Source organism: Lynx rufus, unplaced genomic scaffold, assembly GCF_022079265.1.
Source record: "Lynx rufus isolate CCGP_SWC_20201006 ecotype Redwood Valley unplaced genomic scaffold, mLynRuf1.p SCAF_3, whole genome shotgun sequence".
Lineage (NCBI taxonomy): Eukaryota > Metazoa > Chordata > Mammalia > Carnivora > Felidae > Lynx > Lynx rufus.
The window spans coordinates 16,563,959-16,708,137 of NW_025814845.1; the positions used below are offsets into that span (position 1 = coordinate 16,563,959).

At 41.4% G+C, this 144,179-nt stretch overlaps 1 protein-coding gene across 1 annotated transcript; it reads right to left on the reverse strand.

Moving 5' to 3' along the window:
• Positions 1-7,215: 7,215 nt before the first annotated feature.
• Positions 7,216-69,606, reverse strand: DHX15 (DEAH-box helicase 15). Its single transcript, XM_047090532.1, has 14 exons — positions 69,396-69,606; positions 62,178-62,613; positions 56,528-56,721; positions 38,759-38,918; positions 36,251-36,469; positions 30,568-30,735; positions 23,205-23,291; positions 21,836-21,985; positions 21,326-21,434; positions 20,385-20,576; positions 17,374-17,496; positions 11,639-11,829; positions 9,250-9,419; positions 7,216-7,787 (listed from the first exon to the last, which is right to left on the reverse strand). The coding sequence occupies exons 1-14, from the start codon at positions 69,464-69,466 to the stop codon at positions 7,670-7,672; spliced, it is 2,388 nt and encodes a 795-aa protein (XP_046946488.1). The 5' UTR covers positions 69,467-69,606; the 3' UTR covers positions 7,216-7,669.
• Positions 69,607-144,179: the final 74,573 nt, after the last annotated feature.

The following is a 144,179-nucleotide window of genomic DNA, read 5'->3' on the forward strand; positions in this document are numbered from 1 at the left end:
CTTAACTGTAAAAAGGTAAATAATAAAACATTAACGATCTTAAATCAAAGAAATTTCTTTCATTAATCAATCTGGGGAAGTAATGATTACACAAAACCACAAAATACAAAGCTTTAACAATTTTTTAAGTATTTTACAAAACAGCACTGTATGTTTTTACACTAAGGAGAACTGAGATTGTACAATTAAGGGCAAATATACTCAAGTAATGTCATACATACACGATCACCATTCAGAGATGAAATTTCTCATCATTTCTGTTACAATTTACTGACGAGTTTATCATTCCTCAAAAATTAAAATGTTTCCCTTTTAAAGAACAACGTTAGCACTGGTAGGTAAATCCTATGAATCAAATACAAGGTTCTTTGATAAGACACTAAACAGACCTAGTGCAATAAGGCTGAAATATTCCCCACAATCTAGCCTTAGCAATTCTACTTCTTAGCAATTCTACATCTAAAGTAAAACAACACACACCTCTGTAAGCATCAAAATAAATTTCCATTCATTAAGGGCTGTTAAGTAAGTCACTCCCTAAAATTGAGAGCATGCCTCATTTCACTCATCAGGCCTCAGATCTGGCTATGACAAAATTTCAATTGCCCAACGATTCATATAAAAAATGAATCTATGAGCTGAAATGAACAGGCTTCTCAGCAAAGACATCACAACCATTACTGTGTACTGAATGTATTCACCAATGCTACTGACCAAACATCAGAGAAGCACAAGGCAGGAGGAAAATTCACAGATACTAGATGAGTTTATGGGGACAGCTGTCATCAATGATTCTTTTTAATGGCAAGATCTTAAAGATTTTACCACATTTCTTCACGCCTAGGCACCCCTATCAAGCTGGGCAGCCTTCTCCCGATTTTTCCATTCCCAGGCTAAGACCACAGAAGAGGAACCAAAGAAGAAATCCATTGTCAACTTCACACATTACTCCCCTCCCTCAGGCCTGAACTTGATCCCTGCACTCTCCCCCTAAGAGGCCATTTGAGTTGAGGTCCCTTAACTGTCCCTTCTTTATCCTAATCTTTCTAAGGAAATTTTCTCATTTCTAAGGTGAACGCAACCAAGCTTGGCCTCAACCCCACTCTCTCCTGAGACATTAATTTGAAATTTCCCCCCAAAACATGTTAAGGTGGATGAACAGGGCAGAGGCAGAGAGAGGGACAGAGAATCTCAAGCAGGCAATGCACTGAAGCATGGAGCCTGAAGCGGGGCTCAAACCCACAAACCCAAAGATCATGATGTGAAGCGAAATCAGTCAGATGCTCAATAAACTGAGCCACCCAGGCGCCCCTAAAACAGGATCCCTCCTCTTGATCTCAATCCTAACCATACGACTTCTTGTAAAAAGTAGCCTTTGCAAGTTTTTTCCACTTCAAAACCCTCTCTCACTCAACATCGCCTACAGAGGCCAGGGGGGTGGCAGAGTGAATGAAGGCAAGGGGGTCTGGCAAACCAGAACAGGCACCTACCTACAGGGGGCAGCCATAACCCCAGAGTAGCAGATTACCTCAAGTGCCACGCTTAAACATCAGGAAGGCCTGTCCTGGCCAGACCTACGGATATTTTGGGTCGAAATGCCCCATCAGGGCTACGTGAGACAGATGGGCAGGCTGCCTCCGGCTCTCTTGGCTACCTGCTTGCAGCCTCCACCTTCATCCCTATGTAAGGTGGCTGAAGACCAAACTGCCACAGCCGGTGGCCTTCTTCAACATGCACAGCCCTCGTCCATCCCACCTTCCTGCAACACGAAGCTGCAAGAATCGTTCTCTCTCTTCGTCTCTCCTTCATCTCGCCCATTCCCTTTCGAAGGATTCTGTCTGTAAATTTCTGCCATTTTTCTTCTAGCGGCAGCTAGGATCTCCATAGAACGCTCTCAAGTCTGGATTCCCAACCGGCACGCCACTCATTCGTTCACTCACACGCTAAACCAGCTATCTTTAATCACTATTTTTTCTTTGTATCACTACTTTATCTCTTGCTCTTTCACTCTTACTCTTCTGTTCAGTTTAATCTCACTACTTAGGTTATAGTATTTTTTCGAGCGGCGGCCAGTGCCCACCTCCTACACTCTATCCTCTCTATTGAACTCAGATCCACTCCCAACCTGGCCTCCAAAGCCCTCCGTGACTCAACCCCAACCTACCTTCACAACCTCATCTGTCCTTACTCTATATCGTTGAGATAAATTTTAGGACCCAAACGGAGCCACTCCTGGCCGGAATGCCACATCAGCAAACCAAGTCAGGTTAATTTTGGTTTGACCAGAAATGCCAAACGTCAAGGCAACTCTGGGCCTTCTCACCTCAAACAAGGTTGTCTACGTGGCTGACAATCAGACATTTTCTACTTGTCTTCCCTTGTTCTTTATTCTTTATCCTGTAAAAGCTTCTTGCCTTCTGCCCTGTTTTGCAGCTCTCTAAAAGGAGATGGTTTACCTTATGAAGTGTTTTTCTGTATCACCTAAATAGTCTTCTTTAACCGTTTCTCTAACAGTTTAGAGAACATGCTCCAGCCAAACTACGCTCCTTGCTGTCCCTTTAAGAGACCATCAAAACTGGCCCTGAACACCAAAGGTACAAACCATTAAAGGAATTAAGGAAGGATAAATTGGACTTACACAGTATTTAAAAGTTCTGTTTTTACAAAGATTCTTAAGAAAATGAAAGCCAGCAGACGGGGACATTTGCAAAACGTGTATCTCAGTAAGAACTTAGATCCAGAATACACAGGACTCTTAAACTCCACGATAAAACTCATTTTAAAAACAGTGAAGGATGCGACCAGTCACTTCACCAAAGAGGAGATATGAATGGCAAACGGGCACAAGAAAAGATGCTTGACACCGCTAAGTATTAGTCATTTGCAAAATGTAAACTGAAACCACAATGAAGAACTAAGATATACCTACTACAATGGCAAACAGAAAACAAAAATGGGTAACTACCAGATTTTGGTGAGCTGCAGGGCAACTAAAACACCTGTACATCGCTGGTGGGACAGCAAAAAGGTACAGTACTTTGAAAAACTAGTTGGCACCTTCTCCTAAAATCCAACATGCACGTATCCTACAACCCAAGAGAAATAAAAACCCATATCCATACAAAGGTCCGCATGCAGTTTTACTCACAATAGCCAAAAGCTGGAAATAACCCAACTTCCTAGCAACTAATAAATGCATGAACAAATATGGTACATACATAATGGACCATTATCCAGCAATCAACAGGAATGCACTGATACGTGCAGCATGGATGAATCTTAAAAGCAATGAAAGAAACCAGATACAAAACCGCATACAGTAAGTACCATCCCATTTCTGACATTCTGGAAAAGGCAAAAACAGAAGGACAAAGTTAAGTGGTTGCAGAGCACTGGGGAGTGGGGCAAGAGGATCTGCTACAAAGAACAGGGGAAAGGAAGCCCTCTCGGTTGATGAAAATGCTGTGTAGACTGTGGTGATGATCACACAACTGCATAAACTGTTCACACTTAACACTGAAGACCTAAAAAGGGGGGGATCATTTGAGTAAACTATGCATCAGTTAAAGCGTAACTTTAAAAACGGTCTGAACTATTTCAGACTCTTGGCCTGAAATCCTGTTAATCATCTAAGAAATCCTCTGTGCTGATTGAAAGCCTAATATGTGAGGTCCAACTAAAACTCCTCCACAAAATTTCCCGATTCCTTAACCCAGAAGTTGCAAGTGGCTGCCCAGAATCCAGCTTTAAGTGTTAAGAAGAAAAATTTACAGATTTCTAAAAGGAAGATTTCACCCATCATTTTGTTATTTCCAGTTTTGTTTGAAATACCATCAGGGATTTTGTGACAACACTTGCTTAATTATAACCCATCCTTCCTGATACCTATAGCTCTTTGATCCGTCTTATCACAGTCATTATACCATGCTTTATATTCAGACCTTTGCACATTTTTTAACTAGACCATAATTTGAGATGATCTCTGAATTATGAATCTACTCTTTATAATCCCACACAATGCCTTTAAGAGCTGGTGCTTAATAAAATGAACAACCATCAGTACCACTAAGTAATTTCTAGAGAAATCCTATGAAGGAATACTACTAATGAAATGAAATCGCTGATATCAGGGAGAATGTGAAAGAACAAAAATAAGAACAAACAAAAACACCCCAAGTTATTTAAATGTGGCTTTGCCAAGTTTATGACTTGAGTTCTCCATCACGTTCCATTTACTACAACCTACTATAATTACAAATGAAGCCCCCACAAAAAACAGCATCTTTTAAGAGAGAATAAAAATAAGCCCACATATAAATAAAAAATGTAAGAAAATTGGCCAAACCTAAGAACTCCCAGGTTGGGCTACATTTAGCACGCAACTGGTAACAGAGGTGGTGACGGAGAACTGCTTTTGCTAACTTTGGTTCAAATACTCTAGAAATGAGCAATTGCCGAGTCCAAGTTAGAGAATTCGGTCAAGCAAACCAGTGTCCATAATCTAGCCAGTGTGCTCCAAGAGAAGGAATCAGAAGTCACTGCAGCAGCGTGTTCTCAATGCAAGATAAACTACTTGACCACCCGCACAATGGTTCTCTACGGGGCCATCTCACCCATCGGTACAGGACTGGCGCATCACTATAAATACCTAAGAACCAACTGCCCCCCTCCCCCGCTTTCTCTAGGATAAAAAGTTTTAAAATTCAAATCATTGCTTAAATAGGTACATACCAAATCTGTCAACTTTACTTCTAAGTTCAATAGATGGTGAGGTCTCTGACGATTATCAATGCCCACGGTCTGTGAGGGTCTTTTCTTGGCCCTGAGCCACATGCCAAACTATCACATAAAAATTAGAGACCTTAAATTTACGGTAAGATTAATACGAACCAAAAGCATGCTGCGGATGTTTGAACGGCTAACGTGATCCTCAGCTGCATTAACAGAAATGATGTCATGTCTGGTCCCCTGAGAAACACAAGTTCCAGTCGAGACCACAGTACTGGCTACAATCCAAAGAATACCTAGCAGAATCAGGAATACTCAGGACTATCTAGCAACCATACCGAAGAGGGGAAAACAGGCTCTTCAGCCTAAATCAGAGTAAAGAAAGAAGACAAAGTTAAGTATCTAAATAGCATCATGCAGTAAAACAAACATCCTTATTTAACTAACTTTGCTCTAAAAGCAAGAAATAGAAACAATTAGTCACGGAGAAAGAAATTTTAACTCAGCATTTCTAGCAAACTATTAAGATGTCTTCGAAAGTAATGGTTTTCTTTAAAGTATCTGAACACAGGAGATAGCCATCAAAATTATGCACAAGAGAATCTGAAGGTGTTTGTGTTACCTTACAAGCCTCAAATCCTAGGACTAAGTCATATGCTTTCTGTTTTGTGGGGTTCTGGCTAAGTAGTGTGACTGGAGGGGTGTATTTTGTCCTATTCCCCCACGTTGAGTTCATTTCCTCAACTTGTTGCCCAATTTCTACTTGCTGATGGCCTTCCTTTCTTATGCTACATTCACAACAAAAAGCAGCTCCACTATTTTGAGGCAAGATTTCTTCAAGAAAAAAAGATCATCAAGAAAGATTTTTGGAGTATTAGGGACAGCGTTTTACATTTAATTTTCTTGTTCCACACCACTGAGGGGATTCATTTGATAGTTGTAACCACCTAGGTAAACAAGGGAAATTGTAACCATGTTTGTATCCAATTGGCAAGCCTATAATAAATGGGTTAAAGGACACCAATTTTAAGAGCCACACCTTTGTGAATAACATCAGTGCTTAAGACTCACAGCTTTGGTCAGATGTGGCCGGGCTTGCAAAACTGAACAGTTGGGGTCGGCATGAGGGCAGAATAAAAAAGAGCTCAGCTCGCGCTACCGTTTCCACACAGCCACTCCCAGTGCACACTCATCACTTACCAAGATGTAAAGAGCACGGCTGTTCCTAGAAACTCTGCCAAATGCCAACCTGCATTCTTTACATCAGCATGGCAACTTAAGTTTCTCGTTAAGAAAACTTAATGGTCTCATTTAGGATTTTAAAAAGCACAAGATTAAACAATACATACGCGACACTGACATCTATTTAAAACTAGATAGATGGCCACATTATAAGAAGATGCAACTGAAAAAAAATGCAACATAATACTTTGGCAAAAGGTGCCGGTTTAGGGGAAACAAATCTAAGTGCCTAGATTTTCTTAACATAAGCTAAAAAAAAAATAAAATAAAAATAAAAAAATTCTAGCAGATAATGTTGCCAATACTTAAAGCAGAATAAATTGTTAAGGGTAACCTAAAATATCATTCTCAGCATGTAAATTATTCCATGAAAAGAACATGAGGCATTTCTAGAAGCATCTGAACTCTTCTAAGCCACCAGCATCGTTTAAGAACAGCTACCTATACAGTAAAAAGTATACAGCCTGAAAAATTCTAATCTGCCCAATTAACTCCCTTAAACTGCGTTAAGATGTATGCTTCCAAGTACATTTAAATTCCAACTACACACACCTATAAATTCCCTTTAACATTTAAATATTTGTAAAAGAGAGGGAGGAAGAGAAGACGGGAGTCCAGACATTAATGAGTACAGTATTTAATCTTTAAGTGAAAGGAAGTGATTTATCACAGGCCCTTTGATGGGTCACACCAAACACCTCATTTGCTGTTAAAAAGGTGTTTTTAACTTGTCTACTGCCTGTCACAGGAAATGGAAAGTCAAATTCACATTTTAACACACTAATTACTTTGTAGACTGCATAAACTATCCAACGCCGAGATTCTAGTAAAATGGACTAAGATCTGTAATATAACATCACTCCCTACTATCTACTTAATACAAATACATGTTGGTTTCAGAAGCTAGGGTGTTTCTCTTGTATAGAAAAGATCTACTAAAAATGTGGTGCAAAATCAGCCTTATGAAATAAACTTTAAGACCAGAGAAAGCTATTCATTACTCTGCCTTGTGAATGAAAACCATATACTTTTATCCCATTAGATCACACCCTGATTAACCTAACAAAGTGCCACACTATGTTCTTGAAAATACTGCTTTAATGACTACTTTATCTACGGAAGTAGGAAAGGTTGTGGAATGATGCTAAGTATGTAATCATGGTATACTTACAATTTAAAAAAATAGCCCCATGCTTGAGAAGAAGCCATAAAGAGACTAGAACAAAGATATCAAAGTGCTTTGGCTGAAATTAGTATAAATAGACTTTATTGAAGTCAGTGCCTCTGTACTGAGACAGAAGATTGTGTCTACATAAGCACAAGTTGTAACATTTCACAACTTCTAAAAGGAATGTCAACAATTACAACGATCATGCATACCATGGTCGATAATCACATTTTAGAAGCATTTTCAACCATTTCTAAAGAAATGCTTATAACATTGTTATATATAGAACTACTTTCAATAAACTGCAAAACATTGATCGACTTTTCCAGTATGAGCTACAGTGTCAACACAAAAGGGAGGCATAAATGTTTAATTTATGAAATCAGAATGGAATATTTACTGTAAAGAAAAATTAAAAAGCTTTCAAATAAAGGCCATTATTGAACCAACGTGAAGAGCACAACTTGAACTTTTGAGTTCATTCATCTTTTAAAGCTGTCCTCTGAATAACTTCAGTTCTAAGCACTGAATTCAGTACTGTGAATATTCCTTGGATTGAAGTTTGGCAATGATGCGGTCCAACTGTCTCTTTGCTTCACACTGTGGGAAATTGCTCATGTCATAATATTGAGGGGCAATTTTCACCAACCTGTCCGGAAGGGGGGGAAAAATTACCAAATTAACATTTAATGAAAGTACTGGAGTTGCTAGTAGGATAGGAATTACTCATTAATATAATGATGAACAAAGGCAAATCTACAAACCCAAATCAACATTAAAATTACAAATGCCTAACACCACTTTTAGAAATGCCTTATTTTAGTTAGCATGTTGGACTTTCCATAGACTTAAAAAAAAAAAAAACCTGGAGATAAAATCTTTTAAAAACCTTTCTTTACATTAATACAAAGATATGAAAATTAGGCCACTAATCTCTTCACTTTAGAACACCGTTTTGACCAACCTCTCCAAGGTTAGAGTAACACAGGCTCTGTAGGAGAAATATCTTGGTATTCAAATGATTGGATCTTCTCAAAGTTTAATAACTATAAATATAGCTCCATACCCCAAAGAATTCCCTTGACTGCATCTTTTTTAATGTTTGGCCATACAATTTTTTCTCAACAAAGCCTTTAAGATAAAATGGTAATGTCCTACACAAGTGTCAGAAGTCATAATAAATCTGTGTAGGAAAGAAAGCAGGCTCACAGCAAGTGTCATCAACTAAAAGAAGTGTTTTCAGTCCCACCATTCCCAGCTGACATCTCCTATCTTAAGTTATAGAATGGATTCTGGCAAACCGACCAACCAACTAACCAAAACAAAAAGCCAAACACACAAAAGGGGAAGGGTGGTAATTTTGCTTAAAATGACAACAATCAGGGGCGCCTGGGTGGCTCAGTCGGTTAAGTGTCCAACTTCGGCTCAGGTCATGATTTCGCGGTTTGTGAGTTCGAGCCCCGCATCGGGCTCCGTGCTCACAGCTCAGAGCCTGGAGCCTGCTTTGGATTCTGTCTCCCCCTCTCTCTGCTCCTCCCCTGCTTGCACTCTGTCTGTCTCTCAAAAATAAATAAACATTAAAAAAAAAAAAAACTTTAAAAAATGATGGCAATCAGTTCCAATAACAAATTGCAAATCAAATATGCTAAGATACAACGAGATGTGTGGTTTTTAGGCTTACTTAACTCTTTCCAAAGTATCAACATATAAATCATCAATAATTCAGAGCTAATGATAATGGAACAGAGAAAATACAAAGACTGACTGATATCTAGGACAGTACCAGGAGACTTGAGTCGATCACAACAGCAAGAGAAGGACTCCAAAGACCCTTGACGCTAGTCAGCTGTAATTTTGTATTTGGCTGCAAATCCCGCCCACACCCATACCAACAATCCCTCTGTCATCTTAGGAAAGCAAAATCACAAGAGAGAGATCAACCATACCATTCGGTGAAAGCCCCATACCTAAACATGGAGCACACACCCTGAGCTGATGAGACCATCAAGTTCCTCGGAATCAAAGGAAGGACAAGACTGCTGCCAACGAAGTCAGACTGCATTCTGAGCAAAATACTAACAAACTCTGTTAGGACAAAGGGTGTCGCTTACCATTCTGGCTTGATATCCGTACACGTCCGGATGTAATTCTTTGTTGTAAGAACAAACTCATTGTAAAGCACCCATTCAGGCTTGTGGTCAAGAACAGTAGAGGGATGCAACTGAACCACCTGGTTATCCTTCACAGTTAAGTAATGCCCTGTTCGTTCTAAATGTGCCACCTGAAACCAAAATCCAATAAGTTAATACAATGCTTCTGATGTGCCAGTTACAAAACAAACATGTGAAAAGCTACCTATAGGATTAGGAACAAGCAGGCCTCATCTTTTGCTTTTAATTCAATGGCTACAGTTATTTTATCACTGCCTGATAAAAGCAGGGAACAGCAAACTACTGCAGGCCAAATCCAACTCACCGCCTACATCTGTAAGGCCTATTGGCCAAAAATGGTTCATACATCTTTAAATAATTGGGGGTTGGGTAAGGAGATACGTAAAATTAAAAAGTAAAAATTATGTAATTTGCATTATGTAAATTATGTACTTGTATTACAAGTAAAAATTATGTAATTTGAATTTCAGGGTCCATAAGTACAGTCTGGTTGGAACCCAAGGACACTCATTTGCCCATGGCTGCTTTTGCACTGCAAGGGCAGACAGAGCTGAGCAGGTGAACAGCGACCTCATGGGCCCACAGAGCCTCATATATATACTACCTGGTCCTTCCTGCTTTAGAAGGACTAGAAAGGGTTCTTTAGTGCCAGGTAACAACTATGTATTAGATGAACAATTACTAGAAGATTCACAATTAAGAGACAAAGAAAGCAAAAAGGAGTGAAAAGCAAAAGGTAGTCTACGGGGAGGGGAGGGGAGGGGAGGGGAGGGGAGGGGAGGGGAGGGGAGGGGAGAGGAGAGGAGAGGAGAGGAGAGGAGAGAAGAGGAGAGAAAGAAAAGAAAAAGAATGGAGGGGGGAAGGTGCACGTAATTCCTTCCTGTACTTCTCTCTATAATCAAACATATTGATTGGTGGCACTTATGTAATAACTAACAAACACTGAAACAGAAGACGATACACCCTTTAAAATTCTAGACCTACAGTAATATGAAGAATGTGTGTGAATAATTGACGTGAATAACTTTGAATAAATAACAGAAAATGAACTCCATTTCCTTCACTAAATATTTACTAAGCACCTGCTAGGTGCCAGGTACTATATTGCATGCCCTGTTTCTAACAAAGTTTAATCCTGAGAGAATTAGAAACCATTATGCTTGAATATGGCTTTGCCAATCTTTTCTGAATTAGAAGCAAATCTAAGAACATGTCAAAAAGAAGCCACTGTATCCTAGTACCTATTAAATATGAAGAATAAAGAGTCTGAAGAATGAATTCTCATACCTAGCTCTATTATTTTCCTAACTCTAATAAGCATGCAATCTTGGAAGATGTCACAATAAAAGTTCTTACTGTCACTATGATTTCAACTACAGAGTATGCACCAATCAATTCTTATTTTGATTTTGCGCATTTGGGTCCGTTCTATTTATTCAGCTCATCTGGCCTTAAGGCAGGCCACATCTTGCTTAATAGACATAGCCAAAACAGAGAATGAGAAAACAACCAGGAGATAGAAGACATAATTAAAATCAATCCAATCCCAAGTAATGGATTGATTTGTTTTCAATTTTATAACCACAGAGTTTTTTTTAAACATAATTTGTTTTAAATCCCTTAAAATAAATGTCCGCTATGTTTACCTGACAAGCTGTACTTCAGTTAGTAGAGTCCCCACTATATATATCACACTTCACACTAAATGAAACGTTTTAAATTACTTTTCATCTTATCACTTAAAATAACATTTTTGTCTTTTCCCAGCACCCGTGTCTCAGTTGTAAATACCAATAATCATTCCACAGCATTGTGAATCAAATACAGCTGTCTGAGTATTTGACTTTTAGAGTCTTTAGTTTCTACAGAGAGGAAAGTGAACTGTACTTCTGGATGCACACAGACAAATGCCTCACTTCAGCATTGTTTATACATCCCCAGTTAAGATCTAGTCACAGAAACTTTTCAATATGTTTATCAAAAGCCAAGAATTGAAATTTACATTGAAGAAATCGTTAATCCCACCTGAAAATGGCTAGCACCTCATTTGGTATTAAAAAAAAAAAAAAGACGGGTAATTAAAAAGTTAACTCCAAATTGATTTCTATGTAACTGGATTACTGACTTTGCTGTTTAGCAAATTAATCTGTTACTCATTAGACACATAAAATTTCTTAGCATTATCAGTTGATTCGAGAATCTGGACATAACATTTAAAATCAATAATCAGAGGCATTCTTTACCTTGTGTTTAAGGAGATTCAAAGGGCTGTTAAAGCAAACAATATTATGTAAACATTTAATTATGTATGCGTGCATTATCCACATACCTGCATAAAATACCCAGTAACCAAAGCTTTTCGTATATTGATATAATAGTCCCTGCTTGTAAAGTCAGTACTTCGACGAGGCAAATTAAATCTGTCCATAATTCTCGACAGCTGCTGGCGTACATTATCTGCTGACATCAGGGACCTGTAGTTAATGAAGTTGTCATAACACCACTGAACCGATTCATGATCTACAAAGTTGGAGGGAGGGGGAAAGAAAGCGGACATGAATCATCCAAATAGGTATATTATCTAATTAAAAAAGCAAATCATTATTAAGTGTAAACTAAGTAATCCAAAAAGGAAAATTACCCACATCAGTGCTAAAAACAAATCAAAATTTTATCAACTTTCCCAAAAATCTGTAGTGAAGTGCAAAATCAGAAACAGCACTAAGGTTTCTGGCTAGCAGATTTTGTGACTTTGAATAAACGGATTTTGAATACACTATTTTTAATGAAGTTATTTTATCCACGAACATCCACCTGGTTGTTTCTAGTACAGTCTAACAGACTGAGTTGAGGGAATTTGATAAAATGCCATCCAGGTCTTTCTCATTTTCAAAGAAAAGACAGCCTTAGATTAAGATTACCAAAAACAATTTAGAAGTTATAAAAGTGAACTCAAGTGACCACTGTGAAACCTGAAGTGTTTCGAAGTTTCACTGCAACCCATGTGCCTCTTGGTGTTGGCCAAACAAGATCTAAAGTTCGAGTGATAAATGCACTCCTTAATCCTCACCACCTACTTGTTAACTCATTCCCCCTCACCTCCCCTCTGGTAATCATCAATTTGTTCAATTAATTGAGTCTGTTTCTTGATCTGCCCCTCCATTATTTTTTCTCCTTTGCTTATTTGTTTTGTTTCTTCAATTGCATGAGTGAAAGAAAGCATTAATGGTTTTGTCTTTCTCCAACTTCTTTCCCTTAGCATTACACTCTCTAGCTCTGTCCATGTTGTTGCAGACGACAAGATTTCATTCATTTTTCAGGTCGAATAATATTCCGCTGTGTATATATACCACCTCTTCTTCATCCATTTATCAACTGACAGACACTTGGGCTGCTTCCGTATCTTGGCTACTGTCAAGTAACGTTGCTATAAACATAGGGGTGCGTGTATCCCTATGAATAGTGATGAGCACAGGATGATGTACGGGTGTGTTGGAATTATTCACTACATTATACACCTGAACTAATGTAACAACGTCAACTAACTGGAATTAAAATAAAAACTTACAATCAAATAAAGAGCTGTACTATAGAAGTAAAAAAAATTAAAATACAAGTGATATAGTTTATAAGGACGTCTGGAATCCCCACTCATGTTTAATAAACAAGGCTTATTAATTAGTATTAATAAACAAAGCTGAACACTTCAAATAATTTCAATCCATGTATTTATTTATTATCAAAGGGTATCTCTCCACTGATGACTCCTTGACAAGCTTCCAACCAATCCACTGTCTTCTCATCTAATCAAAGAGCTCAAACTGCAGCATAATAGAAAATATTATACAGTGACATTTTTATGTCCCAGAGAGTCACAATGGAAAACTTCGTTATTTACTTCAGAGGCCTTTTGATAAATAAACCTAAGAGGGCTACTGTGAAATGGGGGGGGGGGGGGGGGTGTGTTCCTTAAAAATCAAAACTGTTGATCCTTCCTACCGTTTCTGTAATGTACATTAACCTTTGGCACTTTCTTTTCTCCTTAGTTCTAGGATTCTACCAATTATAACATACAATATTTTCTTAATTGCTTTTCAAAAAACAACCAATATATTAATAAATGTTTGCCCATTACAAAATGCAGGCACAATTCAGAAAGGGTGGGTGGGTAGGTGGGGTAGTAAACGATCTTTCAATTGAAGAACTGATGTGTTCAAGACCATTAATTCACCCATCTAGAATGAGAAGCAGTATCCATCTGAACTTACTGACATTTAAACAAAGCACCAAATATCTTCCAGAGAGAAGACAAAGAAAGTATGCTTTAGAGGTATTCTTGCTTATGCTGCTGTAATGTACTGAGCTGAAAAGCAATGGTAATGTCCAAACTGAGACAATAAAAAAGGGGGCCTTTTGAAAAGGGAAGTTGATGTGCAGACTCTGACCACGAGTATAGCTTTCTGGAGTTCTAAATTTCAGAATTCATACCCTAAAGGGTAACAAAATGGCAATTCAAGTTGTCAATAAACAAATACTATCTGTATTTTCTAAATTTGTGAGAAATAATTTGATAAATAAAACCTACAAATGGAAACATATTCTTAAAATAATGCTAGTTACAAATTTCTTACCAATCCAGTAAGCTACTTTTAAGATCTAAAATCCAATCATTTCAGAGTGAAACCATATATACACATACAGAAATCAAGGTGCTGCAAATTAACTTAAATCCCCTTGTTTCTATTTCAACAGTATTAAGATGAATTTTAGCTGCACTGTATAATCAACCATTGTCTGTAATGAAAGGGTTCCTCTTGACTAATACCTGAAACACAGTTGCTATTTTTCAAACATACTTGTTTTAATTAAAACATAGCACCACATTGGGGCGCCTGGGTGGCGCAGTCGGTTAAGCGTCCGACTTCAGCCAGGTCGCGATCTCGCGGTCCATGAGTTCGAGCCCCGCGTCAGGCTCTGGGCTGATGGCTCAGAGCCTGGAGCCTCTTTCCAATTCTGTGTCTCCCTCTCTCTCTGCCCTTCCCCCGTTCATGCTCTGTCTCTCTCTGTCCCAAAAATAAATAAACGTTTAAAAAAAAAATTAAAAAAAAAAAAAAAAAACATAGCACCACTTAAAAATTAGTGAAAATATTCCAAAGTCAACAAATGGATATGAAATGTCCAAGTATTATAAGGAGATCTCAAAGTCTGACACTATTTTTTTAATGGCTCTCCTTATTTGAAAATAGGTCAGTAATTAAAGGCTGAATCCTTTGGAGACACTTACCAAGTGTTCAGTCATTCTGTTGCCTTTGACCTTATTTATTAAGACCAGCATATACCACAAAAGGTCTAAAACCACCCAACAGCTTACCATCCCTATGGCAGTGAGAAGCACGTAGTAGACAAGCATCAAGTATGTAGTTAAGTGGATGCTACCAGTCTCACTCACGATACTCCCTCCACTAATCGTACTGAGGGGGAGGGCGGGGGGGGGGGGGGGGGGGGGACAGGTAGCCTGAGTGGCTCAGTCAGTTAAGGGTTCCGTCCTTGATTTCTACTCAGGTCATGATGTCATGGTTCTTGAGTTCCACCCACATGTTGGGCTCTGTGTTGACCCTCCAGAGCCTGCTTGGGATTCTCTCTCTCTGCCCCTCCCCCACAAGTGCTCACTCTCTCTCAAAATGGAAAATTTAAAAAAAAAGAAAAAAAAAGGTAGGATAAAACTTTTATAGATACCTACTGTACAATATTTTCATAGAAAGCCCCCAACTGCCAACATGTAAAGATAAGCATCATTTAGTAACTTTATCATTTGAAGTATTAAACTTCTGAATTATTACATTCATATTTAAAATCCAAATGCATAGTTCTATTATCAATCCAAACTTTAATTTTTTTTTAATTTTATTTTTGAGAGAGAGAGAGAGAGAGAGAGAAGAGAAGGGTCAGAGACAGAGGGAGAGAGTGACAGAATCCAAAGGAGGTTCCAGGCTCTGAGCTGTCAGCACAGAGCCCTATGTGGGACTCGAACTCACGAACCACGAGATCATGACCTGAGCTGAAGTTGGACGCTTAACCAACTAAGCCACCCAGGCGCCCTAAACTTTATTTCCAGAGCAAATTATGAAATCCAAATACGCTGACTGCTGTGCCAATTATCAAAACTTAAAGAACAAAATAACACAATCTCCTAATTTCAAAGAACATTCAAATGTCTTGTGAGACCATACGGTAAAAACCCGTGCTGCTCCTTTAGACATCTTTTAAATCCCACTTAAAACAGTATCTTAATGATACCAAAGGATTTTGAGAGGCAAGATGGATATGAATCTGCTCCTTCTGACGGGACAGGAGCCTTCCTTTCCAAGGCCCTCCCCCCTCCACCTCTTCTCATCGTCCGTCCACAGGTTATGTGTCTGGTGGTCGCCCAGCATCAACCACCATGGTACACTTCGACACACAAAGGAATACAGAGTATTTCTTGGACTGACCTACCCCCGGAATAAAATCTTTAAACATGATGCATTATCAATACTTTGCACATGAGAGGGATAAATGTTCTGAAGTAAACTGTATACTGGCCTTCATCTTTTTTTTTTCCTTTTTTAAACAGATTATTTATCAATTCTAGTCAACTCCTACCTGCACAGACGTGCAGGACTTTGGCAGCTCTGCTCTTTGCTCCACTCATGGGCTCTCCAGCACTTTTAGACTCTGACATAAATAAATTCACCCCCACCCCAAAGGAGATGTGCCAAAATCAACACACTATTTTAGGCGTATACAGAGATTTTTATGAGATAACAATGAGTTGCAAAGAAAACCAGAGGTGAAAAATTTATCAAGGCTATAAATTAGGGAACCATTTTCTTAACAGCAGAAAACAGACTTAACAGTGATTGTGAACCCCAGTTTTGGTAAAGGGTGATGATGTAAAGCTACCATTCTTTGATTGCGTGTCACCCAACAAGTAAACTGATACATAAATATCAAACATTTTCACAACCTGTTTCAATTTTTTCTGCATTTTTTTTCTTTAACTTTCTAATTTTTATAAATGGTCGATTCCAACAACAGTATCAGGCAGTAACTTGATTACCGCATTTCCTTGTTTTCAAACAACTGGAAAATGTTTTTCACGTCACTAAATACTCTCTGAAAACATGATTTAAAGTTAGAACAACACTTTACCATGTGGCTATAGCGTAAATCACTGAACTATCTTTCTACTCGTGGGTAATTTAGGTAGTCCCCCCCCCTTTTTTTTACTATCATAAATAATTCTGAGGTGAAGTCATTAACTATATCTGTGTCCACAGGATACTGAAAGGTAACTGCATAGATTATTTCTGGGTCAAACGGTATGAACTTGTTAAGGTTCTTGATAACATAAAATCTGCTTTTCATAAAGACAACATCAACTTCTATTCCCACCTCCAGTGAAGGACTGTTCCACTAAACCCACTCCTACACACCTGAGAGCTATTTTTCTATAACCTCCTTTCTGTAACCAATTTTATAGGTGAGAAAATGGTACCTCTCAATAATAATGGCTCTTCTTGAACTGCAAGTAAATTTGACTTTTCCTCCCGCTTATAGACCACTTGTACCTGACTGAGAATGATCATTCACATCTGCAGCCCAGTCTTCTGTTTTGTCAGTTTTATATTTAAGAGCTATTTATTAGTAAAATTATTAAGCAGTAAAGATTCTATAAATAATACAAAATTACAAAAATACAAACGGTATGAAAATAAACAGTAAAAGAAAGTATATAAAATGTCTGTGTTAGTAGTAAATTTTATACTGATATTTTGTTTTTACTCTCCTGTATTTTCCAGCTTTCTATAATCGGTGCTTTTCCCCTGATTACAAGTGCAAACAACTTTGAAAAAGATAGACAATTTCTATTTTAAATGCCAGTCAGGAGTTTTTCCTAAAGTACCTCTGGGTTTCTAATGTAAAGTTGTCACGGATAATAAATGAAAGTGAGATGAAGAAACATCTTATGCGCTGCAAGTGACATTTAGACAAAAGAGTGCCTTCAATCTAATTTACACTTACTTTGTTTAAAAGCGTGGTAGACGTTCAGCAGTGTCAGATGATCTCCATCTATGTGGGCAAATCTCATCTTGGCTTCATCTGCGGCTTTCTTGGCCTCCGTGGGGCGAACAAAACACTGTGGGACTAAACAAGGTTGGTATGGGCCCAACACAAACGCCCATATCGATGAGTCACGCATTCACAGATAGAGGAACAAGGCCTAGCTAGGTCAGTTCACAGAGCATAGGGCAGGGCAGGATGGCCTCCAACTGCATCTTGGACTGTTTACTACCTTGATTTGGTACATCAACACCTAACCACATCTGTAAGACAAGAGGGTTTCAAAGCTACAGAGTACCTGATTATTTTAACTAGATCTAAAAGTAGGCATCAAAACAGCTATTCTGAAGGCCATCAAGATACTAGAGATAGAAAGCTCAACTTAGTTCAAAAACCAGTGCCGATAGCTCTACCAATAACCAGAATTATGGTGTCAATAGCCTTTAAGCTAAATGTAATTTTTCAAAAGGCCATCCGTCGAATCCACTGAGTGGCTAGGGAAGTTACGAAGCTCTATTTGCCCACTGCAGGGCTAAAAACAACTTTCTAACCGATCTATTGGCACGTTTCTACTGTAATTTTTTTCCCTAGTGCTGTGGCTGTTACCAACTGGTGGGTATCACTATTAGCACCGGTGAGCAGAAGCATATGTAAACATAAAAAATATCATGAAATCTTGGGTTTTGAGGATAGCAGTAGTGGTGGAAGGTTAAACCGCCTTTGAATTAAGAAAATTCAAAAAGGCTGGGGAGATTCAGCCTAGTTTTCCAGCATTTTAATAAAAAGATTAGAGAATGACGTCCCAAGTTTAAAAAAAAAAAACTGTTATTTGAATCAAAACCTCAATATAAAAAGCAAAATCCAGTATTTAAAAAGTTGACAATTAGTCTGAAACAGTCATTATTTCAAGGGTCATCAAAATATGTAACTACAGTATTTGTTTAGAGCCTTGATGTTATTTCACATAAATTTTTAAGTTGTTACAAAGCGTGCACTACATTTTTAAAATACAACTTTCCTTAATTCACTTTAGCAATTCCATAGTCATAAAAGCAATATGAAAATAAAAATACTTAACAGCTTGGGACTTTTGTCAACACATTTTTTTAAAGCTCTTAAAACCTTGTCAATATAAAAAAGTATAAATGATCAGTCCAGATAGAAGATAATGGGAATAACCAACAACAAGATCAAATACAGTATCAATTTACTTTCCCATACAGTTTCCCCTTTAAAAAGATACCAAAGAAGCCAAGAGAGACAATGACACATGATCACAATAAGTAATAATTAAATGTCTTGCTTAAATGTAACTGAAGCAAGGTAATACGTAAAAGTACAGAAACCTCTCAAAGATGTGAAAGTTAATGAGAACTAGCTCCCAGATTTAACAGTGGGAATAAGTAGCACCCTATAAGGCCCTTGATTTGCATTATTTACATCAGGACCTGAAAACTTCAAAAACTATTTAAATGAAAATCAAAGCATTATAAGCTGGGCAAACTGTTTTTGTTCCATGACTTCTTCCTCACCCTTTAACATTGTCCCCCCAAAAGCGTCATGCTTAATAACTGCTACACATAAATGTCCATTTTCTTGATATGCTAATAAACCCCTACGTTTTGCAGAGCTCCTTATTACAAGTAAAAGGTACAGTTGGAAGATTTCAACTGTGTCACAATGACCAGTTTTTTTAAAAGCCTAATAATCTAGACTCACTCGATGGTAATTATATAGAATGCCTGATAGAGAAACTGGAAGAATAAAAACCGAGCAGATAACAAATAAATACACAAACAGTCTGTTAACTCTTGCCGCACACTTTCTCTACAAACTAAAATCCTGTGGAAGTACAACTGGGAGCATCTAACAAAAACATGTAAGAAAGGCAGACAACAACCTACCACCACCTCCGCAAGTGAGACTACAATTTTATTAAAATGATTCGATACTGCCCTGCCCATCTGCTCTGAGTCTGATCAGTCATAACTCTGCAAAAAAACATTTTAGCTAGTTCTTAAATAAAAAAAGTCACACCATTAAAACATACCATACATCTAAACTAAGCCAAAATTGCTATATTTAGAAATCTTTTAAACTTATCCTTTAATTCCATGTAAGATTTTGAATCATTTGAGGCATTAAGTTTGTAATTAAGACTAATAAACCACTCTGAAACTGGAAGTCATTCTCCCCAGTACTGGAACTAGTAGTATAGAATACTTTGACCATCAGTAAAAACGTAAGATGTCTTCTATTTTTAGCTGTGAGAATCAGTGGACAGTAATGAGCTGTATTTCTTCTTTTTGGAAAATCTAATTTCCAAGTTGTAGTTCATTCGTGGATTATGCTTTACTGCTACTAAAAACAGCATGATTTGTTCAGCTTAATGCTCTAATTTCCAAAATTAGCCATTTTATCTTTTAGGTATATTTCTTTTATCAAGTGCTTTCTGCCACTGTAAAAGAATTATCAGATTAGATTCTAAGCCTAAAATTATACATTACTACTTCTATTTACTTGATACTAAGTTTAAAATTCATGTTTTGTTTGACTGCCACTAGAAAAGCTCAATTTAAGGACAGTTGTCTGGGTTTGTCTCAGGCTCACTTAACAGTGCCAAGTACTAGAACAGGTTCTTCTTGTACTTTCAGTAATAAACCGCAAAACTGATGGACCTATCGAAGAAGTCAGTTACAACTGTGTTCAGACGTACTCTTCCCTTACTGCAATTTTACTGCACTCAAGAGAGCCAATGTTTTTACTGTATTTTGTGCACAACGAATTACTTTACTTCTGTAAATATTATGTCTTTATAAAGCTATTTACAAGATATTTAGGAAACAAAAGGAGTTCCTCAAAACCATCTATAAAATCCGCTATCATGCTAAATATTAAAAAACAAAACCAAATGTGAAGTCCACCCAAACTGTGAAGAGCTGGGCTTTGTTTAGTTCCTTTCCCTCTATTACCTGACAACATAGCAGTAATAGATAGGACCTCATTAGAACAGTTGTAGTCACAACTTGCAATAACCATTTTAGCGAGCTGTGGGTCTAGAGGAAACTCTGCCATCATGGATCCCAATTCGGTCAGATCTCCATCATCATTTAAAGCAGCCAGGTAATTCAAAAGTTCTAGGGCTCTCATCAGAGTTTCAGGAGCTGGGGGAAAAGGCAATCTATTAAACAAACTGCCTTAATAAGCAAAAATGTGATAAAGTACAAACTATTACAAGCAATCTCATTTTTCATTCTACAGTGGACCAAACTCAAAACTCAACCTGTCATCAAATTCAGTTACAGAGATCTAGCAAACTATGAATCATATAAACCTGCAAAATTTCCCTGCACAGGAGATAAAACTGTCATCTTCCTAAGTAAATTAAATAATTGTTCACAAAAATAAAATTAGAAACAGAGGTGCCTGGGTGGCTCAATCAGCTCAGCATCCGACTCTTGATTTGGCTCAGGCCGTGATCACAGGGTTGTGGGATCAAGCCCTGCACCAGCCCCCGTGCTGAGGAAAAAGCCTACTTGGGATTCTTTCTCTTTCTTTCTCTCTCTCTCTCTCTCTCTCACTCTGCCCCTCTCCCTGACCCATGCCACACACACACACGCATGCTCGCTCTTCCTCTCAAATAAAAAAAATAAGGAAAGTTCTCATTTTCCTATGCAATCAATAATTCCGAGAATAATTTAGTTATTCCAAGGAAAGAAAAAAATTAAGAAAAATTTTCTCATATAATTATCACTTCCTTAGCTTTAACCCTAATATACAAGACTTCTCTGGATGCACACAGAAGAAAAAAAGGGGGTGTTATGTGTGTGTGTGCATGTGGGTAAAGAATACAATGCAGAGCTAGTGAATTCTGGTTACAACATTTGCTAAAATACGCTTTGAGGATTCATACCTGGTGGATCCATAAAGTCAAAATGCACCAAATCATCAATACCAAGCTTCTTCAACTGTAACACTACTGATCCTAAATTAGAACGCAAAATCTCAGGATAGGTGTTATCCTAGCAAAAAACAAAAATGTTTATTCTGTTAAACATGCCTTAATCCTCTTGCTCCAGAAAACAAAACATATCTGTTCTCTGCCTCTTTGGCTATTTACTTTGGCATTACTTCTAAACCACTGATCACAGGAGAAAAATACATGTGGAACATACCCGAAAGGGATCAGATTCTGTGAAACTAGCTTTATAAGGTTCAAAGTGTTTCTGCTGCTGTTCACTTCAACTTAGAACTGTTAACAGAGAGCTATACTGGTAGATTACACCATAAATCTCTCTCAGGGAAAAAGTAAGGAGGTAAGGGTGCCAAAAGGCAGGATGAGGTAAATAGAACAATTTTCTTCTGGTAACAAGTTCAACTTAACCTTCCAAACACATAGTAAGTATACAGCAAACCCCCTTACCTGCATTTCTGTTTTGTAAGCTTTCTCGGTATAAAGTCTGAAGCATTTCCCAGGTCTGGTACGCCCAGCTCGACCAGCCCTCTGTTGAGCTGAAGCTTTACTAATGGCTGTCACCAAAAGAGACTCAACTCTGATACGAGGATTGTACACCTATTGGAATGGAAATAACGTTCAGAATTTTTTTCTTCAGTTAAACACAAAACTGTAATCTAACATAAAGTATACAAAGTCCACAGCTAAACCCACAATAAACAAAGTAGTATTAATGAAGGCTGTAAATCACACTGAAATGGAAACTGAGAATGAGTCATCCTGTGCCTTAACTTTTTTTCAGATATTCTGACTCTATCATTCTGAAGACTCAAGCTAAGATGAAAAGGCTCTTATACACAGAGATTACATCATCTTTTTCTTCCGAATTTAAAATAATTTCAGTTCAGGCACCTGGGTAGCTCAGTCGGTTAAGCATCCGACTTCAGCTCAGGTCATGCTCTCACAGTTCGTGAGTTCAAGCCCCACGTCAGGGTCTGTGCTGACAGCTCAGAGGCTGGAGCCTGCTTCATAGTCTATGTCTGTCTGTCTGTCTCTCTCTCTCTCTCTCTCTGCCCCTCCCCCACTCATGCTCTGTCTCTGCCTCTCAAAAATAAGTTAAAAAAATTAATAAATAAAATAATTTCAGTTCTACCAGTTTTATCTTGCTTTAATAGACTGGACAAACAGCGTTGAAAGCTTTTGCCTGAAAAGAACCTGTCAATTTCAACACCTGATGTTCACAGTGAACGTTCAAGAAATATATTTTGAACCTAATCCACAAGAAATCAGTTACATACTGCCAATTTAAAAAGAAAAATTTCCATCAGAGACACAAACACTACGTGTAACAAATTCTCCCAATTATACCTACAAAATGTAATCAAATATAATCAAAGATCTGTGAATAATAGAACATACACACTATTTACTGAGTAGTCACTCCATTTGGCCAAAGTGCTTGGTATTCAGTACCGTCAACTAGAAATTAACACCTTTTCAGATACTATGCCTGGCAATAACAGAAACCCTAATTTCAAAGGGGAAGTGACTGATCTACAGGGATGACAATCCTGTTCCCTTATTACTACACAAAAACAAAAAGGCCAAAGCAATCTTACAGGAAACAGAAAAGCAGCCTAGGACTAAACATCATGCCTGGGCTTTCTAAATGAGAGCCAGCTAGAACAGAAAGAGCTCATCACCACTGACGTTTGAAAACAAAACACAACAGAAAATTCTAAAAAGTAAATTCCAGTCATTACATGAGTAGATAGTAAGTACTGTGAAGCTAACACTAATTTAATAAAGTATACAACTAAAGTACCAACATATGTACCTTCTGTTTTGCAAATCCAGGATCGATCACAAATACCACACCATCTATTGTCAAAGACGTTTCTGCGATGTTAGTTGACACAACTACCTGTTAAGAAATAAACAGTACATAAATTGTATTACAAATCAGGTAAAATTCAAATGACAGTAAAAATAGCTATAACAGGGTGCCTGGGTGGCTCAGCCAATTAAGCGTCTGACGCTTGATTTCAACTCAGATCATGATCTCATGGTTCCTGAGTTCCAGCCCTGCATCAGGCTCCTTGCTGACAGTGCAGAGCCTGTTTGGTATTCTCTCTCTGCCCCTCCCCTGCACTCATGTGCGCTCGCTCACTCTCGCTCTCTCTCTCTCAAAATAAATAAACTTAAAAAAAAATAGCCACGAACTTCTACTGAACAATGAATTTCAATCCAGTAAATAAACTAAAAATAAGGTTTCATCCTTAACAGCCAATGCAATATCAAGACAAATTAACATTTAAGATCTCAATTCAAAATTTCATTTAGCCCATTACAGCAAATTTCTTTCTCAACAAAAGCTATTACTTCAGGTTATCATTCAATCACATCATGTTTTGATTTCTTAAACCTAAGCATAGCATCAAAAGAAAAATAACGAAATAACTCAAGCTTACCTTACAGAAATGCCTCCCTTACAGAACACTATTTGGTTATTATCCAAACTCTACAACATTTCAGTATTTTCTTTCAATATTTCAATATTTTCTGACAATATTTATAAAGAAACTTTGCATCACCAAAACTCAACATTTTAAACAAAATGGCACATGAAGGCTAGGGGGCGGGTGGGGGGTCAAATCTCAAGTTATACTCCAAGATCTGGCAAATCTTAAGAATCAACTGTAGATATTTTTTTAAAAAGAGTACAGTCTCAAACAAAACATCACTGCATACCAACCGTCAAGAATCATTTGAACCTTTTATTGCCAGGGAATAATGTTTAAATCATTTACATACTAATATGGTAGCTAGGTTTTTTTTTATGTAAATATACGATGGATTTTAGATATATTTTAGGAAACTGGTTGGGCTTTGAGAGTAACATGTCACGCAATTTTTCTTCTTAAACAGTAAGTAAATGGGATTCTCATTAGTATTTTTTCCCAGAACATTTGATTTTCAGGAACAGAAAACTGCCATTAAGGGAAGATGCCTATATATGCAAGCAGTTGACACAGAAGATGAATCAGATATAGAGCCTGCTCTTACAGCTTTTACATTTTGTGAAGGAAGATTAGACATGGACAGAAAGTGTAAATGACGCCAAAGATTCCCTGTGGGACTTAAAAAGGGTTTAATTCCACAGCGAAGACAAAGGAAGCTTACTGAGAAAACGGCACTTAGGAGAGTTCTCGAGGCTAGGGTGGGATCTGCCGCAAGAGAGATGGGAAGAACACTAGTAGTAGAAGACTCAGCTCAAACTAGAGCACATGGGCAGAAATGTCCATAAGCACAACTAAAACATTAAAGGACTCGTACCGCCAGGCCCTCATGGAGGTCTTAAAACTTACTAGGGAGCCACTAACAGGGTAATATTTTAGAATCATTCACGTATCTAAAACCAAAATCCTTCTTTTCACTGGGCAGCTGCCAAGACTGCTAACTAGCAAACGAAGAAACATGGAGGTTTGAGGTTACTGAAATATTTTTCAAGACATTTAGATGATCTGCACACGGCTCAATCGCTAGAACTGAAGCAAACATAAGCAAAGCATATAAGGTTGACAGGTGAATTTGAATAACTATCCTGAGTTTAATATTTTTCTACAAAGTCAGCGTCCTGTGGTGGAAGGGGCAATGAATTTAGGAGTCGGGTGGCAGAGCTGGGGAGCAAACCCGCAAAGATGAGTTCTAGTGGAAAAGTTTTTAACACTCCCAAACCTCAATTAACCTTTTTTTTTTTTACTCCTGCATATTAATCTAGATAAGACAAAGTTGTAACAAATAAAATTGCATAAAAAATGTAAAAACTCCTTATAAACTTGTTACAGAACCAGATACATGCTTGTGATTTCTTAGAGTTTTCTGGAATTCTGGGGTGAAATTACTATGGTTCTGGATATCTATTTAGAACAATGGAGGAAATGAAAAAATTACATTTCACAGGTTTCTTCTACAACAGAATACAGTTAGTGTGATAAAAATTTCTTGATGACATCAATTCTTTAGAGTTAACTTAAAAATAATTTTCCTCCATAAAATCATTTCATTTCATGTGCATGCATCTCCTTTTGGTGTGTATGTTACAAATCATAGCATACTTACAAGGAGGTGTGGATTTGTGATTCCCCAAGTGCTTAAGAATCACAGGATTAGGCCATCCTGGCAAACCCCATGTCATTATCGATAGTCTACTGCTACCCAAAAGTCAAAGTAATGTTAAAAAAGACCACACAGAGAAATAGGACTTTCAAGTTTTTTCCCCAAAGAAAAATTGGTTAAAAAACATCTGAGCAGGACTTGCCTACCATACTGATTTAATAATTATTAAGGTGTCTATGAGAAAAAAGGCAGGGTTCTGAAACCATGGGAGGTAGGTTTGGGGACAAAATGAGGAAAAAACTCACATAACAAACTGTACAACTTTCAGGGTGCTTCTTCTAATAATAACTCTACTACTAGAGATGGAGAGGCCATACTAGCTAAGCCGAAAGAAAACCTACATACATAACGCCTGAGAACAAACAAAGGAGATGATAAAAGTTACCCAGCTCCCTTGAAACCTTAGCAGTGGACTAATGCAAGCCTAAGTATGTTCTAGATGTTAAGTGGCATATGATCTAATTAGGAACTGGCCAGAACACAAAATGATCCTGAATTTATCAAGGGACCTACATATGAACAATGGGAATATATATAAATGGGATAAGCTTTCTAGACTGCAACATGGCAATACGCACTCAAAGAACCTTAAGAAGTGTTCAAACCTCATTGGCCAAGCAATTATTCCAGGTAAATAGCCCCTAAATATAGAATATACTCTGTGGAAACAAGTTTGACGTCACTGCCAATTTTATGTTTTTATGTGAAGTGTTAAGATTAAACTTTCATCTAGATGTATCCTCTTCCCCCTCAATAACACGCCTTCCAAAGAAATCCACTTTGACTTATTTCAGTAATTCCACTTGAAAGTAGAACTCAGAGTTCGTTGAGTTGCTCTACTTGAATTCTACTTGGACACAATAATGCACTTAGGTTCAACTAGTCTGGATTTTTAGTCCCCAGGGAACCCTGCGGGGGTCGCCACTTCAGTAAGGACATTAACTTCTTTATTTGTACACGTCCCAGCAGCACCACACTAAGTTATCTTCAGATAGTGGATCATTAAGCCTCTCTTTAAAACTACAGAACCATCTCCACAAGGGCCATTTCTCTTTTTTATTGAGCAGTGTATGCTTTGAGCCATGTTAATTAGTAAACTGTAAGATAAGCTACAGAAAAATCAGCTATTTGTATGGACAAAATTAATGAAAACTAAGTGAAATTAAAGAATAGTTGCTGGATTTTAATAACATCAAATCTATAAAACAGCAATTGTAAGTCTTAGTCAAAAGATGCATACAAGTAATTTATTGATGAGCTAACTTTAATGCTTCTATAAAACTACTGTAGCTTGAGCTGAAAGTCAAATACGTGAATAAATGTCAAGCATGATCAAAACAGGTAAAATGGGGGTGCCTGGGTGGCTCAGTTGGTTGAGCGTCTGACTCCTGATTTAGGCCCAGGTCAATGATCTCAAGGTTCATGGGTCTGAGCACCATGTAGGGCTCTGGGCTGGCAGAGCCTCCTTGGGATTCTCGCTCTCCTTCCCTCTCTGCCCCTCCCCTGCACATACTCCCTCCTCTCTCAAAAATAAACATTAAACAAATAAACAAACAAAAACAGGTAACATGATCTACCCTCACATAAATACATGCATTCTCAACTTTCTTGATCACTAAAACTTTGAAGCTGTTTACCAGTAGTGCTGTTAGAAGCCCATGTAAAAAAACTCAGTAACTATTTGCAAAAGGAATGCTAGTTAAAGTCCCCAATGCCCATAAAACTTTACCTTTAATAGAGCCTACATTTTAAAACTTTAATAGTAAAAAGCTGTTTTGCTTCTTTTACTGCAATCATATTATAAACTCTATTTTGCATAAGTTAATACATTCAGTAAGATAACAAGGCACTACTTACAAAAGGTGCCCCAATATAAATATGGAATTATACTTAAATATTTTGGTGGAATTTTAAAAACTGTATTAAATATTCTCTTTGTTCCAAACGTTCTAACTTATTACATTCTACTTTATGCTAGCTAGTATCCTTATGTTAGAACAAATTTAACGAAAAACAGAATCAAATTGTATTTTGTTTTACACAATTGGAAGCAGAACATAAATCCCTAAATGTTCCTTTGTACTTTTAAATCAATTGTGAATATCAATCAGTGACAGTTTAACACTCATGAATGAAAGCTCCATTCTAGTAACTGGCAGTATAATGAATTCATGACAGAAGCAGCAAGCCTTGGCCTCTAGCCCTATATTTTATAATATAAACAGGACATTATCAAACTTGTGGCATTTCTGTTTAAAATAGCGCAACAGGAAAACAGCAACAGAATGCCAGTTCTTCCTGTTCCAGTACCCAGCCACTTGCCTTCACAGAACCTCTGCATCTTCCGTCATACCCTTCCGCCTTCCCCCAAAGTCCCACTAATCCCTTTGACCTCTCTAAGGGTCACGGTCGCCTGCGACCTGCTAGGTCATCGGCTCGTCATACGTGCCAGTCACGGCACTTGGACGGGGTGTTTTTCTGCTATCTCTGGGTCTCAGCTGGCACTCCTACCTTCCTCCAGGCAACTTCTCCACCTGGCACCAAAAACAGGACTGGAGGAGTGAATCTTTCTCTGTAACTAGGCTTCCATAAAGACGTTTACTTCTCCTTAAACATGCCAGGCTTCAAAGCTCTTTTTTTCGCATGACAATGACACACCAAGCGCTAATGAAGTCCTCCCTCCCTCTCCTGGGTCCATCCAGGAGGGCTGTGATAATGCTCTTCTCAGGCTGGAAGATGAAGCTGACTCATGCCAAGAAGAGAACATGATTTCCCAGCAAGAGGTCCTGTAGCCTTAGCTGAATGAAACACCATCAATGGATGATGAAGCAGCACTATGGCCCTTGGTTTGACTCTGAATTAAAAGCCCAGGATGGGATTCCCCAAGCCCTGGGGACTCCAGTAGCCCCCTCATCATCTATGGCCTTCACCACACATACATCCAACTACTGCTGAGTTATTCTTTTCAGGAAGACAAAACTCTCCTCAATATCCTTATGATTTAAAAGAACACAAAAAGCAAGAGTTCAATTATACTCCACGAGCTTAAGCTGAAGATCCTAGAAAACGTATCATCTACTGGACTGGCAGCAGACTGAACTTAACTTTCCAATACACTGATAATTAACAGAGCAAAAGAGCTCAGATGTGAAATATATTTCAGTAAGCTCAGGCCCTTTTAAGTTCTCACAGTAACCTAAAAATGGAATAAAAAGAACTACACGAAAAGACACAAATTTGGCAAATCTTGCTATATACGTAATTTTACTCAGTGGTTAAAAAAAAACCATCAAATTAAAACAAATGCAGATATGCAAAGTGTACATGATTTCAAGAAAAATTTAATCATCTGCCTGCAGGCTACTCCTCTTTACTATTGAAATATATAAGAAAACAGCTACTTTATATACAACCACTGATACAGAATTATGCTAAGAATTCCACAAGTACTTTTCAGTCAACAGATCAACTTCAGAATTATATACTAAAACTATCACTTAAACTTCAAGTTTTCCCCAAAGTTCAGAATGCACATAAAGTAACAGGGGAAAATATTTTAACATGTTCTAGAAACAGCACTACAACTAAAATAACTGGAAAAGTTCAACATAATGAAGCTCTGATCAGTTTTTTAAGTCATATTCACTACTCTTGCTGATCTGAAAAACTCAGAAGGCTGATTTCTTCCTTATCAATCTCTTGTTAATTTACACTCCACTAAGCTGGTGTTGTATATCCTCTCAGTAAGTTCCTTTAATTTGAAAAATGTATCTGGTTCATTTAACTTTTACACAACCATGTAAAGAAATAATTAGCCCTGATATATTTAAGTACCTTGATAATGTGTAATTTTTCAATAATCATGATAAACATTAGCAAAATATTGAAAAAAAGCAGAAAAAAGTTGTGAGACTCTGTTAGTCCTGAATATAGAAATAAGAGAGCAATAAATTCCAAATCTGATAAGTAAATCATAAGTAATATTTCAACTGAGACTTTTTTCTATGTGAATATATTCAAGGAATTTATGGCAGCTACCATGAAGGACTAGTTTCTTCTAGATATAGTAGTACCCTGTATACACAAAGCTTAAACCTTGATAATAATCTCCCAAGGTGATGAAGGTAAATTATACCTACTTTAAAAAAGGAAAACTTTAAGGGACGCTTGGGTGGCTCAGTTGCTTAAGTATCCGACTTCGGCTCAGGTCATGATCTTGCATTGCAGTTCATGGGTTTGAGCCCCGTGTCAGACTCTGTGCGGACAGCTCAGAGCCTGGAGTCTGCTTCAGATTCTGTCTCCCTTTCTCTCTGCCCCTCCCCCACTACCATGCACTCTCTCCCCCCACCTCAAAAATAAATGTTAAAAAAAATTGTTTTTAAAAAATGAAAACTTTAAATCCAGAGATCAAGAATCTTCACAAATTTCATATACAGCTACTATTTAACCTAATGACTGACTCCACTATACTAGTGTTTTTCAAACCTTTTCAAGCAATGTAATTTTATTTTCAAAGAATCTACTAGAACACCCAGCTCTTAAAAAAAATAAAAGGATAGCTGTTCTGTTTCAAACTAGAACTCAGATACCCTTCCCGTCCCAACAAAGAGCCCAGAAACAGGTTTGGAAAACCCTTGCTCCCTTCCTATGCCAGGCAGACATCTATACTAAGAGAATCTCCATTCGAGCTCTAAAGAAATCCACTTACTAATGGAGAGAAAGACAACACTAGGCCATCTCCCTCTTTTCTTTAGCCATCCTAATCAAACTCCCATTTAATAAGGAGGGAATGGGAAACAGTACATGCTCTTACTTTACAGTCAAAAGTTATGCAAAATTCCACCTAAATATACGGTTTAATATTTGCATTTGAAATACAGATTTTGTAGTGTGCAATCCAGATCACTATCACCCATCACTTAGTCCTTAATAATTCAATATACTTTCATATCTCATACTTTCATACTTCAATACACTTTCTGTATTAATGAAATGTTTACAGAGAACATTTCTATGCTAACCTTTCTTCCAATCGCTCCATTCTGCTTTTTTGGAGGCGGAGGCTCAAAAATGCGTTGTTGCTGCTGAGGTGGAAGTGTAGAGTATAATGGAATGATTTTAATGTCACCAACTTCAGGGCCCAAATCATCAACCTCACGCTTTATTCTCTTACAGGCTTCATCAATTTCCTGCAAAATAAAAGTCTGAGTGTAAAAACAACAAATACACACTGAAACATGTAAGTATTTACCATTATCTTAATTCTGTACAGCTTATTTCGAATTTGGTAAATCCAAACTAGGTAAACCTCACTGGGTTTCCAAAACTACTGAAGAAATTTTCATTTCTATAATCAAATAAATAGATAACTATCTTATTGGCATTCCACACTTTTTCTTCTAGTCAAATGTCCTAATTAATTCTCAACAAATTGTACTAAAATTGAAATTTCTCACCCAGGAATATTTAACTGCACTCATAACCTTTTCAATTTTCACAATCTAAAAGAAATTGATGTGCTAGATATTTTAAATAAGCCAATTAGGCTTTAATGTCACGTATCGCTAATGTAATTATATGGAAGATTTGCTTCATTGTGCCTAATGAGAACAAACACCTTTACAGTATCAACACAGATATTTAAGAAGTAGGCTAACCCAAATAACTTAGCATCTTCAAAAACTTCCCCATCACAGAATATAATCGCAATGCATTTTCATTCAAATCCAGGTTTTAAAGAGAAGACACACAATGATTACTCAGAGTGTGGGAGACAGAAAATGAGAGGTAGATGAAGGCTCTAAGGGAGTGGCAAGGGGACTTAAAAATGGGGGGGGGACCCAGAAATTTAAATTTTACTGAAACCTTAATTTGGTTATACTCAGAAGTACGTTAAATAATGTGGAAGCCTATCCAATGGACGACCCAATCAGAAGCTATCTTTATCAACAAAGTATCTCTTATTTAAAAATCAGAATGATTGGGGCGCCTGGGTGGCGCAGTCGGTTAAGCGTCCGACTTCAGCCAGGTCACGATCTCACGGTCCGTGAGTTCGAGCCCCGCGTCAGGCTCTGGGCTGATGGCTCGGAGCCTGGAGCCTGCTTCCGATTCTGTGTCTCCCTCTCTCTCTGCCCCTCCCCCGTTCATGCTCTGTCTCTCTCTGTCCCAAAAATAAATAAACGTTGAAAAAAATAAATAAATAAAAATCAGAATGATTAAACAAAAAAGGGGGAAAATGTATCGGGTAAATGTAGTCTGTATTTTTATTACATCAAACTAAAATCATTTTCCTTGAAATGATTTTAAATCAACATGCAATTCTGTTTCCATGCTAAAGAATACAAAGTTTCTGGGCACTTAAGAACAAAAATTTTCCCCTCTCGTTCAAATACAGTAATTTCCTTAAAAAAAAGATAAGGGTCTTAGAAAATTATCACACAGAAAATTACTATTAAGGACTTGATGTTAATAGTTCCCTTTGAAATCTGAAGTTTTAAAAGAAAATCAAAGACTGCTACTGATTGAAAGAAAAACTACAACAAATAAAACAAATATTTTTAGGGAAAAAAAAAAGCTTTTAAATGCTGTATCTAGATTAGAATGCCCCCTGCTGGTATGCAAATACAAAATTATATCTCTTCCAAATCAAAAAGATTTGGATAGGAGCCCCAAGTTAGTTTTTTTCTAAAATTAAGAAAAAGAAAATAGGAAAAAACTGATTCCAATATCCAGAATGTTTTTAATTTACTTAATTAAACATGTATTTGACCAGACAATAAAAGGTCCAACGCCAGCAAACATCCAGATGTCATATATCAGAAAACAAAGTACCCAAAATCGTACATTTGCAGATTCCAGAAGTTTAACAAGGTAACCCCAGTTTTACTTGGACTAGGCTATCCAATCTGTCAAATGTGTACAGAGTTAAAACAAAAGCACTACTGCATGGGATATAAAGATATCTCTAAAGTTGAGAGGAAAAAATTCCGACACCACTTATGTTTTTTATATAAGCAAAGTTCTAAACACTTTTAAAACTGCAACAAAATTTTTCCTTAAGTTTACCAAATTCCCACAGTCAACATGGGAAGTTCAGAAAAGAACAAAACTCATTGACATTCATCAGCATAAAGCAACCATCTGTTAGTTTTGAGCAAGATTGAGTGTTGAGACAAAAGCTCAGGAGTTTTTACGACTTTCAGCTCCAAAAGTATTAATATAGGTTAATAAATAAATTTGGACTAGTAATTTGAGGAGGCTGAACTCACTGCATATGGAAAAGACATTTTATTCATCAAAATTCACGGTAAAAGAACGTGCTGCTTTAAGAATGGTTTCAACATCTTCATATCACAAACAATTGATATTTCAGTTATAATCACTCTTATCTAATTCAGAAGTATAGCTTCCCTAAGGACTTTTAAATTTTAATCATAAGTCCAGATTTTATGCATTAACATAAAATAACACAAAAAAATTCTAGAATTCAAATTCTTCCCAACCTTTCACCAATTAAGATTGATCTCCTTTACCCAAATTTACTCAGATTAGCACACAAGCATTACTGTTTAAGTGGTCAAAATGGTAAAATGCTTGTAAAAAATCATTTTAAAATTTCATGAGAAAACTAAATTTTATGGGTGCTATTCAAATTTATGAAGACAAGAGTCCAGAGAATTCTAGGAATCTACCATTTAACTGACCATGTAAAAGTAACACAGATTCACAGCCATGGAAAAATAGTATTTTATATGTCTTTGAGTCAGCTCTACTAAACACAATCAGTGAAACAAAATACATTAGGTACTCTGCTACTTTTTCCCTAAAGATCTTCAAAATTCAAACCTAGTCACCTAAAGGGTATTTAAAAATATAACAGGGCACGTGCAAAACTAGTTCACAATTACAGTTAATAACTTCACTGGAAAACATACACTCCAGCACACATTTGAAAACCACGGGGCTTACTCCCTTTCCCCAAGTATGGGATGGCTGCCAAAATATCAAGTATATGAAGTTAAATCATAGAAAAGTCTTTCATGAGGCCATCTGATATTTGATAAAATTCTAATTTACTTAGTTATCTGAATATAATGGCTATTTTAAGAAGTCGTTTAAGAAAATACACTATGAGGGGCGCCTGGGTGGCGCAGTCGGTTAAGCGTCCGACTTCAGCCAGGTCACGATCTCGCGGTCCGTGAGTTCGAGCCCCGCGTCAGGCTCTGGGCTGATGGCTCAGAGCCTGGAGCCTGTTTCCGATTCTGTGTCTCCCTCTCTCTCTGCCCCTCCCCCGTTCATGCTCTGTCTCTCTCTGTCCCAAAAATAAATAAACGTTGAAAAAAAAAATTAAAAAAAAAAAAAAAAAGAAAATACACTATGCACTCTAGATGAAGAAACTAGAGACCAGATACAAAAGGACAAAAAGACCTCAACAACCTAAACACTGCATTAGAGCATAAATACTGTTTATATGCCATCAAAAAAGCATCTGGTACTCTTGTTTACAAAATATATAAAAATTCTTCCATTCAAAACACATAGAAAGGAAGACTAGTACCAACAGAGGTGTATCCGTAAAACTGAATTTGCAACATGTTTTATATCCCAAAAGAAAAAGTATGACTGCATTGGGAATGATTTTCCACCCAGGGGACATCTGGCAATGTCTGCAGACATTTTTGGTTGCTACAACCGGAGGAGGGAATGTTACTGCATCTAACGGATAAGGCCAAAGATGCCACAATGCACAGGGCGCCCCACAACAAAAATACTGATTGAACTGCTAGGTAAACAGCGCTGAGGTTGAAAACCCTTGCTCTATAGAAGCTTTTCTATAGAAGCTTTTCTATAGAAAAGGAACCACGGCCAATGGGGCACAAATCGTAAATTACATGAATACTGAAGAAATGCAGGGATAAACAATTACTCAACATTTCTAGCTCTTAAAGCAATAGCATTTGCTCAAATATTATGTATACCAAGCATTCCCGTAGAAACTGAATACAAATCAAATAATTCACATTCCAATAGAGGCAGGCAATCACACAGAAGACCTCGGATTTTGGTATCTGGGAGAACTAGGGCAATTCCCCACAACCCTGTCCAGAGTTGTGTCATTAACGTACTACAGGAATTATACAGGCTTAAACATCCCTCTGGGACAGTGACCTTTAAACCTAAGGAAATATAAAAGTGGCCTGTAGACCTCATCAAAGATGCAGATTCCTATATTTGGCCTCAGGTTTCACCTATTTCTGCAAGTCTGGAACAGGACCAAGAACTTGCTCTAACAAACTCTCCTTCCCCAGGCAGGCAGTCCACTGGCCACACTTGAGAAATGTTCTGGGGCAGAGGTCAGACCTTTTACCATAAGGGCCAAAAACCATCAGGCTTTGCATCCACACAGCCTGTCTGTTGCACATTGTTTGGTCTTATTTACAACATTTCAGAAATGTGAAAACAGGGCCACCTGGGTGGCTCAGTCAGTTAAGTGTTCGACTCTCGTTTCAGCTCAGGTCTCGCTCTCCCAGCGTGTGGGCTCCAGGCTGGCGACTAGGAGCTTGCTTGGGATTCTTCTCTGTCCTGCCCCTCCCCCGCACTCTTACTCTCTCCTCTCTCAAAATAAATAAACAAACTTAAAACGGAAAAAAAAATTCTTAACTAATGGGCCATACAAAAACTGAAACAGGAAAAGGGTGGTCACAGGTAGCTCTTCATTCAAATGCTGTAAAATTAAAATTTAGTCCTTTCTCTCACTAGCCACATTCAAACACTCACAAGCCATACGCTGCCACTGACTACCACACTGAACAGCACAGTTACAGAACACGCGTGGCACTGAAAAAAGGTCTGACAGAACAACGCCGCTCTAGAACCTGTGCGACTCAAACCTGGGGAGCTTCAGCATTACCTGGAAGCTTGTCAGGAACAGTCTCAGATTCCACCCGACCTACTGAATCAGAATCTGCAAATTTTCTATGTGATCTGCACGTATGTCAGTTTGAGAAGCACGTTCTAGAAAACCTTTTTAAAGCCTACTGAAACAGAAGACAAATTCTAAGAACAGCCTCCACCAAAAGGCTCTCTGAAACGGATTTATCCAGACAGCTTTTTCCTCAACTTCAGCTCCAGAATGTCACAGCACACCTATAAAGCTACCGTGGGAAAGAAGTTTAAAACATGCAGCACCTGAGAATAAAACGTGTATCTTAAAACGGGTAAATCCTAACTAAAAAATGTCAACGATTTCTTACAATCCTCAGCGCACACACAGATGACCAAACCAAAACACAAACATTCATTCTGACGTTGGATGGGCATCCAAGTTACTCAAGTTCATTCACAAGCTAACAACCCGACTTCATAGGGGTTGTGTGGATCAAATTCATACCTCAGCAAAACTGCAAATTACCACACACCACTACTTACCGCACCCAGGTCTCTCCAAAGTCGAGACTACAGCTGCTAAATCGTGAAATTCTAAAACAATTTATTCTCAGGGTAATTAACACTAATGACACAGAGGTATCCACAGAGCATACAAAGGGGTTATGTATTTCATATATAAATGCAATCAGGCTGAAGAGAAACTTTATACCATGGGATAAGAAATATGTGGTTAATATATGCCAAGTTCTTGGGCTTAAAAAGTTGCATAATTTAATATGTTTAAAGGCTAAATAATGAAGCAAACAATGACGATACCTCTTGACCAGTTAAGAAAAGTAAAAGATCTCCCTCCTCCTCTTCACACATATGAATTTGGATCACTGTTCGAATGGCTGCTTCAAGATAATCTCTCTCTGGTTCAGGAGTATAAAAGATTTCAACAGGATGTGTACGCCCAGGAATAGTTAAGAGAGGACAGTTATCAAAGTAAATCTGGAATTTCCCTGCATCCAGGGTAGCGCTCATAACTATAACCTGCAAAGAAAACAGTCAATTATTTAAAGTTGTCTTCAAGGATTCTCACATGGTCTTCAGGAAAAAAAGACAAGTTAATGTTTACTGTTCTATATACATCAATTATAAAAAAGCCTACAAAAGCCTTCCTACAAATAAACCAATTAAAAAATCAAATACAGAAACACTGAGCTACAGTAAAAGACTTACATTTTAAAAAATAATAAACCTGATATCCGATAAATAAACTACATTTTCATGAAACAATACCTTAAAATCCAAAGTTTAGAGACACCTGGGTGTCTCAGTTGGTTAAGCACCCAACTCTTGATGTCAGCTCAGGTCATGATCTCACAGTCATGAGATCGAGCCCTGTGCTGGGCACAGTGCTGACAGCACGAAGGCTGCTTGGGACTGTCTCCCTCCCTCCCTCTGCCCTCTCCCGTTTATGCTCTCTCTCTTGCTCTCAAAATAAATAAATAAACATTAAAAAAAAAAAACCCAAGTTTATAAAATACATATTTATGTTTACATAAGGTTAACATAATGTATAAAAGGGATTGGTAAAAGCAACATTAATAAATAGTACGACTACTGCTATGTTTATTAAAACAGGACATGACAACCTTGTACACAGAAAACATAGGGCGCAAAAATAAAAAAAATATGTGGCAGATATAAATTTACTCTCCTCTCTCCAAATCATCTTTATTTTTTTTTTAATTTTTTTTTTTTAACGTTTATTTATTTTTGAGACAGAGAGACACAGAGCATGAAGGGGGGAGGGGCAGAGAGAGAAGGAGACACAGAATCGGAAGCAGGCTCCAGGCTCTGAGCCATCAGCCCAGAGCCTGACGCGGTGGTCGAACTCACGGACCGCAAGATCGTGACCTGAGCTGAAGTCGGACGCTTCACCGACTGCGCCACCCAGGCACCCCCAAATCATCTTTAATAAGCATGACTTCTTTAGAAAAATTCCTAAAATTAAAAATTCCTAAAATTAAACAGGGATTTTCTACACTGTTGTAAAAAAGCCACAGCACAAAAGGCTCTTCAGGTGCAAGGATATAAAACTATGCAGTCACCCTCCCTCCATGTAAATCACACATTATAGAAGCCATTAAAAATTTACTTGAATAAAAGCTTTCCCATTAACTATTCTACTAGAGTGTTAATTTCTACTTTTTGACTTTCCTTCCTAAAACCTTTAATAGTTCACACGATTTCACTTATATGTGGTATCTAAAAGCAAAAAGCAGAAACAGGCCCATAAATACAAAGAACAAACTGGTGGTTGCCAGAGAAGAGGGAAGCGGAGCGATGGGCAAAATAGGTGCAGGGGAGTGCGAGGTACAAGCTTCTAGTTATGGAAATGAATAGGTCACAGGGATGAACAGTACAGCACAGGGAACACAGTCAATGGTACTGTAATGGCACTGTGGTGACAGCTGGTAGCTACACTCGAGTTGAGCACAGCACCCAGAACTGTCACTGCCAATCACTACGCTGCACATCTGAAACTAACACAGTGTGTCAACTATACTTCAATTAAATAACAAAACACAAACTTCAACGGCTCCTAAGTTTTAATCAATGACTACTCACAGTACTTCAATCTTTAAAAATGTAAATTTCTAGAAGCAAAACCAAACTAGGATAACAATTTTTAAGACCCAGAATCCCTCTGCCTTGGTGGAGACAAGTAGGTTAAGTAAACACATTTCTGAGGAACAGCTTGTTCTGAGTACAGTTGTTCCTACTTCCCAACGTGACAAGTTACAACGGATGTGTTTATGTTGGGACAGAACAAAGATTTGATCCTTAATAAGAAGAAGTTTCTATATTTAATAAAGGGTTGGGTGGGGGTGCCTGGGTGGCTAAGTCGGTTAAGCATCCAACTTTGGCTCAGGTCATGATCTCATGGTTCGTGGGTTCGAGCCCTGCGTCAGGCTCTGTGCTGACAGCTCAGAGCCTGGAGCCTGCTTCAGATTCTGTGCCTCCCTCTCACTGCCCCTCCCCTACTCACACTGTGTCTGTGTCTCTCAAAAATGAATAAACGTTTATTAAAAAAAAGTTTTAATAAAAAAAAAAAAGAAATGGAAAAGATTTGGCTTTAAAATACACTACTAAAAAGTGGAATCATACTAAAGTCTAAAATGAAGACACAGCTAAGGATATTAGAAACAAAGAAAAATGCCAATGCAGGTACTTACTGGTTCCTTCTTTTATAGTTGATTAATCAGCATGTGTCCTGTTTTTTATATGTACTTTTTTTTTTTATGAAATAAATGAGTAAAAAAATTACTTCACCTTTAAATCTGATCTCTGTCTTACAACTTCCTTCAGAACACCCATGAGAATATCTGTAGCCAATGTCCTTTCATGAGCCTCATCAAGAATTATTACACCATAACGCTCCAGGAGGGGATCATTCATAGCTTCACGAAGTAACATCCCATCAGTCATATACCTATATCCACAAAAAAAAAGTTGGTCAAGGTTCGTTTAGGGCATTTAAAACTGAACTTCATGACATAAAAATAAAACGCAAAGACATCAGGTGAATCAAAATTAAACCTTCTCCCAAAACAAATGTGCTATTGTTTCATAATCAATTGCAAAATTAACCATCAAGAAAAATTTCTAAAGAGTATATATGAAACAAGTCATACACTACAAAATCTTGTCAAGTGAGACTGTAATGGTGAAAACGTGTTAACAAATTTAAATCTGATTATGGAATATAATGATCACGTGGTTTCACACAAATACCAAAACAAAAGTCATCACTTAAATGAGTGTCTAAAGTACAAAATTTAAAACACAAATATTCAACCTGCAAAACAAAACTAAGACACTGGTTTTGTAACATCACTAAAATGTTACCACATGCAAATTTACATTTGTTTAAAGCCTCAGTAATTCCCCACTTACGCTAACAATAGGCCACTCGGTTCAAAAGAGCTAAAAGAGCATGTAAGTCTACCATCTCTTTTCCCAAGCCCCACCCAATTCAATGAAATGATGCCAAAGAAGCACAAAAAGGAATACATTCATGGGATAATAAGGGGCAGCACTAGTGCTATAGAAATGTTGATAAATATGTATGAAAGAGAAAGGCAAAGGACATCTGCTAAATCAATGAACTAGAGAGGGAAACCAGGTTTAGAGAAGGTTCAAGACAAATTGGCTAATGTAGCACTCAGATGAAGTGTGGTTTGCAAATACCGGTATGGGCAGCCATCTCCCATCCCTTCTACTCCACCTGCTACAAAACAACCATATTTTGTTTGGCATGTGGACCAAATAAAGTCCACCTGCAAATGCTGAAGTCACAGTTCATTCAATTAATGTGTTTATTTACAAATTGAAAAACAGTATAAAAATCTGAAGTCATCATTTATGACTTTGCTATTTTGGGTCTCTACTTTTCACAAAATAGCCTAACCTAATCTTTCACGGACCAACTTGGTATTTTTAGCTAATGCCATCTGTTGGAGCACTTAAATTCACCAAATTGACAATGTACAATAGAACTGAAGCCTTCTCTTTAATTCACCTGAACTTAATTCTAAATTTAATAAGACTTTTGGCAAACAAACCCATCCTACTCAATATATTTTAGGCTTCTTTCTTCTTTGGCCATATTTTTTAAAGCAAACTACGTTTCTGGAGTTGACACAGCACTACCTGCAAGATTATTTTATATTAAGACCATGAAAAAAAAAAAAAACAGTGCCAATTAAACTATGACTCAATGCCTTAATGACAGTGCAGCACAGAGCATGAATCAGCTACACTAGAGCCTGTAGTTGCTTTGAAATAGCTTTGATCTATTTGAGGATATTTAGAACTTCTCCTGCCTTCAGATGTGATTACTGACATAAGACAGGCAATCCTTTTCCACATTATCTCAGTAGCAAAACGTAATACAGTTTTCATCTACCTTGCGAGTAACTTCCTCAGACTCAACAAAGCGCTTGTCTGTTGCCTTGCAAGGCAAGAAAAAAAAACAAAAAAAACAAAAACCAAATTGGTCACTTGTCAAACAATAAATATTTGTTTAAATACTATCAAATTTACACCACCATACTGCTCAGTTTCCAAGTTTACTCATTTCAAAATAGAATCCTAGTGTCATCTTTTTGAAGACATTTTAATTAGCAAGTTACCTCAATACATAGTTCCAACAGTAGCACATTACTTACTTGAAGTGAAGTGAAATAGGTACAGTTAGATCAAGTTCAAGCATTCACAGGCAATAACCACCAAACAGCTACCAGTCTGTAAGACCCTCAGACTGTAAAAATGTACCTTCAATCTCACATACTAAAAATATGAGAAAGTCACAGAACTGGTAACAGATCAGACTTGAACTTGAAAACTCCTTGAAACACATTAAGATAAAAAGCCACTCTCTTTATTTTGATCTTTTTCCTGCTCAGACTCCTCAAGCTTCAACAGCATAAAGTAAAGGCATTCAAAAGCACAGTTAACCCAAATACTCATTCTTTTATATTTTTCTGAGAACAAATGCTGAGAACAAATTGGTGTAAATGGCAGAACACCAATACTGTACATTAACGGAACTATTTGCCATGTTTTATTAGAAACTAGGCATAGTGTATGTACTCAGTTAAATGGTCAACCAAACCCTCAGACTTCCAGACTCCAGAGACAGACTGTCAACACTACTCTAGTACCTCAATATTCGATCATCACCCAATGATCCAATTCCACGAGATGCTACTGTTATCTACTGCTATCCTGTTATCCCAGGAATATAAGAAACTTACTGTTTGTGCTATAGAGAACTTCAGGAAAAACTACATTTTTAAAGTTGAAAGGTCTCTTAAAAATACAGTCAATACTGCTGCTTTTCCAATGAACAAAATTCAATATTAGTAGTTAATCTTTCCAGGGTCTTGAAGCCAATTAAGCAGCATATTAAGACTAGTTATCACAATACTGATTCCCAATCCTGGGCCCCTCCTACATTAACACACTCTCCTCAAAGTCCCAAGAAAATGTACGTATAAATACAATAGCAAAAAGTTAGCTAGTGTGGGGGTGGGAGTTGGAAACACAGGGAAAAAAAGTTTGTGATCTACTGAACAGAGATTATATTAAAACAAACAAAAGTATTACTCTTCTCTGTCCTTCTTCGTCTACAGTGGATGCTGTTAGTCATCCGCACTTTTTTTTTTTTTTTGGCCCTGATTTAATTGATCCCAACCCTTAGGTGGCCTTTTGTTTTAAATCAGGGAAACAGAAGTAGATCTATCAATAACCCAGCACCAGATGCAAGTCACATAAAAGTGTCCTCCAAAAACAGCTACGTCCTTTTCCCCCTCCCCATCTGACTTGAAAACTGAGCAATGCCCTCTTTAAGTGTATGCCAAACCTGGACAGATTTCTGCCTTAGATCTAACTAACATCTTTCTCATGTATCACTTCAAAATTCTAATTCTGTCTCTACTGGAGTATCTTATTAACATCTGAAAAACTTAAGTATATTTTATTGGAAAACTGGTGTGTTAGGCCTTGAGAGTTTTGTGACAATCCTTCTGTTGTGTGTCACCACAATCACAGACTCCTTTATGGCATGCTTTGATTACTAGGCTTGAGGCAGTCGTTACCACTGTATTATATTTATACACAGTAAATTCTTCTATGTGTGCTATATGTCTGAGGTTTTGAAATTTTAAATAAAAAGTATACTAGTATGAATTTAAGCCATTGACTCTGCGAACATTGTGGACTTTTCAAAGTACAATAAGAGGTTCAAAGTATAGGCATATTCACTGGCAAACTAGAGGGGATGAGGGTCTAGATCAAGACCCAAGTTCAACGGGTCAAAAATGTCAGAAATAATGAAGACCACAACCAACTGACCTGGCCTATTTCAAAACCAGAGGGGAGGCAGGGAGCAAGACCACAGACCCACCATCCCCAGGTTTCCTCCCTCTCTGTACTCCTCCTTCCATCTAGACCCCTCTGGCCTGCTGTCAGTGTCTTTACTTATGCTACAGAGAGGAAAACAGACGGAAGGATCCAGCAGTTTGCCTAATTGAGCCAATAGCAGATTTACTGGCAACTTTGGCTACATGATTTATGAGATGATTTTCTTCGTGTTCAGAGTGACTTCTTATTCTTTATGCTGTTTTGTATGGAACAGCACTTTATCTGTGTTTTAACAGAACTGCTCCCTCGTATCCTTTATGGATTCTTGTTTTTCTTTCCTTGTTAAATTATGCACAGAGGGGTGTGTGTGTGTGTGTGTGTGTGTGTGTGTGTGTGTGAGAGAGAGAGAGAGAGAGAGAGAGAGAGAGAGAGAAATTAAGGCCTTTATTAACCTTGAGAAAAAAAGAAAAGCAACCCGATGATCTGCTGTACTACTAAATAGATGAGGCCCTCCACGTATGTATAAATAAATAAATAACCTAACACAGAGCATAGAAAAAGGCAGAACCAGGTACTAGTGATCCTATGAATTATAACCATTTTCCTTTTAAGTTTTACCACCTTTCATAATAATCATGGAGTATTTATGCAGACTAAGGCATCAGTCACAAAAATAGGATGTCACGCTATTACAACTGTGATTACCTAATTTTGAAGTTTCAATGACAAACTAATAATTGAAAATTGCACAAGAGAGTCAAATTCTACATTTGACTGGATACCCTGTTATCCAGTGTTTTCCGGTCTTGAAACAAAGACTCGCTTAAAAAGTCATCTGTATTACCTGAGAACTGGTTAGAAATACAAAATTTGGGGGGCGCCTGGGTGGCTCAGTCGGTTAAGCGGCCGACTTCAGCTCAGGTCATGATCTCGCGGTCCGCGAGTTCTAGCCCCGCGTCAGGCTCTGTGCTGACAGCTCAGAGCCTGGAGCCTGTTTCAGATTCTGTGTCTCCCTCTCTCTGACCCTCCCCCGTTCATGCTCTGTCTCTCTCTGTCTCAAAAATAAATAAACGTTAAAAAAAAAAATTAAAAAAAAAAAAAAAGAAATACAAAACTTGGGTCTTGCCCCCTGACACACTTAATCACAAATTTGGGGATGAGGCTTAGCAATCTATTCTAACCAGCTTTCACGTGACTCTGACGCTCGCTAAAGCATGAGAAACAGTACTCTAAGTCAAGGCAAATAAGAGGCATGTTAAATAGATGCCTAAAGCTGCAAAAACATGCTTGGAAAGCAAGTCAAAAGCAGTTCATATTTCCAACCCTGTTTAATTAAGAAAAAAAACCAAAAAAAACCTCAGTGTGCTGAGTAATATCAACTTGAGTATTTTTTTGTAACGGGCACACACAAATGGCATAGTACAACTAGTGCCAAACCTCACACCAGCATCACCAATTCTGACGTGAACCAAGTATGGCAAAACATGAGATACTGCAAAGGCATTATTTGTTTACTTTTGTGTTTACATATACATTAACAGTTTTTTGAAATATCTCTCAAGTGGTCTGGTTCAAAGAACGAATCATAAAAAAGATCCCACAGAAAGGTGAAAATGTTTCCCAAAATGTACACCAGAAAGTTTTAAATTTTTAATGAACTCTATCAAATTATTTATAACTTGAATGAATCTCAATGACTAATGCTCAAATTATGAGTAATGAAAATGTGTCAATATGGGGAAATAACCCCCAATAACTCAGTGTTATGTTTTCTGATGAGGGAATATATTGAGATAGAGACTGTGCGCCTTCCTGAATCCCTACCTCAAACCTTACATCCATCTAAAAAAAATTCCAGATTGAGGTGCCTCGGTGGCTCAGTCAGCTAAGCATCCAACTCTTGATTTCTGCTCAGGTAATGAACTCACAGTTCATGAGTTCGAGCTCCAAGTAGGTCTCTGTGCTGACAGTGCAGAGCCTGCATAAGATTCTTTCTCCTCTCTCTCACTCAAAATAAACTAAAAAATATATATATAATATATAAAATATATATATTATATATATATTTTTTAGTTATATATATTTAGTATATATATATCCAGATTGATCAAAGATGTATAAAACAAACTAAAACAGTAAATAGTGGAACACATGGATTCAAATAATTCAATTCATTAAAAGCACTTGTATAAAATTCAAGTTTCTACATGGTATGAAGTGTGATAAACAAAGCAAAAAAACAGGAGCAAAAATTAGAACTTAAATACAGAATGCCAATTTTGTTAAGAAAATTGCAACTTCTATCGAGAAAGCTATTCTGTTAAAAGCACCTACGATCCATACGAAAAAGGCCAGCTCAGGTCACCCCGGTGGCTCAGTTGGTTAAGCATTAGACTTCAGCTCAGGTCATGATTTCGCAGTCTGGTCCATGGGTTCAAGCCCCACATCAGGTTCTGTGCTGACATCTCAGAGCCTGGAGCCTGCCTCAGATTCTGTGTCTCCTTTCCTCTCTGCCCCTCCCCTGCTCGCTCGCGCTCTTTCTCTCTCTCTCTCTTGCAAAAATAAACATTAAAACAAATTTTTTTTAAAGAAAAAGGCCAGCTAACCATAAAAAGATGGGCAAAGAATATGAACAGACACCAAGTTTTATTAATCCTATAGTACTCTACACTTTTTCAAATTTACCTTCTCTGTGATTGGGATGCATTTTAAAATACCACCTTACAAATGACTGTCAGTCAAGCAGGTAGCAATAGTTTTGGAAAGTTGAGAAAAGCACTGGTCTTAGATTCAAAAAGAAACACCAATGGCTATAAATACATGTAAAGATTTCGATTTCATACAAAAGAAACGCAAACTAAAACCATAATAACATTTTTCACTTATAATACTGACAAATATAAAAAGTTCCACGGGTGCCTGGGTGGCTCAGTCAGTTGAGCGTCTGACTTCAGCTCAGGTCATGATCTCACAGCTTGTGAGTTCGAGCCTCGGGTCAGGTTCTGTGCTGACAGCTCGGAGCCTGGAGCCTGCTTCAGATTCTGTTGTCTCCCTCTCTCTCTGCCCCAACCCACTCGCATTCTGTCTCTGTCTCTCTCAAAAATAAATAAACATTAATAAAAAATTAAAAAAAAAAAAAAGTTCCACAACACAGTGTCAGCAAGGAATACAGGAATAGACACTTGCATGCTCATTATTTACTGGTTGGGGTAGATACATCTATGAAGGGCAATCTGGCAATCTAATAAAATTCAAAGACACCCTGTGCCCCAACCAATTTCATCTGTAGGGAATTCATTTCAGACATATATTTATGCATGTGTGAAAAAATGCATGTACAAGGTTCTAAGAGGGTACTAAGGGCAGCAAGTGTTTTTAATAGCAAAGACCACAAATCTGAGTATCCATCGATAGAATCTGACAAACTATATACAGTCATTAAAATAGGGCAACTTTATTTTTACTGTTCTAGAACAATATAAGTGAAATCAGCAGCCATGTCTTACACCAGCCCTGCTATAAACACTGAAGAAGTTAATCTTTAGTTCTGAAAATCCTAGTTATGTAGTGCCATTACAATACTGTTAGGATTCGGTTACCTTTCAAAGTATAGACTTTATTCTGGCATAATTAAATATGCAGATAATATAAAACTGCATTTCTTAAGAATCCAAAACTTGACACAGCATGACCCAAAGAAATTCTTGGTACCTACTTTGAAGTTTATCTATTATAAATGACTGGTACCACTTTCCAAATACTTACATATAAAAGAATTACATGGAGATGAGGAATGAGGATGGTTGAGGAGTAACAGTGGTTAAGAATATATCCTTGATGCAAGACAAACTTAGGTTCAAGTCCCTGCTTTCTTACTGGCAGCTGACTTTGAACAAGATCAACTTCTCTCATGCTCTATTTGTAAAATGAGAATACGGCCGCTCTTGTTTAAATTAAACAAAACCATGTATTTAAAAGAACCTAGTATACCAATTGTCTGACACCTGTTAAATACTCAATATAGAAGTCCACACTACACTCTTAATTACCTCTTATCTAATGAATAAATCCTCGAGATAATCATACCCTCTTTAAAACATTCAGTGGTATAGCTACATCTCTGTTCCTACCAGTTGGGTCAACATAATTATACTTGACATGAAATGGTAAACTCTTAGCACAGAGAAGAGTTTTATATGCATGTCCTGCTATGTGCTCAGAAAAGCTTGAAAAAGTTGTTACACACACACACACACACACACACACACACACACACAACTATCAAATGCTTGACATAACTATAAGAGCAAAAGCAGTCTGGAATTCTAGAATTTCAAAGGGTGAATTCTCTTGATTTCCAGAAAGATAACGCTTGTGTATTCTGTAAGTGTGTGAAGTTTATAAATACCACGGTAAGATCTAGACATTTTACTACGTAATTCAACTCCAAACAAAGGGTCCATATTCAAGGAAAAGGTGTCAGTCCTACATTAACAGACTGATGAATGAATGTACAAGTTTTAAGTTATAATTCAGAACCTGTTTAAGGTTTGTATAAATTTTTACTACTGTTTACTAAAATCTTTAGATTAACCCACTACAATCCAATCTAGTCATATGAGTGGCTCTATTAAAAGAAAAAATAGGGGGCACTTGGGTGGCTCAATTGGTTAAGCATCTGACTTCAGCTCAGGTCATGATCTCACAGTCTGTGGGTTCGAGCCCAGCATCAGGCTCCATGCTGACAGCTCAGAGCACGGAGCCTGCTTTGGATTCCGTGTCCTCCTCTCTCTTTGCCCCTTTCCCACTCATGCTCTGTCTTGCTCTGTCTCTCAAAAATAAATAAATGTTAAAAAAAAAAAAAAAAAAGGAAAGAAAAAGAAAAACTAGGGGTGCCCGGTGGCTCAGTCAGTCAAGCATCTGACTCTTGGTTTCAGCTCAGGTAGTATCTCAAGGTTCATGGGATCAAGCCCTGCATGGGGCTCCACACCGAGTGTGGAGCCTGCTTGGGCTTCTCTCTCTGCCCCTCCCTCATTTGGGTGTATGCATGCGGGCCTCTCTCAAAATAAATAAACTTAAGATAAAAACTACCCACATTAAAATGGCTACACAAACAGCTTTGTGTGCAATATTCTTTATAATGAATCAAGACTTCTAAGACTATAACCCCCCAAAAAATTTATTCTCTTTCCCCCCCCCCGTATCATCTAACCTATTTTTGTTTAAAGCCCCTATAAGTAAAATACGGTTTAAGTAACAGCAGTAAAGGAAACAGAAGAAATGACAAAGCTAAAAACAGCATGCGCTTGCCAGGAACTATATTAGAAGAAAGAAACATATATAGTATAGTGACTTTATAAAATACAGTTCTTTTCACTACTATAAATATGGTGAGTCTAACACCCACACGCTACCCATCTTTCGCAATACCAACATAATGAAATGGTCAATTACCAATTTTTAAACACGTTCACAGTGAATGCTATTGTACTTTTTCAGCAGCTACTGAAAGTCATCAAATTACCTTCCTCCAACAATTTCTTCCAATATCATTTACTTCTATATGTCGTGGGTACAAAAATAAGAGAACTGACCATCTATTCTAAGTACATATAAATCAGTTTAATAGGAAATTCTCACCTCTTTAAGGTAATCTGGCTATTTCTGGATTCATCACTAACTTAAAGTCTTCTGTATGTGTCCAAAATGCTAGCACTGTATTTCTCAATTTATATAGTTTTATGATGTTAAAAAACAAGAACACTTTACAAACTTGATACATGTGAACGCAGCACTTTAAAAAATCAAAATAGGGGCACCTGGGTGGCTCAGTCGGTTAAGCATCCGACTTTGGCTCAGGTCACGATCTCATGGTTCATGGGTTTGAGCCCCACATTGGGCTCTGTTCTGGCAGCTCAGAGCCTGGAGCCTGCTCCAGATTCTGTGTCTCCCTCTCTCTGCCACTCCCCTGTTTGTGCTCTCTCAGTCTCTCAAAAATAAGCATTAAAAAAAAAAAAATCAAATACACTTATGTTCAATATTAAGATCTCCTGAAGGACAGCTTATGCATAATCCCCTAGCACAGTCCAAATTTAGATTACTGTATAACATCTATTTATACATCCAGTCAGGAGAAAACTACTTCCTTCTTTGAATAAAGACAGGTCACTTAACTTGCTATTAGTAAACTGCTTCAATTTGCTCCATGATATCCTACGTCCAGAGAGAAGACTAATTATGTTCTCACCTTAATGATTCCAAACAATTTATATTAATTATTGTTTTCCATACACTCAAAATGGGATGCCACAGGAACTACTAGCAGAAGTAGTTCATTATGCTATATTCCTTTTGATATTACCTTTCAAAAGCTCAATTTCTGATCATTGCTATAATAAAAAGCAAATATAAGGCAAATATCAGTGTGGAATAATAAATAAAGGTGGCCGTATCCAATGTGACCCCAAAGTTTAAGAAACTGCAGTGTTCGACTGGCGCAGACATCACACTAATAGACAACGGTAGTTAAGAATGAAATAAAAGTATTTTCCCGATGTATGTGTGGTGTTTGTTTAAATGGCTACTAAGTTGTTAGGACATAAATATTATTAGTAAGTTTTTAGGACCGAACTACTAAATAAACGGACTTCTTAGTTATTTCTTCAGGCCTACGCTACCATGAAAAATTAGTGAGACATTATTAAGCACTGATGCTGTGAACCAAGGTAGCGTGGGAACTTCTACTCCACTTAAAACCTAGCTCATCTACCTAGTTAATCTGCCTACCTAAGCCTTCCCACCCTTCTCAGTTCCAATGAGATGAAACACCTTGTCTCTGTGAAATCATCTACACAATTCATGTGACTGAGTCAAACTATCTTCTTAATTGCCTCACAGCTTAAGCCCCCCAACCAAGTCAGAGAAGAACCAGTGACACTACCACAGTTCTTTTACGTACTTAATGTTGCCTTCATCTGTAATGGGATAAGTCAACATTTATATAGGATCAAGTTCAATTTGATACATCAAAACAACAGTCCTCTTACTACAATCACAACAGCCTATATATAGCAGGATATTGAGTACAATGACAACTACTAGATGTAAATAGTCACATGGAAAGGTACCACACAATATTTTGAATAATGTGGAATCTACAATGTTTTAATGTATTTCTAATGCCAAAAAATGGACAAAAAGAAAGCAAACAGAAAACATCAAACCCCACTTGTCACATGTATAGACAGCCTCCTGGTTCTCAGCTGAAATGCTTAACATCGGCATCCAAAACATAGTTTTATTTGGGCAAACAGCTGAAATACAACTGGTGTGTTTCAGTCAGCTACGTATGTAATCAAGCAAAAGAAATGCCTAAGAAATTAACAACAATAGAAGGCAACTAAATCACTGTTTCGAAATACACTGCCCATTCCTCAAGTTTTCAAAAATTTTGAAAGAAATACTCTATCATCCTCACAACACAATTCACAGAGGGCTAGTATAAATGCATACGTTCTATGTAATATTTTGTAAGATGTTAGCAAGGTAAACAAAGAGCCTACTGTAACTAAACCCTTGTAATTATCTAAGTCAAACACAAAGGTCAAGTGTAATAATACATGCATACCTTTAGGAAATCACGTTAGCTTTCTATGAATTAACAAAAGCCCAAGAAGTCTAACTCTAGGTGACAATAACGAGTTTTTAGTCTGACAGGAAATAAGTAAATGGTAAATAACTGCACTTACTCTTTATTACCACCCCTTTCTAAAGATTTAGTCAAAATTACCTTTATCTAATCCCAGTGCTATACCTGAATTAGAACAAAGCCTACTAAAATAGATGTTTGAGAAATTAATTTATAATTGTTTATGTAATTAAAATAATGTATATTTTATGTTTATATAAACATATGTAACTATGTATTATATAAATAATAAACATTATATGTGTTTATGTAATTAATGGTCTGTTTCCACAGCTTACCTCCAGCCCTAAAAGATTTGGATTCATCCATTTCATAATGATAAGTAATGTCAAGTTTTAATTCAAGTTAAAACCCCTATATTGTAATTCAACTGCTGCGTTAAAAGGAACTTCATTAAGTTGTTTTTATGTTTCTTTTTAATTAACTGGGTTAACCGGTTAATAAGATCCAATAATTTCTCCAACTGGAAATCTACCCCTGCTATCGGCAGCAGCAAAAGTAAAAATGTTGACTTAGCACTTGCTGGGCGATAGGAATTACTCTAAGGGCTGTACACAAATTAATGTATTTTATCTCAGAACAACCGTATGAGGTAGTTGTTATGATTAGCTCTATCTTCTGAAAAAGCAGTAAGCACAGGGAGGTTAATTAACATTGCCAAGATCAGAGCTAATAGGTGGCAAAGCTAGGACACAATTCTGGCCCTATAATCTTAGGATGTGGTTTAGGATGTATTTGCTCTTGATTCTCTTCTCATCAGTTTAATAACGAGGTTGCCTTGTTGAAAACCCGCTCTGAATCGCTTAAGTAGTCTTTATGCAGCTGGCCCCTCAAACTGTTGTTTCCACAGGCCCCAAACAATCTGCTATGGGGATCTGCTATGGCAATGCCTGGTAAACCTTCCCCAGTGTCAACCTTAAAGGTCCTGCACCAGCCAGCTCTATATTGTAGCAATGTTTGTCCTGGAATCTCATATTTAATAAGTATTTTTAGATTTTCTTTCATCTTCTTGTCCAGATTGCCTTTTGGAGATTAAACAATGCTAAAAATTTCCGACCCATATTGTGTAGAATAGCACTTCTTTGGCTGATTTGTTCAAAATTTTTCTCCCTCAAGCTCTCTAGGAGTTTACCACACCTTAAGACCCAAGACTGTTCATTTCTCCTTATCACTCACAATTATAGATTTAAACTATGATCTGTCCTTTACTTTTCTCGATTTCTCCAGCAGCTTGTCCTGAAGCTACATATACACAAATAACAACTCAGGATGGTGCAGTCTTAAAGAACAAACACGTGGGGCGCCTGGGTGGCGCAGTCGGTTAAGCGTCCGACTTCAGCCAGGTCACGATCTCGCGGTCCGGGAGTTCGAGCCCCGCGTCAGGCTCTGGGCTGATGGCTCAGAGCCTGGAGCCTGTTTCCGATTCTGTGTCTCCCTCTCTCTCTGCCCCTCCCCCGTTCATGCTCTGTCTCTCTCTGTCCCAAAAATAAATAAACGTTGAAAAAAAAAAAAATTAAAAAAAAAAAAAAAAAAGAACAAACACGTGTCCTTGAATAAAGAACCATAACACTTTCTGTTTCATTAACACTACCCCAGATCAATTCCTTAGCCTGGGACAGATTCCTTTCAATTGTGGAATCTGATACCCAAAAGCAAAAGATTCAGAATAAGAGGCAAATTATAAACTGTATACACCAAATTACACTATCACTATACCCTCTCTACCAAGAAATAGGGGAAAATGTCTTTTCATGAAAAAGCTACCCATGTCTCACAATTATGTCTAAGATTCACCCACACTCTACATTGTATTGACAAGTTTCACTCTTCTGTTGCCTTTTCCAACTCAGAATTTTTTTTAAGTTCCATGCATAAGTATACAGACATAGACACAAACTCTGTTCCTAAAGAGTTTATACTCCAACTAGGCAAAAGAAAGAAACCAATCTTTAATTATCCATACTTTCCATAAACCAGTCCTGTAACATCTCAAAAGTGATTTGGCATGGAAATGCTGACATACACAAATCATTTGGACACTTTAAAGAATATATAGACTGCAATGTCTTCTCAAGTGCTTTTTTCTTCCTTTCAGAAAGTTTTTAAAAATGCTGTTCCATCTGCCAAGAATGCTCTGCTCCCTGCACCCCAATCCCTACACTTAGAGAACTATTACTTTCAACTTAGGCCTTGACTTAAATCCCACTTCTCTTTTCCAGTCTAAGTTGAATTTTCAAATCATGCTCTCATATAACCCCCAGTACTCTCTTTCAGAAACCTAATCACCATTTGTAGTATTTACTTTATGGGGACAAGAACCAGATCTACATTTTAGCACATCTCGCACTATCCATCTAGCACTGTCCAACACACAGAAGGCACTCAATTAACTGACTTACATAAATGACTAGGTTCTCTCAATAGCAAAATATCTCAAAATTTTGCAGCTTTGGGGGAGGAAACAAAAAGGAAATAACTAAATTAGCTACCAAATTACCAACTGCAAATATGTTTGCCTGAAGGCTCAAGACTATCAACTTGTTTTATTCCCTAAAAAAATCATCTGCTCTCTCAAAATAAAATAACCTATTTCTTACAATTTATCACAACTCCAAGGTGCTTCTTAAAATCCACTGCAGAAGTATATCACCTCTTCTTCCTCACAATTTTTGTGAATTAAAATAATTTTCACTGACGAGTCACAAACCTGGCAACATCGTCCACTGACTGGTGCTGTTCTTTAGCTATCTCACTAGGTTTTTTTTCGTAATTTCCATCCCAAAATGGTAAATGGAACATAAACATATTGCAAAAGGAATAATTCAGAAAAGAGACGGGAGCAGGCAAAAATCACAACAAACAAAATATAAAAACCATTTAGCTGTGGCGGCTTGAAAACTAATCTGTCTACTGGGACAGGACAGCTTTTTAAGGCTAGTCTAACAGAGTGTACGAATTTACACTAGATTCAATCTTCTGAAAATAGCACAGGATTAGACCTAGAATCCAGAATTTAAGTATCTATGTCTGAAACACCGGAAAAAGTACTTTTAAACACTTAATGTGCCTAGAGATGACTTAAATATACACTAATTTAAGTACTCTTAAAATTATTTAATTAGCAAAAAAGTTATTTGTTTAGTTTCAACAATGAAATCAGGAAGAGTATGGTTGCAGTCTGAGTCCCCCAGGTAGATTTTTCAGTAGTTAGTCCTCTTTAACCATCCTTCTATGGTCAAAATTAGAAGTTTTTTTCTTCCTGGCTAAATAATGGACATACAGGCATTTATATCCACAGTTGACCCCTGAGCAACACATGTTTGAACTGCAGAAGTCCATTTAAACACAGATTTTTTTCAACAGATGCAGTACAGTACTGTAAATGTATTTTCGCTTATTTTTCCCTCGCTTACTTTGTTGTAAGAATACAGTAGATAGTACACACGTAACATACAAAATATGTGTTGACAGTTACTGATGAAGCCAATAGTAGGCTACTGGTAAGTTAAGTTTGGGGGAAGTCACAAGTTATACAGTTATATGCAGGGGTGCCTGGCTGGCTCAGTCAGGTGAGGGTCTGACTCTTGATTTTGGCTCAGGTCATGATTTCACAGGTCATGATTTCACAGGGGTGGGATCGAGCCTCAAGTCGGGCTCTGCGCTAACAGCGTGGAGCCTGCTTAGGATTCTCTCTTCCTCTCTCTCTGCCCCTCCCCCACTCATACTTTCTCTCTCTCGAAATAAAATAAACATTAAAAAAAAGTTATATACAGATTTGACTTGGGGGGCTGCTGCTCCTACTCCCTATGTGGCTCAAAGTTCATCTGTGTATGAGAAAAGCTAACAGAGGACACTGAGAGCTGCCTGAGGTATTCACTCTTCCTGCCCAATTACCTATAACTGATCTTCCTTAAGTTAAGGTGCTAGCTATTTTCGGGGCACCTGGTGGCTCGGTAGGTTAAGCATCCAACTCTTGGTTCCGGCTCAACTCACGATCTCACAGTTAATGGGATCAAGCCTGCTTGGGATTCTCTTTCTCCCACTCTCACTCTGCCCCTTCCCTGGCTCACACTCTTTCGGTCTTTCTCAAAAGTAATAAGTCAACATTTAAAAAAAAAAAAAAGAAGAAGGTTCTAGCTGTTTTTAACATCTGGGATCTGGGGTCTTCGAGAAATGAGTTGATAGATGACTATACAAAATAGATCTAGAGATTTATGATGAAGCATTCCTATCATCAAAACTATCACTAACTCCTTACTATTAAATGGGATTTACTATCACTTATAGACAATCTTGGGTTAGTTTCTAGCTCTTCAAGTTCTAGAAGAAATCTCAGTAAGCTTACCCTGTCCAAAATTAAGTTTTGGGTTTTTTTTTTTTTTAAGTTTAGTAATAGCCTCTGAGAACCATTCCATAAGAAAACATCACAATGCCAAAAATACATTCATTTTGATCTATCAAATCAATTTACATTACTTGTCATTCCCTATTAAGTGAACCATAAGCATACATCTTTTGAAAGCCTGACACTTCCTCTCTCTCTCTCACACACACACACACACACTCTCTCTCTCTCTCTCTCTGACCCAGTGTTGCATATAACTTTCTTCTTGCCCCGTTTCCAAATTCCATTTTCCTTGCTCAACTGTAGAATGTCAAAATAATTATTTCTTCTAAAAATGGGTAGAATCTACCTTTATTTTCCTCCAGTCCTTGACATTATCTACGTTTTAAATTAGTATAAAATCTTATGATTTTATGTAGTTCTTTCATCAATTATATAATTACAAGTAAACAATATCCAATGAAGTTTAAGATACAAACCAAAACAATGCCTTAAAGTCAAAAGGCAAACTAACTTAAGTAAATACTTGTCCAGCTACTATATTAAAAACAATATTGAGGGGCGCCTGGGTGGCTCAGAAAGCTGAGCGTCCGACTTCAGCTCAGGTCATGATCTTCAGTTCATGGGTTCAAGCCCCACATCAGGCTCTGTGCTGACAGTTCAGAGCCTGGAGCCTGCTTTGGATTCTGCGTCTCCCTCTCCCTCTGCCCCTCCCCCGCTCGTGTGTGTGTGTGTGTGTGTGTGTGTGTGTGTGTGTGCTCTCTCAAAATAAATAAACATTAAAAAAAATTAAAAAAACAAAACAATACTGAGGGGCACTTAGGAGGCTCAATGGGCTAAGCATCCAACTCTTGATTTCAACTCAGGTCATGATCTCATGAACTCACAGGGTGAGTTAGAGCCCTCTGTGCTTGGGATTCTCTCCCTCTCTCTGCCCCTCCCCTGCTCGCTTACTCTCTCAAAATAAATAAACATTAAAAAAAAACAATATTGAATTCTTTAACCTGGAGTTCCAATAAAATATTATCAAAGAAGCTAGAAAAAATTGACATGAAACTTAAAGAGTGATTGGATGTTTTGATTAGGGAAAAATTTTAAGTTGTGAATATCATAGCTGTATTTTAAGAAACTTTATCTTTGAGCTATATACACTGCAATATTTAGAGATGAAAATATATAACGTCTAAGATTCGTTCCAAATTATATGGGACAGGGAAAAGGTTGGGATCTGGATGAAACAAGACTGTCACAGCTGAAGATGCCGAATACATGGGAGATCGTTATACTACTGTAACTTCTGCATACATTTGACAATTTCCATAATACATAATTTACCCTACAACACCGCATATATTTCTGCCATCAATGACTCATTTCACTGCCCATGTAACATTCTGTTCCAAAAATGTCTTTTAAAAACCTCAGGGAAGAGATTACATTGTGACAAATCACTTTTAAAAAATGATTTAAATGTCACATACACACAGAAAAAACAGAAGCAACAAAAGGGGAAGATTTTCAAAAGAATTACCATCAGGCAACATGTATTACGACTTATGCAGAGTACAAGTGTAAGACGAAAAAAAAATTAGGAGTTAAAGAAAATTTTAGAAAAAAGCTCCATATGGTAGTCAATAATGCACCACAGCTATAAAGGAAAAGGAAAAGGAATTTGAGGAGACTCCCAGAGTATATTACAAAACAAAAGATTCCTCTCTTTAGCTCATAATATATGTATGGTAATAGCTGTATAATTAACATTAAAAGCCCTTTTCCCCAAATAATTTCTATCTCATCCCACACATCTTTCTTTCTAAAGTAACTATCCTTTACTAAGATGCATCACTTAACTTTTCTATCATTTAAGTGATAGAACATTTCACCTACGATACAGCACAAAATAACTAAAATCTGACCTTTGAAATTCATTGTCTACTGAGCGATATATATTACCAGCAAGAAAGAGAATCCATATCAAAAAGTCACCTAGTAAGTCTAGGAAGGTCTACTCTGCACTAGTCTAAACTTGGATGACTTGAGACTCCACTAGCAAGTCCCCTGTCTAGTGGCAGAAAACTGAAAGGAGAGAAACAAAGTAGCCATTTTTAAAGATAGTACTTACTTAAGAATGGTTTTTGCACTACTGCAGTCTTCAAATCGAATGGAGTAACCAACTTCCTGGCCCAACATCACATCCATTTCATCAGCAACTCTCTGAGCCACACTCATTGCAGCCACTCTCCTGGGTTGGGTACAGGCAACTCCTCTCTTGGGTCCTGGTAATGATCGCATGTACTCCACACACCACTGTGGAATCTATCAAATAATTTCACATTTAAATTAAATTCTACTCTGCCTGCATATTAGGTATACTTAACATGTCGTATTTTATTGCATTCCGATCACGTAAAACAAAATTCAGTCAGGCACACCACAAATTATTAAGACTCAAACTTACAGCATGAGCTCTGTGACCTCTCTAGGCCAAGGAGGAGTCCTACATAACACTGATATGACATAACCGTACTCCTGAACGGGCTAGGTCCCCCGAGGCTGTGCGGAGTACGCTCTCTAACATCAACTGTTCCATCATTAAGCATTTCTCTATACACTGGAAAGAAACTCAACCTATGAAACATTCTACTTTAGGGGCGCCTGGGTGGCTCAGTCAGTTGAGTGTGACTTCAGCTCAGGTCGTGATCTCACGGTTCGTGAGTTCGAGCCCCACATCGGGCTCTGTAGCCTGGAGCCTGCTTTGGATTCTGTGTCTCCCTCTCTCTCTCTGCCCCTCCCCTGCTTGCATTCTGTCTCTCTCTCAAAAATAAATAACATTAAAAAAATTTTAATAAAAAAATTCAGAAAAATTCTACTTTGTAACAAATGTGAGTTTCCAAAATTATTCTAAGAAACTATTAAATTCTTAATGAATTACAAAATGCAGGTAAAAGTAGAAATCACATCCTCTTGTAGTTATAGAGCTATGTGCCTTGTAAGTCCATTCAAATTTGGTTTGTAAGCCAGCAGAATCTAACTCCTATCCTTCTGCCTGCGGGAGAGGAGGCACAACACCAACACCTTAGGTGCCATCTTAAAAGTCAATTACAGTAATTGTCAATCTCGAATTCAACAGCACCTGGAGAAGCCAGAAAAATCACCAAAAACACCAAGCGCAAGCTGGATGGCTGCCATGGTGACAGTGCATTTCCTCCTTGTTCCATTATCAATAGAACCTAATAGAACCTCGAATTTCATGGCTCTTCATTCACTTACCTGCGTAAAAACCATGGAAAAAATCTAAGTGATCACTACGAGAAATGGGAATCTACTGCTGTAAGTTCATGATGGGTGTCCATAAAAACATCCAAAAGCCTAACAAACTCTGATACTAGAGAAAACCCACGTGCGGGTTTTTTTGATACAGGATCTGTACAAGGACACCTGTATATAGGTTGCTGTACCATTACTGTATTTTAGTTACGTTACTTCTGCAATTTGGGGATAACCGTTTTCACCGACAAATATCTGACAGGGGAAGGGTGACTTTGCAACCTCTCTAAGAATTTTTTAACAATATGTATCTTTAAAGGATTTGAAATGAACAGAAATAAATATTACCCTAAAACAGAAGGGTCTCCTCTCTACGTCTGTAAACCCACAAACCAAAGTTTAAGTGGCTTTCTAGCAAAGTTTTATAGATTTATCTCATTTCATCAAGCTTCTTACATAGGCAAAAACATGTACTTTATAAGACCAAACAAAATGAAATTCAAAGGAACATTTGCCATTCAGTTAAAGCTATTTAAAACTAATTCTGAATTCTGAAGGCAAGAACGTTCAAAAGATTTTTAAATTTACTCCAGTGAAATGGATAACTTACTCCCACTTTAAAAACAAAATATAAAGTTTTGACTAATATAGCAATTTCTGAACTTCTGATCTCGGAACCTCTTTATACTCTTAAAATAACCAAGGATACCAAACTAATAGATTTACTATATTAGGAAATTAAAACTGAAAAACTGTTAGACTATTAATTCCTAACAATAAAAGCCCACTCTATACTAACACAAACATTCTCTATGAAAAATAATTACATCTTCCAAAGAAAAAAGAAAAAATTAGCAAGAGTACATTGTTCCTGCATTTTTGCAGATGTCTAATGTCTGGCTTACTAGAAGAGTTTTATTCTCTAATGGGCTTCAATTCTGGATGTGTTGCCATTATTTGTGTTTCACTGGAAGTAAACTCAGAAATTCCCAGGACCTTAGAAAGAGTTTCAAGGACCTTCAAGGGTTCCCAGACAGTATTTGGAAAACGGCGCAGTCAATGCCATCTATTCATAGTTCTAAGAACAGCATTAAGAAGGGAAGCAGGAACGGAAATATGCAGGGTACAGGCTTCTTCAAACCAGGCTTCAAACTGGCTCCAACCCTTCTTTTCAGCTTCTGCCCTTCCATTTGAGGCTACCTTCCTAAAAACCGATCCTCAACCCTCTAGTCTTATTTTACACATTATCCTGATTGGTCTCATTCTCCTCGGACTTCTAACATTACCTAGAATACAGCAAATAACAATCCTAATGACAGTTCCCGTACCTAACCTTGTGGTCATTTCCACCTGAGAAGCAGTCCATTGATATCACAAATTCAGGAAGTTCAAAACCAAAACCATTTCTCCCCTTCCTCCAAATACTTATTAATTCCTCCCATGTCCCCTCAGCAGTATTAACATCCTAACTCCAATCCACCTGTCATTCTCCATTCTACCACCTTATCCAGTCAAATCTTTGTGATTACCTCCTACAGAGTCTGTCATCAACATTCTCAAAGACAAAACACTGTTGTAAAAATTCTTATCATTCTCCTCCAGTGAAATGCTCTGATGGCTCCCCCATCTACAGTATGATACATTAAGGCTCTCAGCCCGCTGTTCATCTCACCTGCCTCTTCACACACACCCTATGTGCTGGCCAGGGTACACAAAGCTTTCTCCTCTCTGAACTTGTGCCCTTGTTCATGCGGTCCCGTGGACTGAAAGAACTAGCTTTAGTCTCTTATATATGGATATAGTAGGAACGTAGCAAGTTGCAATGCAAAGTGACTTTATTAGGAGTCTTAGTCAAAAGAGTCGATAGTTTAGATTTTGCTTTGAGGATTTCATTTTCTGACAGGCACAAAAAGATAACCAAAAATGGCTGACTACTCTTAGTGGTTTCGAGTCAAAGTTTTTAACAGGATTATGTGAAAAAAGCATTTGGATGCAACTCATTATTCAACCTTTCAGCTTCCCTGTGAATCCCCCAAATGCCCTGCCATTGTAAGTACACAAAAACAAAAAAAACCCATAAATATTAATCCAAATAATCACAAACCTTTTGTTTCGAACTGATGTTCTTCTACATTAATTGCTCCTAAATAAACTCATCTCTGAATTAAGGTTAACCACGTAAGACCACAGAATAGCAGAATGAAATAAATATAACTTTGGCTATAACAAAGGAATAGTTTTAAATACTGAGCCCACCTAAATATTACGTAACCTAGGGCAACCCACTATATCTCTAAGATTGTTATGAGTCTAAGGCTCATTTTGCTCATCTGTAAAATGATGATTAACTTCCTTGTAGGGTTGTTGAAACACTTAAGTGAGGTAATACATACATAGGACACAGTGCCTAGCTTTATCCAACTGTTAACTAAACAGATAAATTAACACTATGCAAACTAGATAAACCAGTTGAAGTAATTCTTCAAAATACTATACTAAGAAGTTTAGAGTTATTATATCTTTTCACACATTATTCAAATTTTCACAAGGTAATAGTGAAACTGAAATCAGTTTCAATTCCTAATATCAACACAAGAAGTTTTCTTTCACTTATTAAGAAAAATCATTTTAAAGGCTCAGTCTTTAAAAGCTTCCTATTCCAGTTGCCATTGTAGCCTTCAAAATGTTTCCGTGATATACCCAAATCGATAGGTTTGTAGCGTATGTAACTTTTTTTTTTTTTTAAATGTTTACTTATTTTTGAGACACAGAGAGCATGAACAGGGAAGGCCAGAGAGAGCGGGAGACACAGAATCCGAAGCAGGCTCTGGGCTCTGAGCTGTCAGCGCAGAGCCCGACGTGGGGCTCGAACCCACAAGCTGTGAGATCATGACCTGAGCTGAAGTCAGATCCCCAACCAACTGAGCCACCCAGGTGCCCCTTAAAGGCTCAGTCTTTAAAAGCTTCCTATTCTGGTTGCCACTGTAGCCTTCAAAATGTCTCCATGATATACCCAAATTGATAGGTTTGTAGCATATATAACTTTAAAAAAATAAAATAAAAAAATGGGGCGGGAGGTGGGGAGGTGCACCTGGAAGGCTTTGTCAGTTAAGCATCCGGACTCTTGATTTCAGCTCAGGGTCACGATCTCTCAGTTTCATGGGTTCGAGTCCTGCATTGGGCTCTGTGCTAGCAGCGTGGAGCCTGCTTGGGATTCTCCCTCTCCCTCTCTCTCTCTGCCCCTCCCCACTCGCACTGTCTCTCTCAAAATAAGTAAACTTAAAAAAAATAGAAATAAAATAAAAATAAATGGTAATCGCATATGCAGTATGCTCAATTCTATACATGTATCACAGGTATATAAACGTGGAAAACAAGCCACCAGGAAACACAACATAATAATTTATGAATTTATTAAATTCATTTCAGTACTCCCTGGATTTTCCACATTTTCTACAATGGCCAGGGACTACTACTTTTGTAGTATCTTAAAAACTTTTAAGTCAAGCATATGAAAATATGATTAACACTTCACTCACAGCAAGAAAATGCAAATGAAAAATTACACCCAGGGGTGCCTGGGTGGCTCAGTGGGTTATGCATCCAAGTCTTGATTTCAGCTCAGATCATGATCTCACAGTTTCATGAGTTTAAGCCCCGTTATCAGGCTCTGCACTGACCCTGCAGAGCCTGTTTGGGATTCTCTCTCTCTCTCTCTCTCTCTCTCTCTCTCTTTCTCTGCCCCTCCCCTGCTCACCATCTCTCAGTCTCTCAAAATAAACTTTAAATTATTTTTAAAAATTACACTGAAATGCCATTTTTTACCTATCAGATTTATAAAATTTCACATTCAGTAGTATACTCTATTGGATATGGATCTACTTGCTCATGAAAACCATTAGAAGCAGCATAGGGGTCTATAACGTGGGTCCAGTAAACAATGGCTCATCCATTTTTGAAAAATATCCTAGGCATATTACTAACAAGATACTAGCATTTACTTCTATGTACACGGGGGGGAGGATGTAACTAGATGGATGGAAGTCATGCACGGGGAAACAGACTTTAATTTAGCCATTCCATTTTTTTTTAAGCACAGATAATCCTCACATGGTTCAAAACAATTACAAAACAAAACAAAGAAACAAACGAGAATAGCAAAAACAAAACCGCCCCAATGGTTCAAATCTCTACACTCAAGCAATGGACAAAACTTGTACCTCCAAATTTGCACTACCCCAGAATCAAAGTGGTGGGAAAGCATCATTCTGCCATACTTAATATTAACAAAACAGCACTGCTATTTCCCTCTAGACTCAGGAAAACAGGCGTTCCCTACCGGATTCCCACTCTCTGTCACTGAAAAGTGCTAACCATCAAAGCAGCTATTATTCTTCAGGATGTTCTACCAGACAGACAATGGGAAGGACGACCAGAATCAAATAAGCAACATTTAGTAAAGGTAAACATCAATACAGTATATACCATGGTATACGATAACTCACCTGTGTTGTTTTACCAGACCCAGTCTCACCAACCAGTACAAAGGACTGATGTCTAACCAGAATATCTGTAAACCTATCCTTGTATTCCCAAACAGGGAGCTGAAGCCGTTTCTTTAAAATATCATAGTATCGAGGAGTATGGGGTAAGTTGGTAAATGGATTAATGCACTGTGGAAGTGATGTGTGTCCTGCATGTCCGGTGTGTGTTGAATGAGCAGAATGTGTCGAATGTGTTGAATGAGCAGAGTGGGTTGAGTGAGCTGAGTGGGAAGCTTTTAAAGGTGGTAATCCAGCACTGATAAGCATAGCATTAGTCGAAGCTCGCAATTCCTTCTCCTTTTCTTTTTCCCTCTCCCGCTCTCTATCTCCTCTATCACGTTCTCGGTCTCGATCTTTAGACCGATCTTCACGATCCCGGTCACGATCTCGATCCTTCCTAAAAACAAAAATTTAGAATTCAGATTCTGAAATTTTACGCAAAATGTTTTTGGCAATGTTACAGTCACAAAGAAAGTAAATGTCCAACAACCAAATGTATAAAACCAATGTAAAAAATTCAATGAATTACTTAAGTATCAGAAATAATGATAATAAAAAGTCCTTATAATCAAGAATTCTCCATGCCTCACCCATAAACATCTTTCCCTCCATGCTGAGGCCTCAAATTTTGTTAAGGGACGGCCTCTTTCTACAACCTTTAGTCACCAGCTGAGATAACACAAGAACTCAGACTCGAGTAAGGTAAAATCCCTTCTTAAACAGGACAGCAGAAGTTAAAAACTGAGGGCAAGGTGGGGAAAAGGTAGAGGTAAATAAAGCAAAAAGAGGGTGATACCACAATCTTCCCCAGATTCTCCTTCATGTTACATGAAATGGTATTTTCTGCATTGACTAGTATGTTCAAAATTCAAAACTATTTCTGTACTCAAAGACTATTCCTTTTCATGTAACAGGATATAAATTAAAGGACTGTAGGTGAGTTTGTTTCCAAGTTACACTTTTCCAGCACGTTCTCAACATTGTTTAATAAGCATATATTTGCTCTATAAGAAATACTAAAATCAATACACTTTCATTATTTTGTTTTCATTGTTTACTCCTACACGATCTCCTTTATAACAACTGCAAAACACTGAAATTACTTTGTAAGCCTATGTATATTTTTGTCACCCATCAAATGAAATATAGCCAATAAAAACAAGCTCCAATGAACAACAGTAAATTTTTTTTAAATGTTAAAATTCTGCAGATGGCCACTGTATTAAACCTACGTCAATTTTAAGTACTCAATTCTAGTATCTACTTCTATTTACTAGACATGATTCCTAATACAATACTTTTTAAATAATCTCTGCTTCTTTATTCTACTAATCCTGTTTACTTCAGAACAAATCCTATAGGGGCCACAAGGTGTTTGGATCCAGACTTGAAATAGTGAAGCAACACAGAGCTAGAAGACAAGCCACTTACACATCACTATCCCTTATCCATAAGACACAAAAGACATACAAATTTCCCATACCCCAATTATCAGTAGCCAAGCAGGAAGGACCATTCATTCTCTAGCACATCAGCAGGACAAGAGAAATCCCTTGGTAGTATACAGCTAAAATGCTAGACCCAGCAAGAGTTAGGATGGTTTCCCAACTACAGAAAGGAGACCAATTATATTTTATGTTGTCCTCCCTAAAATATAATTGAATTGCACAGTAATTTACATAGACAGAAAAGTTTTATTATGTGCAAACATACATACACACATTTCATATGTATATATACTTTCATATACCCATTTACACTTTTCACATACATACAAAACATATATATGAAAAGCGATTCTCCCTTCTCCCATCCCAGTGTTCACCTCCAGAATCACAGGAGGTAACAAGCTAGGATTGAAGCCTTTCATCCCATTTGGCACAAAGAAAAAGAAAATCAAAGGGAAAAAGAACCCCAAGGATAACCTAGTAAACATACAAAATAAAGTCTCAGAACTCAGCTCCCTACCCTATCTTTGAAATATGCCATCAACCATCCTTTTTTGCTTTCCGCATTCTGCCTCTGGTCTCAGGTGCTCATTAATTAAATAAGCATATTGCCCCGAATGTAAATGGGAAAGTTTGTAACTTTGACACAGTAATATGCCCAGCAAAATGAGAAGCACCGTAGCCATAAATGGTTCAAAGACCAGGTATCTTAAAAGGCCACAGAACATAAAAGAACCTTTAAAGAACAACCTGGTCTAAATGCAAAGGATTCATGTTTCTAGTACTCTAGAGGTGGGGGGCAGGGTGCGACAAAAGACCATTACCTGACCAACAAGAGACACAGGACAAAAATAGAAGTTTAACTAACTCCACCATACTCCTAGCACAGTACCAGGCACTTAACATATGGACCCAATCTTTCAAGAGTTATAAAATACGGGGGATGGAAAGTGATTGACAAAGTAAATCACATCACCTTGTTAACAGCGATACAAAAATGTTTTTCGAGGGCCTATTTCATCAGAAACTTCATTACCAAAAATAAACATAGCATAGGAAGCATAAAATACATTCTAAGGACACAAGATTTAACTGCTAAGAAATGGAAGTAAAGACACCACTGGCAAGGTATAAGCCTCAATTTACTAACCTGCAAAATGAGAAGTATTAATAAAATAGTAATAAAATAAGAAAGGAACAGGAAGTGGGACACCTGGATGGCTGTCGGTTGGGTGGCCAACTTGGGCTCAGGTAGTGATCTCGCACTCCGTGGGTTCGAGCCCCGCATTGGGCTCTGTGCTGACAGCTCACAGCCTGCAGCCTGCTTCAGATTCTGTGTCTCCCCCTCTCTGTCTGCCCCTCCCCCACTCGTGCTCAGTCCCTTTCTCAAAAATAAACAAACATTAAAAAATTTTAAAAAGAGGGGCGCCTGGGCCGCTCAGTCGGTTAAGCGTCCAACTCTTGATATCAGCTCAGGTCCTGATCTCAAGGTTTGTGAGTTCAAGCCCCGCATCAGGCTCTGTGCTGACAGAGCAGACAGAGCCTGTTTGGGATTCTGTCTCTCCTTCTCTCTGCTCCTCCCCTACCGTGCTCTCTCTCTCAAATTAAATTAAATATATATATATATATACACACACACATATATATGTATGTGTGTGTTTATACATAATTTAAAAAAGAAAGAAAGCAACAGGAAGGATGCAGAGGGTAAATTCAATCATCTTGAAATGCTGCCTATGATTCAAACTACCTACTTTCAATGGCAGAGGGAGGATAAAAATTAAGTCAGCTAGGGAGGACTCTCAAACCCACTGCTTCATAAATAATGTGTAGACTACCAAGTACATGCATGTCTTCTCTTTTTAAACAAGCACTTTTATTATACAGGAGTTTTGTTGTCACAAAGATTTACTCATTGAGATAAGAGTAATGTTTAAAAACCTGAGTAAAAAACAGTGCTTATTGATCACACAGCCACGGTACTGGCAGGTAGACACAGTATGACACAGTCGTGAAGCAGTTGTTTCTTAAATGTCTGAGCCACTGCCCTGGCTCAGCACTTAAGCTAACAGTATGACCACAGTTACTTCTTTGTAAAATGTGGTTACTCATATGTCTTGTGCAGTATTGCAAAAATTAAATAAGTTAATATACGCAGTGTGCTTAAAATTGTGCCTGAACACAGTAAATGCCCAATAAATATGCTTATCATTAAAGTTTTTTTTTAAAATTTACAATACCATGTGAAAATTCCACATGAAATAACAAGAACTGCTTATAAGATGTCAACGGATTATTAAAATCAGAATATTTTAAATAAGCAAGCTTTTTTATCTGGCAATCTCACTTCTGGAAGTTCTCCTAAGGATAGAAGTGCACAAACATGTATGTATACATATCAATAATCTTTTCACTTGTAAAATTATTATTTTAGGGAAACTACCTAAACACCAACAAACAGGAAACAGGGCAGACAAGTCATGATACCCCTTTACAAATAGAATATTACAGAGCCAGTGAAAAGGATAATGTATATCTAGTCTATTGTTTGACACATTTCTTAGTAAATAAAAACCAAAACACAAAAACAACCAATATTGAAACATCCCACTGGTAATAAATATTACAACTTATATTTGTGAATAACCATGCAAAGACTAAATACAATGCTCATCAAGGGGTTAAACAGGAGGATGAAGATTTCAGAGAAGTTTCTGCCTTTCCTTTGTATCTTTAAGCACAGACATTTCTTCGGTTCCCTGGGGCAAGTGACTTAAAACCTCACTTTCATCAAAGGACTGCAGTGAAAATGTGGTTATACATACAAAGCACCCAGAATCCTTTGGGGAGCACAGTTACGTATTCTACCCATGTTTTATTTGTTTCACTTGTCCACAATTAGGAAGTAATTTCTGGGGTGCCTGGGTGGCTCAGTCGGTTAAGCATCGGACTCTTGACTTCGGCTCTGGTCATCGTCTCACAATTCGTGAGTTCACGCCCCGCATCCGGCTCTGCACTGACAGTGCAGAGCCTGCTTGGGATTCTCTGTCTCCCTCTCTCTCTGACCCTCCTCCACTCATGCCATCTCACACAAAATAAGCGTTAAAAAAAAATGTTTTTTTAAGGAAGTAATCTCTGAAACAAACATCAAAATGGATAATGTCCCTATGTTCATGAAGTTTTCTCCATACTTCAGCTGCCTTTTTTGGTAATAATTTTATATTATTATAGAAAACGTGGGATGATGAAAAAAGCAGTAATAAGGTCACTATGTAACAGAAACCTTCAACTTTCGTACTTGATTTCCAAATAAAATACAGCAGGACTAAATAATGCCAGACACAGTTTGGGAACTTGAATCTAAATGAAATCTTCCACCAAATTACCTTCCTTCTCTGGGGAAATGGGCCAGCCATTTTCAGCAGTGGAGTTCATAAGACTGACAAGCCTATTATTACCTTAGATAAAACCACTTGCTAATAACTATTAGGACCAAAACCAAAAAACCCTTCAAGACTGCACAGCAGTCAACACAAGTTAACTTTTAAAATTATCCAATTGGGGGGGGGGGGAACCCAAGCACTATCAAACATTGTAACCCACTGTTAAAGAAAATTAGTTCTGTGAGAAGTGATACAGAAATGCGTACAGAAACTTCTCTCCAGAATATCTCAGAACTTGGGCTTTATTCCAAAGAACTCTCCTTCACCAACAGGTAGATGTCATGTGATATCCAAGAGAATCATAGGGTCACCATCGCAGACCCGAAAACGTCCACATTTTTACAGAGCATATCTGTTTTGCAAGAGAAAGGGAGCAGCTCTATATGTACCATGGAACCACTCATCTCAAGAAAAGCATTTAAATGGTGCACATACACACAAATATGAATAAATGAATTCACTGCATCCCAGTGTATTTTGTTCCAACGTGAACTCGTGTGAGAGACATCAGGTGCATCTTAGCCAGATGATGCAATTTATTTTTACTTCACAGGAACCAAGAACCAAGTGCTCCCTACTTTACAACCCGTTACAAATGTCATTAAAATAGGCTGCATTGACTTAACTACAGCCATGGTCTGTGCTGTAAAGAAAATGGCCAAGAGTGAGAATGAAAAGATCAAGGTTCCAGATCCAGCTACACACTAAGAGCCCAAGCCACCTTCACGGAGTCTCCATCTCTCATCCCTTGAGTGGAGCTGATTATACTCTTCAAAGTCACTTCCAGCTCTAAGGAGTCTGTAACACTATAACCCAAATGTGCTAAAGTTTTGCTGGGGGCAGGGGAGGCGAGATCCTAAAAAGAAAATAGCCTAAAAATAGAGAAAACGAATGTCTAACACTGTAAAACTAAAAAAATCACAAGATTAAAATGTTACATACTTCTGCTTTCCACATTGAACACGGGAAGGTATCAAAAAGTACACCCTACCCTGGCTTATACTCCAGACACTGAACAGACACCTGGAAACCAATCCAAATGAAGAACTTTGGGCGGACAAAAATTCACAGAAGTTATATAGATGGCTTGACACAGTGATTCTTTACGCTCTCTCCACATACGCAAGGATAAAACTGTGAAAAGTATTTGGATACTCAGACTTTTGTGTTCTAGCCTGAATTATCCAAATAAATCTCTGAACTTCAGGAATGAAAACACACACTGGACAAGAAACGATTTTGATGAAATTGCTAAAGTCAACTGTTAAATTCCTCTGTAGCTTTCAGAAAACGCGAAGGGAAAGCAATCGGAAACATCACGAGTCTATTTCAACTCCCCAACAACCTCCCCACGGGCGACATTTTGCCATAAATACTAAAAACGTTTTGAAAGGTGTCTGCCTGTTTCGAAAGCTACTAGCAGGAGCAGAAAACGAGAACTTCTTGGAGGGGGGTGGGGGGGGAATGCCTTCTAATTCCCATCCCAGGGATGCCCAACAACCAGTTTTAGCCAAAGCAGGAAATAAAGGAGATGGCGGGAGCGTACGCAGAGAGCGGAAGTTTGCCTAGTATCTACTTTGAAGTGTTTGAATGGACCGAGACACAAGCTCTCCCGCCAAACTACAAATGCAGTGGCTCCAAACCCCCAGCCCTCGTGCCCATCAGGTATACTCCACATTTTCCTTTCCCCCGCAGGCCCTCTACTCTCCCTTCCCCCGAGAACTCGTCCGCACGCCTCACTCAACTCCCGCCACCCCCATCCCAACCTACACAAGAATCCACGCGCTTCCCTCACTTTCTGGCCTCCGCGTTTCTCCTTGCGGGGCACCCAGCCGCCCCCCCCCCCCGCCAGGTCCTCTCCGCGGTCGCTCGGCCTGAGAAATACCTGGTGCCCTTGGAAGGGAATACTCCCGCCGCGCCCTCCCCCACCCTCTCCAGGCCTTACCAGGGAACCCAGGCCACGAGGTCCGCGGTTCCTCCCGGCTGCTCCCCTCGAAGTGACTCTTGCTTGGCTCGGCCCGGGGAGGAGGCGCCCTCGTGGCCACGCAGGCCTCTCCACCCTCCGGATTGGGCCGGGCGGCGGCCGCACCACACATCTCCCCGCGCCCTTGCCCAGCCGAACACCGGGAGTGGCGCCGCTTTCCCCGACCCGCCGCTAGTGAGCCAAGCCCAGAGGGAAACAAAAGGTCGGGCTCCAGGGCCGACGTGGCTAGGCCGGCCCTGGCCCTCTCTCCGCGGGGACCCCAACAAAGCCCGAGCCGCTGCCTCGCGCCCCCGGCCTGGCTTACCCATCGGTCCCCGCACGCTTCTTGCCAGAGGGGTAATCCTCCCCCAGGTCCAACCGGTGCCGCTTGGACATCTTCGGACTCTGCAAGCGCGCGGATTTGAAGGAAGAAGAAAAAGAAGCTGGCGGCTGTATTGGTACAGTCGAGGGCAGCTACTTAACTCTGGAGGACCCCCACCCCTCCCGCTACAACAGCCTACACCGTGCGGCCGGAACCAGGAGCTAAAATGGCGGCGGCGGCGAGGGCTGGGCCTGCGCGCGCGCTTCCGCAGCGTGCTGTGCGTGCTATGCGTGCATGCGTGCGTGGTGCGCGCGCACGCATCGTAGGCGGGAATCCCAGGCCCGCCCTCCTTCCGCCTCGGCGGCTTCCTCCCTCCTGAGAGCTCTGTCCGCCAACGGTGCGGCTGCTCAGAGGTATATGTACTATGGCCTTCCTGCCCTTCTGATTTGGGAAATTCAGAGAGGAGACAGTCTAGTCCTGCTTAGGAAATTTTATCCGTCTCCATTATCCTGGCTTTAGGGGAGTCTGACACCATGAGAGGTTAAGAAACTAATCGAGATCATAACAGCAAAAACAGGGCAGAGCCAAATTTGGAACCCAGTATTTTATAACTCCAAATCTAAAAGAACTTGCAGCCACTGACCAGACCCCTTTCAATTATGTCAGGGAAACTGAGGTGAGAAAATGTCAAAACTCTCCGTGATCCATTTTGCCCCCCCCTTTTTTTTAAACTAGCACGGGTGGCCTGTATTCAATCTATATTTTGTTTGTACGTATGTTTTTTCCCAGAATAGAGGAAACTGGCAGTAAAGGCGTAATTTGCTTTTTTTACCCCCTGTGTGCCTATTATGGGATGCCACAGTGTTAACCCTACTTTTAATCCTCATTTTTACAGTGACACTGCAAGGTAGGTGTTAATAGATGTGAACACTGAGCCTGGGGAAGGTAAGTCATATGATCATAATAGCTATCCGAAAGCCATAGAAAATTGTTGGGGTGAAATGACTTTTGTGGGTCTCTGCACCCAGAGCATATGTGTTTCCCAGTTTGAAGGCTACCATTAAGTACTTTAAAATTTTGGAGAAATAATGATGGAAAAGTAGGAATTCTATCCACCCTAAGAGAATCAGCCTGTCTTAAATGTTCAAGGAGACCTGGTGAAGGAGGATCTGAAATCAAGACAGTGATGCTTCTGCCTTGGTCCTAGGTTGTACTGAAAGAGAAGGATAACCTAATCAATTGTGTTGTAATCTGAATGAAGAAAAGCCATACCTACCAAAAGATAGTGGCCTTTTTGGAATCTATAATAAGGGGAACAAAAAGCCAAAATCTGCCAGAACGTTCACACTGCTTGGAAGGAGGGGCAGAGTCCTGTGCCTAGATGTTCTACCTTAGATTTTTAGATACAACTGGCCCTAGAAGAGAGAAGAGCCACCCACCAGGTCCCTAGAGCTTCCTGGAAATGCCAGGAGATATTTCCTTTACACCAACTCTTTATCTACTAGACAAACCTTTGATCTATTATTTGTCTGTGGCATGAATTTATTCACCTGGAGGGAACGTCTTATGCAACTAACCAGCTCCAAATGTCCAGTCAGAGATGTCTTCCAACCTAAATTAACGATAATGAAAATAGCAAATGCATATAAAGAACTTAATGCATACCAGACACTGTTTCACGTATATAAATATTTTCTTAAGTTCATTTATTTATTTGAGCGAGAGCGAGCCAGGGAGGGGCAGAGAAAGGGAGAGAGAAATTCTCAAGCAGGCTCTGGGCTGATAGCGTGGAGCCTGATACAGGGCTCGATCCCACCACTGGGAAATCATGACCTGAATGGAAATCAAGAGTCAGATGCTTAACCGACTGAGCCACCCAGGCGCCCCTGTTTCTTGTATATTTTAACCTATCTGGCCCTTACAACAACTTTCAGCTAGGTGCTATGAGCTAGACTCCTTTACAGATGAGGAAACATGCACAAACAGGGTTAAGCACTGTGGGCAAGATCACAGTTCTGAGATTCCCAGACTGTGTTTAAGTGCTATGCTGTGCTGCTGCTAAGTAGGTATTCTTATTCCACATTGTTCTAGAGTTTGGTTATTAAGGACAAGTTCCACGAATCTGACAAACTCAATGTGGACTGATAAACTGAATTTTCGACATTGTACGAGGGGAGGACTCATTTACAGGGCTCTGGGTAGACAAGTTAGGATTTGGAAGATTTGAACCCAGCCTGACTACAGAGCCACACTATTAACCACTACACTGCCTCACTATTGTCTATCTTAATTACTTCATGTACTTACTCACTCAATGAGTGTTTATTAAACCCCCATGTCAGGCACTGAGTTTAGTCCTGGGGAGAGTAGACAGAACAAAATAGTCATAGCTCCTGCCTTCGTAACACTTATCAAAGGAAGAGAGGCATTAAACAGCTACATACGAAAATACCTGTCATTTGTTAAAGCTCTGATAAGCGCCAAAAGGGCCATCTAAAGGGGACAGGTGCTCTGCACACATATAACAAGTGGTTCTGACCAGAACGAGTGTTAGGGGAGACCTGAGAAAAAGACATGTGAACAAAGACCTGAAAAACGGGTACAAATTGGTCAGGCAAAAAGAGGAAAGCATTCCAAACAGAGAAAACGCCCGTGCAAAGGCCCCAAAACTTTCAAAGGTCAGATGCAATCCATAGACCGAACAAACGACTGCGACGAGATGAGATGAGGAAGACATGATCCTGCAGATCCAAGAAGGGACCACATCATGCAGAGCCTGAGGGGTTTTGCTAAGGACGTGGAGACTTTATCCTTCCCAAGAGCAACAGGAGGGCATCAACAGGAGGGCATCCTAAAGTTTTAAGTGCGAAGACAGTATGATCACCCTTGAGCAATTGCCAGGATCAGTTGCCACAAATCCCCCGCTTTGGATTCTCTTTAGCAGCAAAATGCCTACTAATTTGCAAGAATCTTCAGTACTGCCTTTAATCACCCTGTCCTCTCTCCACCACTTAATGGATAGCAATGGTTACAAAGTGTAGTAGGCACTATGATTGGCCATGGAAATCCTGCCAAGAGTGAATGACATCCCTCAGTTCCCAAGAAGGCTACCTGAAGACATCCTTTAGCTGTCAGCTCCTTTCAGGAAGCTCATTGGCTAAGGGAAGGTCCCCGATGGCATTTTGAATACAGTGTGGAAGTATATGCGCCTCATCCTTCTTCCTAACTTGGGACAACTGTGAGCTCCAGAGTCTCAGAGCTCCCTGCGAGGTCACCTGGGGCTGTTGTTATAATGGCATCTTCTGTACCGCAATACGGTTCGGTCGGTAACCACCTAGAGAGTTAGCTCAGACCCCACAGTTAGGTGTATAGTCCTCAACAAGACTGGCCTTGCTCCAGATGCCATCCACAAGTTCGGGGGGCCCAGGCCACCTGCACTTCTGACTAACTGGCTGCAAATTCAGGTTCCCCCACAACTCCCTCAGGTTCTCTAGTTTGCTACAATGACTCACAGAACTCAGGAAAGCACTATCATTATGAGTACAATTTTATTATAAAGGATACAAATTAGGACCAGTCAGATGAAGAAATAGCATGAGGTCTGGGAGGGTCCTGAACCCAGAGCTTCTGTACCCTCTGCCTGTGGAATTAGGACACATCACACTCCCAGCACATGCATGTATTCACGAACCAGGAAGCTCCACCAAGTTTCAGTATCCAGAGTTTTTACTGGGGTTTCATTTTGTAGCCATAATTGATTGAATCATTAGCCCCATGATTGAACTCAATCTCCAGCCTCTTTTCTCCTCCCTAAAGGTCAGGAGGTTGGGCTGATGTCAAGAGGCTCAAAGCCTCAAACTTTTTTTTTTTTTAATTCTTTTTAATGTTTATTTTTAAAAGAGACAGGGGGGGGGAAGGGCAGAGAGAGAGGGAAACACAAAATCTGAAGCAGGCTCCAGGCTCCAAGCTGGCAGCAAAGAACTGGATGCAGGGCTCGAACCCACAAACGGGTGAGATCACGACCTGAGCCCAAGTCAGCCACATAACCAACTGAGCCACCCAGGCGCCCCTCAAAACCTCAACCTTTTAATCGCAGGGTTTGTCTTTCTGGCATGACCAGCCCTCACCCTGAACCATCTTATTAGCAAACTCAAGTGTGGTCCAAAGACCCACCATAAATGGCAAAAACAGTCCTATCACTTGGGAAATTCCAAGGGTTTAGAAGTTACCTCTCAGGAACCAGGGACAAAGGCCAGTCAAATCCTGCATTATGCAAAAGCATCACAGCCCATCTTTTTCACTGTCTGATCCTGCTGTCCTCTCTTCCCTTCCACCGGTGTTGGTCCTAAGTGTACTCCTTAATAAACTTCCTTAACATTGATCTTTGCTTCAGAGTTTACTTTTTTTAAAAAAAATTTTAATGTTTATTTATTTTAGAGAGAGAGAAGGGCAGAGAGAGAGGGAGTCACAGAATCCGAAGCAGGCCCGAGTCTCCGAGCTGTCAGCACAGAGCCTCACGCGGGGCCCGAATCCACAAACCATGAGATCACAACCCCAGCTGAAGTCGGAGGCTTAACTGACTGAGCCACCCAGGCGCCCCCAGAGTTTACTTTTCATGGAACCCACTCGAAAAGATTTGGTGCCAGGAACGGTCCAAGAAAGCAGACGCCGTGGTTGCATTTTGAAGTTGGCCACTGGTCGCCGGCCCACAATGAATCAGTGTTGATGGGTAGAACATAGCTACCACGAGAAAACAGGGCAATTGTTAAAAGTTTTGCCCATGGTGTACTGGGAAAGAGCCTGTGGTACATAGTGAAAGAACATGCATTGCTATCAAAATATGAGGGAAATAGTAACTGTAAACATAGAGGATGTGATGGCTACTGCTAAATGGAGTTGATGCTTTGGAGAGATAATCAATGATTAGAGTGGTAGATCTGCAATTCAAAGTGAAGTGTGAACACCAGAAGACCTTCTGGGAGCATATAAAGAAGTTCTCATCTCCTGCAGTGGGAAGGCAGAGAACACTGAGGACCAGTCCCAGGACTTAAACCTGACAGTACAGAAAGCCAAGTGGAAACTTGCAAAGATTAAACTCTCAACTTAGGCAGACGTGATATGTCAAAGGCAGGGCGCTGGTAGGGAAAGAGTGGAACTGTCACACATGGGATGGGGGCACTTAGGTTGATACACCTGAACAATGTTGAATTTCTAAATTCCCTTCAACCTGCTGAGACTGCCCAAATGCCCCACTCCTCCCTATTAAAAGCTAGTGGTCCTTGCTTGTGAGTTAGTGACAGGCCTCCTGTCTGCGGGATAATAATGCACTTCTCTCAGGATATACCCCCACTTCCCCTGCTGACTACTAGGCAATAAAGTGAAGTCACAACATATGATGTTCCAGGGACATCTTAGGGTTGATAATATTGGAAAGTGACCCTGTCCCACAAAGGCTGTAAGACCTAGCTAACAGGTACCTGCAGGAGCCAAGAGGGTGTGCATGGCAACAACTAAATTTAAGTGTAAGGAACACGTTAAGACAGGAGATACAATAGGGGCACCTGGGTGGCTCAGTAGGCTAAGCGTCCGACTTCAGCCCAGGTCATGATCTCATGGTTCCTGGGTTTGAGCCCCGCACTGGGCTCTGTGCTGACAGCCTGGAGCCTGCTTCAGATTCTGTGTCTCCCTCCCTCTCTCTTCCCCTCCCCCGCTCTCACTCTGTCTCTCAATAATAAATAATAAACATTTTTTAAATTTTTTAAATAAAGAGAGGAGATATGATAGAATTATATAAAATGCTCAATTTAAACCATGGAAGGCAAGCAAAAGAACAGGTGAAAAAAGAAATAAAGAAAAAACTATAAGGAATAGAAAACAGTTACAAAATCAACCTAGGGAAACAAGAAAAACAACTTACTTTAAAAATAAGTAAAGGATTCAGAAGAACCTGGGTGACTCAGTCCATTGAGCTTACTTTAAAAATAAATAAAGGATTTCAGGAGAACCTGGGTGACTCAGTCAGTTGAGCCTCCGACTTCAGCTTGGGTCATGATGTCACAGTTCGAGAGTTTGAGCCCCGAGGTGGGCTCATTCCTGTTAGCAGGGAATCTACTTCATAGCCTCTGCCCCTCCCCCTCCCTTTCTCAAAAATAAACATTTTTTTGAAAATGGGGGAAGGATTTTAATAGACATTTCTCCAAAGTAGATACACAGATGACCGATAAGTACATGTAAAGATGCTCAACATCACTAGTCATTAGGGCAATGTAAATTCATACCACAATGGGAGGGTCACCTGGGAGGGACACCAAGTGTCCGACTCTTGGTTTCAGCTCAGGTCATGATCTTGTGGTTTCGTGAATTCAAGGCCCACGTTGGGCTCTGTGCTGGCAGCTAGGAACCTGCTTGGGATTCTCTCTCTCCCTCTCTCTCTCTCTCTGCCCCTCCCCTACTCATGCTGTCTCTGTCTCTCTCAAAATAAATAAATAAAACGTTAAAAGAAAAAAAAATACACAATGGGAAGCCACTTTTACACCCATTAGGATGGCTACTACAACAAATAAAACCAATATTGGCAAGGATGTGAAGAAATTGGAAACCTTGTGCACTGCTGTTGAGATGTAAAATGGAGTAGCTCAGTTGGTTAAGGACTCTTGATTTCAGCTCAGGTCATGATCTCATGGTTGTGAGATGGAGCCCCGTGTCGAGCCCCGCATCAAGCCCCCTCCGTGCTAGGCATAGAGCCTGCTTAAGATTCTCTCTCTCCCTCTCCCCCTGCCCCTCCCCGCTCCAAAGGACATGTATTATATGATTCCACTCATGTGAGGTGCCTAGAGTGGTCAAATTCATAGAGACAGAAAGTAAAATGGTGATTGTCAGGGGCTGGGGAGAGGTAGAAATGGGGATTTCTTGTTTAATGAGTACGGAGTTTCCATTTGAAACACGAAACCTTTCTAGAGATGAATATACGCACAACAATGTGAACACAATCCCACCGAACCATATACTTAATGGTTAAAATGGCAACCATCATGTTGTATATATTTTGCCACATTAAAAAGAAATGAGAGAAAGAAGGTAAAAATTGTTGCTTCCCTTAAAGATCTGAAAGATGGATGGGTGGGAGTCTGCATCATACCTCCATTTAATTTACTGGTCTGGACGCTGCAAAATCCAGCCAGGTTCTGGGAAATGGCAATTGACTATCGCAAACCTAATTAATAGCGTCCCCAATGGCAGCTGCTGTGTCAGGTGTGTTACTTCTGCCAGAGCAGATTAGCATGGACTCAGGTATGTGACATGTGGCAGTGATCTGGCAAATCCACCCTTTTTCTATCCCTATCAAAACAAGAATCAGAATTCACATTCCTTTGGAGTATGCAACAGTTTCCATTTATAGACTTGCCCCAGTGCTGTGTTAACTCTGCCGTCCTCTGTTATAACAGAGCCTAAGGAGACATGAACCAGCTGGACCTCCCACAGAATATCACACTGGTCTGGGAAATTGGTGACATCATACTAGCGAGACCAAATAAATGAGTGGCTGGGAGTCTGGAGGCCTTGGTAATTCACATGCACTCTTGAGGGAGGCAAACCTTGAAAGATTCAGGAGCCTGCCCCATAAGTAATTTTTTAGAGTCTAGTGATCTTCGCTATGCGGGGACATCCCCTCCTCGCCATCATGCACAATGCCTGCCAGGTTGGTCTCTTCAAGTTCTAAAAGCAATATACTCCGGGGCACCTGGGTGGCTCAGTCGGTTAAGCATCCGACTTTAGCTCGGGTCATGATCTCGTGGTTTACAAGTTCAAGCCCCGTGTTGAGCTCTGTGCTGATAGCTCAGAGCCTGGAGCCTGTGTCAGATTCTGTGTCTCTGCCCCTCCCCAGCTCATGCTTTGTCTCTTTCTCTCTCAAAAATAAATAAACATTAAAAATTTTTTTTTAAGAAGCAATATGTTCCCAGAAGTACTGCTCCAACTCACTGGGTGACACAGCTGGAAAGGACTCTGCCACGGGTCCAGGCTGGAGGGCAAACAGCTAGCCTTCTGGGCCATACCGCTCAGCAGATCCTGTGGCGTTAGGGATATCAGTGACGGAAAGAGATGTCGCATGGATTTTACGTAACTACAATTGGAGAATCACAATGTGGATCCATAGGATTCTGGATCAAAACCCTATCAACTACGACAGAGAGTTGAACACCTTTCACAAAACAGCTTTGGGAGTACTATCAGGCCCCAACCGAGGCAGGTACCTTATCATAGAACATCGAGTGACCATGACACTAGAACTGCCCCTCGTGAGCTAGGTTCTATGACTTTCTCCAGACCATAGAGTGGGATGGGCCCAGGTGGAAGAGGAACCTTTAGGACTGGACGTCAATAAAACCAGAAAGCACAAAACTGCCAGGGCGGGAAGCGGGCATGTAGCTCAATCATCCGCCCCCGGTCTACACCACCCTCCCTCAGCTGTAATGGTATGCTGGAGCCAGTTCGCACCAGCTCGCGCGAGCTCATTGTTAAATTTTCAGGAATGTTGCCATCCCGCTGACATCCCGGGGATAGTTGGAAACCGACCACAGTAGAAGTATTTCTCCCACAAAAGTGAGCCAATGCTGCAAATCACATATTTTTTTCCTTTTTTTCAGTAAGCTGGTTGTTACATATTTACCGGGACACCGCCGCTCATCTCCCCTCTCAATGATCAGGTGATGCAAGAGGGAAAAGCCTGAGACGGATTCACAAATGGCTCGATTGGGTTTGTTGGTGAAAGCTGGAAATGAACAGAGGCTGCACTGCCGCCTCACTCAGCGTGGTCCTGAAAGATTAGCGGTAAGGAGATGTCGTCGCACTCAGTCAGCCACTTTGCCTGCGAAGAAATGAGAACACAGGGATTCGTGGGCAATGCTGGATAGCTTGACCATCTGGTCAGGGGTCTAGAAGCAGAGAGCTTGGAAGACTGGGGGGACAATGATAGACAGTGAGGATTAGGGTAAAGCCATGCAGTTGAAGTGGGCACAGAGTGCGAAGACCTTTATTTCATATGCTAATGCATATCAGAGAACATCCATCATAGAAGAGGCACTAATAAACCACATATCATCCGGTGATAGACAGGCCCTCTGTCATCAGCCACTCCGCTGCTTGCTTGATGGGCAAATGAATGAAATTGTCATGGTAGCAGGGATGGAGGTATATGTGGATGCAACAGCCTGGGTCCCACGTAACAAGGCTGATCTAACTGTTGCAACGACTGAATGTCCAACCTTTTCATAACAGAAACGAGCACTGAATGCCCAGCATGATACAACTTCTCCAAGAGACCGAGCAACCGCTTGATAACAGGTTAACTATTTTGGATACCCTGGAAGGGGTAGCCATTCATTTTGCGAAGAATAAACACATTTTGACAAGAATAGGTATGGGTTTGCTTTCTCTATCCACAGATCCTCAGCCAGTACCATTATCCATGAGCATATGGAATATTTAATCCCCCATTATGAGATTCCACATACTATTGTGTCAGACAAAGGGACCTACTTAACATTAAAGGAAATGCTGGAACAGACACATAACTAGGAGGTACACTGTTCCTATCACATGGTGCAATACCCAGAAGTGATGAGTATGATGGGATAACTGGCTCAGAGACAACATCTTATGAAGATGGCATGCCATCCACCATAATGCGATGCACGTCCTAAATAAATGACTTTGGGGGCATCTGGGTAGCTCAGTCAGTTGGGCATCCTACTCTTTTTTTTTAATTTAACTTAATTTTATTTATTTTTGACAGAATGAGAGTAGGGGAGGGGCAGAGGGAGAGGGAGACATAGAATCAGAAGCAGGCTCCAGGCTCTGAGCTGTCAGCACAGAGCCTGATGCGGGGCTTGAACTCAAGAACCCATGAGAACATGACCTGGGCCAAAGTCAGACGCTTAACTGAGCCACCCAGGCGCCCCTGGGCATCCTACTCTTAATTTTGGCTCAGTGCTGAGTGTGGAGCCTGCTTGGGATTCTCTCTCTCTCTCTCTCTCTCTCTCTCTCTCTCTCCCTCTCTCTCTCTCTCTTTCTGTGTTCTGTCTCTGTCTCTCTCTCTAACAAACAAACAAAAACCCCACTAAATAAATGACTTTTATATGGTGCTGTTTCCCCAATAGGTAGAATACATAGATCTGGAAATCAGAAGTTGGGAGAAAGAGTATCCCCACTTTCCTTCACTTCTAATGATTCATTTTGAGAATTTATACTTTCCATTCCTGAAAGTCTGGATTCTGAATAATTAAGGGTCCTGGTTCCTAAAAGGGAATACTCCTACCATGACCGTCAACTGGGCTCTCTAAGCTCTTCATGCCAAGGGACCAGAAGGCAGGAAGAGGAATCACCATCCTGGCAGAAGTAATTGGCTTTGGTCACCAGAAGGAGATAAGGCTGCTGCTACATAAAAAAGAATATGTTTTCCACTCAGGTGATTCATTTGAGCGCCTCTAGATACTCTGTTTTCTAAATTTGATAATAAATATACAAATGTAGTAGCTATAGCCTGAGAATGGCATAATGACCAGGGACTCAGACCCTTAAGATTTGAAGGCCTGGGTTTTATTACCAGGTAAGCCATCAGGAGCACCCAAGATGCTGCCTGAGAGTGAGGGTAAAGTAGATGGGCAGTAGAGGAAGGAGGCAATGAGGATTCATTGCAGCATTGAGACCTATTGCAGTGCTGGTGTCTGCACCCCTCCTCACCAGGGTAGCCTATGTCTAATGACCTACTATTATGGGAATGTAAGTCTCGGTCCCACCCACTGTAAACTGGACCCATTTGGGAGAGCTATCCTAGCTTTGGAGTTCCCACTGGGATTGACGTCAGCCTTTTGGGGGACTCTCACAGCCACACTTTTCTCTCTGTCCAATCCTACTCTCTTCCCTTCCCTTCCACTTGTTTTGATCCCTGGAGCACTCTCTCATACATTTCCTACGTGCTGATCTCAATGTCAGTATCTGCTTCCCAGGAAACCCAATTTAAGATATTAGAGTTGGTTTCCTTATTTTCAATATAAACAACCTCCAAACACATTCTAGATGACTTGTCAGAAAGTTTAAAAGTTTCATATATTCGTTCATTCATTCATTCATTCATTCAACATACATTTCCTCAGTGACAACTATATGTCAAGAACTGTTCGAGATGCTAAGGCTATGGTGATAAACAAAATAGAAAAGATTCCTGCCTTTGAGACACTTATATTCCAGTGGAGAACAATAAACAATAAGCAATAAATTGATAGGATAATTTCAGACATTGATGAGTATTTTGAGGAAAATAATACAGGATAGTACAATAGAGAATGACTGAAAATGCTACAAGGGAGTATATTGAGAAGGTAGCTAGGAAAGACTCCTCTTAGAAGTTGCACTTGCCAAAGCAAGAGGGCCTCAGCCTTTTCAGGAACTGGAAAAGAATATTCCAGACAAAGAAGTGTAAGGAAGGAAATTATTATGAGTGTGTTAACAATAGGAAAAGACCAGTGTGGATGGAGGTGGTGAACAAGAGAGACTGGGCTGAGATGAGCTCACTGAGATAAGCAGGGGCCAGATTGTGTAGGGCCCATGGGTCATGGTGAGGAGTTTGGATGTATTCCAGCCTATTTCTGTTCTACTTTTTTTTTTTTAATGTTTTTATTTATTTTTGCAACAGAGAGAGACAGAGCATGAGCAGGGGAGGAGCAGAGAGAGAGGGAGACACAGAATCGGAAGCAGGCTCTAGGCTCTGAGCTGTCAGCACAGAGCCCGATGCGGGGCTCGAACCCACAGACTGTGAGATCATGACCTGAGCTGAAGTCGGACGCTTAACCGACTGAGCCACCCAGGCGCCCCTGTTCTACTTTTTAATAAGTCACTTTAGCTACCATTTACCAGTGGAGAATCAACTATGGGGAAAAAGGCAAAAACGGGAGCAGGGAGACTCGTACTGAAGCTGCTGAAGTAGCCCAGGTGACAAGTGATGGTGACTAGACCCAGATGATGGCAAAAGCAGGCAAGATATAGTTGGATTTGGGTTCTCTTCTTGAGGCAGAGCCAACAGGACATGCTAATGGGTTGTCTCAACAGAAGGTTGAGAAAGGAGAAAGAAAGAATATGGGACATCTGATCAACTGGGTTTATGGTGGAACTGTTTATTAAGGTGGGTAGGATTGTGATGGGGAGTCGGAGGGAATGAATTAAGAGCTCTATTTTGAGGGGCACCTGGGTGGCTCAGTCAGTTGAGTGTCTGGCTCTTGATTTCGGCGCAAGTCATGATCTCATTTTTCATGGGTTCAAGCCCCATGCTGGGCTCTGCGCTGACAGCATGGAGCCTGCTTGGGATTCTCTGTCCCTTTCTCTCTTTGCCTTGCCCCACTCACACTCTTTCTCCCTCTCAAAAATAAGTAAATAAACATTAACAAACTTTTAAAGTGTTCTATTTTGGTTGTGCTGAGTTTGAGATGCTTATCAGACTTCCAAGTGGAGACATCAAGGAGGCAGCTAAGCCTACAACTAAACCTTAGGGCTGGGGATATAAACCTAGGCGTCATCAGCATAGAGATGTTATTTGAAAACATGGAACTAGGTGAGATCATTCCTCCATGAGTAAGAACCAGGCCCTGGAATCCTCCTGGTGTCCTTTCATCTGCCAGAGAAGGCAACGGAGGAGAACCAGCCATCAAAAACAGGCCCCTTAAAATAAGAATAGTAAACATCTCGAGAAGAAAACATTCCATGTTTCTAGGAAGCCCAGTAAGGTAGGCAGGACTTTGGCTCCATGATTCTCATTCTCTGGATGTTTCGCCTATATCTATTACATCATGTGGCAAAAGATACTTTGCAGATGAAATTAAGCTCACAGACTTTAAGATAGGGAGATTATCCTGGATTATGCTGGCAATCCCAAGATAATCAAAAAGGCTTTAAAAATGGAAGAGGAAGGCAGAACAGTCAGTCAGATTGATGTGATGAAAGAATGTGATGAGATTCAAAGCATGGGAGGGAGCCAACCCTCTGTTGCTGGCTTTGGAGATGGAGGAAGGGGGCAATGAGCGAAGGAATGAAAGTGACCTCCACAAACTGAGAACAACCCTTAGCTGATAGCCTGCAAACCAAACAGTTCTATGACCACAAGAAACTGAACTCTGCAAATATTCTGAATAAACAAAGGAACAGATTCTTCCCTAGGGCCTCCAGGAAGGAATGCAGTCCTGCTGACACCTTTATTCTAGCCTGGTGAGTCCTCTGTCAAACTTCTGTCACATAGAACTATAAGATAAATTCTGTGGCTTTAAGCTGCTAAGTGTGTAATAATGTGTTACAGTGACAGTAGAAAATGAAAATTGAAATAAGATGGCACAGATATCTGACCACTGGCTTTGGAACGATGGAGCCCATTGATGACCTTTATATGAGCTGTTTCTGAAAAATCGTGGGGATAAAAGCCCGGACAAAGGGGTTGAGTGAATGAGAGATGAAAATATATGACACAGAGGGATAGATAAGCCATGAGTTTTGATACAACATCCAGACCCCAGAGAAAGTGTTCAAGCTAGTAAAAAATAATAATTGAGTTCCACCAACAAGAACTCAGACCACCTCAGGACTGGCAAACAGGCCTACTGCCAACATTTAAGGGATCTGGATCAAGGATACAAATGAATGTTCCTGGCCTGTGGTATGCACACCTTCTCTCCCTTCCCTTCATGGACATCCCAGCCCCATTGTTATGCCTCCTGTCCAGGTTCCCAGGGATAGGGACTCCAAATGGCCACATTCTCTTGGCCCTCTAGACAACTGACCAAGGGGTGAATACTGGCTCGAAAAGACCCCCGGTGGATCCCTGACTCAGGGGGTCATAAGAACGATCATAAGATCTGGGCCATTCAGGGCTTGAGCCCTGGTTCCCTGAGTCTAAGGGAGACCGTGCTCTAGGCTCTAGTATTTTGTACCAGAGTCTCCCCCTCTCATGTCAACTTTATAAACACAGCAGCAGAAAGCTCACGGTAGCACCTTGTTACCAGCCCCATACAGGTACGGGTTTATTTGAGAGGCAAGTAAGATGAATGGAAGCCTAGAAAGAAAACAGGAAGGAGAAGAAAATAAGGAATCAGGCCCACCAGACTGAGAAACGAGAACAGCAGCCACATCACCACAAGCTGGTGGTGCTTAGAACTTAGTGATGGGGACAGTTTCTCTTCCACTCCCAGCTTTACACACTTTTTAGGCAATCTTCCTCATAGAGAAGTACCAAGGAGGAAGATCTCACCATTTCCACCCACTCAACGAGAGCCTTATCTCCATTAGTTCATGTTTCTCAGTTGGGTGGGGTTAATGAGTCTCTGTGTGACCCAGAATTTTGGTTCTTGTTCTCTTGGATCTGCCTGCCCACCAATGGAGTCTGTTCCCTTCCTCTACTCCTCCTGTAAATGGCCAAGAAGAACACCCACACTGCTCTTGCCCCCATTTCTCCACCAAGAGGAGGAATGCCTACAGTTACCCAGCTGTGCTACTTCCATTCCAAGAGTGAAGAGATTAGCCCGCTGTCAGTCACAGGTCTGAGCTACAGTTAGTGGTCAGTTCCCCAAAAGCCAATTTTCTAAAAGCCAAAATTCACCAAAGGCCAATTCACTGAATGGCTCAGTCTTCAAAACCTCAGTCACTAGAAATTTCATGTGGGTCTTTCCTATATCTTCTGTGCTCCTTCTTAACACATTCATGCCTTTCTCCACCTTCTTAAACGGGATTATTCTTTTAATGCCATTGCCTACTAGTTTTATCATGTGTATTATTTCTGGGTCTGTTTTATTGATTCTTTTTCTCATCATCATGAGTTATATTATTCTCCTTCTTTGCACGTCTGGTAAGCTTTCATTAGATACAAATACTATGAATTTTGTCTTGTTCAACACGGGGTATTTTTTGTCCCTTTAAATATTTTCGGGCTTTGTCTTAGGACACAGTTAAAATATTGCGAAGGAATCTGATCCTTTCAAAGCTTGCTTTTATTATGCTTTGATAGTTAGGTCCTGAAGGGTCTTTACCCTGATAAAGCTAGTTGTGGGGACTGTTCTGTGTGATCCTTTCTGGTGGTCTCTCACTTACATGTGGTCTTCTCATATACATTGCTGTGGCCTGAATGTTTGAAACCGCCAAATCCATACATTGAAACCCTAACCCCAACAAGATGGCATTTGAAGGTGAGGTCTTTGGGAGGTAATTAGGGCTAGATGAGGTCATGAGGGTGAGACTCACATGATGGGATTGACACCCTTCTAAAAAGAGGAGGAAACACAGGATGCTTTCCTATCTACAAGCAGCACCAAGCAAGACCACCTAAGGGTATGACCAAGAAGAGGGCCCCCTCACCAAGAACTTGACCAGGTACTCTGATCTTGGACTTCCAGCCTTCAGAACTATGCAGAATAAATGTTCATTGTTTAAGCCACCCAGCCTATGGTATTTTGTCACAGCAGCTGGATTAAGTAAGATACACACGTACTGATGAGTGCCAGGCTGAAACACTCAAAGGGAACCCTCTGTAGGTCTTCAGAGCTCTCTCCATGTGGCTCTTTCCTCTCTGGTGTGACCCACACATTCTAGCTGCCTTGACCTCTTCAGACACTGACTCTGTGCTCAGGTCAGAGGTCACTCTGGTTGGACGCTCCTCCCTGAACTGCAGCTGAGAAATTCTCTGTGGGCAGTAGGCTTGGGCAATCTTAGGGTTCACCTTGTTTGTTTTCCTTCTCCGTGCTGCCTGTTGACCAATGGCTGAAACCGTTCTTTTGTATGTTTTGTCTAGTAATTTCATTGTGTTGGGAGGAAGTTAAATCTGGATGCAGGTTGTTTCATTATGGCCAGGAGCAGATGTTAGTAAACTATGTCCGCACTGTAGCCTCTCCGCATATGCTGCAATATCTGGCAGGGAAAGTCTTCTCTCATTTTTCTTCCTTTCAAAAAATTCTTGGCCATTTGGGTCCCTTCGTCTTTCCTATGAATTGTATAACTAGCTTACTAAGTTCCCTTAAAAAGTCCCGTTAGCAGGGCACCTGGGTGGCTCAGTCAGTTGAGCATCCAACGCTTGATTTCATCTCAGGTCATGATCTCACTACTCATGAGATCAAGCCCTGAATCGGGCTCTGCACTGGGCATGAGGCCTGCTTGGGATTCTCTCTTGCCCTCTATCTCTGCCTCTCCCCCACTTGTGCTCACTCGCCCCCGCCCCAAAATAAAAATGTAAAGTGAAAAAAAAGTCAAGTTAAGATTTGAATTGGGATTGAATTAAATTTATATATATATTTTTTAATTTTATTTTTTATTTTTTAAAATTTACATCCAAATTAGTTAGCATATAGTGCAACAATGATTTCAGGAGTAGATTCCTTAGTGCCCCTTACCCATTTAGCCCATCCCCCCTCCCATAACTCCTCCAGCAACCCTCAGTTTGTTCTCCATATTTATGAGTCTCTTCTATTTTGTCCCCCTCCCTATTTTTATATTATTTTTGTTTCCCTTCCCTTATGTTCATCTGTTTTGTCTCTTCAAGTCCTCATATGAGTGAAGTCATATGATTTTTGTCTTTCTCTAACTAATTTCACTTAGCATAATACCCTCCAGTTCCATCCACGTAGTTGTAAATGGCAGGATTTCATTCTTTTTGATTGCCGAGTAATACTCCATTGAATATATATACCACATCTTCTTTATCCATTCATCCATCGATGGGCATTTGGGCTCTTTCCATACTTTGGCTATTGTTGATAGTGCTGCTATAAACATGGGGCTGCATGTGTCCCTTCAAAACAGCACACCTGCATCCCTTGGATAAATGGCTAGTAGTGCAATTGCTGGGTCGTAGGGTAGTTTTATTTTTAGTTTCATTGAGGAACCTCCACAGTGTTTTCCAAAGTGGCTGCACCAGCTTGCATTCCCAAAATTAAATTTATATATTAATATGACATATAACTGATACCCTTACACTTACATATACCTTGCCCTTGGATGGGAAAAGGTAATATCATAAAATAACACAACTTACCTGCTGGATGCTGTCGATGGATTAGAAAGGGAGGATGTAGGATATGACTGAAGGGTGCATTTGAAAACCTAATCGAGGGCATGCTGGCCAATTCAAGACTGATAAGCTAGAAAGAATAGGAACTCCACTGGATGAAAATATTAAAATTCTCAACATCAGGGAGAAAGCGTGATCTCTCCCTAGACAGTTTGTTAAATGAAACAAGGTAGAGAGCAGTATATACAATTCTCTACCACTGAAGAAAGGGGAGATACACAACACACATATACACATACTAGTATATGTACTCAGGTGCATAAATCTACTTACATTTAAAATTGGAAAGTTAATTAGCCGTCATAGCAGTTTTAAATGACTTCCTGTTAGGGGAAAGAGTGAATAAGCAGGCACAGAAGCTGGACTTTTCTGAATATGTCTTGCTTTTAGATGTGACTTTAAAACCATGTATCTTTTACATAGTTACACATCCAATTTAAATTTTTAACAAGCAACCTCTGAAAACTGAAAGTAACCAAATGAACCCAAACCACCTGGAATCAGGTTGGTGGCACAACTATACAGAGAGAACCTATATAAAGTGATTTTTAAAGCACAGTAATTTGATAGCCTGTCCCTAGTGAGATATGCCCTAAGGGCAAGAAAAGAATTGCAAAAACTATCTTCGGCTGCTTTCAGAAATCTTGTGTTTTAGAGGTAGTGTGGGGGCGCCTGGGTGGCTCAGTCATTTGAGCGTCCGACTTCGGCTCAGGTCATGATCTCACAGTTCGTGGGTTCGAGTCCCAGGTCGGGCTCTGTGCGGACAGTTCAGAGCCTGGAGCCTGCTTCAGATTCTGTGTCTCCCTTTCTCTCTCTGCCCCTCCCCGACTTGTGCTCTGTCTCTCTCTGTCCCTCAAAAATAAATAAACATTAAAAAAAATTCAGAGGTAGCATGGAGATGGTTATTTTGAGACTGTAGTGTATGCAGAGTGGCCTCAAATAAACAATCTTCTGGGATTGTTAACAACCAAATTTTTTCAGTATGGAAAAAAGGAGATCAATTAGTTAAGTAAAAATCTTGTAGTCTTTAATTTGAATTGAAACTGTTAATAGGGGGGCTGGCTGGCTCAGTCGGTTAAGCATCTGACTTCGGCTCAGGTCATGATCTCAGGGTTTGTGAGTTCAAGCCCCACTTTGGGTGAGCCCTGCTTCTCTCTCTCTCTCTCTCTCTTTAAAAAAAAAATGTTTTTTTAACTTTTTTAACGTTTATTTATTTTTGAGAGACAGAGATAGAGCACGAGGGGGGGAGGGGCAGAGAGAGAGAGGGAGGCACAGAATCCAAAGCAGGCTCCAGGCTCTGAGTTGTTAGCACAGAGCCTGATGCAGGGCTCGAACTCACAAACCCTGAGATCATGACCTGAGCCGAAGGCCTACGCTTAACCAACTGAGCCACCCAGGCACCCCCCCCCAAATATTTTTTAATGTTTATTTATTTTTGAGATAGAAAGAGAGAGACACAGAGAGCAAGTTGGGCAGGGGCAGAGAAGGAGACATAATCCAAAGTAGGTTTCAGGCTAGCTGTCAGCACAGAGCCTGACACAGGGCTTGAACCACAACTTATGAGATCATGACCTGAGCCCAAGTTGGACGCTTAACTGACTGAGCCTCCCAGGTGTCCCCTCCCTCCCTCTCTTTCTGCCCTTCGTGGGATTCTCTTTCTCTCTCTCTCTCTCTCTCTCTCTCTCTCTCTCTCTCTTTCTCTGCCTTTGCCCACTTGCGCCCTCTCTCTCTCAAAAAACAAAAGCTATTAATATAAACTCATGATACCTGTAATCTGATAAATAAACACCATTTTCTACTCTGTCCACTGAAAAAGTCCAGAAACAGTAACTAAGCCCGGTAACGTCAAATGCCCGGATGGTGGTCTCATTCCATTTTCTCTAGAAGGCAGCAGTGTCCCTGGGACTACAGCCAGGACAGGTCTAGACCCCCTGCTCTGAGCACCTGAGCTTGTTTTCCTCTGATATGACCGCAAAGATTCCCAGGGCTGTGTGCAAAGAACTCGCCAGGCAACCTGAAGAGGCTGCTGAAACAAAATTAATAACTATAATTGAAACACATCAATATTTTAGGCCCATTAGTTGTTAACAAAACAAACACACTGAACAAAACTCAGGGGTCACCCTTGGAGGATTCCAGGAAACCAGCTCTTCTGGAATCAATCCTTTATCTTGTTTGCCTGCATAACCTGTACTCCAGGTACCCAGGTGGTTGTAAAGGACACGGCATCTTTGTAGAAGAAACTTCTAAAGCTGCTCCAGTTAATGATAAAGAAGGAATGATGGAATTAAAACATCCCCTTATGGAACCCCTAACAACTCAATGGATAGAAAAGTGCTGAGCAGCAAAGAGAGGCAATCAGACATCCTGTGCCACCCTCTCTGCAGAGGATTTGCCAGAAAATTGAACCTGCGTCTGATCAGACTTCTAAAATCTAACCACCAATATACAGAAACTACAGGAGACAGAGGAATACATTAAATGACACCAAGGAGGTGCTATTATCAAAATTCAGCCTAGGAAATGCTGCTAAACAATCTATTTTCTTCAATAAATTGCAAGAACAAATATGACAGGGGGAGAGTCCACAGATTTAAAAAAATTAAAAAACAGTCACCCGCCAACTGCAATTTATGGCTTTATTTTGCTCCTGGGTCTAACAAGCAAACTGAATAATCATTAGATAATTGGAGAAATTTAAACAGTGACTAGACATTTAATTCTATTGAGAAATTTTTAATTTTTAAAATGTGGTAATACTCTTTCTTTCTTTCTTTCTTTATCATTATTTATGTATTTTGAGAGAAAGAGAGAGAGACAGAATATGAGTGGGGTAGGGGCAGAGAGAGAGAGAGGGAGACACAGAATCCAAAGCAGGCTCCAGGCTCTGAGCTGTCAGCACAGAGCCTGATGCGGGGCCCAAACCCACAAACTGTGGGATCATGACCTGAGCCGAAGTCAGACGCTTATCTGACTGAGCCACCCAGGCGCCCCATTATTTTTTTTTTTAAAGAAATACTTTAACTGTTACAGATTTTAAAAATATCAATTCTTGGGGCGCCTGGGTGGCTCAGTCAGTTAAGCATCCAACTTCCACTCAGGTCATGATCTTGCGGTTTGTGGGTTCAAGCCCCGCGTCAGGTTCTGTGCTGACAGCTCAGAGCCTGGAGCCTGCTTCGGATTTTGTGTCTCCCTCTCTCTCTGCTCCTCCCCTGATTGCTCTCTCTCTCTCTCTCTCTCTCTCTCTCAAAAATAAATAAAATCATTTAAAAAATTTAAAAAAATAAATGTATCAATTCTCCCCCTCAATAGACATAACACAATTCCATTTATTATCTCAATATCTTTTTGAGGGGTGGAGGGAGTTGGATAAGATTATATCAAAATCCATAGGGAAATATAAAGGCCTGAATAGCAAAGACAACTATGAAGAAGATAAATAATGAGAGAATTGTCTTCAACTGAAAGCTGCTGTAATAAAAATCACTGTAATACAACCAGCCCGGTATTGGCATAAGAGTAGACAAATCAGTGGAACACAAGAGCGGATCCAAAAATAGATCTCAATATATATCTTAATTTAATATGTGACAAAGGTAGTATTTCAATTCTATGGGAAAGAATGGTTTATTTAATAAACAGTGCTGGCGTAACTGGCTGTTCATCTAGAACAAAATGAACTTGTATCCCAATTTCACAAGTCCAAAAATAAATTTCAAGTGGATTAACAACTTAAGTGTAAACAATAAATCTTACAAGAACATTTAGGTGACTGAATGCAAATCTAGGGGACAGAGAACACCTTGTAACTAAACTCAGAAACATGGAAAGTATGAAAGAGAAACATTTAATTATATAGAAGTTAAAAACACTCTTATATGGTGAAAGATACCATAAACAAAGTTAAGAGTCAAAATATGTATTTAGAACAATATGTGCAATGCAGGTAACAGATAAAGGGTTAATATTTGTTAAATGCAACAAATTCTTACAAAGTGATAAGAGAAAGGGGCGCCTGGGTGGCGCAGTCAGTTAAGCGTCCGACTTCAGCCGGGTCACGATCTTGCGGTCTGTGAGTTCGAGCCCCGCGTCAGGCTCTAGGCTGATGGCTCGGAGCCTGGAGCCTGTTTCCGATGCTGTGTCTCCCTCTCTCTCTGCCCCTCCCCCGTTCATGCTCTGTTTCTCTCTGTCCCAAAAAAAATAAATAAAAAACGTTGAAAAAAAATTAAAAAAAAAAAAAGTGATAAGAGAAAGATAAACCCAATTTTTAAAAAGGGCAAAAGGTATAAACAGGCAATTTACAGAATAGCAAATCCAAATGGCTAATAAACATATGAAAAGACAGCCAAACTCACCAGCAGTCGAGAACTGAAAATTAAAATAATAATGAGACATCACTCTACACCCACCAGACTGGCAAAAAGTTAAAAAGAGTGATATTATCTACTGCAATCTCATGCATTGCTTGTGAAAATGCGAATTGTTATTGCCTTTTGAGAAAAAAGACTGTCTCATGGCATCTATAAAAATAAAGAATCCACATACCTTTTGATCCAAGGATTGCACTCCTGTGAATGTAGCCAGTAGAAATAAAAGAACCAGTACAGAAGAGTATATGTAAAGTTGTGCACTGCAGAATTATAGTGGCAAAAACCTAAAAACAAAGTGAATATGCACCCATAAGGAAATGGTTGAATAAACTGTGTATCTGCATCACAAAATACTATGTAGTTACTAAGAAGGCATTAGAACTACTCCCTATGAATTAGAAGGATTTCTAAAAGATGTTGAGAAAGGCTGAGAATTGTGTGCAGTATGGCTCCCTGTGACGACTAGTATATATGTATAAATGTGTGTGTGTGTGTGTGTAAAATGTGTATATTTGTACACAAACTTCTCTGTTGATGATTTTGTGAGCCTAGGGGGAAAACGTGGAATGTTCTACATAGGGTTGTTAACAGGGGTTATGCCAGGTTGAGGTAGGGGAATGACATTTGGGTAGATGTAAGAGGATAAAAGAAAAAAAAGCTGATCTAAATTTTTTTTTTAAGTTTGTTTTTTTTATTTTTGAGAGAGAGAGAGAGAGAGAGAGAGAGTGAGCGTGCATGCACACATGCTTGCATAGGCACACGCACGAGGGCTGGGACGGGGGCAGACAGAGAGGGGAGAGAGAATCCCAAGCAGGTTAGATATAACTAGCATTATATCTAGATCTAGATATATATACACAAACATTAATATATGTTGATATACGTATATTAATATACATTATTAATATATTAATAACATTAATATACGTTATATATACGCACATATATATAGTGTGTGTGTGTGTATATGACATATATTAAGGGAAAAAACTAAAGTTGGATCTATATCTACATATTTGCAGGGTGTCCATAAATGTTAAATTTTAAAAAGCTTGTAATGTGTGCGGTACCGTTCTGTTTTGTCAAAACAAAGCACTCGCAGGCAAACCTTTAAAACTGTGGGCTGCACAAACGCTTGTAATAGTGAATGAGCCATGAAAAAGATGTAAAGGGATAAATGCCAGGTTGTTAACATTTGTTACCTCAAAGGGGATTGAGATGGGGATGAAACGGTGATTCACTTATTCTTTATATATCACGGTACTATTTTACTTGTTACAATTGGCTGTCTTGCTTTGTATGTAACTTGAGAAATATCAAGCAGAGAAAAAAAAGAGAAGCCATATATACGTATATACGTGTATATATATACGCGTATATATGTGTATATACGTATATATATACACGTATATACGTATATACGTATATATATACATATGTATATATATATATATATAGGGGCTGCCATCTAGAGAATACTATACCATTCATTCGTCACCATATATATTGAGCTCTTCTTTTTCCCCTTAGATAAAGTTTCTTTATATTTTTAGCCCGCTGACATTTTTGTTGTTACCATTGTTTTCTTAATCAGGAACGAGGGTTTAAAGTTTATGAAATCTTTTTTGGCATCTGTTGAGAAGATCATCAGGTTTTTTCTCCTTCAATCAATTAATGTCATTTTTCTCTTCCATATCTATACTGTCCCATGTAGTGATCTTTTTCAGTCTCTTGGCTTTAAACATTGTACACATGCCAACAATCCCCACATAGATCGCTCCAGCCCAGACTTCTCTTCCATACTCCAGTGCTTGAGCACTCTCTCTCTCTCTCTCTCAAAATGAATAAACTTAAAAAAAAAAAAGTGTATTCAGAATTCCCTCTCTCCCCTACACTGTTCTCCCTGCCACTGCTCCCATTTCATTGAGATTAAAACCCAAGGTCAGTAAAAGGCTGCACAACCCAGCTGCCTGTGACCTCTCAACGCGATCTTCTACTCTCCTCCTCGCTTACTCTCCCTAGCCATTAGGCTTCCTTGACGTCCTTAGACCTTGACAGGCGCACCACTCCCATCCTGGGTCCTTCACTCACTGTTCCCTTTGCTTTGAATGCCCTTCCCCTAGGTAGCTGCTTAGCTAACTCTCTGCTCCTTCTCAAAGAGGCCTACCGTGACCACCTTATTCAATATCTTTGCCCCCATCTACTTTTTGTTTCCATGGCGCTCATCCTTTCCCGGCATGCTGAGACGTTTGTTAGGTTTATCTTTTATTGTCTGTGTCATCTCACTAGAACCTACGCTCCAAGAGGGCAGGCATCTTGTTTTCTTTTACTGATGGGCCCAAATGCCTAGAATAGTGCTTGGCACATGACAGATGCTTAGCTTGTAATTGGTGAAGAGAAGAATGAATTAGTGAATTGCATTAGGTCTGAGCATAAAACTCCCCAAAACCAGTCCTCTTAATGCTGCAGTTCCTATCTTGCATGTGTTTTGAACTGTGATGTTCTGCGGGATTTTTTTTTTTTTCTCTGTTAAATGTAACCCCTTTTGGGGCACCTGGGTGGCTCAGTGGTTAAGCGTCTGACTTTGGCTTAGGTCATGATCTCGCGGTTCGTGAGTTCGAGCCTCCCATCGGGCTCTGTGCTGGTGGTACAGAGCATGCTTGGGGTTCTCTCTCTCTCCCCTCCTCCCCCCCACCCCTTCCCCACTTGCACTGTCTCTCTCTCTCTCTCTCTCTCTCTCAAAAATAAATAAATAAACTCTTTAAACATTTTTTAAAAAATATAACTCCTTTTGCTTTTTTCCTTTTAGAAATAATTCCAAATTTCTGGCTCATTAATGAAGCTTCCTGTTATTTCCCCCACATGGTTATAGATTTATTCTTCTTAAAAGCGCCTCCACAGTGATTTCATAGAATTTGGTGAGGAAGGAAAGGCAGATGTGTGTGCTCCCTCCCCCATCCTTGACCTCAGAGAATTGGTAGTTTGTTAGTGTGAGTCATTCTCTCCCAGTCTGAGTAAATGTGATAGACTGGAGTTACTGGTGACCCTGGCAACACAATGTAGCCTTGTGACGCCCGGCTTGGCCACCAGCTGCTCCAGCCCTTGAAATGTAACACTGCTCTCGTTAACCACATCTTATAAAGTTTTTTGTTTTGTTTTCTTTTTTTTTAATTCAGAGAGGAAATGAATTGCATAAATGCTAGATAATAAAAATGAGGTTCTAATGCCTGACACCACATTTCCTTCCTACTAATCAACTCAATCTTAAAATCAAAGATACCCACCCACATCCTTAGGGAACTCATTGAAAATCTTATGCAGCTGAAGAACTTTCTAATCTCCTTTTGCCATGACTCTACGAGTCAATTAAAGACTTTTCAAAATGTAAAATATGCATTTTTATGTCTGTTTTCAAAATCACTAAAGACCAGATTTTGGCCATTGATTTATATGCTGAATATGCCTGCCCTACGAAAAGAACTTTGGTTAATTTGAGAGTTTGGGAATGTGCTAAACTATTTTTATCTAACTTTCCCACCAGCATAGCATTTCTAAACCACAGAAAAACATACTTTTTGGTCCTTCATTAAAAAAAAAAAAATTATATTCTCAATGCTTGTGATTCTTTGCTTTTATGTAATTTCATGACTATGTTGGATTTGAGGGGACTGTGAGCCTGTTTGTCCAAAGCCAAACATGAATTAATACAGATCACAAAATCACAAAGCTGTGACCAAAATTACTATTTTTTAAGAATGTGACTTGATCTTTAACTACTAATATCAGCCAATACTGAGAAGAGACTTTGAGCTGTCAGCTGAGTCAGTACCCCACCTGTCAACATCCCATCTATCAACTAGATAAACTAGTTTTTCCAGATCTTTATGTACAAACTGATAGGCACATGCCCTTGGCCTTCTGCTAAACCCCCACCTTTCCCTTACTTTCTCCAAGATTCTCCAAATAAGAACTCCTGTTTGTAAATCATTGGTATAAATGATTTCCATTTTCTTGGGAAAACCTATGAGAATGGAGGTCCTCGTCTTGTTTGGGATTTTGTTCCATTGTTCTAGTAGGTAAATTTTGCCTTGTGTTCATCCAAAATGTATCTACTTCACTGTAAACTCATTTTCTCTCAATCAAAATTATTGGACATGGAAAATCATTGCTCACATCCTCTGTATTATTCTTGGAGACAATGCACAAGTTCTCTTTTTGGTCTATTTAAATTTTTACTTGGGAAAAAACAGAAAACTACTTTTCATTTCTCATCATTTTTGGATGCTATTCAGCAATTCCATGTGATTATTAAAATGTGGTGGCCACAATGGGACCCCATTTACAAGATCTCTGCAGAAATGGTAGCTTTTGAAAGACTGAAACAATAGGAAAAATGAGACAGGAAATGACCGATTTAACTGTCTTCGATTTTTGGATTTCTTACCATGAAAAAATATTAAAGCTGGTGGGGAAAGTATTTGCATCACATAGAATGGTTAAAAATTCACATCTCTACGATCTAAAGAATTCACTCATGTTTATGAAATTCTGCTCCTATATAAGATCCAATTTTTAATGAACTGGATTTTAATGAGTTCTACTCATTTATTTTGTTATTTTTAACTAAAACAGTCTTTTTGAGTAACACCAAGACTCTAGTAGATACACGAATGGACAATACGGTGTTGGCCAATGCTCACTCTTCCTCAGTATCTAGTTGACATGTCATGTCTTGGAACTCCCCAAAAACTCCCACAGAAAGTAAGCTTCTCTTCAAACTCTGCGATCCTATATTCTATAGCACATTGTACTGCTCTTGTTATAGCAACCACTGCATTAATTTGCAATTACTCATATAATTAACAGTATTAGAAATGACCACCTGATAAGTCATCAGAGCAGGGACCGTGTTTCTGCCTCATTATCTTTTCATTATGTAACACGGTGTGTGGTACATGCAGTAGGTGCTTCATAATTGTTTATTGAATGAATTAGGTTCCTGTTAAAACAAATGTAAGCAGTAATTATAGAATTATAGAAAGTATCTCCCTCCCCAAGCTCTTAATCAAAGAGATGCAACATAATGCACTATTTTCATTATTTTTAAAAATTTATATATATTAAAAAATATTTTTTTTGAAATTTTTTTTAAATGTTTATTCATTTTTGAGACAGAGAGAGAGAGACAGAGCACAAGCATGGGAAGAGTGGAGAAAGAGGGTGACACAGAATCCGAAGCAGGCTCCAGGCCCTCAGCTGTCAGCACAGAGCCCGACGCGGGGCTTGAACTCACGAACTGTGAGATCATGACCTGAGCTAAAGTCGGGCGCCCAACCAACTGAGCCAACCAGGACCCCCCAAAAATATTTTTTTAAGTTTGTTTACTTTGAGAGAGAGACAGAGAGACAGAGAGTGTGAGCATGAGCAGGGGAGGGGCAGAGAGAGAGAGAGAGAGAGGGAGAGAGAGAATCCCAAGCTGACTCCATGCTGTCACTCTGCTGAGTGGGGCTCGAGCTCACAAATGATGACATCATGACCTGAGCTGAAGTCAAGAGTCTGATGCTTCACCTACCGAGCCACCTAGGTGCCCCTTCGATATTATTTTGTTCAAGAAGACTTTATTTTTTAAAATATTTATTTATTTTTAATTTTTTAAATGTTTGTATTCATTTTTGAGAGACAGAGAGAGAGACAAAGCTTGAGTGGGGAAGGGGCAGAGAGAGAGGGAGACACAAGATCTGAAACAGCTTCCCCCTCTGAGCTGTCAGCAAAGAGCCCGACATGGGGCTCAAACTCACAAACAGTAAGATCATAACCTGAGCCAAAGTCAGATACTTAACCTGCTGAGCCACTCGGGCATCCCTAATTATCTATCTATCTATCTATCTATCAAGTTTATTTATTTTTGAGAGACAGAACAGAGCACAAGCAGGGGAGGTGCAGAGAGAGAGGGAGACAGAATCTGAATCAGGCTCCAGTCTCTGAGCTGTCAGCACAGAATTCGATGAGGGGCTTGAACCCACTAACTGTGAGACCATGACCTGAGGTGAAGTTGGAATCCTAACCAACCGAGCTACCCAGGCGCCCCATTATTTATTTATTTTTGAGAATACAAGCTGTAAAGGAGCACAGACAGAGGGACAGAGGATCCCTCTGCGCTGACAGTAGCGAGCCCAATGTGGGGCTCAAACTCACAAACCACTAGATCATGACCTGAGCTGACGGTATACGCTCAACCAGCTGAGCCACCCAGGTGCCCAAGAAGACTTTAATACATTGATGGACATGTGTTCTTTTTGCCTAGGAATTCAAAAGATATGAAGATTAGTAAAAAGATATTAAAAGGTAAGATCCTGAAGTGGATTTATAAATTTAGTGTGATGCCAGTCAAAACGCAAGAGTTTTTAAAAACATAATGCAATTATTCTGATGTTCATCTAGAAAAACAAACAAGAGAAAAGCCAGAAAAAAAATCTGCAAATCAAAAGAAATAAAGAAAAGAAATAGCTCTATCAAATATTTACATGTTTCATTAAATTGCAGTAATTAACATGCTATGAACTGATGTGGAAACATATCAGTTTCCATGATATGCAACTGATATGGAAAAGATTCTATTAAGTAAACAGAATCGGAAATTCAGAAATAATTGGACATTCAGAAACGATTGGAAGTATGTATAAACATTATTACATGGTAAAGTTAGCCTCTCAAAAATAGTGGTGAAAGATGGCCTATCCAATAAAGTATGTTGCAAAAAGTGGAAAGCCTTTTGACAAAAGTCATCTGGATCTCTACATCATCTCTTTCACAAGGAAATTCATTTAAACTCTCAATGAAATGCCACAACAACAAAAACCCTAGAAGAAAACATGAGTAAGTTAAAAAAAATAAGTTTGGATGGGGAAGGCCATGCTAGGCGTGACACATTAAGAAACGATTAATGATAAAATTGATTATTTGAATACTTTTTTAATCCTGAAATTTCCACGCAGCAAGAAAAAGCCCACAAAAACAAATCAACAACAAAAAACCTTCCAAAGATAAAATAAAGAAACAAACAAGATATATAAAGAATCCTACATGACACATGAATGACTAACCTCTTTAATATGCAAAGAGTTCATACTAATCCATATGGAGAAAATTAATGATCCAATAGAAAGACGGGCAAAGGATAAGAACATAAAATTCACAGGAAAGAAGTAAATGGCCAATAAACCTATAAAAAGATAATAAAAGGAGTATCAGAATAAAGCAATGATGTTACATTTCTTACCTATCAGATTAGCAAAAAAATGTTTTTAAATTGATGGCATACAGTGTTGGTAACAGAGAAGGGAAACAGATGCTCCCAAAATATCCGGGAAGGACGAAAAAATGCACGATATACTTGCAAGGGCAATTTGGCAATATTAATAATAAAACTTAAATAAGAACAAACAAGCAAACATTGGAGTGCGTGGGTGGCTCAGTCGGTTAAGTGTCTGACTCTAGATTTTGGCTCAGGTCACGATTTCATGGTTCGTGAGTTCGAGCCCTACATCAAGCTCTCTGCAGTCAGCACAGAGCCTGCTTTGGATCCTCTGTCCCCCTTCTCTCTGCCCCTCCCCAGCTCGCTCTCTCTCTCTCTCTCTCTCTCTGAAAGTAAATAAATAAACTTAAAAAAAAAACAGGCAAAAATATATTTAGGGATTTTTGTTGTCGTAGCACTGTTTGAAACAATACTGCCAGATACAACCTGAATGTCTATCAATAAGTAATTGATTAACCAAATTCTGACCTAGCAATGCCACGGATTTCTGTGCATCTCAGATAGAATGTGCTAGAATAGGAGGATACAGAAATGTGTCTGTTATATCATTAATTGAAAAGAAAAGCAAATTCAGAAGAGTGGTAGAATACTATCCCATTTGTTTCTTAAAGTTCATGGATAGCATGTATGCTTTGCATGCATTTATATCAAAGCTATCTGGGAGGATACATAATTTATTAACAATGCCTACTTCTGGAGACAGGACTGAGAGGAGAAAGATATGAGAGACTTTTACATTTTACTTTACACTCTTATTTTTTATGAGCATGCAGTATTTTTGCAGTCGAATTTAAAAACACTGCAAAATAATGCTCGGGTTTTACATAGCAGTCATTAGCGGCAAAACCCTCTGACAAACGGTCTGGCAACACATGGTGAGCCACAGAGCTGGGACTGGGATGAGGCAAAGGACGCACTGGTCTTGGGCGCAAAATTTAAGAGGATAGCAAAAAAACTCAGTAGTCGAGGTAAGAGATATTTTAATGCAACATTTAAAAAAGATCAAAGTTAATGCAAAAAAATCTATCGGGGAACGGAATGTCAAAAATTTAAATGAAGTCCTTACAATTGCATGACTGGCCTTACCTCACTAGAATCCTGGTCCCTTTAGATACTGCCTTTATGTAAAATATTGCTATTTTATTAATGTTTATTTATTTTTGAGAGAGAGAGAGAGCGCGTGCGCGCGCGAATGGGGGAGGGGCAGACACACACGCACGCGCGCGCACGCACACACACACACACACACACACACACACAGAATCTGAAGCAGGCTCCAGGCTCTGAGCTGTCAGCACAGAGCCCAACGCGGGGCTCAAACCCACGAACCGTGAGATCCTGACCTGAGCCAAAGTCAGATGCTTAACCGACTGAGCCACCCAAGCGCCCCTGAAAATCTCTTTCTCTTTTTTGAAATAATTATGCATTCACAGGAAATTGCAAAGATTATATAGTAGTCCCCCCTTATCTGTAGTTTCACTTTCCACGGTTTCAGTTACCTGCGGTCAAATGCCATTCGGAAGCAGAGATCATCCTCCTTCTAACACATCAGCAGAAGGTCAACAGTAAAGGGTGCCTGGGTGGCTCAGTCGGTTGAACCTCAGACTCTTGATTTCGGCTCAGATCGTGTTCCCAGGGTTGTGGGATGGAGCCCCCTGCTTAAGATTCTTTCTCTCCCTTTGCCCCTCCCCTGCTTGCGCTCTCTAAAACAAACAACACAACGGAACAAAACAAAAACAAAAACAAAACAGTCAATAGTGGTGGTAGCCTAGCCCACCCATGGATGCCAAACCCTCCCCCCAAAAGTCAGGGTCGGTCTAATGCTACATCACATGAGTACACTGTTCACCTCACTTCATCTCATCGCATAGACATTTTATCATCTGACATCATCATAAGAAGACAGGGGGAGTACACTACAGTAAGATACTTTGAGAGAGACCATAGTCACGTAACTTTTATTACAGTATAACTATGCCATTTTGTTATTAGTTATTGTTAATCTTTTACGATGCCTGATTTAGAAATTACACTTTATCACAGGTCTGTATGTGAAGGAAAAATCATAGTATATATAGGATTTGGTACTGTTGACAGTTTCAGGCGTCCGCCCAGAGGTCTTAGAACATATCCCTGTGGATAAGAGGCAACTACTGCGCAAAGAGATCCTATGTATTCTTTACCCGGTTTCCTTCAACAGTAACGTTTTACATAACCATAGAATAGTGTCAAAACCAGAGATCTGACATGGTGTAATGTGTGAGTATAATTTTGTGTTGTTTAATAATGCGTAGGGGCGCCTGGGTGGCTCAGTTGGTTAAGCGTCCGACTTCGGCTCAGGTCACAATCTCACCGGTTTGTGAGCTGAGCCCCGTTTCGGGCTCTGTGCTAACAGCTCAGAGCCTGGAGCCTGCTTTAGATTCTCTGTCTCTCTAGCTCTCTGCCCCTCCCCCACCCATGCGCTCGCGCTCTCTCTCTCTCTCTCTCTCTCTCTCTCTGTCTCTCTCTCTCAAAAATAAATAAACATTATGGGGCGCCTGGGTGGCGCAGTCGGTTAAGTGTCCGACTTCAGCCAGGTCACGATCTCGCGGTCCGTGAGTTCGAGCCCCGCGTCAGGCTCTGGGCTGATGGCTCGGAGCCTGGAGCCTGTTTCCGATTCTGTGTCTCCCTCTCTCTCTGCCCCTCCCCCGTTCATGCTCTGTCTCTCTCTGTCCCAAAAGTAAATTAAAAAAATTAAAAAATAAATAAACATTAAAAAATTAAAAAAAAATAATGTGTAGATTCATGATCAAGATGCAGAATCTATTCTATTGATTCTATAGATGCAGAAACGATTCTATTCCCTCAAAGATCTCCCTTGTGCTACACATCCCTTCCTTTCCCCCTCCCTAACCGCTGGCAAAAACCGATCTGATTTCCACATCCGTGATCTTGTCATTTTAAGAATGGTGCATAAGTGAACTCACATGGTCTATGACTTCTTGAGTCTGGCTTTTCTTCACTCAGCATCATGACCTTTGAAAATCTCTCCCAATTGCTGCAAGCATCAATAGTTTGCTTCTTTTTATTGCTGAGTACTCTACAGTATGGATGTACCCGAGTTTGTTCAACTATTCACCTATTGAGGGACATTTTGGTTGTTTCCCGTTTGGGGCTATTACAAATCGTGCTGCTGTGAAAAATCAGGTACAGACTTCTGTGCGGGTGTAAGTTTTCATCTCTCTAGCATAAAAGCCCCAGAGTGCGAATGCTGTTACATTCCGAGTGTATGTTTAGTTTAACTCTTTAAGAAAGCGACAAACTATTTTCCAGAGGTCGCTGTACGATTTTAGATCCCCACCAGCAATGTACAAGGGATGCAGTTTCTTGACATCCTCCACTAGGTATTTGTTAACAGAGGGAAGACCATGGGACGACACCGGGAGAAGACAGCCATCGAAAAGCCATGGAGAAAGGCCTCAGGATGAAATCGATCATGCCAACTCCTTGCTCTGGACTTCCAGGCTCAGAACTGTGAGAAATCCAGATGATTTAAGCCACCCAGTCTGTGGTATTTGTTATGGCAGCCCTGGTAAATTAATACTGTACTGTCGCTATTTTTTAGTTTAAATTTGTTTTAGTGTTTATTTATTTTTGATAGAGAAAGAGAGAGAGAGACAGAGACAGAGACAGAGCATGAGCGGAGGAGGGGCAGAGTGAGGGGGAGACACAGAATCCGAAGCGGGCTCCAGGCTCCGAGCCGACAGCACAGAGCCAGACGCGGGGCTCGAACTCATGAACCGCGAGATCATGACCTGAGCCGAAGTCGGACGCTCAACCGACTGAGCCACCCAGGCGCCCCATTATTTTTTATTTTAGCTGTTCTGACAGGTGTATAGTGCTATCTCATTGTATGCTATTACACTGCATTTTCCTAATGGCTAGTGATGTTAAAATTCTACTTATATTCTTATTTGCCACTTGTATGGCCTTTTTGGTCAAATGTCTGCGTGTCTTTTGCCCACTTTCTAATCACATTGCTGGTTGACTTTTAAGTGTTCTCTGGATATTAGAGGAATGAGACCTTGGTTTTTTGCAAATATTTCTCCTCGGTCTATAGCTTGCTTTTTTTTTCATCTTCTTAACAGGGTCTTTCACAGAGCAAAGTCTGAATTTTGACAAAGTCCAAGTTACCCATTTTTTTTCTTTTATGGGTAGTGTTTTTGGTGGTATGTCTAAGAACTTTTCACTAAGCCCGAGGTCCTGGATACTTTTCCTACATTATCCTGTAAAATGTTCATGGTTTTTATATTTTACATTTAAATCTATGATACATTTGAGTTAATTTTTGTATAAGGTGCAAGGCTCAAGTCGGCTTTACTTTTGGTTTTGGGGGTTTCATTGTGTTTTGGGTTTTGCCTATGCATAGCCAATTGTGCCAGCACCATTTATCGAGAAGACTCTCCTTCCTCTGTTGAACTGCATTTGACCTTTATAAAAAGTAAGTTGGCTGTACGTGCATAGAGCTGTTTCTGGGTCCTCTAAATTGTTCCCCTGATCTATGTGTCTATCTCTCTGCGAATACCACACAACCCTAATTACGATAGCTATACGGTAAGTCTTGAAATCAGGTAGAGTGGTTCCTTCCATTTGATTCTTCTTTTTCAGAAGGGTTTTACCTATCCTACTTTCTTTACTTTTCTGTATAAATTTTATAATTATCTTGTCTGTAGCTACAAAAAATCTTGCTGGGATTTTGACAGGAATTGCATTAAGGCTGTATATCAATTTCGAGAGAATTGACATCTTTAAATTTTCTTTAACGTCTATTTATTTTTCAGAGAGACAGAGAGAGAGAGAGACAGAGTGTGAGTGCTGGAGCAGAGAGAGAGAGGGAGACACAGAATCCGAAGCAGGCTCCAGGCTCTGAGCTGTCAGCACAGGGCCCGACACGGGGCTCGAACTCATGGACTGCGAGATCATGACCTGAGCCGAAGTCGGATGCTTAACTGACTGAGCCCCCCAGGCCCTCTGAGAATTGACATCTTTAATATGCTGAGTCTTTCAATATATATAAGTGGTATTGTATTTTTAATTTTGCCTTCCACATATTCATTGCTAGTATGTATACAATTACTGATATGTGTACCAATATACAATTGATTTTGTATGTTGATCTTATATCCTGCAACCTTGCTAAAGTTGCTTAGCATTCTAGGAGTTTTGTTTTTTTTTAACAAAGTTCTTGTCATTTTCTAAGGTAGATCCGTATGTCATCTACAAGCAGGTTGTTTTATTTCTTCCTTTCCAATTGTATCCTTTAAAAAAAAATTTCCATTTCTTCCCTTATTACTCTGGCCAGAACATCCAGTACTATGTTGACAGCAATGGTAAGAGTGGACAACATCATTTTCCTGATCTTAGAGGGAAAGCATTCAGTCTTTCAAATGAAGTTCAGTGTTAGCTGTAGTTTTGTAGATGTTCTTTATGAAATTGTGGAAATTCTCCTATAGTTCTAATTTTCTGAGAGTTTTTATTATCAAGGGGTGCTAAATTATGTTGAATGTTGCTTCTGCCTCAGGCGGAATGATCATGTGATTTTTCTCCCTTAGCCAGTTAGTATGGTGGATCACACTGATCGATTTATGAATATTGCTTTCATAAGAAATAAGAACGAATTTAAAAAGGGAATTTTCTATCCACTGTTGAAAGCCCTGGATTCGTATACTTTTCGCATTTTATCTTCTTTATCTCCAATAATATACATTTCCTTTGTCTGTGCTCTGGTCCCACACACAGAATTTAAGAATATGGTGAAGAATATGGAAATACAATAGAATGAAACCCAGAGGCGTTGCTTCCTTCACCCATTTGCATAGCCACTTACTTGGCTTTCATGATCTCTCCCCTGGAGTATTCTAACAGCCTCCACTGGCCTCCTTGCTTGCTTCCAGCCTTGTTCTCTTCCCATTCATTTTCTCTGTGGCTATCTGTCACAATTGCTTTTTTTTTTTTTTAACGCATACATTTAATCACGAGACTTGCCTATTTAAACCTTTTTGTGAATTCTTTGTGTGCAGAGGATGAAATGAAACACAAGCCCCTTCATATATGGTCCTGCCACTTCAGCCATTGTACTTTTTCTGTCACTGTCCTAAACTAGGCCCTAAAATCTAGCCACTGAACTACTCAGAGGTTCCTGAATAAACCAAATATTTTGGCTTCATTCATGTTATTTTCCTTTAATTTTCTTTTCTTTTCTTTTCTTTTTTAAGTTTATTGATTTATTTTGAGGGAGAGAGTGCATGAGTGAGCACGGGTAGGGGAGGGGCAGAGAGAGAGGGAGAAAGAATCCCAAACAGGCTCTGCACTGTCATCGCAGGGCCCAAGGTGGGACTCGAACCCTCGAACTATGAGATCATGACCTGAGCCAAAATCAAGAGTCAGACGCTTAACCGACTGAGCCACCCAGCTGCTCCATTTTCCCCTAATTTAACTCCTGTGACAAAAATTTATCTATCTTTAAAGACAAAATGAAAAAGAAGTCGCCATTTCAGACATCCAATTTCTTTCTTGACTCTTCTATTTTAAGGAAAATGAATCACTCCTTTTTTTTTATGTCCCATGGTCCTTTTACTCTATCATCCGTGACCTTATTGATCTTCCTGATCAACAAGCATACCATATTTTCTGATAAGTATAATAATACTAATGAGGAAAATGGATAAAATATTTTAAATCAAGACTCCATAGCACATCTGACAATATATTATAATTACAGTATATTAAAATGCTCTGTCATCCTCTCCATAAGCACATTAGGCAGTAAAATATAATTACCATAGTTCCTTGATTTGAAGACACTATTGGTTTTAAGATGGCACGTTTATTTACTAATGACTTTTTAAAAGAACCGTTAAACTACATCAAATTTTTTAAACTACCAAACTTCTCCAGATCATCACGTTCTACTTTTTTGTTTAGTATTACAAAGTTTGAGTGTAAGTCTTCAACATACTGAAAATCTAAGGGTCCTTCTGAATCACATCTCAACACCTGCAGTTTGCCTACCATTGTGGTTTAGTTCATGATCAGGTTGTAATCTGAACTGATGATGGTGACCTCTTTAGGACCTTTAGGTAAGACCATTAAGTACTGAAGTATATTAAACATTATCAGAGTTTTGTCTTTGTTTCTTATTTTGTTAAACTCAGACTCTTGATTGCTCCATTACTGAAAGTTAAATGGCTTCTCTCCAAGTGACAGGAAGATTCGAACAAAGAAACTTCTAGAACCTGAGTGACAATTCTTCATGGTGTGTGAATTGGTCACACCCATCTCTCCCAGGTTTGGGAAGTTCTGTCAGCTATTCCTGAGAGACTTGGCTGTTTGTACTGCCTGTGATTGCATTGTCTGTTGAAGAGAGGCTCTTTTCTTTGTGTCCAATATTAATGTTTTTTTTTTTTTTAATTTTTTTTTCAACGTTTTTATTTTATTTTTGGGACAGAGAGAGACAGAGCATGAACGGGGGAGGGGCAGAGAGAGAGGGAAACACAGAATTGGAAACAGGCTCCAGGCTCTGAGCCATCAGCCCAGAGCCCGACGCGGGGCTCGAACTCACGGACCGCGAGATCGTGACCTGGCTGAAGTCGGACGCTTAACCGACTGCGCCACCCAGGCGCCCCAATGTTTTTTTTTTTAATTTTTAAAAAGATTTTATTTTAAGTAATCTCCACATCCAATGTGGGGCTTGAACTTACAACCTCAACATCAAGAGTTGCATGCCGTACCCACTGAGCCAGCCAGGCGCCCTGATATTATTTTGTTTTAATGCTTCACCACAACATAATCTTCTGAAAGACATTTGAAGCAACAATTAAAAATCCAAAGTTCAGTTATAGTTTTGTCACCAATGGAAATAACTTGCAGAGCCGAGAAAAGGATAAATAGATTCACTGTATGGCACTAAATAGTTCCATGCTTGGGCCTTCCCGCTTGTATTATCCCAGATGGTGACAACTGACTCTTTTGCCTGGCAGTTGGTAGGAAAGTGAGAATGGACATTGATTGTAAATTGTAAGACACACTCCAATTCCAGAAATATGGAACATGAACACTTTTGCATTTACAATCACAAAATTAAGATGGTTGCCAGTGCCTTTGTTTCCTTTGCAAGACTATACACCCCTTAGTTCTGCTATTTCTTCAGTTTCATCTCTGTGTTGCTAAAGTCCAGTATGGTGCTTGGTATGTATTACGTGCTCAATAAAGACTGTAGAAATAAGTGGGTAAATGCAAACTAGAAGCTAGTCAGGTAACTAATGGCACATGTTCATCAATCAGTTATTTAGTTGGACTGACATGGGTTTGAAAGAGTGGTTCTTGATTTATTCTTCCTCGTTCCATGGATTGTGATGGAGATGTTTTATTTCTCAATTTGAAGAAGTTCTTCTCAAATTCAGGAGTAAAAAGCTCACATAAATGGATAGAATTTTCTCACTTAATGGGGCGCCTGGGCGGCTCAGTGGGTTAAGTGTCCGTCTTCGGCTCGGGTCATGATCTCGCAGGTCGTGAGCTCAAGCCCTGTGTTGGGTTCTGTGGTGACAGTTCAGAGCCTGGAGGCTGCTTGGGATTCTGTCTCTCTCTCTCTCTCTTCACCTTCCCTACTCGTGCTCTGTCTCTCTCTTTCTCCCTCCCTCAAAAATAAATAGACATTTAAAAAATAAAAAAAAAGAACTTTTTCACTTAAACTGTTTATTAATCTTTGAAATGTGCTTCTATTTCTCTAATAGGGATCAGTTTACAAGCAAGTGAATAAACAAATAGTAAACAAATAGTAACAGGGCATTTTAGAAATATCTGATAGCTCTTATGTCCAGAGATTGATTTTTCAAGGAAAGGTGTGCTGAAGGCTGTGATTCTCTATTGCATATCCATACACGTGTGGAACACAGGCTAGTAAAGTTGTTATTGGCTGATCTGATAGAATTAAATAAACCAGTATTTCATGGCGCTATTCTCAGCTGCCCTGTCTTCCCAGAGGCTCTTTAAAGAGGGAGGCATGAAAAGCCCGAGAGTGCAGTGTTCTAGTTAGCCATTGCTATGGGACAAACTATCCCAAGCTTATTGGCTTAAACCAACAACCGTTTTGGGAGATCTCACAATTTAGGGCCTGAGACATTGAGGCAGGGGTCAGCAGAAGTATTCCGTGTGGCATCACCTAAAAGCACTCGGCAGTATCCAACTGAAGGCTAGGCTGGCCGGAAGAGCTCAAGTTGGCCTTAACTCACACGTCTGGTGGCTCGGCAAGTTGGACGAAACACGGAGTTCAGCTGGGACTGGCCACTGGCGTGCCTACGTGTGGCTTTTCTGTCATGGTGGCCTCAGGGTAATTTGTGTTCTTACTTGGCAGCCCAGGACTGCATGATCGTTTATGAGCCAATCTCAGAATCGTGTCGTGGCGCCTCCGTCACGTTCTATTGGTCCAAGCCTGCCCGGACTTGAAAGGAAGGGACACGCATCAAAGGAATGAGCATCAGAGGATTGGCAGGTTTGTTTCAAAACAGCATGGAGGTGGGGAGAATCCAACAGGAAGCCAGATGTATAGGGGGGGAAGACTATGTGTCCCTCAAACCCGCAGGGCGTGATGAGGCTGCAAAGCGGAAAGATGAAAACGAGGTCAATCTGATAATGCGGTCACTAGAAACCACTATTTCCTCTTCTAAACAACTCAGTCTTTTCCTGTTCTACAGATCCCTTCTCCAAACCCTGACCAGTGATCCCTGTGTTCCTGGTCTTTCCTCGGGTACAGGCGGCTGCTGCTGCTGCTTCTTCTTCTTCTTCTTCTTCTTCTTCTTCTCCTTCTTCTTTTAAGCTTCTTTATTTATTTTTGAGAGAGATAGTGAGCAAGCAGAGGAGGGGCAGAGAGAGAGAGGAAAGAATCCCAGGCAGGCTCTGCACTATCAGCACAGAGCCCGACTCGGGGCTTGATCTCACAAACCGTGATATCGTGCCCTGAGCCTAAATCAAGAGTTGGCTGCTTAACTGATTGAGCCACCCAGGCACCCAGGGTAGAGGCTTCTGCTCAGTTTCCTGGTCCACCTGTTGCTTAAACTCTGGGGGCTTTGGGACAGTGGGGGGCATGGACAGACTCAGGGCTTCCCTGGCTTCATTAAACTGCCGACAGTTCCTCCATTTTCATCAGGGGGTCTCAGCTCTGTCTTCTGGATCCTGTCTTCCTTTGTTATTTCCTCCCCCATCTTCGGTCTCTTTCTTCTTCCGATTACTTTCCCGTTCCTAGGTTTCTAGTTCCCCCAGGGTTCTCTTGAGGCTTTCCCGAAACCCAAGTTTTTCACCCCAAATTTCCCCAGCAGCAACTCTCAGGATAGCTGCTTGCTGAACTGTCAGGAAATCTGCAAGCTCGTTAGCTTCCCATGGATAGCCTCAACTTGGCTATGGTGCTGCCGCCATAAACCAGCCCTCTCTGCCCCAGAACAGGTTGTTAAACACTTACCAGCACACCATTGCCCACCTCTTTATGATTTCATTCTCTCTCCCTTTGCCTCCCCCCAGCTCTGTCTGAATTTAACTCGGCAATCACCATTCCCACTTGCCATGGGGTCGCAGAACATGAGTACTTGAAAACGTCAAAAAAAAAGGGGGGGTTATAAAAGGGTTAAGGGCAAGTGGTTTTGCTTCTCTAAGCCCTCATCTCCTGTCTGTAAAGTGGTGACAACCCCATCTTTCTTGTAGGCGGTGGTGGCGTGAGACCTGGCCGTGCAGATCAGTACTCAGCAAATAACTCTGTGCTTATTGGCTCACAGCCCCCTGCCGTTCCCCGCCCCGCCCAGCCGTGGGTTATTCATTTATTCACGGATACTTTTTGGAGTTGTGTGAAAAGCTGGCACTAGTGATTCATCAGTGACGTGTGTTCCTAGTTGAGAAAAATCATTTTAATGGTGGAAAAAGCTCACAGCCATCCATCCACACCCATTTATACTGTGGCAAACTGTGAAAACTGGTTCTCTTTCTGCAATGCTAGACCCTGGGCAGTTTGTAGGCATTCTGAATACGAATTCTTGGATTGTTACCCATGCTGGTATTCTTTGACTTGGACAAAGCTATTATTCTGCTGGGAGTACCTACATAGCATGCGTCTACATTTGACCTTGTCCTAATTTTGCAGGACCAACTTCCCAATGTGTTGAGGTCATTGTGCATTGAGATCTGATAGGAGTCAGTTGGGCAGAATATGTTAATAGCCCTTCTCCCCTCTACCCCAGACTCTGAAACACACGCATCCTATTCTATGCATCATCTGATGTTTACAACGGCTTTCGCACAATGGAATTCCTATCTGATTCTTCCTAAAAGACTAGTTTTACTTGGGAAAAGAAATATTTTCTTATGCTAGTGTTACTATATTGATGAGATTAATCACCCCCTACTTTTAAAAATGCATATTTTAGGGGTGCCTGGGTGGCTCAGTCGGTTAGGCATCCAACTTAGGCTCAGGTCACGATCTCCCGGTTCGTGGGTTCGAGCCCCGCGTCGGGCTCTGTGCTGACAGCTCAGAGCCTGGACACTGCTTTGGATTCTGTGTCTCCCTCTCTCTCTGCCCCTCCCCTGCTCGTGCTCTGTTTCTTTCTTTCTCTCAAAAATAAGTAAACATTAAAAAAAGTTTTCGGGGCACCTGGGTGGCTTGGTCGGTTATGCGTCCGACTTCAGCCCAGGTCATGATCTCACGGTCCGTGAGTTCAAGCCCCGCGTCGAGCTCTGTGCTGACAGCTCAGAGCCTGGAGCCTGTTTCAGATTCTGTGTCTCCCTCTCTCTCTGCCCCTCCCCTGTTCATGCTCTGTCTCTCTCTGTCTCAAAAAATAAATAAACGTTAAAAAAAATATTAAAAAAAAAGAGTTTAATGCGTATTTTAATAGCTAACAAGGATGTCAAGAAACGTATAAAATCAAAATAAAAAGAAAAAATAGAGGTTATTAGTCAGACTTTTGGAAATGCCAAGGTCCTTTTTTTGCTGGTCCATGGATCCTATGGTCAATTTCATTTTAAAGTCAGGTTAATGAAGCATAATTTACAAGGGGTAAAATTGACCCATTTTAGTGTCCAGTTCTACGACTTTTGACACATGTGTACGGGTATAGAACATTTCCATTCCTCCCCCAAATTCCCTAAGGCCCCTGGTAGCTGGCCCCCTTCTCCCATCTCAAGCGCAGGCAATCGCTGATCTGTTTTCAGTTCCCACAGTTTTACCTTTTCCAGAAAGTTATGTTAATGGAATCATACAGTATGTCGCCTTTTAACTCTGGCTTCTTTTACCCAGCTAATGCATTTGAGATGCACCATGGTGCATTTGCACCGGTGGTTTGTTCTTCGTTATTGCTGAACAGTATTCCACTGTGTGCACATACCACAGCGTGTTTATCCATTCACCAAGTTGAAGGACATGTGGGTCGTTTCCAGGTTTGGGTGATTATGAATCAAGCCACTATACATATCTTCATATAGACTTTTATATGAACATAGGTCTTTATGTCCCTTGGGTAAACCCATGGACCATTTCCTTGGCTTCCCACAACTCCTATGGTTCCCCTATATCTGTTGCCTTAATCCGTGCCTGGAGAGTTGAGTACTGTTTCCACTTCAAGCGGAGACGAGTGGGTTCCAAAGTCAGGGAGAAGTTTTAGTATTTAGGTCTCCAGACCACTGACATACCCTCGATGGAGACAGGAAAATAAATAATAAGCAGAGAAATAGATGGAGGAAGGAGAAATGAGGACGAATAAGGCGAGTGAGCATGAGACAAGTCTCCTATGTCAGGTGCTGTAATTAAGGGCTTCTTCTTAATTAGCAGCCCAGCTGCCTATAAAATTGAATTGTGCTTCTCTGCTTATAAACTGGAATCGTGACTCACTGAATTATGATGTGCTTAAATCCACTCTTGCCATTTGTGCGTATGAGCTAATGCATTGCAGCTGATATCTGGACCAAAGTGAAATGATTAGGAGGTCTCTGGCCATCAGAGATTTTTATTAATAATCCTATTTGAAGAACAATAATAGCTAACACTTACTGAGCACTTGCGTGTAGCAGAAGCTGTCCTCGGGACTTCACATAGACGAATTCCCTTAATCATTACAACCTTAAGGGCCAGAAATAACTTTCCCTCCTTTACAGATTTTGCAGAATCCGAGGCCCAGAGAGGTTAAGGACAGGTAGGAACTGGACAAGCCGCTTACAAACACGGGCCATCTGGCTCGAGAGCCCAGTTGCTTAGCCACTGGGCTATCCTGTCCCTATCTGCCTGCCATTATGAGCCAGGCACTTGGCTCTCTTTGGTCTTCATCCTGGCCCAGCAAGGTGACTTCTCATGATCCCTATTTTTCAGATGAGAGAATTGAGACTCAGAGAAATTAAATAACTAGGGCAAGGTCTCCTGACTGGCGGGTCATGGAGCAGGGAACATAATCCAAGCCAATCTTCGTGCTCTCTACCACCCTTCCCTGCCTCTAATAAAATTACCTGGTTTACCTTGGACTTGACCTAAGTTGAGAGGCTGTCGAAGACATGAAATGAAGATGAATTTGTCTGATTCTCTGTTAACCTGCTGTCTAGGCTCAGCACGTGCTGCCTGCATGTTTCCTGCTAGGACCTTGTTCCGCTCAGCCTCCTGGCCCCGGGGAGCATCTCTATGGGGAGCAGGCAGCCTATTGTAAAAATATTCTGATTTTTACCTGGCCCTTTCGCGAACAATAAACTCCCCTAGGGAGGTTGGGGAGAAAAAAAACCCCAAAAATAAATACTTGTTAAGGATATATTTATAATATAAGTCCTGCTGCATTCGACTCAAATTTCTTTAATAGGCCGCTTATTCTGAGCACCGTGCTTGCTCTAATTAGTTTTTTCATCATGTGATGCTGGTCTCTGGAGAAAGAGAGAGCTTGAAAGTTTGAGCAGCAGCTACGGGTATAAAACCACCAAATAAGCCCATCATTCCCTTGGCTGAGCTTCTGAGGGGGGGAGGGTCATGGCCAGCCTGGTCCTTATCAATCACACGTTCCACAGAAATGCTCTGACGTGGGGGAAGCTTGCTTTTTATTATTTATTTTATCATTATTGGGCATCTTCTTTGTGCTAAGCTCTGTGTTCAGCACTTTTGGATGCTTGCTATCTCCGGTTCCCACAACAGACTTTATGTATACATCTGTCTCTCTTCTGAATTATGGACTCCTGAGTGTAGGAAAATATGTCCTCAAGGATGAATTGGTTCTGGTTTTCTATCATCCAGGAGCCCCTAGTTTAGCAGGAGAAACTGACACACACACACACACACACACACACACACACACACACACGATCTGAAAATATGGCACACTGTGATAGTGCAATATTATTATAACAATAATAAACATTTAAGGAAAGGGTATCATGGTCCCGGCACTATGCTAAATCCTGCACATGTTTATATGCTTGTTTAATCCTTAGTAAAAACGGCACTGTATCAGTCAGCTATTGCCATAATAATGCTGTGTAACGACCATAAAACCTCAGCGGCACGCAACAACGTTTCTTTTTGCTCACAAGTCTGTGTATCAGCTGGGAGCTTCCGCTTCTGGGGCAGCCGGCTGTTGGCTGAGACAGCTTGGCTGGGTTCTCTCCTGCCTCTGGGCAGCCAGGGACCGGCCCGTTTGGGAAGGTCTCAGATGAAATGTTTTGCCTCTGTTTTACTCAGTCTCTGCTCCTCCAGCATTCTCATGACAGTGTTGGGATTCCAAGGAGCATAGAAACCTCTGGAGGCCGAGACTTGAAGCTGGCAGATGGTCGATTCTGCTACATTTGCACTTGGCCAAAGCAAATCTACAAGGGTACATTGCCCAGATTCAGGGAGTGGGCAATAGGTTCCACCTCTTGATGAGAGGCACGGCACAGTTACATGTAAAGAGTGTGGCTACCAGAGGGGTGAAGAATTGTAGCCAGCTTTGCAAACTACCCAGGGACTATTATCCCCCTTTTACAGATGAGGGGACTGAGCCATTTAGAAGTACCTGAGCTCACACAGAAAATTGTAACCTGCTCACTAACACACACCTTTTTGCCTTCCTCTTTCAAAGAAGCCACCTACACCCTAGCCCTTGTTTCTGCTTGTGTCAGAAATCAAACCAAGTCACCTTGATGGGTACGATATTGACAGATGGAGGGAGGCTGGTGCAGGGGTGTAAGCACAGGGTCTTGCTTGAATAAGGTCTTGAAGCTGCTCTAAGCTGGTCTATTCTGTGCGTATACAAGTGCTCCCCAGAACATAGGATTGATTCTGTAACAGTGGCACACGTGTTAGCAAACACGACGGGCACCCCTTACCTAGTTACTCATTATGCATGTTTATATTTTTTCTTTCCTTTTTAAAACATTAACTTCACTAGTTAAAAAAGAAATTCAGGTGGACTGTAGAAAAATTGGGTGTGCAAAAGTTAAGTAAAAAGAGAAAAAACACATACTCCTCCCACAGAGGCCATTTCTATGAAGTTTTCTTCTGTATTTTCTTTTGGTTTTTTCTGGTAGGCATATTTTAGTAGATTTCATAGACGTTACATATTCAATTCTGTCTTCTCATTTTTCACTTACTATCAGAGCAAAAGCATTTTCCACTACTAACAAACCTTTAGAAATAGGACTTCTCATGACTTTTATATTATGTGAATATCACATAGTTTTACTTACTCATTTCCCCCACTTCTGGACACTGAGTCTAAGTTTTCTTTGTGCAAACATGGCTGCATTTACATCTTTGTTCAATCACAGATTATATATTAATCTCAGATCATTCCTTTTCAGATTGATTCCTAGATAGAACTAGTAGGTTACAGGATTCACAAGTTTCTGGCCACCAACATCTTAACTTTAACATTTAGGTTTTGCTCAGCATAGATATCCATCTCAGTACCTGAAGAGGAACGTCTTTCATATAATCAAAATAGATTTATTGAGCACCTATTATGTTCAGGCATGATTCTAGGTACTGAAGACACAGCAATGAACTAAACAGACAAATCCCTGACCTGGGTAACTACAAGATGAAGCTTGAACAGCTGCTAATGTTCACAGAGTAAGGAAGCACCCCCAAAAGGTTGAATGCATGCCTCAAGGACACAGAGCCCGCCCCAAAGGGTTCCCGCCAGCAAAATCTGGGACATTTAAGTGCCAAATAATTAGAGACAATAGTGAATTATAAATCATTAAAAAATAGAAATAGATGAATCCGTTTTAACAATGGGCAGATAAGGGAGAAGGGAGGGCTCTTGCTTCTAGTAAAAGGCCAAGTCCCCCTGGTAAGTGTGCATGGAGCGCTAACGTTAGAGATCACCTCTTACCAGCACCACAACGAAGGTAGGCTCAGGCAAGGATCGCCAATGGTTCTAAACCTAGGAGGTAATTTTCATAAGCAACAGGAGATTTGTATGGGCTTAAGTGTCTCTCTAGAGATTGGTCATCAGTGATTATTATAGTGCCGAAGTCAGACATCACCTTGACCAGATGATTAAAACTGACATCACCCAGGAGGGGCAGGTGCATGCTGTATAGCTCCAGATGTCCTTTATTGAGAAGGATACACATCGCCTATGGCAGATTCTGGCAGGGAATGTAGATCCTGAAGCTAACTATGAGGACACAGCACATGAACTCCAAATGAGGAAACTTCTATTGAGAGAGAGACAGAGACAGAGAAGCCCCCTAGTCTTCAAAAGTGCCGATGTCATAAAATACAAAGGAAGGCTGGGAGGGAGAAATGCTATAAAGTACAGAATTGGGTCAATTGACATTTTGGGCCGATTGACATTATTGGGTCAATTGTCAATTGGAATATAGCAAGTAGATTAAAGTGTTTTTAGCAGAGTTAAATGTACTAAAGTTGATACCTGTACTGTGGTTATTTAGGAGAATATCCCAGTTCTTGGAAAATATACACGGAAGTAACTAGAAGTGATAACATGGTTATATAAGAGGGAAGGAGTATGTTATAAGGGTGAATCTGGGAAAAGGCTGTTCTTTGTACTATCTTTATGTTGGCCACTTTTCCGTGTTTGAAATTATCTCCAAATAAAAAGTTACGCAAAAAACCTCTGACCTCATTGAGCTGGCATGCATTAGGATTACAAAAGGAGTGGACAATAACTGAACCCCCATACTGCAATGGAAGCTGCTTGAACGTTTTTCTAAACACGTACTTAAGCATAATCACTTCTAGTATCACCTTCTAGTACCCTCTCTAGGCTAGGATGGGGATCCTCAACCAAAGGAGTGGAGGTTCTTCGTCGGCACCTCACTTCTTCGTGTGTCTGTCCACCTCTCTTCCCTCCACTGTTCTACGTGGTAGTATTTCTCAATTTCAGGGCTTTGACCGTCAGGCCCCAGCCAGGACGGTGGGAACCTTCTGAGTATTTACAACAGGGAGGGGCACCCGGCTGGCTCAGTCGGTTAAGCATCTGGCTCTTGATTTCAGCTCAGGTCATGATCTCATGGTTAGGGAGTTCAAGCCTTGTGTCAGGCTCCTCGCTGACAGTGCAGAGCTGCTAGGGATTCTCTCTCTCTCTCTCTCTCTCTGCTCCTCCCCTGCTCGCTCGCTCTCTCAAAATAAATAAACAAACTTTGTTTTAAACAGGGAGCTTAATGCTGGCATCGTTTGGTCGGGTGACGGAAAAGTTGAGAAGACAAAGGGGAGAGTGAAGTGGCCCAGAGATTTGCAGAGGCAGAAAGCCACTGCCACCCCTTTGGAAGGACAGAGGGAGACGGCAGTGCTGCTGGAGCCCAGGGGCTGGGCGGGTTTCACCCGGCAGGTGCAAGGACCACCGCAAGTCTGTCTGTCTGCGCCAGGCGTTGCTGCTGCTGCTGGAGGAGGAGGGGCGGTTCAGAGGCAGAGGGAAGTCCCTGCTTCTCCCTTCCTGGGTTCCGGTCTCTCACTACTGCCTCCTAGTGGCTGCACCCAATGCGAGCCAGCTAACAGGGCAACCTGGGAAAAGCAGCTGGTCAGGGTGAACCCATCTCTCACCCTCTTTTTTTTCTTTTTTTTAAGAGTTCTTTTTTTTTTAAGTTTATTTTTGAGACAGAGGGAGAGAAAGAGAGCAGGGGAGGGGCAGATCATGACCTGAGCCCAGATCAAGAGTCAGACACTTTAACCCACCGAACCCCCCCCCCCCACCCCGGGGCGCCTCTATCTCTCACCCTCTTAACACACATACTTTGCAGGATACAGAGCAGAGGAGAGGAAAGGTGGAGAAATGGATCTTAGGACACCCACTCCCCTCTCTTTATTGTGATTTGCAGATAGTCCCTGGCTTTGCATACACAATGTTCAAAATCCCCTTAACATGTTATCTTTAGGGAGGCGTGGCTTCTCGCATATCTTGTAAGGTACATGTTTGGTCTAATTTCTCGGGTCCTGACTCTGTCTCCCTACACTAAGTCCTCCCCCTGTTGGCTGCTATCCCTGGAGGCTGACCTCCACCAGCTGTGGCTTCTGTGGTGGGGCAGAGCTGTCTCAGAAGTCTTGTCTAGTGTTCACCTTAGAGTTTCTACTGTGGCTGCGTCTTTGGGCGTGTTAATCATGCACCTCTCACTCTCTGTCTCTCTGGTCCAGTTATAATTTCCCAAATGCCATCTGTAACTATGTGAGCGGTGTTTTAACCCCCTTCGGTGGAAAGAGTCTCTTCATCTGGGACCTGGTCTGAACGCGGAGTTCCCCGTCATGCACGTCCTGTGTCCCATGATTGAACACAACCCCACTGTCACCACTCTGCCACAGTCACGTCATGCCCAGTGGTTTTTTGAGCCTGTACTCTTTTGTGGTCTTGTATCCAGGAGTGGAAATGATGGGAGCTGGGCTCCCATTTTCCCTGGAAAAGGCATTCATTCTTTCCACATCCACACTACAGATGACCGGAATACTTGAAACAGGGACATGTTGGAAGGAGCACGGTGGGAGGACAGGTAAACACTCTATCTCACAGTGACTAAATGTCAGCTATCTAGAAGCCCCCAGTTCTCCCAGCCCGCGGTCATGATGCCCTTTAAGATTTCAAGAAGGTTCACTCAAATTTTCCCATCTCACTTTTGTCCCAGATCAACATCCTTCCCAAAATCTTTTACACTTTTCTCTGTGGCTTTAATTTCCTCCTGGCCGCCTCTGGTTTCAGTTTCTTGCTTTCTTTTTTTTTTTCAACGTTTTTTTTATTTATTTTTGGGACAGAGAGAGACAGAGCATGAACGGGGGAGGGGCAGAGAGAGAGGGAGACACAGAATCGGAAACAGGCTCCAGGCTCCGAGCCATCAGCCCAGAGCCTGACGCGGGGCTCGAACTCACGGACCGCGAGATCGTGACCTGGCTGAAGTCGGACGCTTTAACCGACTGCGCCACCCAGGCGCCCCAGTTTCTTGCTTTCATATAATTCCCCACCTCCATTCTACATCCTTTGGTAGAGGGGGGCATGCTCTTCCTTTTCCACATCGCCTGATTGATTTCGTTCTTAACATCGCACCGGTCTTTGACCTGGGAGCCCATTGTGTTCCAAATGCATAGCCACGAAGTGGCTTCCCAATCTTCATTGGATTGTGACCAGAGTGAGAGATAAGCAGGTATCGATTAAGGTTGATCTGTTTCAGGCTTCCCTGCTACCACAGCTAGTACTGTTTACTCAAATACACACACTCCCCTCGAAGTCCTTCTTGACACAAGGCATAGGAAGCTTCTGGCGATATTTTGATTGTATGGGGGTTGCTTTTAACTCAGTACGGCACAGGCACACACATGCATACACACCCCAACTTAAAATTAAACATTAAAATCCTTATTCTCGATGGCCGTTGGCCATGAGCTTCTTACTGGCTGGTCTTCTGTATAAAACCATGATCTAGGGGCACCTGGGTGGCTCAGTCGGTTGGGAGTCCGACTTCGGCCCAGGTCATGATCTCACGGTTCGGGGGTTCGAGCCCCGCGTCGGGTTCTGTGCTGACAGCTCGGAGCCTGGAGCTGTGTCTCCCTCTTCGGATTCTGTGTCTCCCTCTCTCTCCGCCCCTCCCCAGCTCGTGCTCACACTCTATCTATCTCTGTCAAAAATAAATAAACTTTAAAAAATAAAAAAATAAAATCATGATCTATCCCCATATTCTACCTTCTTTCCTTTTTGTCATCTCTCCTTACGTCCTCCATTTTAGCAGACAGCCCCCAAACTAGCCACTGACCGCCAACGTGTGCACAGGACGGGGCGGGAGTGGGGTGGGAGGGGAGAACGCCACGGGAGGGTTAGACGATAGGTGTCCCTTGTGAAGAGGACAAAGTAAACACGATAAAAATTGAGAATAACCTGGACAATTTTCTGCTCCCCCAAACATCCACCTCATAGCCTCTGATTCTGTGCTTTGTTCTTTTAGACCTTGAAAGCTTTTTGGTCTTCAATAATTCTCTATTAAAATGCAAATACCTACTGGGAGTTGTTAAGCCTTATTAGTTAATAGTTGACTGTTGCAGGAGCATAGGATCCTGCTTTAATGGGGTCAGATCGGCAGCGGGATGGGGTGCTACTGTGGACACACAGATTCAGGAAGGAGACAGAGTATTATTGGGGGGGGCGGTTATTTGGCTCTTTCTTATATTTTGACCAGAGGGAACTCTGCTCCCCATTATCCAGAACCCTCTCTTTGCCTTCGGAAGACAAGTAGTTTGAAAATGGTTGCTTTGTTTCTCCTTGACCTGAGCACAAATTGAATTAAGGAGAGATGCTGGAGTGTCTCTGCTTCCCCATGCCTAAATTAGAACGGGTAAAAGTAATCCAAGGAAATTACCACAATGAATCCCCCTCCAGTCTAATTTTAGCTCCATTTCGTAGCACCCGTCCCGTGGGCCACAGGTGGCCCCCGTGGCTCAGCGGACCGCAGCAAAGCCCAGACACGGCCAGGATGATGAGTGTGCTTCCCCTGCGGTGGGAGGGAAGCTGAATTCCTATGAGGTGGACTTGCCCAGGTGAGCCCATTAGGGAGCACCAAAAGAGAGTGCAAGTGCACACTGCCAGTGGGTCCCAAGCCCTGGGCAAACCGCAGAAACCCAGCGGGACCTCTAGAGGGAATGCAGGCATCCGTCCATCAGCGGAGTCCCCGGGCAGCATCTTCCTCGTCACCTGTGCTCTCCACCGCGCCCGCCACCCCGGGGAGCGCCTGCAGCAGGAGCCAGGTCTCCTTCATGTCCAAGTGTAGGCGCAAAATGGCGTTGAGCGCCACGAACAGGTGACATCGCGGGACCATTGCGAAGCAGAAGCGGAAGATAACGTGAGGTCCTTGCCACCTTCCCGCCCCTTTCCTCCAGAATTCCGTTTTCCCTTTCAGATTGGCTATTCAAAATAAGTTACAACCAGCAAGGCATCAGCACCCGCCAAGGTGCAAACAGCCTTGCTCGGAAGCAGGGTCCCCGGAGCCACCTGTTGTGCCCCATTAACTCTTTCGTTCCCCGGGGGTCGGGTTCCACGGGGGCCGAGGCATGCCCAGTTGGCTCAGAATAGCATTATCCACCAGTGTGGAAGCATTCCAATATTTTAACAACCTCTGGCTGTCCTGGCGTGCCCTGCCCCGCTCCAAGCACCCTGCTCTAAGCTCGGAAGATGTGCTGAAAGGGAGCCTAAGAGACTTCAGCTGTCAGCGGGCCTATGCCCTTGGGGGTGGGTGGGCCAGGGAGCTCAGTCCTAGAGCAGAGCTGGGGGTTTCACACAAGAGGCTCAGGACCTTGTGGCTCAAGAAGGCAATGTCTGGCAGGTCAGGCCACAGCCTCTCCTCGCTGCGGGAGGCATGGGCACCGGTTTCGGTACCCTGGGAACTCCCTGCAGCCTGTAGCAGTCCCGGAGAAAGGCCTCCTCTGCCATCGAGGTAGTCGCTCTCTGTGCTTTCTAGCTTTTCCTTAGCTTATTTCCACCATTGAAGGGAAACTTCCTTCCCCCTTCTCCACAACCCCTAGCCCCCTTTTCAAGGAAAAAAAAAAAAAAATCTCTAGGCAAGCCCACCTCTGCTGCTTGCTGGAGAAAGGAGAGGAACTGCTTCTGTTGTGTGCACATTAGATCTGGCTCACTTTTCCTACCTCCGTCCTCCTTCGTGCCTCAGACCTGTCCGTCTGGTACAGGCATAGGGAACTCTGATTCATAGGGGTCTTTACATGTAATCGTGGGCCAGCTCGGTGGGGGTGGGGAGACAGAAGGAGGAGAGCCGGGAAGTGAGCTATTTTCAGTTTGTCAAAAATCCAAATGGAAATTATAGATGAACGCAATACTCTTGTGTGCAACTAGGGAAATCCGACTTGAGCCGGCTTAGGGGGAGAAAAATGGAATTATTGGCTCATGAAATCAATCCACAGGAAGAACTCGGGTATGCTGAGCCTCGGGGACAGCTGGAACGGGGGCCTCAAATGTCACCAGGACATTCTCTCATTCTCTAGCTCTATTACCTGTGTTGTCCTCTGAGTGTGGGCTTCATTCTCGAGACCAGTGGTTCTCTGCCAGGGATAGAGAGGGATTTTACCCCGCAGGGGGCGCTTGGAGATATCTGGGGGGAGGGTGGCATGCAGTGGGTGGAGGTCGCAGATGCTGCTAAACATACTACGATGCACGGAACAGCCCCCAAAACAAAAAGTTATCTGACCCCAAATGTCCATAATAGTTGAGAAACCTGCTCCAAGATCCCAGGGGGACTGAGACTTGCTCATTCTGATCCAAATGTCAAAAATCAATGAAAAAAAAGAGAAACCTTATGATTTCACCTTTACGTGGAATCTAAAAAACAAAACAAATGAACAAACCAAACAAAACGTGAACAGACTCACAGGTACAGAAAACAAGCTGTTGGCTACCAGAGTGGGGACCGGGTAGGGGGGTGGGCAAAATAGGCGAGGGGGATTAAGAAGTGCAAACTTCCAGTTACAAAATAAGTAAGTCATGGGGATGTCATGTGCGGCATTGGGAATATAGTCAATAATACTGTAATAGCTTTGTATAGTAGCAGGTAGTAACTAGACTTGTCGTGGGTATGATTTTGTAATGGATGAAAATATCAAATCACTATGATGTGTAACTAAAACTAATAGGCTATTTTATGTCAACTATATTTAAATAATAATTAATAATAATGATAATAATAATAAATCCCAGGGAAGTTCTCTGACGGACTCAGCTTGGTCTGGGGGTTCACCCTTAGACTAGTCCAGAAGTCCAGAAAGGTAAGAGTTTAGATCATGAATACCCTATTTATTTATGTTTTATTTTTATTTATTTTTTTAATGTTTATTTATTTCGAGAGAGAGAGAGTGTGTGTGTGAGCGGGGGAGGTGCAGAGAGAGACACACAGAATCTGAAGCAGGCTCCAGGCTCCGAGCCGTCAGCACAGAGCCCAAAGCGGGGCTCGAACTCATAGACCGGAAGATCATGACCTGAGCCAAAGCTGGATGCTTAACCGACTGAGCCACCCAGGTGCCCCATGAATACCCTTTTTAGAACCTCAACGTTGACATTGGGAAGAAGCATTCTGAGAAGAAAAAATGTGAAAAGCAGGTGAAGAAAATATAATGCAAAGTTAAACAAATGTTACTATTAAGTTCAGTTTACTTGAGAGACAGCATCTTTTAAAACGAGATAGGAGAGAGTAAGTGAAGAGAAGTGATCTTCGGTGGAGTAAAGTTTGGGAACCGTGTTAATATTACCCTCCACTAAAGTACTGCACCGGTCAGACCCTTTCCCCCATTCCTCCCATGAAGAGAAGTCCTGGGGGACCCGTTCCCCGCTCAAATCTATGGGTGGTAAGTGGCTATTCAGATAAACTAATTATTGCTAATGTTTAGCTAGCTAATGAGTTATTCCTTCCAGATGACATAATGCCTAACCCCATTACAATGTGCATATCCTTTAAAAGGTCCTTAAAGGAGAAAATAATGGTAGAAATTTCAGGCAAATGGGAGCTTGGTGGGAAGATATTTTTGTTTCGGAGGCCTTAGATTTTGGGTTGTTCCTTTAGGTGGCAGGTGACTCTGTATCTGAATAAGATATGCTCAAGGTCAGCAGTTTCTGAAGGATATTCTACAGAACACTGAGTCCTTGGGGGTGGTACTAAGTGTTACTGAGAATGAAGATTTCATGAAGGAGGAGGAGAAGGGCGGGGAAGGAAAAAAGAGAAGAAAGACTTCATAATCTGATAAATTGGGAAATACTGGGCTTAGATAAAATTTAGTGGACTTCTTTATTATAGGACTCAGAGCTTTTTTTTTTTTTTAAATGTTTATTTATTTTTGAGACAGAGAGAGACAGAGCATGAACGGGGGAGGGTCAGAGAGAGAGGGAGGCACAGAATCCGAAGCAGGCTCCAGGCTCTGAGCTGTCAGCACAGAGCCTGACGCGGGCCTCGAACTCACGGACAGTGAGATCATGACCTGAGCCAAAGTCGGAAGCTCAACCGACTGAGCCACCCAGGTGCCCCAAGGACTCAGAGCTTTTAACAGAACGGGTACTGTGACCCTCAAGAAGGGAACTCAAGTGAGCAAACTTTTTGGGCCAAGGAACTCTGTTTGCTGAGGCACATTGTACATAGGGTGTGATTACCCTGTCTTATGCCCACTGTCCTTGCACGATTGTGAAAGGCATTCCCTTTCACGCCCCAAAGTGTACCAGTTTGGAGGGCAGATGATATGATTGCCCTATTCTAACAGGAACACACTTTGAGAAATGCTTTTTTTTATTGTCATCTTTATTTGTGGGGAGCAGCTTTTTAATACCACCTTAAATCGGTCTTAGGAAGTCTCCTCTGGGGGCATATTTTCACAACTGAGGCAGGGAGCTTAGAGTTGATTCACAGTGATTTCCAGATGAGCCCAGGATGAGAAAGACTCAGAGCAATGGTTTCCCATCATCCCCCAGAACACTGATAACTTGATCCCTTTCCCCCCATCAGTGTTAGCATTCGAATGCCAGAATCAAAGCATGGACTGTTTAAAATTGGACAGGTTGTAAGGTCATTGCATGGTGAAGGAATTGTTTGGTTGTAAGAGACGGAAACTCAATTTGAGCAGGCAAGAAAAAAGAAAAAAAGTAATTTCAGGAAGAAACTTTTGTAAGTAGAGGACAAATCTCAGCAACCAGAGCACTGTTGGGTACCTTGGGGGCTGGACCCTGTTTCTTGATGTTTCCAGGATTCTCTCATCAATCACAGCTTGTTTCTGCCTTAGCTTCAACACGCCCCACCACAGACCATGCTGCCTCTAGTTGCTGGTGACAGAAGTCAAATTCATGACCTTCAAGTATGCACATAATAAATACTAGACAAAACAAAGACGATTGTTTTAAAATTAGAGCCACGAGCAAAAATGGTAAGCAGCACAGAGTGGTTTCAAAGGAGGAGAAGCCCAGAATGGTGGGGGCTTTATTTTAAAGCCAAAGAGAGGGACAGAAAACAATTCCTGTAAAAAATCACCCTTGAAAGTCCTTAAATCACCTATCAAGTACAGCCTATGTGATTTTATGTCCTTAACGCTCGATATATACAAATGACAGAGGCCTGCAATAATGTGCAGGAAATAATGAATAACGTACAGGCAAAATACAAAATTCCAGATTTCTTACATAAAAGGCACAAAAGAAATAGAAGAATAAAGAAGAAAATGCAGAAAGACTACCGATGGTTTCTTCAGTTGAACACCGGCTAAAGTATGCCGGTTAGAATTAAGGGGCATTTTGTACCAAAAAAGCATCTAGCTTTAAATACTAGCGTGATATTTAGGGCAGAGACCATGAGCCGCCTCCAGGGAGAAGAGCCGTGTTGTGTCGAACCTCCCGCTCATGCTGGCTGGCGAGTGGTTCCCCGAGTGGGAGGTGGAGAAAAGTCACTTGCCCTATTCTGTGTTTGTTTACTTCTCCTTTCTGTTTTCTCCCCCCCTCCCCCTGCCTCCTTCTTCTCCTCATCTCGCCTCAGCCTTCTCTCCCTCTCTGTCTCTTCCACTGCCAACCTTCCCTTTAGACCAATATGGCAGGCCATGTAAAATGGTCGTGGAGAACAGGAAATAGGGTTACACAGGTTTCAACCCCGGGTGGCTCAGTCAATTAAGCGTCTGACCTCTGCTCTCCGCTCAGGTCTTGATCTCAGGGTCATCAGTTCAAGTCCTGGGTGCAGCCCCTTGCTGGGTGTGAATCCTACTTAAAATGAATAAATGAAATGAATCTCACCACCGAGAGGACCTTGGATGTGATCTTGGAAAGCTCCTTAATCTTTCTGTGCCTCGGACCTAAAACAAGGGCGATGATAGAACCCCCACCCCACCCCCCGTAGTTTTGTGATGATTACATGAGATAATGTGTACAAAGCCACTTAGACAGTGACAGACACCCATAAGCATTACCGTTAAGTCTTTTACACTATTGTTTATTTGTATAATAACACCAACAGGCTCTCTGCTCTCTGAGGAGTTTTCCTGATTTTCACTTTGTTCATTTCCTCCCCTTCCCCAATTTTTACTTTGTTGCTTTGTTTGTTTCAGTTTCTAATCAATCTCTGGCTGGCTCCTACCTCTTGGAGAGAAAGCCTCTCTCCTTCAGAAGCCACCCAGCGTCCCTCCCTCATCCATTCATTCAGGTATGCGTTTCACAAGTATTTATTGAGTGACTTCTGTGTCCCAAGCATTATTCCAGGTGCTGGGGATATAGCAGAAAACAAATCAACACAAACCCCTGTTCTCAGAAGCTAATATCCCGGAGGGAGAAGGAGGCTATGGGGGACAAAGTTTCAAGTGCCCCTGGTCCCTGGTGTGTTTATGGCTGTCCCCCCATCTCCCGCTCCTGCTTGCTTACATCTCAATCCTGGATGCTACCTCCTTGCCATAAACACTTCGCTCTTGGGTTTTTTTTGTGAATACCTTAGGTTGTTCCAGAAGGCATTTCAGGCAGCTTCCTTGCCTTTTGGCCTCACTGCTTCCAAGTGCCTTGTTTCCTCCCCTGAAATGTGCTGTGATTTTCTTCCTAGGTGCCGTTCAGCTTTTCCAAGCCGGATCCACCTCCTGCCTGGTCCTTTCAGAGTCCCTTTCTTTGGTGCAGGCACCAAATCCCAATTTAGCAACACTTGTGATTATAATTAATGTGCTGTTTACTCCCTCTTCCAGATCATTAATGAAGATGTTAAATGAGACCAGAATGAAACCGCGTCCCCGTGGCATCCCGGGAAGACACCTTCCAACAACTTGACACTCTGCCATTTGCTGTTTCATTACCCTTTGTTTACCTTGCAAACACAGGCCCTCGCTTTTGAAAGAGGCAGAAAGCTTGATATTTCTGTTGCTGCAGAGATGCCACTGAAGGGTGGGGACATGAAAACCTGGCATATTGTAAATACGTCCTTTTGAGTTTGAAATAAACGTGGATTACAAATTGAGCATTGTCAGTAAATACTTCTTGCTCTCCCTCCTCTCAGATGGCTTTGTTTTCCCTGGACTTTTCTGCAGCTGTTCTGTCTTTTGGAGCAGGGAGAAGGCTAGATGTTTGCTCTTTGCAAAGATGTTGCTTGTATCAGCTTAACTATGAACTGTGAAGTTACTTTGTTACACGTATAGGCTGTGTTCATGAGCTGCATTAAAGCCCCGTGTTTTTGGCCATGTAACCTTGCAGTGCCCTCCTGCTCTGACCCTAGCCCAGCCATGTGACTTTCTCTGGCAGACAGAATTTTGGCAGACATAATGCAGGCATAAGCTTGGGGGAAAAATGTCTCTGCTTGCATTTTTGCACCCTCCACAGTCGCCATAAAAACATGCCTGGGAGAGCCTGTTGGAAGACAGAACACATGGACAAAGGCCAGTTACCCCAAATGTCCAGTCAACACAACTGGATGACCACCAGATACGTGAATGAGCCCACCCCCGATGAGCAGAGCCTCCTCGCCAACCAACAGATGCATGAACAATAAGTATATCGCTTATGAGGGCTTCTTGTTTGTTACACAGTGTTAGCCGTGGCCATAGATAGCTAATACAATAGCACACATTTGGAGTCTCACGGACTAGAAACTCCTTGATCTCCTAATGGTTTTGCACATAGTGCATCTCTGACACGATCTTTTACAAGAAAGGAGAAAGAAACGTTTCCTAAGTAGGAATTGAGAAGTACATAATCGGTCCTAGGGTCTGCTTTCAGACTTTAAAAAGCAAAACGCGGAATATAATCCCCGTGAGTTTTCTTCTCAAGATCGTTAAAGCATTTATTGAGCACCTGCTGTGTATGCAGTGCCATAAGAATTCTGACAAGTACAGTAACCTTTATGTGGAGAAGGGGGTGTGGGAGAAAAAGGTCTCCGTGGAATGCTGCAGAATCTTCAGCGAACCAAAAAAATGCCCCTTTTCCCAAGGAAGATCGAAAAGAGAGAAAGGAAGTCTGTCCAAGAAGAACAAGAGGGCACTTTCTCCCAACGCTTTCAACCCTAAACAATGGTTTGCTGCTTCCTTTTTCAAAGACTTGCCTCCTGAAACTGCCCCACCACTCAGCCCCCTGCTGAAAGATGCTCCTTTGACTTGGAGCAACACAATGACAGGTGACCTTAGCGGGCCCGGGCAAAGCCTGTTTATATATCCCGAGTGGAGCCACATGCTTCTGGAGCGAGGAAGAAGCAGCCTCTAGTTGCTCCCTGGGGCGTTCCTCACCCAGCAGCCCTCTGTGCTCCTTCGAAGCTGACACTCAACCCTGGGACCCAGCTACTCAAAGTGCAGCCACAGACCAGCCGCGTGGCCGGCACCTGGGGCCTGGTTGGATGGGCAGAATCTCAGGCCTCTTCCAGAGCTACTGAGCCCCAATTGATATTGTCATAAGAATCTTGGGATCTGTGTGCGTGTTGAAGTGTGAGAAGCACTATACTAGGGGGGATTTAGAGTTTTCCTGGAGGGGTAAATAATTCATTTGGAGCCACCTCCTCCAGGTAGTGGGCTTCTGGAAGGCAGGAGTATATGGTATGGGTATTTGCATCCCCAGACCTAGCACTGTGTCTGACTCTAGGAGCTCAAGATAAACTGGTTGAACTCAAGTGAGTTGCTGTCACTGATCGGTCAGACCCACTCAGCCCGCCCCATGACCTACCAGTCAGACCTTTTCTTTCCATGATTCCTGAGCCTCCTGGAGCGGACACCTGCTTGAACTGACCCAAATGAAACAGTTTCTACACGGACTCCAGGCAGGTCCGCACGCACACTCCAGAGATTTAGGCTTGAACATTGTGACGTAAGGCACGGCATCGAGTGCATTTGAACAAGCGAGTCTGGGCCAGGGTCCTGCATATATTAGAATGTCCACCCTGAGCCTAAACTAGGGCCCTACTGAAAAATGTGTTGGACTTTCTGCAGTGGCCACAGAAATAGACCCTCAGCAGGCAGGAAGGGAGAGAGAAGGGAGGAAGGTAAGAAAACAGAGGGTGGGAGAGGAGAAGGAAAGGAAAAATAGGCCAGGGCTTGTGGGACCTAAATTTTTCCTTCTTATTTTCTGGTGGAACTTGGAATTTTTCATCCCCCTCTCATGGTATCATTGACATTAAATATCCAATCTTCTCTGCCCCACATCAACTTGAGTAATATACTATAGCTAAGGTTGGCTGCATCGGTTCTCTTCCCCCTTACTCAGTTCAAGTTAAGAATGCTCCCACCATACATTACTGTTGGGATTTTAAAAATGATTTATTTTGCTATACAATTCAGACCTTTGAACCACACTGGATGCTGGGCGCTTTGTTGACACAGTAGTTAGGGATAAAAGGAGAGTTTAGGGGATTGTGGAATTCCGTCTTTCTATAAATCACTAATTTTATTGTAGTAAATAGAGGTCACCTCCTGGTACGTCAACAGCCTGCCTTGAAAAATGGTATGAAGCTATCACAGTCCATCAAAAGAAAAAAGAAGACAAGCGGAGTGGAGGGAAAGAGTATTTTCTCAGCGTTAGCCAAGACTGCGGCAAGAATGTGGCTAGTATGGTCAGAGCTCCTTGTAAGAGAAACTTTCCACCGTTTGCTGAGCATCTTGTACGTTGGCTTCTGCCCCAGACGAGAAGCTTTATAAAGACGAAGAATGGGGCAAAGTAGCTGGGGAGGGGAGGGGGCCTGGAAGTTCAGTTCTGCCGTGATCTTAGAAAGACCTTGGCCAGCGGTGAGAAACTCAAGAGCACGCTCCCCATCGATGCCCTTACGTGGCCAAGGATCACACACACAGGCACCACCTAGGGCAGGAATTGCAAACAAAACAGATGCATATATGTTTGCAAACAAAGCAGATGATACCCTGCCCAGGAAGGTTCTATGCTAAACTGAGCAGTGCGACTAGAGCTGTTCTTTCCAGTTCCCTTCTTTCTCAACTACAGAGACAATCACAGACTGCTTGCTCCGTTTCCCAGCACACTTGCAGCAAGGTGTGGCTAAGGCGACTCACTTCTGACCTTTGAGACGTAAGTGGAACTTCCTGGAAAGTCTCCCTTTCCAGTATAAAAGGACAAAGCCTTGCGAGGAGAGATGTTGTCCGTTGTCCCTTTACCTCCTCCATCCTCCTTTTTTTTTTTTTTTTTTTTCTTTTTTGGCCTGAGACATAGATACCGCGGCTGGATGTGCAGCAGCTATCTTGAGATTATGAGGCCCAAACACCACGTGCTAAAGATGGCAAGGTTTCAAGACAGAGGCGCCCAGCTTCCCGATGGCATCGTTCGGCCTTGGTGCCAGCCCTGGGCTTCTGACTCCTGGATGTCATGCTGCCTGCGAAAACCGAACCCCTCAATTGTTTAAACCCTAGTGGTCACATTTGCTGTTACTCACATGGTAATATACTGCCCCCTAGCTCTATCCATTGTTGCCACGTAGAAAGGCTGGCCCAGTGTTGGTCAGATCTGACTTTCCCAGAGAAGCTGCAAGTCTGGATTGCCTTTCCCACATGAAATTTCCCAGCTGGCAGTTGAGGATTGATCCCAATAGAGACAATTCGTTGAATTATCTGAGAACACGCTTCCAATTTGTGACCTCTGAGTTCTAGAACGTTTACTCCGGGCGATGTTTACAGGTGCGACGTTAAGCACTCTGTATCGATTATCTCATGTAATCCTCCCAATGGTGCTGAGAGTAATGCTATTATTACTTCCGTTTTATAAATGAGGAAACTGAGGCCGAAAGGCTAACTTGCCCAGTGCTATCGAGCTAGTAGGGGAAGAGTCATTAGGAAGGCTCATGCCTGACTTTGGGGCAGGCGTTGCTGACTACTATGGAGTCAATCATCTATCACCACAATAATGCTGCTGAACAAACCACCCCAGACTCCGTGGCTTACAGTCAGCCTTTATTCTCCGCCTTGGACGTCTGTGGGTGGGACTGTGGCTTGGGAGAGCTGCGCTGGTCTCAGTGGGTGACTGGGCTTCCGGCTGTGGGTTCTGTGGGATGGGCTAGGAGTCGGATTCAGGTCAGCTCCAGGGGTGTTCACTCTGGGGCCCAAGGGAAAGGGCAACGGCCACGCACTTCCGTGCTCCCTTCAGGGGACACCGGAGTTAAGAACTAAGTCATATGGGCGAGTGCACTTAAGGCCTCAGAGTGTTGTGACTGGCAGTCCATTGACCAAGAGAGGTTTGACCAAGTCAAGCCCGACATCTGTGGAGCAGGGACGTGCACTTGGCCCACGGGGGAGGGAGAATGCATCTTGCCCGACAGTCACCCAAACAATGCCAACCTTGCAGCACAGTCTCCGGACAAGCTGGCCTTCATTTTGAGGAAACAGAGCCTCCTTTCTTCCCCCATTGCCTGTTTGCAAAAGTGGCGGATGGCGCCTGGATCTGGTAAACGGGACACAAAGCGATCCAAACGCATCTAACATCAGTTCACTTCAGCGATGTCACCGCCCTCTGACAATGTTACCCCCTGCCAACTGTGGCCCAGGTCCAGCTTCTGGGAGGCAACCACAGGAGGCGGGGAGGAGCCGGTGGGAAGGCCTCCCAGCTCCTTTGTCAGGGAGGAGCTTCCATCCCAGTTCTGAGCAGCAGAACCCGTGCCTGCCGCCTTCCACGACATCTCCCACCCTGGTTCCTGCCTTGTCTCTTTCCCCCTCATCATCGCTCCTGTTTTCTTTCCCCCTTCTCCAACGCTCTGGAACATCCAGTCATCCAGTCATTCAATTCTTCAAGCAACAGGCACTCACTGACCCCGTCTTTTGTCCCAAGCGCTGTCTGTGAGGGGAGGACCAGAATCATACCCATTCCCGCACAGCCTACTTCTCGCAGGGGCTGACAGATAACAGACAGACACATGAAGTGAATGAGACCATTGCGGAGGGTGGGAAATGAGGACAGGCCGGCCGGAGGGAAGGGCAGGAAGGAGAAGCAGAAGGCCCTCCACTCACTCCTTTTATAGTGTAGACCGGGTGTCTGGGGTCCCTCCCCATAGTCAGGCTTCACGCAGACCTATGGATGTGCCACCTCAGACCGCTTGGGCTCACCAGAGAGCTACAAGAGAATGCAGACTGACCGGGTTCTCCAGAACAGTCGTTCTCAATGAGGCCACGGTGGTGATTTGGCCCCTGGGGACATCTGGCCATGTCTGGAGACATTTTTGATGACCCCAGCTTGAGGACGGGGTTGCCATGGCGTCTAATGAGTAGAGCCCAGGGATGAGCCATACATCCTGCAATGCACAGGGCAGGATTATCCAGCTCCAAGTATCAACAGTACCCGGGTGCTCTAGAGACATGCTTGTTGGCCTCCCGTGCATCTCCGCAGGGATCAATTTCATTTTGAGATACCATTTTGTTCGCCTTGAGAATGGGTGATATTTGCACATCACAAAATTCAGAAAGCATAGTAGGGTTCATGGTGAAAATACCCATCCCCTCCAACCTTCTAGTTCCCCTCTCTTTTTCCCACTACTGACACCAGTTCCTTATGTATCTACCTCCAGACAGCCTCTCTATGTATTTGAGCAGAGTCTGTTAGCGCCCCTCCTAATGTCCTCTCTCCCCTCACCTTGGCACACCTGTGCACCCTGAGTCTTCCCACCTGGGGCCTTTGGTTCTGGCCCTGGGAGCATTTGCAGCAAGCAGGAGTGACTCCAGAGTGATTGCTTCTGGGAGGAGCCCACAACCAATGGCAGATGGACCTTTGGTGGGTAAATGCCTCAGCTTCCTGGCCCCTTGGGTGAGATCACTCCGGGGTGAGAGCTTCGCTGTTTTCCAGACGTGCCCAGCAGCATTGCTCTCTGGCTGTCGTCAGTGGCAACTTTCTTGGTAATTGCCCTTAGTTGACTACATTTCCTTCCTGACCTATCTTGCCTTGCCTCGCCCTGCTTCTCCGCTCTCCTACTGGAGTTTCCTGGGAGAGAAAACGGCGACACACATTTGTATCCTTTCCTCACAGTTTGACTCTGCAGAAACACAAATTAAGACAGATACAAAGGTCGTATGTACAGATACATAATACACATTTGTAATGTACCACATACGTATGTGATGTAATGCATCCATAACCATACAGGTAATAGTGAAACATTAGGGGATGCGTGCCTTCCCCTTGACAGAGCCCCCTTGAACTCTCACAATGGCAAGTGCATTCTAGAGCTTACTATGCTTGGCAGAGAGCCAAATGCTTTCCTCGGGTCCCCTTACCGCTGCACAATCCTATATTGAAGATGATGTTCTTATCCCTATATATATATTTAAAATATATGGGGGGCGGGGGAGAGTGCAAGCAGGGGAGGGGCAGAGAGAGGGGACAAAGGATCTGAAGTGAGCTCGGGCTGGCAGTCGTAAGCCCGATGTGGGGCTCGAACTCAGGAACCGTGAGATCGCGACCCAAGACGAAGTCGGACGCTCAACAGGTTGAGCCACCCAAGTCCCCCATGTCCTTATTCCTATATTTTAATGGGGATACTGAGTCACGGAGCTATCAGCAGAGGCAGGCAGTTCAAAACAGGGTCTCTATAACCCAAACTGCCTGGGTGAAAATCCTGGCTCTCTCTCTTCTTAGCAGGTGACCTTAGGCAAGTTGGCCTTCCTCTCTGTGCCTCAGTTTCTTCCCCTATGAAATGGAGACACTGTTGTGAGGATCAGATAAGTTGATAGAAAACTCTCAATAAAATTTGGATATCATTATCGTCTGGCTGAGTCTCCAAGCTGGAATTTTAACCACCGTGTTTTAATGCAGTCTAGTGATACGTTCATTTTTTTAAGCTAAAGGTAAAACTTGTGTTTCTAAGATTTTAAGAAAATAAGTACAAGAGATGACACAGAAGTTTTCTTGCAGAAATTCTCAAAGGGCACTTAAAAATGCTGCTGGAACCGGCCCGACACCCGAGCAGCATGGAAGGCTAGGGCATCCTGGTGGGAGCAGATTACACCACCGAGAGTCGCAGTGACCGAAGCAAAAGTCTGCGCTGCCGTTATGCTCATCTGCAGAAATCCAGACTCCCTGCATTCTAGAATAATTTGATCCACACCATCTGGCAGCCTGAAAGACGAGGAGAAAGAAGAAGAGGAAGAAGAAACAACAGCCATGTAGCATGAATGTCACTCCCAAGCTCAGTTATGCGCTCTCGTTTGCTTCATGTAATACGAGCCGAATTTAAACATGTCAACATCTCAACAATTGCTGATTCTTCAAGCGCTATACGATGCATCTGGCGGGTGCCCATTGAATGTTCTTCAATGATGGTGACGTAAATGTATTTACTAAACTACAGCGTATTGAAAAAATAAATCGCGTATTGTGATGTCCTTTGGTTGGCGTTTGCATAAATTGCCACTCTCTGAAATAAATGGTTGAGATTTGAAAGAACACGACCGTGTTTTAAAATGTTCCAAGAGTCATAATTATAGAGCTTACAAACCATTTAGTCCGTTTCCCTCGTTTCAAGTGTAGGAAAACTTAGCCCGAGATTGATTTCTGATAATGAGAGAGAAAGGAGGGAGGGAGCCTGGGACCCCGGACCCCCAGCAGCGAGGGAGATGGGGACAGGGGTGAGGGATGGTGGCAATTGGGGACCACCGCTAGAGTCCCCCCTCCCTCCTGACTCCTGCTGTGGCTTCTTAGAGAGGAAGCAGGAATGTAACCACTCACCAGGTGTAACTTCTCTTCTTCCCCTCCTTCAAGTTTGCTCTGAGAGGCAGGGGGTGTTTCTGAGGTTTGCTAGGAAGGACTTCAGTCTCCATTGAGCCCCCAGACAACTCTCTGGGATCTGTCCCTCCAGAATTGTCCCAAGCTGAGAGAACGGGGGTGGGCCTTCATATCCTCCTGCTCCCGACTAATTAGACCTTAGATGTCAGCCACCCCAGGTGAGGTGGCTACCTTCCGCTCATGCGGTTCTGGAGGTGAGCTGACAGCTGGGGCTGGATGCCTGCAGCACACTCAGAGACAGAGGGGAGTCCTTCCTGCCTGCAGGGACCTCGGGCAGGACATCACTGTCCATCACACCCAGCATAGTGCCCGGCACAGAGTGAGCCATCAGTAAATGCTGAATGGATGAACCCATTCAGAGCCTGGGGATAGACGTGAGAGGGACAGAATGTGTTGTCACCTTTATGATATGATTTAGGGGCATGGGAAGAGATCAGTTCACCAAGGTAAAAATAAAGCTCCATTATACCTGTCACACTAGCATCTGGAATTTCTCAATGTTCCCAGGAATGGAGGCATTCCTGTACAAGGGCAACCCCCAAGATATGCGGTTGGAAGATGCTAGTTATAGTCCCTTCTCATCTGGGGTACCAAAAAGCTCAGAGCTAAATTTGCAGCAAATCGGGGCCCCCCGGGTAGCTCAGTAGGTTAAGCGTTCAACTTCGGCTCAGGTCACAATCTCATGGTTCGAGCCCCGCATCGGGCTCTGTGCTGACAGCTCAGAGCCTGGAGCCAGCTTCGGATTCTGTGTCTTCCCCTCTCTCTCTGCCCCTCCCCCACTCTCACTTTGTCTCTCAAAAATAAATACATGTTTTAAAACATTTAAATTTGCAGCTTATCTATAATAATGCATGGAACGTTCTGGCTTTAAAAACTGCGCTCTATTTCCCCCACCCCTTAACCGAACACCCCGTTCTATTGTGTGGTTTCTCTGATTCTTGTGTTTTAGCATTTATTTATGTCTTACTATTGTAATTCGTGTGTTTCCAGTAGCTAAGCTTTGCGGAACAAGGCCAAGTATGAATACGTGCATACTGTATGTTTATTATTTTCTCACAACACTCAGTGGTTAGGGACCCAGTCTTGTTGGCTCTCATTCTGTGATATCAAGGCTAGTGGATGAGATCAGCGGGATTATTCTGGGGTCTTCAATGGGACGTCTTCACCTTCTAAATGCTCTCTTTTGGCTTAACGAAGCTATAGACATTGCATCTTCAGGCTGTAGAAAAGGTCTTCCTTAGGAGAACTAGTTGTATGAACCTCTATGCCATGCAGCTTTATTTCCCGGATTTAGTTTACATATTAAATATAGGCTTTATTTTTTTTTTTAATTTTTTTTTCAACGTTTATTTATTTTTTTGGGACACAGAGAGACAGAGCATGAACGGGGGAGGGGCAGAGAGAGAGGGAGACACAGAATCGGAAACAGGCTCCAGGCTCCGAGCCATCAGCCCAGAGCCCGACGCGGGGCTCGAACTCCCGGACCGCGAGATCGTGACCTGGCTGACGTCGGACGCCCAACCGACTGCGCCACCCAGGCGCCCCTAAATATAGGCTTTAAAAAGCACTGCTGTCCTTAAGGTACAAATAAATATTTTCAGCCATAGCTTAGTGATTTTAAAATTCCAACACCCAGCGGGGCCCGGGTGGCTCAGTTGGTTAAGTGTCCGATTACAGCTCAGGTCATGATCTCACGGTTCGTGGGTTCAAGCCCACTTAACTGACTGAGCCACCCAGGTGCCCCAATATGTCATTCTTGAGAGAATCTTTCACTAGACTTTCATGCACATGGTTCCTCTGCCTGGAACATTCTCCCCCTCTCCACTCATTGTAGCTGTTCTCTGATACTTTCCCTGAGGCTGCTTTGGGCTCCAATGTCACCCTGACACTTACCATCCTCCATTGTACTTTCTTCGTCAGTTCTTGGTCTCTCCCTAGATGGGCCTGACTTGTGGTAGAGCTTCAGTAAATACCTGTTGAATGAATGAATGAATGAGAAAATAAAAGATGATGAATTTAAAATCCGTGCTGCAGTGGATTGAAAAGCCTTTCTTTAGAATACGTAGCCAGTGAGGGATCTGAGAGAACCGCGGTTCTGGTCTGGGAGAGAGGCATGCAGGCCTCACAGATATCAGGGCAGATCTAAGACCTCACGGAAGCCTCAGCACCCACGAGGTCACCGTATGTCAGGGGTGGATCCCCAAAGCCCCGTATATAGCAGTGGTTGTCAATTAAGATTCACTCCTTATCCTACAGTTTTAATCCATTCGATACATTTAATCCATTCACCTGGCTTAGTCCCATCAAAAAATGTCTTATGACTCCCTGATTCGCTTTTGTTCTTGGTCTCAAACATGATGAAAGCCAAGTTTTTCCCAGACTTGAAATGGACAGAAACCTCAATTTCCTGGCCGCCCGAATGCACACTGATGGGGAGCAGCCTTTTTCAAAGTCAGTTTTGCTTTAACAACATCATTACTGCTATCTCCTAAGGGCAGAGGCCACGGTCACCTCTAAACCACAGAGATCAGAGCCGCCCGCGCTGTAGAGACCAGGGGACAAGAAGCAGCTGTTGCTCACGCCAAAGAATCTGGGTGTTGGAATTCGTTTTTAATGTTTATTTATTTTTTTTTTTCAACGTTTATTTATTTTTGGGACAGAGAGAGACAGCGCATGAACGGGGGAGGGGCAGAGAGAGAGGGAGACACAGAATCGGAAGCAGGCTCCAGGCTCCGAGCCATCAGCCCAGAGCCCGACGCGGGGCTCGAACCCACGCACCGCGAGATCGTGACCTGGCTGAAGTCGGACGCTTAACCGACTGCGCCACCCAGGCGCCCCAATGTTTATTTATTTTTAAGAGAGAGCATACACGCGGGAGTGGAGGAGGGGGCGTGGGAGGGGCAGAGAGAGAAGGGGACAGAGAATCTGAAGTGGGCTGTGAGCTGACAAGCTCAGAGCCTGGAGCCTGCTTCGGATTCTGTGTCTCCCTCTCTCTCTGCCCCTTGCCCGCTCACACTCTGTCTCTCTTTCTCAAAAAAATAAGTAAACAATAAAAAAAAGAAAAGGAAAGAAAAGAATGACATACCTGTGGAGTAAAAGAAGTCCAGCTGGCTGGAGCCCCAAGTGTGAGCAGGGGATGGGGTGGAGGGAGACGGAATATGGAGTTAGGGGGGTGCTGCGTGAGACAGCCTGGAGGTTGCTGTAGGGTAAGTGGGGAATCATTTGGAAGGTTCTGAAGTGATGTGATGACCCAGTGGGATTTCTGTTTTGAACAAATCGACAATCTAAGGAAGAGATTGTCATCTGGCCTCAAGACAGCAGCAGTGGTGGATACGCCCCCAAGATGTTTAGGGGGCAGAGTGTGGTCCCCGGCCCAACCCTAGTACTGGGGACTTGGGCGTGAGGGGCTGGTAGGTGACTAACCCTGCCTCCCCAGACTGGGGTGCAGTCTCCCTGCCCCAGGGTCCTACTGCCACCAGAGTCCCCATGAAGCTGAAGATTCGTGCGTAGATTGTACCTGAGGACCTATTTCCCAAGAGTGATTTGAAATGAGAATGAGATCTCCAGTGTGGATTCACACTCGGAAAAAAATTGCGAAAAGAATCTGAAATTGCCCTGCATCTGAATCACTGGCATTCATTTCTCTGAATTGGCCCGAGGCTGCTTCCAGCCTTGATTTCTACTGTCAGCCCGTTTAATTCCGAGCAGGGGAGATTCTCCGGAACCGGCCTAGGTCATCAGTTTCAGCCCTTAATCAGGTGCTTAACAAAGAAGCACGCCAGCTCCAAGGACACGTGCGTGTGCGAAGGAGCTCTGCCGACAGGAAACGGCTGGATGGTGGAAGGCCTAGGCTTCTCCCAAGCCAAGCAGGCCATTCTCACTCACCGTGTATAAGAAGGTAAACCTCGGTAACTAGACTGTTAAAAATATCTTTATTGAGCAACTACTCTATGCAAGGCACCATTTGAGGCAGAACCTGTATATAATCTACCTCTTCATTCCTAGGGTCGCGTTCTAGCCATGTGGTCCTTGGCAAGTCACTTAATTTCTGGAAATCTCGGTGACCTCGCCTGTAAAACGGGGCACCATTAGGATGAAGGACACAAACTTCCTGTTTTTTTTTTTTAAGTTAAAACTTAACAATTTCATTTTTTTTTCAATATATGAAGTTTATTGTCAAATTGGTTTCCATACAACACCCAGTGCTCATCCCAAAAGGTGCCCTCCTCAATACCCACCACTCACCCTCCCCTCCCTCCCACACCACCATCAGCCCTCAGTTTGCTCTCAGTTTTTAAGAGTCTCTTATGCTTTGGCTCTCTTCCACTCTGACCTCTTTTTTTTTTCTTCCTTCCCCTCCCCCATGGGTTCCTGTTAAGTTTCTCAGGATCCACATAAGAGTGAAACCACATGGTATCTGTCTTTCTCTGTATGGCTTATTTCACTTAGCATCACACTCTCCAGTTCCATCCACGTTGCTACAAAAGGCCATATTTCATTCTTTCTCATTGCCACGTAGTACTCCATTGTGTATATAAACCACAATTTCTTGGGGCGCCTGGGTGGCGTAGTCGGTTAAGCGTCCGACTTCAGCCAGGTCACGATCTCGCGGTCCGGGAGTTCGAGCCCCGCGTCGGGCTCTGGGCTGATGGCTCAGAGCCTGGAGCCTGTTTCCGATTCTGTGTCTCCCTCTCTCTCTGCCCCTCCCCCGTTCATGCTCTGTCTCTCTCTGTCCCAAAAATAAATAAACGTTGAAAAAAAAATTAAAAAAAAAACAAACCACAATTTCTTTATCCATTCATCAGTTGACGGACAGTCTCTTTCCAGAATTTGGCTATTGTTGAGAGTGCTGCTATAAACATTGGGGTACAAGTGCCCCTATGCATCAGCACTCCTGTATCCCTTGGGTAAATTCCTAGCAGTGCTATTGCTGGGTCATAGGGTAGGTCTATTTTTAATTTTTTGAGGAACCTCCACACTGTTTTCCAGAGTGGCTGCACCCGTTTGCATTCCCACCAACAGTGCAAGAGGGTTCCCGTTTCTCCACATCCTCGCCAGCATCTATAGTCTCCTGATTTGTTCATTTTGGCCACTCTGACTGGCGTGAGGTGATATCTGAGTGTGGTTTTGATTTGCATTTCCCTGATGAGAAGCGATGTAAAACTCAACAATTTCAGATGTTAGACGGTTCAGCCATCTACAACGGAGGGTCGTTGTGAGGTTTAAATGAGATCACGCGTTGAAGTTTTACCTAGCACTGGGTAGGGAGCCCCCTTGATTCTCCTCTTGTTTTCATGAAAAATAGTAAGAATGAACTTACAATGAGTTTATTTATATCTGGGTAGGATACTTTCAAACGTGGATGCTGGATGGGGGAGCTTCTCTGTCTCTGAGAGTCCCCTTAAGGAGTTTTCCCTCAGCGCTCCCGGCCGCTTGCCACACCCCAAACTCCTCCTCTTAGAGATGGAGTGAGTCACCTGGTTGGTGAGTGACAGCCATTGGTCCACGGTTCTAGATGGGGAGGAACGCGTCCATCAAGAATACTGAAGGCGTGTACGTGTGTCCATGTGTGAATGTGTGTATGTATTTGCCTTTCTCTTCCTCTTCCCCCGTCAACCATCCTTCCCCAGACCAGGGCCAGGCCGCAATCCTGGATAAGTGTGTCTTCTACGGACTCAACCTTTCCCCTGAAGGTCCCCAGCTTTTGAAAGGGGGTGGGTGGTGGCCGAGACCAGGAAAGTAGGAAGCCCACATTTAAGCTGTACCCTCTAATCCAGATCTTAGCAGCAAGAAAGCCGATGTTTTGACGTCTGTCTCCTCGTTGCTGGCTCTCCCTGGATTTAGCATTTGGGCACAGAGGAGAGCGGTGCAATTAATTAGTTGCCTCGCACCCCACAGAAGGGACTAGACCAACTGGCTCAGGGCAGACGCTGTGGCAAAAACTCTCTTTGCCTGTGCTGGAAGCAAGTCTAGACTGGCAGAAGAAGGGAAGTGGTTCATGACGTGACCACCACAAGTAAATTCAGGTCATTGGCTGAGGGTGGGGAGGCAAAGGCCCAATGGGGAGGCTAAACGTGTCTGTGGCCATCCTAGCCGGAGGGAATGTCCTCACAGGGAATTTTTTTCTTTAGACCTCCACCTTGGCCCATCCTCTCCAGCTTTCTGTCCTTCCAGAACTCTCTCTTTCCCCATCTGGATTCCTCTTACTTTCTAGCTCTGAGCAGCTTGCTTATCCAGCTGCTGCACCCACTGCCGGTGGGGCACCCAGCCTGGGTGGGTCCCAAGGCCTTTCCTGTTACTCTGTTGCACTAAGAACTCCTGCCCCACCTGCACCCTCTACAGCTGAGGACTCCTCGGCAAGACAGTTTTCAGTGATTCGGCAAACCTGGGTGAGGAAAAAAAAAAAAAAATCACATCTTTCGTTTCACTAGCCTTTTAACTGAAAATGTTGCATTTCTCTAAATATGAATGCAGGCAACAGCCGCAATAACTTTAGCAGCATTTGTGAATTTGTCATCGATAGAAATCACAAATATTTCCGTATCACATCCGATTGTTACAGATATCGTGAAGTATCAGGTTCATCAGAACTTGGAAAGGACAACACTTATTAAGTCTGCTGCTAAAGCTCGCTAGATATTTTAGTATATTATTATTTAACTATTTTGGTGACTGTGTTTCCAAATAACTGGTTTCTTTTGAACTCTTATGTTTTTATTTTATGTAGGGTGGTTCTTTTTTTTTTTTAATTTTTTTCAATGTTTATTTATTTTTGAGAGAGAGACAGAGACAGAGACAAAGCATGAGCGGGGGAGGGGCAAAGAGAGAGGGAGACAGAGAATCCCAAGCAGGTTCCATCCAGGTTCTGAGCTGTCAGTGCAGAACCCCATGCAGGGCTTGAACTCCTAAGCTAAGCCCAAGTCGACCTGTGCCAAAGTCTGCAACTCAGCAGACTGAGCCACCAAGGTGCCCCTACGTAGGGGCGGCTCTTAGGCAACCAATTTGAACCACAGAAACCTGAGTAAGGTAGAAACCACAGTAACCCCCTGGCTGGGTACAGAGAGGCTCATTAAGGGACCACCTCACAATATCTGTAAGCCCTAGCGACTCATGGGTTACTTACACCAAAACGGAAAATTCCATACATTCTCATACTTCCTCACCGTCCCTTTTTAGCTACATTCTCCACCACTGCCCAGGGCTGAGGGCAACCGGTCTCTGCCTTGCCTCCTGCCCGCCCACGTCGGCTCCCTTGCTGTGTGGTCAATAAACTCTTTCCTTCATTCTGCCTGGGGTGAATTCTTTCACCTCCAGTACAACCTGCTTGTATTCCACTGGATAGGTCCGCCCCCCATTTGGTGGCCCCTCATCCGACCTGGGGACACCACATTTTATGCACTTGGAAACATTTTTCTGAAGAAATCACCAAAGAAACCCGTGGCACGATAAAGATACTGAATTTGTGCTTTGGCAGGAAACAGTACTGAAGCAATTATGCAGTTAGTTTTCCTTTAGAGTGTTCGATCCCCAGGCGGGGCTCCTGTCTGCAGTCAGGGCCAGCGACCAGGAGGGCAGTGACGCGAACGGGGACACTTGGCCTGTCATGAGAAGGTGTGGCGGACGGTCGTTCCCAAGCTCGCTCAGTCCACGCCCTCCACACCTGACAATGACCCCCCTCCTGGTAGAGTAGCCGACCGTGTTCCCTCCTCTTGAATGGCGGAGGGCGAGGACTTCGGCGTAAGACTCGGGTGCAACTTCCCAGGCCCCCGCTGAGGTCCCAGCCACTGGAAGAAGAGGCTGATTCCAGCCCCGACTGCCACTTGCACAGACCCAAGAACCGCCTCACTGAGCTCCAGTCCCAGGACTGGGAGAGATAATGAAGTGATTGTTGTTTCTTTAAGGCTCTAGTCCTGGGGTGACTTGTTTCACAAGAGTGTCCGGAAATGGAAGGTGCCTGGGATACATTCTTGTCCTTCTTCCAGTTATGCTGGATTTTCTGAACTATAGCTATTGCACAAAGTAGAAGATATGTGAGGCCCCAGACCAAACATCTATCTATATTGTGAGGGAGGTGTTTCACTAATGGTATTGTTTTTCTTGTCTCTTATTAGACTCTAGAGTAGTTCTGTCCAGTAGAACTTTCTACAACGATGGACATATTCTCCATCTGTGTGTTCCAAAATGGCAGCCGCTACATACGTGTGGTCATGGAATACTGAGCACTGGAAATGTGGCTAGTGCAACCGAGGAACTGGACTTTAAATTTTATTTATTTTTAGTTATTTACATTGAAATACTTATACATGTTACTGGCTACTTTCTGGAACAGTACACCTCTCGAGGGACGGGTTCAGACTCCATGTGCTCGTCACATCAGTTCTTACCTTCCTTCCATACCTGTTTCACTTAGTGAAGGAAATAACTACCAGATAGGCATGTTGTCATTTGGAAGACTAGTAAAGAGTTTGCTTTTGGCAAACAAAATTAAATGACCAGCCAAACAAAAAACAGACACGACGTAAAACTGGAAGGCAGACAGCTCTGTACATGTGGCATTTTGGTTACCAAGTGGCCACGATGGCTCTGAGGCTGTCTTATTAGAGGGTCAAAATAGCATTCAGGTGCCATTCACGGCACGAGGAAGGATCCCAGCCCCTGGCCTGCGGGTGTGACCCTTGGAACACTGTCCTTCGAAAGCAGAAGCGGACTGTGGTTCTCCACCAAAACAAGGAGGGCAGGGGCAGGACTCCTCCGTGCCTGTGCACAGAGAAAAGAGACACAGTTTTCCACATTGCAGTATTGTTTACGTGAATTTTTTTATTCAGTGAGCATGATTAATATTTCCATTCATACCTATGTTCTATAGCTATATAGTTTCGTGAAGGAAAAACTTTTATATTGTGAATAGCCTGGCTTTATTTTATTTTATTAAAAAAACTTTTTTAATGTTTATTTAGTTTTGACAGAGAGAGAGAGACACAGCGTGAGCAGGGGAGGGGCAGAGAGAGAGAGGGAGACACAGGATCTGAAGCAGGCTCCAGGCTCCGAGCTGTCAGCACAGAGCCTGGCGTGGGGCTCTAACTCACGGACTGTGAGTTCATGACCTGAGCCAAAGTTGTACGCTTAACCGACCGAGCCACCCAGGTGTCCCAGCCTGGTTGTTTTTTTTGTAAAATGTTTTTTCTTAATGTTTGTATTTATTTTTGAGACAGAGAGAGACAGAGCATGAGCAGGGAAGGGGCAGAGAGAGACGGAGACACAGAATCGGAAGCAGGCTCCAGGCTCTGAGCCATCAGCACAGAGCCTGATGCAGGGCTCGAACTCACGGACCGCGAGATCATGACCTGAGCCGAAGTCGGACGCTCAACCGACTGAGCCACCCAGGCGCCCCAAGCCTGGTTTTGTTTGAAAGAGGGATATACCAGGCTCCCAAACATAATAAAATCGAAGATTAGAAAAATATGAAGGGCGCCTGGCTGGCTCAGTCAGTTAAGCGTCCCGACTCTTGATCTCAGCTCAGGTCTTGATCTCGGGGTTGTGAGTTCAAGCCCCACACTGGGCTTGAAGCCTACTTTAAAAAAAAGAAGTATTGAAATAGCCACTCTGATTATTGAACAGGTTCTGAATTAGTGAAAATCTGTGCTATTTGTAAGGCAGAGTAGATGTGTTACTTTCCACACTGACACATAACACAAACTAACAGGAAACAGACTGCTGCCCGAAGGAAATTCTGCCAAATCGACTCAATGAATTATAATCATTTGTAATCAGTCCATTAATTAACTGGGCCCTAAGGGATGTTGTAAAGAGTTCAAAAGTATTTTCCCAAGTAGGTTAAATACACCCCTCCCACCTCATTTGCTTACAAGGACACTTCACTCAACAAAAACTAATTTTATTCAAAGAAAAAAAAGTAAATTTCAGTCTTGCCTACATTTTCCTAATTTTCATAAACCTGCATTTAAAAGGGTCCAAATGAATAAGCTTCTGGTGTAAAATAGGAAACAGAAACAAAAACACAAACGACCGACCGCAAACCCAAAACCAAAGCAGTAAAAGGAAGAAATCAAACAACCATGAATATTCATTGGGAACACCACAAAGGGACAAGGATTAAAGAGGGAAAAAGGACATGTTTTCTGTTTTCGGGCGCTTACATTTTAATCAGCGATTGACAATGTAATTATAAAAGGGAACAATATTGGCTAAATGTCAGTATTTGGCTAGGATTTTTATTTCTCCTTTCACTATTGGCTAAAAAAGAATAGAGATGTTTCCAAATTCTGGGCCCTCAAGCAAAATGTTTTCGAAAGCAGCTTCCTAATCATTCTAAAAATTACTCCTGAAAAGAGAAAACTAAAACAAACTGCTCAAGACATGCAAACTTCTTGTAGAAAAACGGTTAAAAGTACAGAGAAGCGACAGAAGATAAAAATTACCTATAATCCTACGATTCAAAGATAATCTGTTCATTTTTGTACGTTTCTTCTTGAATTTTTATACGCATCTATTTGCCCGTGTATTTCTTTGCCAAAATGGTATTTTACATGTTGTTTGAAAACGGTTGCCCCCCTCCCCCTTAATAATAAATCAGTGACATGTTTCCAGGGCTAGAGAAATATTCACAGTCAGTATCTGTGAGGTATCCCACTAAATGACTATTCCATAATTCATTTGACCAACCTCTGCTGGTGGATATTTAAATTGCTTTTTTTTTTTTTGCCATCAAAACCAAAGCTGTAATCAACGGACTCGTTCTGTCTTCGTGTACGTGTTTCATTGTTTCCCCAGGAAATTCTGTTACTGGATGAAAGGGCATGGCATAGCCATTTATCAGAAAGTATTCCTCAGTGTGACTGAAAT

Bases quoted from the DNA above. Each gene is read 5' to 3' on its own strand.
- DHX15 (XM_047090532.1), bottom strand. From the start codon at position 69,466: ATGTCCAAGCGGCACCGGTTGGACCTGGGGGAGGATTACCCCTCTGGC. The intron at 36,470-38,758 runs GTGAAGTAATTT...TTTTCTTTGCAG, and splicing joins GACAGAGATCAGATTTAAAG to GTTATAGTTATGAGCGCTAC. The intron at 9,420-11,638 runs GTATGTGGATAA...TTTTGGTTTCAG, and splicing joins TTACTGGGTATTTTATGCAG to GTGGCACATTTAGAACGAAC.